This window comes from Amphiprion ocellaris, chromosome 17, assembly GCF_022539595.1.
Source record: "Amphiprion ocellaris isolate individual 3 ecotype Okinawa chromosome 17, ASM2253959v1, whole genome shotgun sequence".
In the NCBI taxonomy this organism is placed as follows: domain Eukaryota; kingdom Metazoa; phylum Chordata; class Actinopteri; family Pomacentridae; genus Amphiprion; species Amphiprion ocellaris.
In genome coordinates this window covers 18,218,866-18,340,143 of record NC_072782.1, presented here as the reverse complement: position 1 = coordinate 18,340,143, position 121,278 = coordinate 18,218,866, and the positions used below count along the sequence as shown (strand labels likewise).

The 121,278-nt window shown below is 39.2% G+C and overlaps 4 protein-coding genes and 1 long non-coding RNA gene across 7 annotated transcripts; 3 read left to right on the top strand and 2 right to left on the bottom strand.

Annotated features, from left to right (window-relative positions):
• Positions 1–7,986: 7,986 nt before the first annotated feature.
• LOC111570352 (betaine--homocysteine S-methyltransferase 1-like) lies at positions 7,987–15,940 on the top strand. Its single transcript, XM_023273065.2, has 8 exons — positions 7,987–8,143; positions 8,318–8,450; positions 8,531–8,643; positions 8,804–8,995; positions 12,401–12,548; positions 13,544–13,726; positions 14,470–14,698; positions 15,394–15,940. The coding sequence occupies exons 1-8, from the start codon at positions 8,048–8,050 to the stop codon at positions 15,572–15,574; spliced, it is 1,275 nt and encodes a 424-aa protein (XP_023128833.1). The 5' UTR covers positions 7,987–8,047; the 3' UTR covers positions 15,575–15,940.
• Positions 15,941–22,562: 6,622 nt separating this feature from the next.
• On the top strand, positions 22,563–55,004 carry jmy (junction mediating and regulatory protein, p53 cofactor). Its single transcript, XM_023273061.3, has 10 exons — positions 22,563–23,886; positions 34,218–34,391; positions 47,107–47,257; positions 48,236–48,405; positions 48,874–49,039; positions 50,153–50,343; positions 50,485–50,571; positions 51,978–52,073; positions 52,841–53,381; positions 54,333–55,004. The coding sequence occupies exons 1-10, from the start codon at positions 23,047–23,049 to the stop codon at positions 54,641–54,643; spliced, it is 2,727 nt and encodes a 908-aa protein (XP_023128829.2). The 5' UTR covers positions 22,563–23,046; the 3' UTR covers positions 54,644–55,004.
• Positions 55,005–58,921: 3,917 nt separating this feature from the next.
• On the bottom strand, positions 58,922–69,079 carry LOC129350984 (uncharacterized). 2 transcript variants are annotated; one of them, XR_008604593.1, is made up of 3 exons: positions 68,656–69,079; positions 67,879–68,037; positions 58,922–61,781 (listed from the first exon to the last, which is right to left on the bottom strand). It is a non-coding gene; the product is annotated as an uncharacterized LOC129350984 (long non-coding RNA). The 2 variants fall into 2 exon arrangements; XR_008604594.1 differs by lacking the exon at positions 58,922–61,781 and adding an exon at positions 64,021–66,950.
• Positions 69,080–70,937: 1,858 nt separating this feature from the next.
• On the bottom strand, positions 70,938–110,841 carry LOC111570343 (homer scaffold protein 1). Of its 2 annotated transcripts, XM_035949448.2 has the most exons (10): positions 109,790–110,841; positions 88,710–88,866; positions 83,555–83,686; positions 83,372–83,464; positions 80,172–80,225; positions 79,330–79,472; positions 75,068–75,227; positions 74,871–74,981; positions 74,646–74,726; positions 70,938–72,426 (listed from the first exon to the last, which is right to left on the bottom strand). In XM_035949448.2, exons 1-10 carry the CDS (start codon positions 109,792–109,794, stop codon positions 72,238–72,240), a joined length of 1,125 nt encoding a protein of 374 aa, XP_035805341.1. In that variant the 5' UTR covers positions 109,795–110,841; the 3' UTR covers positions 70,938–72,237. The 2 variants fall into 2 exon arrangements, with proteins under 2 accessions (XP_035805341.1, XP_035805342.1); XM_035949449.2 differs by lacking the exon at positions 80,172–80,225 and having other exon boundaries at positions 109,790–110,836.
• Positions 110,842–114,832: 3,991 nt separating this feature from the next.
• On the top strand, positions 114,833–119,552 carry si:ch1073-398f15.1 (cardiomyopathy-associated protein 5). Its single transcript, XM_023273048.3, has 2 exons — positions 114,833–115,241; positions 116,545–119,552. Exons 1-2 carry the CDS (start codon positions 115,117–115,119, stop codon positions 118,814–118,816), a joined length of 2,397 nt encoding a protein of 798 aa, XP_023128816.2. The 5' UTR covers positions 114,833–115,116; the 3' UTR covers positions 118,817–119,552.
• Positions 119,553–121,278: the final 1,726 nt, after the last annotated feature.

The following is a 121,278-nucleotide window of genomic DNA, read 5'->3' as shown; positions in this document are numbered from 1 at the left end:
GACTCTTGGTCTTCCTTTCCTGGGGCGGTCCTCGTGAGTCAGTTTTGTCGTAGTGCTTGATGGCTTTTGCGACTGCACTTGATAATACATTCAAAGTTTTTGCAATTTTCTGGACTGACTGACCTTCAATTCTTAAATTAATGATGGACTGTTGTTTCTCTTTACTTAGCTGATTGCTTCTTGCCAGTAATAATAGAAAGTTGACTGGAAAGAAAAAATCTGGCAGGAAAATATGTATAAGTAACAGGGATGACCACAGCCTTGAGAGGATTGCCAAGAAAAGTCAATTCAGAGCTTTGGAGAGCTGCACAAACAGTGGGTTGAGGCTGGTGTCAGTGCATCAAGAGCCGCAAAGCAAAATGTCTTCAGGAAATTCCTAATAGTAAGATACTCCTGAACCAGAGACAATGCCAGAAACATCTTACCTGGGCTAAGAAGAAAAATAACTGGACTGTTGCTCAGTGGTCCCAAGTCCTTTTTTCAGAATGAAATAAATTTTGCATTTCATTTGGAAATCAAGATTCTAGAGTCTGGAGTGGAGAGCCTCAGAATCCAAGGTGTTTGAAGTCCAGTGTCAAGTGTATGCAGTCTGTGATGACTTTAGGGTGTTGTATCACATGCTAGTGTTGATCCACTGTGTTTTATCAAGTCCAAAGTCAACACAGCATCAACCAGGAGATTTTAGAGAGCTTCATGTTTCCATTAGAGGACAAGCTTCACAGAGATGCCAATTTCACTTCTCTGCAGGACTTAACACCTGCACACAGAGCCATACTACGACCAAATGGTTTTACTGACCGTGACATTACTGTGATTGAATGACCAGCTGACTCACCTGACCCGGACCCTATAGAACTCCATGTGCACTGTTGTCAAGAGGAAGATGAGAAACACCCAACCTCAAAATACAGACAGGATGAAGGCTCAAAGGAACCTGGGTTTCAGGAATACCTTAGCAGTGCTACAGGCTCGTCACCTTCATGCCATGCTACATTGATGCAGTTAAGGTTGTAATGAAGCCTACACCACGTATTGAGAGATAAATGAACATACTATTCAGAAGCTGGACATTTCTGTATTGTCAATCCTATACTGCCTGGCCAAAAAAAGTCACCACCTGGATTTAGCTAAGCAAAAAGGTAAGAGCCTTCCATTGGATAACTACTGTAGTGATGAACATGTTTCAACAGGCAACAACTTATTAAACCCTAGCTGATGCAGTGAGAAGCTTCTCATTTCTTAAACAACCATGTCGGAAGACATATCCTGTGGTCATGGAAAGGATGTTAATCTGTTTCAGAAGGGTCAAATTATTGGCCTGCTCCAAGCAAAGAAAACAACTAAGGAGATTTCTAAAACTACTGAAATTAGGTTAAGAACCGTCCAACGCATTGTTAAAACCTGGAAAGGTAGTGGTGACCATCATCTTCGAGGAACAAATGTGGTCGGTCATGTGGTCTGATGAGTCCAGATCCTGTTATTATTATTATTTTTTATTCTTTATTTTACCAGGTAAGCTCAGTTGAGAACAATTTCTCATTTACAATACTGTTCCAAAGTGATGGGGGCATCAGGGTAAGAAGAGAGGCAGATGAAGTGATGCACTAGTGCCTACCAGCCTGTGGGGGTTAGGGTTATGATCTGGGGTTGGTCAGGTTCAGAAACATTATGTTCCCAAAGAATGAGGTCAGCTGACTACCTGAATATACTGAATGACTAGGTCTTTCCATCAATGGAATTTTTCTTCTCTGATGGCATGGACATGTTCCAAGATGACGATGCCAGGATTCATGGGGCTCACATTGTGAATGAGTGGTTCAGGGAGCATGAGACATCATTTTCACACATGGATTGACCTCCACAGAGTCCAGACCTCAGCCCCATTGAGAATCTTTGGGATGTACTGGAGAAGACTTTGCACAGCGGTCCGACTCTCCCATCATCAATACAAGATCTTGCTAGAAAATTAGTGCAACTCTGGACAGAAATAAATGCTGTGACATTGCAGAAGCTTATTGAAATGTCACAGCGAATTACTGCCATACTCAAAGCTAAAGGCAGTCCAACAAAATATCAGTGTGCTACTTTCATTTTGGGAGGGCACTGTATATTAGGTTGATCCGTAGGAAATCTTCCAATGGTTTGAGATACTGGATCTCTTATTTCTATGAGCTGTAAGTCCTCATTATTCTTAGTAAAACAACAAAAGATCAAAAGGTTGGATTTTTTTTTTTACTTTGCATGTAATGGATATAGACTATATGAAAATTACAAATTTTTAATTAAATTACAAAATATATATTTTGTGATATTAATTTTTTTTAAGATGCACCTGGACATTTGCCTCTGTAGCCTATGTAAAGCTATAATGCTTCTCCTAACGGTGGCGAATCTAACTACACACCTCCCCATGAACATTACATGAATGTGGACACAGTGTTTGTCTCCTGATCAAGCTTTGTGTTTGGGTTTTCCCTCAGTTCATTAATTCTCAGCCCCGTCTGGCCCCTCAGTCTAACATACCACTGGTTGCCTGGAATCAGTCTGTTGTGTAGGTCTTGGCTGGTTCACCAAAGGAGGGCGTCACCATGGTAATCTGGACTGAAGCATTCATTCCTCTCCATAAGGATTTATTTTTGTGGCGGTGGAAGATTTATTAGGCAAGATACCAGAATGGTGAAACCACATATTTCATGTGCTTTTGTGAATTACGAAGCATGTTGTCTTAGATTTTTCTGCAGATAGTCTGATAACTGTAATAATTTGTTCAGCTACTCTTTCAGTTAAGCACATTTTGTGTCATGAATCATCTTTTTGTGGGTAAAGCAACATATTTTCACAAATATAGCCTCTTTTGTTCATAACTCCTCAAAATTCTATTTGTTTGTAGTGAAAGAACAGGATTATGTACTTCAAATGCATAGCGCTATTTATTTATTTGCAATAGATGTAAATAGGGCAGTAAATGTGTGTAGCACATACACATGAAATTGCTTGCTTTGGTAAACCAGAACAAGGTTATTCGACTGCTTCTCAAACAGTGTTGGCATTTGCAGGTGGACAAATTATATATTCACATAACCGCCCATCTACAACAAGAGACAATGACAAAAACACCTGCGTAGTTGTACAGAGTCAGAAAGTACAGAGTGTTTACATTTTGTTGTACTGATTTCAGTCTTTCTTGGCTACTAAAGGTTAATCTTTGCTGATTTTTATCCATTTTACCAAAATGTGTACAATTATTAACAAAAAAAACTTTAAAATGGTCAAACATGGTTTTGAATGAGCTTTTCTCCCTTTTATTTATACACCGATCAGGCATAACATTATGACCACTTACCTAATATTGTGTTGGTCCCCCTTTTGCTGCCAAAACTGTCCTGACCCATCAAGGCGTGGACTTCAATAGTGCCCTGAAGGTGTGCTGTGGTATCTGGCTACAAACTCAAAAGTCAAAGTAACATCCACATGGATGGCAGGACCCAAGGTTTCCCAGCAGGGCATTGAACAAAGCATCACACTGCCTCTGCCATCCATTCTAGTGCCATGTGTTCCCCAGGTAGGCGATGCACCCTGTCATCAGACCAAGCCACCTTCTTCCATTGCTCCATGGTCCAAGTTCTAATGTTCACATTCCCATTGTTGCCGCTTTCGGCAATGCACAGGGGTCAGCATGGGCACTATATACAGCTATACAGCCCCATATGAAACAAAACTGCGATGCACTGTATTTTCTGACACCTTCCTATCAGAAACAGCATTAACTTCTTCAGCAATCTGAGCAACAGTAACTCATCTATTGGATTGGACCACACAGGCCAGCCTATGCTTCCCACGTGCATCAATGAGCCTTGGCCACCCATGACTGTTGCCGGTTCACCACTGTTCCCTTCTTGGACCATTTTTGATAGATGCTGACCACTGCAGACCAGGAACACCCTACAAGAGCTGCAGTTTTGGAGATGCTCTGATCCAGTCGTCTAGCCACCACAATTTGGTCCTTGTCAAACTCACTCAAATCCTTATGTTGGCCCCTTGTTCCTGCTTCTAACATATCAACTTTGAACACAAAATGTTCACTTCCTGCCTAATATATCCAACCCACTAACAGGCGCCAGTATGAGGAGAGAATCAATGTTACTCACTTCACCTGTCAGTGGTCATAATGTTCTGCCTGATTGGTGTATATACATAGTATATATTTTTCAGGTTTAGTTGTTGTTCACAGTAATGGATTACTCCAATAGTAAAAATAGGTTAATGTAACCAAAAACATTTTTATTTTTGTGGCTTTTATCTAATCAGTACTTTCAAGTCTTTTGTGAAATCTGGGCTTAAAATCTTTCCATTGGCCATGATATCTTATTAGTTTCAATTGGAGACTGTTTATTTCTACCTTCCCAGTAACTGTGCTGCATCACATCCTGTGCTGTTGTTTGTTTATGTCTTACATAATAAAAATAAACTTGGCTTAAGGCTTGAAAAGACAGTCGGAGGGGGAGGAAAGAGTATATTTTGATTTAAAAGTGAACAGTAAAGTTGCGAGTAGTTTAGCTTTATTTTTCGAGGCCACAAATTCTGCACTCTGTTTGCAAAGACAGTTTAAAGTGAAAAAACTGTTTGTGTTGACAGACTTTCCACCTCAGTCTTTTTATTTTGAAGCAGAAGTGATTGCTCCACTTCAGTATATGCAAATATGTACAACTATAGTTGAAGCTCCTCCAGCAGCAGCCTCGTGGCATTAAGGGAAACCTATCATCAGGAAATGTCAGTGCTGGAGCTGAAATGCTTAAAAATATATCACTTTTTTGACAATCAGTCATTCAAATTATGCTTCAACATCTCACTTTGCTGCTTTTGTTTGTATTAAATGACTGTAAATTAATCACTTTTCTTCCAATTTTCTGGTATTCTATAGACCAAACAATGAGACAAATAATCTATAAAATAATAAATTAATTATTCTATGATGAAAATAATCATTAGTCACAGCCATAAACAAGACATCTGATCTTAACTTCCCTACAGTTTTGCACGTAAAAATGAGTGGAACACAACAATAACCTCATTTGCAACTGTGAACTTGGATTTAAATAAATGACAAATAACAGAAAAGATAGTGACATATTTTAGAGCGTTTCCCAAAACTTCCTCATCAGAAAGTTTTCAATCTTGAGGATACTTTCTGTGGAGGATGTCAGACCTGACATGCTGCATTCAGTTAGATATGGTGACATGAAGGCTCCAGGCTTGGAATAATAATTTGTTTGTTTTTCATGCAAAGTAGTTCACTTGACTTGTCAAAAAATATTAGTTGCATCTGCTTCTTCCCCATCATTTAAATAAAAATCCAGAGTCTTTACTGATATAAATACATTAACAGCTGAGTACCAGATGTCTCCGATACGACACTGAAGAGTCCTTCTGGTTGTGACCTGCAGGATCCAAGTCTCCCCACTGCACTTACGTTACATGTTAGATTACGACTGGCTTCCAAAATCATGCTCATATTCGTCAGTCCACATAGCTGTGGAACCTATGTGGAGCCATAACCTTCACTGCAGAGAGCAGATGTTTGTAAGCCGTTCCAAGCCAGAAAAATCTATACAGCATCCTCAAGGAAAAGTACACCAAGTCCTGGGTGGTGGCTAAAGGAAATAACAAACATATTCTGATTGGTTGTCACAGAGGGGCTTGTTCATAACTGTCAGTTATTATATGATTCATAGAATATTTCACTGATAAAATGTGGCAAAAACATTTTTTGTAAGTATTTTCAGATTTTTGAAGTGATAAAAAGTTATCCACATTTTAAACTAAAAACTCAAAGCTGGCTGTATCCAGTGTTCAAATATCTCTTTGGGGCATTATGGCAAAATACTCCAATTTTTAGATGCAAAATATCCCATTTGCATATTTAAACATAAAATTGCCAAAAACTTGTAATACAAAAAAAATATATTTAATACGTGTGCTCTAAGTGATCAACTGGGGAACTTTCATGTTATGTATTTAAGTTAACAGTGAAATTCATACTAAACCTGTCTAACTGGACAGTCTGATGGTAACTTCAGCACATCACTAATGCTGTAAATTTTTGCCGTTCTGCACCAGGACTTGTGAGACTGTGTTATCTCATTCACTACATTCCTGGTATCTGGTTGTGGGATATCTCCAGAAAGGAAGAATGTTGGTTTTCATGTGTACAATGACAAGGAGTAGTTTCTGACCAGTTACACACGTGAAAAGTAGCAGAGTCAGTGTTATTTCCTGTAGATTTATTGCAAACTCCACAGAGTACAACTAACTGAGTTGGTGTCATTATCAAATGAGACATAAAAACTGTGCAGATTCTTAAATACAGTTTCAAATCTGCACCTCGTGCAGCACAGGATCACTCTATCACTCTTCTTCTCACTTTCGTCTTTTTGCCAGCTATGTGGTTTCCTTCCTATAAACTATCCTAACATCCAAATTTCTGGATATCCTGTTATGCAAAAATTCATCACATGAAACCTCACAAGATCTCCGCTTATCTTGCATGCAGAGCACTTTCCATTGTGTTTACCAGCTGTACTAATCTTTCTGGCACACACCGCTCTGACATTTCAGTGTGCCTTCCAGTAATTCACATGAACCTCTCATGGGAATTTTCCATATTCGTCACTACATTTGACCATGTATGATTATATACAGTACCTATAAAAAATGTTCACTCCCCTAGGGAGTTTTCTCCTTTTACTGATTTTCAGCATTGAATTATTATCAATGTAATTTAGCTTTTTTGACAAAAGTTTGCAAAAAAAAACTTTTCTGTGTCAAAGTGAGAACGTAATTCTCCAAAGTAATGCCAGTTTATTCAAAATAAAATATGTAAAATAAGTGATTGTGTAAGTATCCACCTCCCCCTCTCTTTTAAAATGACTCAGCAAATTCAGGACAGGTGCAATCAATTGTTGCACTCCTTGGAGTGCAGTTACATCTGTCAATAAGAAACAGAAGGAATATGACACACACGTAAACCTGTCTATAGCAGGACATCCTTCAAAACTGAAAGAGACTGGTGAGGGAAGCCACCAACAGATCTTACCAGAAGGCACATGGGAGATTCTGATATCAACTGGAGGAAGGTTCTGTGATCTGATGAGACAAAAAGAGAGTTTTTCTGACCATCAGACTAGATGCTATGACATCAAATACTGCACATCCCAAATACACCATCCCCACTGTGAAGCATGGTGGTGGCAGCATCATGATGTGGGGATGATTCTCAGCAACAGGCCCTGGAAGACTTATAAAGTTAGAGGGTAAAATAACTACAGCAAAGTATAGGGAAAACCTGGAGGCCAACCTGATGCAGTCTGCAAGAGAACTACAAACTGGAAGATGATTTGTTTTCCAGGAAGACAATGACCTGAAGCACACAGACAATCCAACTGACAATTTGTGGCTGGACTTGATCAGGGCTGTTCACTCACGATCCCTGTGTAACCTGACAGAGCCTGTACCATTCAGCAAAGAAAAATAGATTAAAAATTGCAGTATTCAGATGTATCCACACAGGCTCAATGTTGTAACTGCAGTCAAAGGTGCATCTACTACATACTGACTTGATATGTGTTGATTACTTATGCAATCGCTTATTTTACATTTTATATTTTTTAATTAATTGGCTTCACATAGAAATGTTTTTTCACTTTGACATGAAAGTTTTTTTCCTGTAAATTCTTGTGCAAAAAGCCAAATTAGATTGAGCACAATTAAATGATGAAAAGCAATAAAAGGGAAAAACTATTCATAGGCACTGTCTTCTCACATGCATGTTAAACCTATGCAAACTCCGAAAACTTTTCTCATCATCATATGCATGTTTATTCCCTTCTCAAAATACCAAACAAATAGAAATCAATGGAGAAGAAACTTTGAGCGTCACGAACAATAGGCTGCATTCTTGTTCTGCTGGAGGAGGAGGGTGTAGGAAAGACGAGAGGCAGGCGGTTCCTCCGGTGACATCAGGAGCTCTCTGATTATAAATGCAGCATGGATGCGTGTACAAAGCCCTTTCCGAACTCAGAAGGACTCTGTAGCTGAGAAGAGTGGGCCGGTCACTGCTGCAATAATCATGGCACCAGCAAAGAAGGTGAGAACGCACGCAGGGAAGCCCTGTATTATTGCGCACCATATGTTTGTTGAGTTTCTGATGTATGCTTGTAGTTTTGAGGCAGACAGGTTGACGTTGCGCACTTTCTTGCAAAAGGAAGTGGCTTTGCAGAGCTGTCAGACTGTAACATACTTTTGCAAACTCCTGTTGCAGAATATTTTGGAGCGTCTGGATGCAGGGGAGGTGGTTATCGGAGACGGAGGCTTTGTCTTCGCCCTGGAGAAGAGAGGCTACGTCAAGGCTGGTCCGTGGACACCTGAGGCTGCAGCCGAGCACCCTGAAGCGGGTAAAAGTCACTTCTCTTTTTTTGTCCCTAACCTGTAAATCCAGTTCTGTGGGGCTTCAGTGTCCGTGGTCTTGTTGCAGTGCGGCAGCTGCACAGGGAGTTCCTGCGGGCTGGCTCCAATGTCATGCAGACGTTCACTTTTTACGCGAGCGATGATAAGCTGGAGAACAGAGGCAACACTCAGCGCTTCACGGTGCGTAAAGGGGGTGTGTGGGTTAACGACTGCAGCTGCTCTGAGCTCTCATCTCCAGTCAGGAGGAGATTCTGGCAGCAGCAGCAGGGTTGGCACCAAACCAGCTGCAACTTTGTCTTCTCCGCTTACATTTGAAGTTTGTTTTCCCTTTCAACCACAGGGGCAGCAGATAAACGAAGCAGCTTGTGACCTGGCCAAGGAGGTGGCCAATGAGGGGGATGCTCTGGTGGCGGGAGGAGTCTCTCAGACTCCCTCCTACCTCAGCTGCAAGAGTGAGAATGATGTGAAGGCCATCTTCAAGAAGCAGATCGATGTCTTTGTGCAGAAAAATGTGGACTTCTTGATTGCAGAGGTAGGTATAAAGCATAAACATCCTTTTTATCCTCCTAGTTTAAAGCTGCTCTTGATAAGAGCTCAATTATGAGAAACGTAAAGAGAGTGATTCAGCTGTTTAATACTGCACTTGTTGGTGCAGCTGGGAGGCTCTCAAGAGACAGATTTTAAAAGTAATTGTCACAATTGTAGTAGCAAAAGGCAGATACGTACTGATTTTTGGTCCTCAGAAGTGCATCAGTGTGACTGTGCATTTATAGAAATTTAAGCGGTAGGAATGAACAATTTTATGAAAACATCATCAATAATTGCAAATTGTCTGACAGGTATTGTGATTTGCAATCATTCTTTTAAGCTTAAGTGAATTATTTATTGCCTAATAGATTTCACACATGATGGATCAGTACCACATCAACATATTAACTGCTCAATACTTAGAACTTCAAGAAGCTGCTTTCTGAAAATGTGGACTTTTTCATTGAACGATTTTCTTGAACAGATTATTCATTTATCAGACTAGATGGTAATTAGTTGAAATCGTTGCAGATGTTCCCTGTAGTAACCTAAAATAGCCACAGATGCATATCAAAGCACATCTTGCAGAGGCTGAGGACAATCATATTACAACCTTTTTTTATAATCTATGGTGTTTACTGCATACAGAGGCTCCTTTGCTCCCTTAGTTTAGGCATTAAAGGCCTCCTCCCAGGAAAAAATAGGATCCCAGTCAAAATCCAACAAGTACATGTGTTTTTCCTTGTTATGCAATTCAAAGCTCATCCAGCACAAACATGAATGAACAGAGAGAGGGGTGTTATAAATAAAGTAATCTGATACTGCATTTCCCATGATGCAACCTTCACCATGGTTATTTTCTCAGACTTTAGAAAGTCTACCTCCTGAATAATACATTTCTATACTTATGTGTAGAATTGATCCATGTAGCTCAAATGTGCAAAAATAACAATACAGTCAAGCATCTACTAAATGTTGGTTCCTATTTGGGAAAAACAGCTTTACAGTGTTTAAAACTATCATCACTGCACTATGGAGCGTGTAGGTTTCCCATGAAATAAGTGGGTTTCTTGACTATACCTCATGTTCTAATTCACATCAAACAAACCACAGGACCGGCTGATAAAACTGAGCTGTTCACTTCAGCACACAAACTAAATATACTTTGTACAGAAATGATTGTTCTTTTTCCAAAGTTATCAGAGTTAGAGTAACACAGAGGTCAGACTGTGGCTCTGCTCTGTTTCCCTGCCTGAAGACTAGGCAGCTACACCCACTGGACTCACTCAGAGGGCAAATAAAGGCACACTGTAACTAGGAAGCAACTATATAGCCTCATAAATACTACAAAAGTACAATAAATAGAATTTTAAGCATTCTAAATGATCCATTTTGTTTTTACTGCAAGAAATGATAAACCGACTAACACTGTAAAATGAACTGTACATCCATCTATGTGCACAAACTCAAACTATTTCTTTTAATTCCTGTTAAATCAATGTATTCTAATAATTTAAACATACAATTAAATACAGTTAGGCTTCTGCAGAGCATATCCTGTGAAGTTAAATCTGTTCCTCTTGATTTTCAGTGTCTTCTGATAATGCTGAACTGCATTAAAATCTCTCCCTGGTCATTGATTTAACCTCTAAAAACTAATCTCTGTGTGTCATATGCAGACGTTTTTCCAATGAAAATAATCCCTTTCTACTTTAAAGTGGCTTCTATGTTGCGCCACACCGTTGTTTCCTCTAGAACTGGCAGATCTATGAAGTCTGGTTACATGTTAAAGCCCAAAACCGATTCTGAAGAATAATGATACAGAAGCCCCACTGTGCATGCTAACAGTATTGATTCTTTAGCTTTATTACATCTAAAACCCCTTAGACTCTCATCAGTACACTGCAGTTTCAAGGTAGAAATTCTCAGTCATGGTGTGTCTTCAGCATATTAAAAACCCTGTATGGACATGTTAACATGTTAGAAAAACTTAATTTACATTTAAGTGATGTTTTAAATACTTGCCTGTGAAGTTGCATGCTGGATATAGGTGCATTAGTTGTGGCTCCGCTGTGGCTTTTTGAGAACTCTCTATATGCTTTACATCAGGGGTGTCAAATATGAGGCCTGCAGGCCTAAACCGGCCCACCAGAGGGTCCAATCCGGCCAGGGGGACGGCTTTCTAAAGTGTAAAAATTACAGAGAAGACACCAACTGCAAATTTTAAATTTGTAAAACCATAAATTTTAAAGAATTTCTTGACCATAACAAGTTGTTTTGATCATAAAGTAAAATACTAGATTGCTCATTGTTCTTTTGTCATTTTGTGTCTCATTTTTGCAATATTTTGTCATGTTTTGTTGTTTTTTTGTCTGACTTTTGTTGCTTGTCTGATGTTTTGTCGTTTTGTTTCTCATTGTTGTCATTTTGTGTTTCCTTTTTGTCTCACTTGTGTCGTTTGTCCTTTTTTGTCATTTTGTTTTTCACTTTTGTCATTTTGAGTCTTGTTTTTGTCATTTTGGGTCTCATTTTTGTAATATTATGCCTTGTTTTGTCTGACTTTTGGTGTTTTGATCATAAAGTAAAATACTACATTGTTTTGTTCCAGATGACTAGATTTCTAAATGTTTTGTCTTTACAGACACACTGATCTGTAAGTTGTAATGTGGAAATGATAAACTGAGGCATAATATTTTTAAAATTCAACTTAGTTTTCTTCAGAAATTTCATGTTGTTCATAATGTTTTGTAAAAAAAAAAAAAAAAAAAAATTCCTTAAATGTCAACATTTTCAGAATGTACTTTTTTGCACTAAAACAAAGGGGAAAATTTGGAATTGTCGCTATTCATAGGTAATTATGCTCTGATTTAACTGGTCCGGCCCACTTGAGATCAAATTGGGTTGAATGTGGTCCCTGAACTAAAATGAGTCTGATGCCCCTGCTCTACATGTACAGTAGGAAGCTGAGCCAACGCTGGTCAGCCCTGATTTACGGCACTTGATGATGTAACAGCTTTTTTGGCCACATGGGTGCAGCAGAAACAAGCAGTGAACTCAACTAAACTCAGCTTGAGGTAATAGTAAACCAGGGGTTGGCATGTTGCTTGCAAACAGATGTGCATTTCCTCATTCAGCAGATAAAGAGCAACATTACCTTTCATTTGACGCAACATTTGTCATGACATCAGCCTGAGAGACTCAGATGATGAACTGAAAGACACTGTAAATCTGTTGAGCTGAGGGGAACTACAGTGAGTTGGTCTCTGTGGGTTCATTCTAAATGGGATTTGACAGTAGCAGCTTTAAAACCATTAAGCAGAGCTGCACTCTGAGGTTCTGCGAAAGCTCCCACTGCAGTTTTAAATAATAATCTAGTAATTCATGAATTCTTCTTTGTGCCTGCTTGCAGTACTTTGAGCATGTGGAAGAGGCCGAGTGGGCTGTTCAGGTGTTGAAGACGACCGGCAAACCTGTGGCAGCGACTCTCTGCATCGGACCTGAAGGAGACCTGAACGGAGTCGGCCCCGGAGACTGTGCTGTCAGACTGGTCAAAGCTGGTAAGATCATCTCCCAAGTTCTCACCCAGTTAACACTTCACCAATATTAAAACAGTTTAAGCTAAAGCAAAGGGCCGATCTGGTGACTCTGGCACCAGCAGATAGGACAGTTAAACAACCTTTTCTGAGCCACCTACATTGCTGCCAGTCTGTGGTCTACACTTTATAGCAGCATCATGGGGTCAAATCAAACCACAAAATTTAAATTCCAGTATAATTCCTAACGTGCAGCGTTGGAGTAAACCCTCATATCGGTTTCTTCTAAACTTCAGGCACAGAGTTTAAAATGCAGACTTTCTTTTTATGTATTTGTAGTGTCCTAGCCCCCACTGAGCTTCTTGGTGAAGTTAGAGTGTAAAATCAGTGTTGTTTCCCTTCAAAGCTCCCATGATGGTCAGATTAGTGCTGCCATCCAGTGGTGGTTTGAACAAAGACACTATAGCAGATAGCTAAAGCGATGAATTGTTAGCTGTGTAAGAAAACCCCTCACGTCTGGCTTTTTGCATCTCAAAAGCTTCATTGCCAACTACTTTGAGTAATTTTTAAGAAAAATTTAGAAATTCTCTCATTCTGGTTTCTTAAATGTGAATATTTTGGTGTCTTTCCCAATCAGTGACCATAAACTGGATATGTTTGGGTTGTAGACAAAACAAGGCACTTGTTTTCTTGGACTTTGGGGAAAAACTGAAAATGTTCACAATTTTCTCATATTTTAGACCAAAAAACTAATTAATTAATCAAGCAAATACTCAACAGATTAACTGGCAATAACAGCAGTTGTTAGTTGCAACCCTTGTTTCAGAGAATAATGCACATTCTTACCCGTACATCGCTTCAGATCAACAGAAAATTAATAAACTGAAAGCAGCACAAGCTGGTCCAGTTCTCATCACAATTGTTTATTTTTCTAGAAAATAAAATGTAGTTATCAGTTTAAAACATGATTTAATTGCTTCAGTGAACGCTGATCAGTTCTGCATGTTTCCTCTGTGCAGGGGCTCAGATTGTGGGCATCAACTGCCACTTTGACCCCGACACCTGTGTGAAGACTGTGAAGATGATGAAGGAGGGAGTGGAGAAGGCCGGACTGAAGGCTCACTACATGACCCAGCCCCTGGCCTACCACACTCCTGACTGCAACCGCCAGGGATTCATCGACCTGCCAGAGTTCCCTTTCAGTAAGTAAAATTCCACTTTCAACCCCTTCAGCCATTTCCTGGCGTTTTTTTGCTGCTGTGACATTTTAGCTTGATGTGGGAATCTATTTTACTGCACCTCTATGGAAACCACAAAACCATAGCTAGAAGTAGAGAGAACTCAAATTTCTTGTGTCGTAAAGCAAAGTAATAATGTTATAAATCATACAAAGAATTACATTTCTTTGATTAATTTTCAGGAATTCAAACAAACTGAAATCAACTTTTACAACATTTTTCCAAGTGCCTACATGTGTTACTGATACTGACACAAAAATGACTATGCATACTATAGATGGTTCACATTTTTAATTTAACATTTTGTCTTCTATCTGCTCTGTGTAAACGCAGTCTGCAGTTCAGCTGAATTATTGTTGTGTAACTGTTGATTACAGCTGAGTCACTAATAGCTTCCCATTCTCAGTGCAGCAGTTTTTTTTTTTGTTTTTTTTCAGAATCTAGTGCAAATATTGTATTTTTAGTGATTTTTTTTTTTCCCCCATGGTAAGAAATATAAAGGGATTTTGATGAAATATCATGATTTTTAAGCTTATATTTGAGTCATTGTCCAGACTCAATCATACATCGCAAACCATTAGTTTAAGGAACATACAACGGCTAACAATAGCTGACTGTTTTTTGAGCTCAGAGGGTTAACATCTCAATCTAAATGTTGATCTGGAAAATGCATAAATTCATACATAAACTTGTGCGTCGTCTGACAGGTCTGGAGCCGAGGATCCTGAGCAGATGGGACATGCAGAAATATGCCCGTGAAGCTTACAATGCCGGCGTTCGTTTCATCGGTGGCTGCTGTGGATTTGAACCGTATCACATCCGTGCCTTGGCTGAGGAGCTGGCACCTGAGAGGGGCTTCCTGCCTGCAGGCTCCGAGAAGCATGGCACCTGGGGTAGTGGCCTGGAGATGCACACGAAGCCTTGGGTCAGAGCCAGGTAGATATTCCTCTTTCTCAACTTTAATCTTTTTTTTTCTTTAAAAAGCCTCAAGTTCGGTTGTATCCTCTCAACCCATTTAGCTCCTGACAGGTTCGAAAGGCATATTAACTTTTAATAATCACCAAAGTCCCTCCATTTATCATAAAGATGCTGCAAAATCATTTGAAGATTTTCACTATTTTGGCAATCCTTGGACTAATCATTTGTGATGTGACAGTCTGCCTAAAAAACTTAGCAAAGCCTAAGTTGAAATGTTTAGTGACATTTCATCAAAGTCTCCTTTAAAACTTCACCAAAGACAAACCTTCTGCCAAAACTAGATTTTATTTATTTATTTCAAACCCTACATTTTGTGCTCCTTGGAACAAGAGTGAAGATAATCTATGACTAACAGTCAGGTGAAACTCTGGCACTTTTCGGCTGAACTGAACAGAGGACACTAGTGCAGAAACAAAAAAAAATAAATGATCAAAAAAACATCTACTTTAAATGTTTTTTCTTTTTCTTGTTACACTACACAACAAGCATATGATTCAACTTCTAGCCATAGTTGTGCTGTTTCCATAGAGGTGCAGGACTTTACATTGCAGTGAAAAATTAGCCAAAAAATGTCACACGAGCAGAAAACAAACAGAAACTTCTTGAGGTTCAGAGGGTCAAATAAGAAAAACTTGACTTGTTCTTCTGTTTAGGGCTCGTCGTGACTACTGGGAGAAGCTGAACCCTGCGTCCGGCCGCCCCTACTGCCCCTCCATGTCCATTCCTGACGGCTGGGGCGTCACCAAAGGCCACGCTGACCTGATGCAACAGAAGGAGGCCACCTCCAAGGATCAGCTGAAGGCTCTCTTTGACAAGGCCAGCCAAGGCCACTGAGCTCCCCGCTGAGACCTCTGGAAGGAGGAGGAAGCAGCAGGGGTGGCGTGTGAGAAGGCAGATTCACACATTCCCGAAAGTTTACGTACCAAAAAAGATCGAAATGCTGAAGTTCTTTCTGTCTTTTTAGGACCATTTTTGCTCTTTGTGAAAGGCTGCTGACCTTTCAAATTAGCTTTCCAGAGGTAACCAGCAACGTGCCTGGTTTTTAGTAAGCTTGTCACATGTGTAAACCTTGTGAAATGACTGACAGAGGAGAGGAGCAGCTGTGAACACACCTTAAGTAGTGCCATTAACACTCAAAGTGCCTGACGCTTTGTGTAGCAATAAATAAAAAAAAATAAAACTGATTATTGAACAAAACCAGCAAGTGTGTTGTGTGGATTCTTTTGTGTATTTTTATGGCACCGCTGCTGCCATCTAGTGGACAAAAACAAAACCTTTAAGAGATGCCAAATTTTGTATACCTTTATATTATATATTAGTATTGACTTTTGTAGTGTTTTGTTGTTGTTTTTGTTGTTATGTAGAGATTTTCATTGATCAGTTACACATAGGTGCATTAACTCATCTCTGCAGTGTGTGGACAACTGTCTACCATTTGTTTCCATGGAAGACTAGTTGCTTATTGGCTAAAAATAGTAACAAAGTCATTGGTAATTTATCAGCTACAAATATAGAATAGTTTACAGTCACTACTGTTTTTTTTTGTTTGTTTTTTTAGAACAAAAATATTTTCAAACCTCTTCGAGTTAAATGAATGATTAGATAAACGTATATTGCTTAAAAGCACAAGCTGAAACAAATTACAGCAGCATCTCTGCAGCACTCCCAACATATATGGTTAAAAACTTTGCTGAATAAATGCATTAAAACCAAAATAAAAGTCTTACTGACTTACTGAGTCTTACTGAGTCTACTGACTTAAAAATGTGACTTAACTGCACTTTGATTAATCAGTTTAAAGTCATCTTCCATGTTATGAAAGTGTAAAACGGGCTGAGTTAAATTAACACAGGAAAACAAGTTCAAAAAGCTTAGCATATTAGCTTGAATCAACTAGCCACATAAAATAGATAAGGACAGAGTTGTTTCTTATTACATTTTTTAAAATCAGAAATAGTTTAACACTGAAAATTTACAGCTTCAACTGTTGAAACCATTTTGACCTGAGTCAGTACAGTCAGTGAGGCTGTTCCTAATTACAGTGAGACAAACTAAAAGTCCACAAATAAAAACTTGTTTTGATGTTTATAAAAGGATACAATTACAGCTTACTTTACTGTACAGTTTCAACCATGTCTGATTTCTAAAAACTACAAAAGACAAGAGTCTCTGCTGAGTCTTAACTCTCCAGCAATGCATGCTGGGAAGTCTGCTTAAAAGCGAGTTTTGTTTTTTAACAACTTAATGAGTTGAATAAACTTTCAGCTTATCGTTTATGCTTTTAAAGTCAAAATGTGAGAAGTAATAGGGATTTGTGTTTTTTAATTCTAAAGTGAGACATTTGAGAGTCGTTTGAAGTTCAGTCTACTATAGATTAACAAAAGCCGCATATTTACATTAGGTAAACTGGAGAAGATATTTTACAGTGTATGAAGATATCTCATTAAACCTGTCATTTTTATATTTCTCCAGTAGTAAAGTGCTATATATCTATTACATATTTTCTCCTTAGCATTTTTTCCCCAAAGGCAATCAATGTCCTACATTTTTGTGAAGATAAATAAGTTGTGTAATCTATGCCTTTACATTGACAGTAAGGGGATCTGGTTGCTCTGTTACACTGCATTTTGGTAACATGATTTGTCCCCCCAAAGGGAAGGGTCACTGTAAATCAATACAAAGTTGTATGAAGTGATCACCTTCATCCTGTGATGAAACATTTCTGTCCTGATGGGACTGGTCTCCTCCAGGAGTTCATGCCCTCATCCCAAGCATGACTGATATATCCATCCATCCATCCATCCATCCATTCATCATCTATACACTGCTCAATCCTCATTAGGGTCACGGGGGGTGCTGGAGTCTATCCCAGCTGGCTTGTGGCGAAGGCAAGGGACACCCTGGACAGGTTGCCAATCTGTCGCAGGGATAACTGATATAGTTGGATGAAAATAATGTGATTGTTGTGGTCGTCACAGTCAACAGAGCTCCATCCAGTTACTTACCAAGACCTTAGTCCAACATGTTAGACAGCACTCTCCGCCACCATCATTAAAACACCAAATGAGGGAATATCTTGTGGAAGAATGATGTTTATCCCTTCAGTAGAGTTCCAGAGACTTGGAATTTCAACACAGAGGAACAATGAAGCTGTTCTGATCAACCAACACCTTTACTAAGACCCTTAGTGCACGGTTACACATTTTTTCCTTTCATTTGTCACCTGTCTGTAGCTAATTTCCACACTGAAGAACAATCAGTGAAGGCTTGACGTCCTTTTGTGGGTGTGTTTTTAACCACCGAAGTCTAGAGGGAGTTTTGGTTTCCTGTGTTTATTCAGCTGAAGTATTGTGTCGACTCAGTGATGTGGAAATATTAGGATATGGCTTTGCCCCACTGGCACTGGTTTTTAATAGCTATAATGCACGGCCTTCACCCAGTGAACTATATTTAAGTCCCTTAGCCACAATGCAAAGGAAGGAAACACATTTTTGTTCATATTTTTTGCACATCTAAAAAAGAAATAATTATGAATTTCTCCATTTTAGGAGTTCCTACATTTAATTTTTTTAATCTCGCTAGCCATAATTGAAATGGAGACAAGCTCCTCAGTTTTCACTGGCTTACTATCAACAAAGACAGAAACATTAACAAAAATTCTCTAATTTATAGAATATGTGTAAGCATTTAAATAGAACAAACACAACAAACAGCAAAGAAAACCGAAGGAACAATGTTATTATATCATACGTAGCTGGAGTATCCGACAAACTCAGGAGAATTTTCTCCAAAGTTAACATCCCAGTGTACTTCAGACCCAGCAACACTCTGAGACAAAGATTGGTTCACCCCAAGGATAAAACACCAACACACAAGTGGAGCAATGTTGTCTGTGCAGTCCAATGCAGTGAAGAGTGCACACACTTGTATACAGGAGAGACTAAACAACAGATTCACAAGTTCATGGCTCAACACAGGAGAGCATCTCCTCAGGACCAGACTCAGCAGTTCACCTGCATCTGAAGGATAAAGGACTTTCTTTTGAGGACAACAATGTCTACATTTTGGACAGAGGAGACAGGTGGTTTGAGAGAGAAGTGAAGGAAACTATCTATGTCATTTTGGAACAGTCATCTCTAAACAGAGGAGGGGGTTTACAACACCACTTTTCAACACCTACAAGACAGTGATAAGGTCTCTCCCTAGAAAGTTTCGCCATCATTAACATCTTAAGTCACCCCTGACTTGGCAGATTCACATTCTTTGCTGTGTAAACTGACAGCTCCATCACCATGGTTGTTGGTGGACCACCTGGTTTCACAACAATTCACATTTTGAGGCATACCAATTCCTGGCCATTATTGGGCCGCCAGCAATGTGAGCTGGATGTCTGTGTAGATTCTGAGTCATCCAGGTCATGCTAATCATAGGAGCTTTCTTAAAAATCAACTGACTAGGACTCACAGCCTCCAGGTGTGAGTTGATGTGAAACCAGGCGATTTGCCAACAACGACAGCAGTCATGGTGATGGAGCTGCAAGTTTGCATAACAAAGGATGGGAATCTGCAAAGTAATGAGTGACTCAAGATGTTAAGGATGGTGAAACTTTCTGGGGAGAGACTCTTATAGGTGTTGAAAAGTGGTGTCGCAAACCCCCTCCTCTGTTTAGAGATGGCTGGTCCAATTTGACATAGGTAGCTTCCTTCACTCCTCTCAAACCACCTGTCCTCTCTGTCTTAAATGTGGACATTGTTGTCCTCAAAGGAACGTCCTTTGTCCTTCAGATGCAGGTGAACTGCTGAATGTGGTCCCTGAGGTGATGCTCTCCTGTACTGAGCCATGTCCTTATGAATCTGTTGTTTCTCCTTTGTACAAGTCTGTGTACTCTTCACTGCATTCACTGTATATACAACATTGCTCGTGTGAGCTGGAATGACTAAAAATCCTGTAACTCCTCATCGGTCAGTTAGAACTGAAGAAACCTCCTGGTTAAGAGATGAAATATCTTCAAGAATCTACAAGAGAAGTCCAGTTGATTTCCACTGAAGCTTCTATGATTACCATGACCTGGATGACTGAGAATCTACACAGACATTCAAACAGAATTTAAAAATCAAACAACAAAATGCCTGGAATAAGGGTTTGAAAAGTAAAACACATATTTCAAAGATCTGGATCCAACAGGAATCATACAGAAGAACGGCTTCTGCATGCTTTTTGTGAACCATGCAGACTTTCTTTCACAGAAACAAACAATTATCTGGTAATAGTGACAAAATGGACACAGATATAACTATGCCTATATTATCGTGCTGTAACATCACTGGAGTGTTTTGTTTATAACTACATGTGTTTAGTCCTAGTCCACTTGCCGTACAGCTTCCGTCAGTACGTCTTGTGCGTGCTTACGTCATGGATTTGCCCACGTGCAGATGTTTATGCTCCTCGTGCACGTCTGCACGAGAGAGAAAGAAACAAGAGACGCAGAGAGAAATAAAGAAATCTCGAAGAGACTGGAGGATAAGGAACAAATATATTATTTCAACTATTTAAAATCAATGAAGGAGAAAAGTAAAGTATGTGTATCTGTTTTCTGTCTCTGTGTTTTGGTTTAATAAGCTCTTAAAAGACAAGGGACTGTTATGGTGCCTTCAGGGTTCATGGGAAAAAATGAGTGTATGCTTTAAGTTCGAAAGGGGCAGCCGAGATACGAGTATTTAACCAATGGACTAAAAAAAATAAAATATGTGTTCATAACTTCACTATCAGCGTAATATATGTCAATAAATTTTTGCGCATTGTAAATAGCTTTAGTTTTCATTGGTAACTTGAGTACTTTGGCTGGTAATAACAGTCTTATATTTAAATTGGTCAAAACTGGAGACATCCTGTACAATATTAAAGTGGTATAAAATAAACTAAATCAGTACTAAGATGTTGGAGCCCCAAAATTAAGTTTTAATTACTTGAAACAGATCAGAAAAAAATGGTAACAAGGCTAGCAAATAAATTTCATGTTCTAACTTTAAGAGGATTTTGTTAAACTAAGTATTTTAATGTTGTTACAAAATACAAACTTGTCATGATGAAACCCCTCCACCTCCACATGAATTTAAAAAATTCTTCTTTGTGTATGCATATCATATCACAATACTAGCCATGATGCTTAGTAACAGCAGGATCTCACCACATTTCATGCCAAACATTAATTATTATCCATCCATCCATTATCTATACACCGCTTAATCCTCACTAGGGTCGCGGGGGGGCTGGAGTCTATCCCAGCTGACTCAGGTGAAGGCAGGGGACACCCTAGACAGGTCGCCAGTCTGTCGCAGGGCTACATACAAGGACACACAATCACTCTCGCATTCACACCTATGGGCAATTTAGAGTAATCAATTAACCTCAGCATGTTTTTGGACTGTGGGAGGAAGCCGGAGTACCCGGAGAAAACCCACGCATGCACAGGGAGAACATGCAAACTCCATGCAGAAAGATCCCGGGAAAGCTGGGACGCGAACCGGGGATCCTCTCGCTGCAAGGCGAAAGCGCTAACCACTACGCCACTGTACAGCCCCAAACATTAATTAATTAATTAATCAAATAATAAAGGAACTCAGTGCATTACAATGTGTAATGTTTCAAGCTATGACAAGACAAATAGTTTATTATTACAGCTAGCAACTCATTTTAAATAGCAGGAGACCTGCAACAGAACCTGGGTCATGGGGGACAGACATCTGCTTTGACTAGATGGGTTGAGGAGAAGACAGACAGACAGACAGACAGACAGACAGACAGACAGACAGACAGACAGACAGACAGACAGACAGACAGACAGACAGACAAAGAGACAGCAAATAAACACTGGACACAGTGTTTATGATTGTGCAGGTTGGTGGGACCAGTAGCTACATATTACATTCGAGCAGCTCCAGGGCCTGAAATACATATAAAGCCCCTACAACAAGGGTGTCAAACATGTGGCTGTGGGCCAAAAGTGGCCGCCAGAGGGTCCAATCTGGCCGTGTGATGACTTTGTAAAGTGAAAAAAATTACATAGATGACAGTGACTGAATTCAAAATAATTTCTAGACCATGACAGGTTGTTTTGATCATAAAGTAAAATATTATATTGCTCATTGTTCTGTTGTCATTTTGTGTCTCATTTTTGTAATGTTTTTTCTTGTTTTTGTCTTTTGTTGTCTGACTTTTATCATTTGTGTCACGTTTTTTGTTTCTCGTTTTTGTTGTTTTGTGTTTCCTTTTTGTCTCGCTTGTGTTTTTTGGCTTATTTTTTGTCGTTTTGTGTTTTGCTGTATTCATTGTTATGTGTATCATTTTTGTCATTGTGTTTCAAGCTTTTGTCATTTTTGTCTCGTTTTTGTCGTTTGTCCATTTTGTTGTCTCTGACTTTTTCATCAAGTTTTTTGTCTGTTTTTTGTTTTGTTTCGTGTTGTTTGTCTCATTTTTTGTCGTTTGGTATTTTTCCTAAATTTCAGTTTGTTCATAATGTTTTGTAAAAAGATTGTTCCTTAAATGTGAACATATTCAGAATGTACTTTTTTGCACTAAAAAAGGAAGTATTCGGAGTTGTCATTATTTTTTACAGGTTATTATGCTGTGATTTTACTTGTCCGGCCCACTTAAGATCAAATTGGGTTGAATGTGGCCCTTGAACTAAAATGAGTTCGACACCCGTGCCCTACAGTATGGACACGATCTTGAAGCATCGTTTACAGTTTTCCTGCAGGAACCTAAACGCAGCATGTGCTCGGTGCAGCCGTTAAATCCCTCCCCGGATCTGACAGGCACGCACGCACCTTGTGCTTGTAAACACAAGCTCACACGTGACACCGTGAGCAGAGCCGCGTCGCGCGACGGTATTGTCTACGATCGGACAAAGAGCCACTCGGTCAGAGCGCGAGCAGCGGCCAGGTGAGCGGCCAGGTGTCATGGCAACCGACGGTTTCACCCGCAGTACGATGCCCACTTCTAACCCCCGGTCACCTCGCGGTGTCCGAGCCAGTCCGGCCGCTTGAACTTCTTCATGTCCGAACCGTTCGGAGAGACGACGACGGTAGCTGCGTTTTCGGCCGCTCACTCTCAGCTGGCGGCGGGTTAGCAACGGTGGAGAGTCTTTGTTTCTGAATTTGTCTGGTCGGTGTTTTCGCCGCCGCCGCTGCTGCGCCAAATCTTACTTTTTCTTAGCTGCCGTTAGCGACTGTTGGCTAGCAGCAGCGTTTAGCCTCGACACCAGAGGGTAACGTTAATCTACGTGTCGTGTTTACTGGCTGCATGAGATGTCTTTCACCATGGAGGATAGCCTGGAGTCCGGCTGGGTGTCCGTCCGGCCCAAAGTCTTCGACGAAAAGGAGAGACACAAATTCGTTTTCATCGTGGCCTGGAACGACATCGAGGGAAAGTTCGCCATAACCTGCCACAACAGAACCGTGCAGAGAAGGAGCACTGTTCTGGACCTCGACTGTAGCCCCACCGCGGTGCTTCCTGCCCACGAAAAACACACGAAAAGCACCGTCACGATGCCGAAGGATGAAATCTGCCGGCCGGGTATAGTTACACCGCACTCAGTCCCCAAAGGAAAAACCACAACAAATAGTCAGAAGGCTACAAAAGTCGGTGGTTCCAAGACATTTGAGTGTGTCAGTCCCGGTCTGGGGTCCTGGGATATTGTGACACCCAAGGTAGTAGAAATGGAGATCCTGGACCCTGTGGATGTCCTGCTGTCTCCGGATGACCCAGGGAACGGTGATAGCAGCGGCCGGGAGGACTTCAGCTGGGCCGGACTGTTCTCTTTCCAGGATCTGCGTGCTGCTCACCTCCAGCTGTGCGCCGTCAACTCGGACCTGGAGCCATGTTTACCATCGTTCCCGGAGGAGCAATCCGGCGTGTGGACGGTGATCTTCGGTGCGACCGGAGTGTCTCAGCGGGAGACGGAAGCCCTGTGCTACCAGCTGCAGGTGTACCTGGGTCATGCCCTGGACACCTGCGGCTGGAAGATCCTCTCGCAGGTGCTTTTCTCCGAGAGCGACGACACGGAGGAGTACTACGAGAGCCTGAGTGAGCTGAGGCAGAAGGGCTTCGAAGATGCTCTGGAGAGGGCCAAAAGACGCATGCAAGAGGTGAGTTAACTGCTTTTGTTGTTTGAAGAGAATGTGTTTGTTAAACGAAACAGAGTATACGACTCTGAAGTCATCTTGTGATTTGACATTTAAGGGAAGAAGAGCGACTGCTTCCGTTTCCCCTGTATTTTAAACATGTAAGTCGTGTTAGATGTTTTAGGTAAATCCTTAAAGCCCACCCTCAAATTTGTGAAAGCTTTATTATATTAGAAAAAAATGCAAACAGAGATTTCACTGCTGTTGCATGTGGACCACATCAGACCAGGTCCAGAACTAAACCTAACCTTTAAAACACAATTTCTGGTCTGTGAAACCTTTATTTCATCTGTGAAAAATAGATTATACATAGGGTCTTAGATCTGAACCTGGTCTAGTGTGGTCTATGTACAAAAACACAAAAAAATCTGACTTTTTTGCATTAATACAAATAGAAAAAAGGTTTCACAAATCACACACTGTGGTTTAAAGACTCTTTAGATTCCGTAGTGCGATCTAGTCCAAATTTGACCAGTTAATATGTAGTGATTTTGGATCTTGACCAGGTCTAATATGGTGTACATGCAATTAAAGCAATTAGATGTCAATGTTTTGCACTTGCAGAAACAGAATAAAGCCTTCCCAGATGTGAAAGTGAATTTCAGACAGAGCCTGTTTAGCAATGGTGTCACTGTTTTAAATAATTACAATGTGGGGAAAGTTAAGTTTCCCTTAACTTCTTCCTTAACTGTGAGTCAGAAACTTGAATGCTGTGTAGGCTATGATGCTATTGGTAGTTCATGTCGTGAGGGTATAAAAGCACATAAACTCTACAATCTCAGCCTTACATTATATTAGAAGGATGTTTTTAGGAGACACAGGGCAACCGCAGACTAGTGAATGTAGTTTTCAGCACAAAATTGTGCCTTATGCTCCGCTTATTCTCCTCCTCTTCCTTTGTCCCCCCTGTGATCTACCATCTGTTGCTGCATGTTCACAGGCCAGTAATATGATCTGGTCTGGCTAGACATCACACTCCAGTTGGCTGAATGGTTTGAAAGGAGTTACAAAGGAGAATAAATAGAGGTGGAGTTACAGAAATGATGTGTCACCACAGCTGTTCAGATGGTTTCATTGTTATCCTAGACAGATGAAAATGTATATTTAGCTCAGAGAGCCAACAAGAAGCTCCTATATTTTTAATTGTGTCTGTAGCATATGTGCCAAATATTTGCTAGAGGAAGTGCCAAATTTGACTACAGCACTGCTTGTGTGAAGTCTTAATAAAAGCATGATCATGATCATAGACATTTTGTATGTTTAAGAGGAGATGAAGACTCAGGCAAAATCTTTCACCTCTTCTGCTGTTTTATTCAACTGATGCACAAAAGCTCAAACAGCTGGCTAAGGGTTTGGCCCAACCAGGAAACAAAATATTTAATGACAGAATATCTCACTTGTTTAGCACACATCTTTGGGGGAGATGGTGATGTATTTTATGCGCCCAGTTTTATTAACGTCACCAATTATCACATTCAGTAGACAAGATGATCCGGTGTAAAAAATCAAGTTGGGCTGCAGCTAACAGTTATTTTCGTTGTCTGTTAATCTGATGATTATTTTCTCACTTGATCAACTATTAAATGTATCCATAAAAGTCACAAAATACTTAAAATGCTTGTTACAGTTTATCACAGCCCAAAGTGACAGCCTCAGATGTCTTACATTGTCAGACTAGTAATGTAACACCCAGATATATTTAATTTACTTTCATATGATGAGAAAGGTCAGGTAATGTGTCCTTAAAATGGCCTAAATGATAGACTACAGTGGAGCTGAATTCCTTTATCAGTTATTTGATTGACAGAATTAAGTAGCAGTCTTTTCTAGTGTCTCCATCAATGTAAAATTGGCCATATACTGCTGTACGGCAGGTGTTTTAATGTTTTGCTGTTAGGCATAACAGTGTGAAACCACTGGCAGGACTGTGTAGGGCAATCATGTTCACATGGCAAATAATCAGATTCTGACTCGGCAGTAGTAAAACATTTTTAAAGCAAAAAGTGACAAATATTTCTACGTTCTATTTTCTCAAGTGATTGATTTGAAGCAGTTTTTTTAGCACCGTAAATGGAATGTCTTTTGGTTTTGAACCGCTGAGAACAAAACAATCACCTGGAGGATGTCACTCTGGACTCTTATAAAATGGATATGGGCAGTTATTACTATTTTCTGACATTTAAAAAAATTGGCATGACATGTTTGGGAAATATGCTTCTAATTTTTTGTCCAACAGTTTTGGATATGTAGAAGGTAATATAGTGCAAAACCCGCTCAAAACTACAGGCTCAAAAGTTATAACACTACTTTGAGACCGTGTCAACAACAACAGAGGTGATATTTACTCCTTTTTATTGGATTGCATGTGTTTTCATTGTCCTGGTGACTAAGTCCATTCTTAATATACCTTGACTGTAGGCAGTACAATAAACAGAGTGCTGACCTGGTCCCAACATTTTAAAGACTGCATTGTAGGTGGAATGGTATGTTGAGATGGGAAGAGATAGTGACAGTGTTTTAGCTATGTTAAAGTACGATCAGAGTTTACCTTTTCTGCCTTTGAGTTGAGACAATAATATCACATGCTATAATTATTTGATGGGCCAACCTACATACTATTGATTGACAGCTATTTTGATAATAGATTTATTATTTTGGTCATTTTAAAAGGAAAATTCCCAAAATTTCCCAGTTGCAACTTTTTTTATGTAAGGATTTAAAAATAAAATCAGTGACCATTGTTTTGAGCTGATAATTAAACAAACTTGCTAACTTGCTTGTATTGAAAATGATTATTTTCACAGATTTTCAGATATTTCACTGGCAATGAATGGCCACATTGTTTGGACTGTGAAAAGCAGCTGTAAGTTGAGAATCAGTGTTGTGGCCTTATCACAACCCACCACAAGATACAGCCTTAACCTCTAGACCTCGTTCTTAAAGATAACTGGGCCAAACATACAGAAGGACTGATTAGTGGTAAAAATTGCAGGGTTGTAGGGTATGCTTCAGTCAATCATTGACTGGAGCCACGTTTCCGTGTTTTTCTTACTTGTACTCTGTTGTTAAACAAAATGAGGCTAACAGCTTGTCTACAGTAAACCTGACACGTTTCAGGCTAATAGTTTCATTTTAATTGCTTTGCTGGGCTTCTTGTTGCTGTTCTCTGGTGAGAATAATGTAAAGCAACTAACAGCTGATGAAATATTCACTGAAATTGTATTGCAGGGAGTAAAAACAGGCTTAAATCTTCACACTACAGGGTTTGCAAGAACACAAGTATAACATGAACCTGCAATGGGAAGCCTGCAAATATATATTAGACTATAGCTAAGTATTTTAATCATCAGTTAATCCACAGATTATTTTATCCAACAGTCATTTGGTCTTTAAAATGGTAGCAAACCCTGATAGTTCCTACAACTCACCTAGTAATAGAGGACAAAGAAAACCAGCAGATATTCACATTTGAGAAGATGGAAACGGATAGTTCTTGGTATTTGTGCTTAAAAAAGGTACTTATACTGTTATCAAAATTGTTGCAAATAGTTTTTCAGTTAAACAGATCATTTAATAAAATGGTAATTTCACCTCTAGTGTACGTGGACATATTTCAGACTAGTTTTCTCATGCTCTATGCATTTTTACAAAAAGAAATAATGGGCTGCTAATTTACCACAAACAACGGTTTCTAAGATGACAGAGGAACATCTACAGAGTTCATGTACTTGAATGTGGCATTGTGAGCCTCTGTATTTACCACCAAATTGGTAACTTTGTCTATAAGAAGGTGTCATGTTAATTTTTCTTAAATATACTAGTATTACATATTTGCCTCAATGGGGTTTACCATCTGTATGGCGCAATCTATTCTTAGATACTGTGGTGAAGTGAATAAAACCTTGCAACAAAGGAAAAATTAAGAAAACTCAACAACAACATAGGAAGGATCAATTTTCTTGAATGGAAGACTGTGCATTGTTGTATGTCCAGAGTACAATATCTGTCTGTTTTATTCAGGTATGTCAGTGAAACTACACAGATCGAAGTCCCTCTCAGGAGACTGAAAGTTTGGCATTGATATGTAAAATGCGTGGAATTTCTCTTGTTCCTTAATGAGTCACTTCTAAGGCCTCACTTGTTGTGTGCTCAGTTTGGCTGCTGTATATTGTGCATATGCCCACAGTTTGTTTGTCACGGTTAGTTTTCATATTTCCCACAGATACAGCTGTGGGATTAATCTGCTATCCTGTCACTTAATGGGATGCTTTGTTTATATTAACATGATACACATTAGGATATGTGGGTATTTTTAAATTTGTTGTAGTCGTCTGTTCTAGTCACCTGTTAAGTTGTACCAAAGCTTTCTTGATTAATTGATGAATGTTTGATTTGGACTAACAGTCCAAATATTCAGTTTGCTGTCATATAAGACAGCTAGCTAGCAGCAAATCCTAGCAACTGAAATAGCTGAAACTAACGTGTTTAGATTATTTTTTGTTTGAAATTAATAATCAGTTATCAAAATAATTGCTGTAAACATGTAATTGTCTTGCTATTCCAGAGAAATTTCAGAGTTTTAAAATCAAATGAACACTGAATAGAAAAAACACACACCGTCTAGAGGATTTCTTGGTCTAGTTGTGTTGATGGGTTCATGGGTGGCAGGTTCATTTTTCAGCTGCTGAATAGAATTCACTTTGAAAAGTGCTGTTAAACAGTGTCCTCTCAGATCACAGTGAAGGCGTGTTCTTCCTGCGTGATATCTCAATTAAAAAGCAGAGGGAAAACTTGTTCAGCAAGACAGAGCAGATTTAGCACTGTCAAGAGTTGGTCCTGATGATAGGCCTGGAGCAGCTACACTATAGCTCATATCACCAGGAATGTCCTGTAATTATGTTCTCAGTGCATACTGGAGAGCTTTGTCTAGACTTAACAGCTAAACTTAGCAAATGAAAATCTGTATTTTTTCTTTTTTTAAAAATGGATTCTCGACATGTTTTTGTACATATATACTTAAAAATAATGAGCAAACAAAGGTATGCAAAAGAGAAAAATTCTTACCCAAACTAGTTGCCAAGAAGTGCTGCAATGTAAAGAATAATAAAAAAATGTTTGTGCAGAGATAAATACAGATAATAAGTAATACTTGCAGATAAAGCAATCCGTAACTACTTTTCAGGGAAAATAAAATATATCAAAGTCTCTGCTGAAATCAACACGATGGTTTCCAAAATCTCCAGAATTTGTCCGATTTATGATTTAGACCATGAGTGAGTTTCTCCAGTTGGAGAAGAGTTGATATCCACCCCTCAGCTTTTACAACATTGAAGTTGGACCACTGTAGTATGGGGAACATTTTTATCGAGGCATACAGGCGTAAATAAAAAGTTCTTTAAATTATTAGTATATGTAAAGATTGAAGCACATTTTTGAAAAATCCCATTGCAAATCTTGATCCACATCATGCTCCCACAAAGGCTTCAAAGAATCAATGGCTAAGTACAATAAATTTGTACATCTTGGAAATTCTTTTGATGGATTTGTCTGAAACAATGACATTTTTCTTCTAAGACACTTCTGAGCAAACATGCAAACAGATTTCCATTTGGTTAGGTAAGTGAGACGAAAGTAAAATAATGCTATGTGGACCCCCAGAAAACAATTCTCGTAATTTATCAACAACACTAATATAAATAATTGAAACAGAAGGCTTTTTAAAAAAAAGCTTTTACACTGTGCTATTAAAAGCCATAAGCCTCAAGAACAACAATAGAAAACACATTTACAAAAGCACTGTACTGTGGAATATGACTTTTTTAAAAGAGAGTTATGTGTAGAAGCCTGGATGATACCTTTTTACTGTAAATTGGATGCACAATATGCTAGATGTAATTTAGTCTTACAATATGCAGTTATCCTTTATTAATGTCTTGGCAATGTTCGGTGACAAATTTCATTTGCTTGGAAATAGTCTTAATTACAGAATTGCAAACCCTCAACATCATGCTTGGCAAAATCACCTGAATGTTAAAACTAGTGTACTTTCCGGACTATAAGCTGCTACTTTTTTCTCACGCTTTGAACCCTGCGGCTTATACAATGATGCGGCTAATGTATAGATTTTTAAGGGCGAGCTTCATGCTGTCAAAACGTTTAGCCTCGTCACATCAGAATGAAAGTACTGAACAGGTTACAGTAGACCAGTGAAACTGTTCGAATTAAATCAAACGCAGTCACACTAAATTCTTCAGATCAGTCATTTTGCGCTTCATAAACACACCCTCATCGAAGAAGGAAATAGAGCTGCTGCACGTAACTTGGCATTAACGAATCGATAGTGAGACGTTGGAGTTGGCTGTGTGAACTGACTCGATGCGTTTTACTGCTGTGTTACAGGCACTGTTCGGAAAAAAAGCATTTATTTCATTAAAAGTTAAAAAAAAAAAGTCTTTGTGTAAATATCTCATTACAGCGTGGACACCTGCGGCTTATAGTCAGGTGCAGCTTATACATGTACAAAACTTTTTTCTTTTTAAATTTAGTGGGTGTTGCTTATATTCAGGTGCACTCAATAGTCCGGAAATTATGGTAGTGTCGCAGGCAACAATTATTTTAATTATTGATTCATTTGCGAATGATTTTTTTTATGAATTGCTCAGTCTATACCTTTTATGAACTATAGAAAAACATAGACTAAAGGCAACACTTGAGATCATGTATGTTGTCCCACTAACAGTCCAAAATATGAAAATATTCAGAGCAGAGATGACTATAGCACCAGTTTTTCACCATTTATATTCCAGTCCTGATATCCCTCCCCAGGCAGTTTCATTCACACCATGAGTCATGTGAGTTTCAGGTCGTTAACAGTCCTTGAGAGTTGTAAGATGTCGTGGCAATTAGGGGTGAGAATAAATATCTGCGACTTGCCATCAGTCTGGTAAAACTTAGAGATTCTTAGATGAAGGTGAAACGTATTTAACCTAAACCTAAAACCTGACTTAAAAGTCCAGTATCACTAAGGATTCAGTTTGCTGTAACTTGTGGCAAACAGAAGCTACAAATTCTCACACTTGGAAATGTTTGGCATATTTATTTTTAAAATGTGTGAGAAGATTAATCACTTCCCAAAAAAGCTGTGCACACATTGTCTGATTGACTAATTGATTAATCACCCTATTGTCTCACCTCTAATAAAGACAGGTAGTGCTGTTGCCATTGAAGTGCAGATGCAGCAGCTCTCTGGCATCTAATACTTCACAATCACCAACAAATAGATTTGACTATGTAAATAATACACCATTTACTTGTACTATTTTTAAAAAATTATGTCAACCTAACTTCTGAGATTTATTCTAGTATCCTCCTGATGATGTTTACATCTGTAAAATAAAAATGAGCTTGAATCTAAGTTGCTTGGCCCAGCTTGTGGCCAGGCAGGAGTTGGATCATTTAGCCTGGGGGTTTTCCTGGCTACCAGCGACTGCAGGGGATGTTCAGTCGGCCAGTGGTTACCAGGGCGACTCAGATCCAAGGTAAACAGTAGGAGCAGTGTTGGAGCTGAATCGTGTAGTGTCCACCCCAGTTCCCTACGTGGAGGGCTTTGGAAAAGCAGCCCAGAGTTAATATAAGCGTCTCTATTCATATCTATCGCTCTCTGCAGAGAGAAGAGCACTTTATTCACTGCTTTGGATGACGATTGGGTGGTGCTACATTTCAATATTATCTGAGGCAGATGTGAAGGAGAAGCATTGTGCTGTTTGAATCGGAGCTGCTGGTTTCTGAGAGCTGGGAGATGAATTGTATTTTCTGCAAACAATAGCTGTTTTAGTGGCGTTTTTCTCCGGTACAATGAACAGTCTGTGGATACTTGGACATATGGTATGAATCAGCAACAGTTGGGGCCAATTTATTCTCCTTTCTCCTTGTACTACACTCAAACAATGTATTTTATAGTATCATTCCTGACCACACACACTAATGTGCCTGCACTTACACGAGCACATGGAGACTCTCTCACACTCTTTATACTTACTGGGAGTTTTTTTTCCTTGAGCTTTGAAATACCTTTTGTTTAGAACTAACTGTAATTATGAGACAGCCAGAATTAGACCCAATACACACAAAAATACAATTTTACAATTAAATCAGCAATGCTACCATCACAACCTTAATCGTCTTCTGTGGATACTTAATTTAACCTGACATATTTTCTACCAATATATCAAAAATTTCTCTTTTTTTAAATGACATTTGCTACTAAACAAGTCTTTCTCACACCCCACATTTTGACTTTTCACAGTACAAACAGCACAGGTGGAGTTACTAATGATGACTGAACTGTTAAGTGTTACAGTAAGCCCTGACAGAGAGCAAATAAACAGAATATTCCCTATAGCAGGCTCACACTGCAGGAGTTTCAGGCTGATTTACTGTCCATTTCACCCCTCCCGTCAATCAGAAGATGAATGTGGTCAGAGATCTTTGTCTTAATCAATGTTCAGCCCAGATATTAGCTAATATGAGGTGTTTACAAATACAGTCTGAAATATCCTGAACTTCTTGTAGACTCATCGGGGCCACCTTGCTAATGTCAAACATTTGGTCTTTTTGTCTTAAAATCTGGATGGTTACGATTATAACACTAACACATGTTCCAGCCCTTGAGAATATTAGCTGCAGATAACGAAACTGACTCCACCACCCCAACCATTTCCTCATCCAGAATCGTTTAGGCTTCTGCTTGTCTTTTTTTCTTACTGCAAAGTATTATACTAGCAAAGCTTTGTGTGGCTCAACACTCTGATGTCTAGAAACTGGGAATGCATGATGGTGGATTTTTGCAAATATCCTATATGCCAGTGTTTTCCGACTCATTTGACCTGAATGCTGATTCCAATATAAGCACATATTTTTTTCACCTAATTGCAGAGAGCAGCAGATCTCTTCTCCAGTAGAATTACCATATTACTATGCATACTCGACGGCACTTCTCAAATGTTTTGGAAAAACTACTTCAAGTTACATACCATATTTATTTTTCGACCATAGCTATAAATGTGTATCCTGAAAAATTTTATCTGCCCGTCAATAGTCATTTTGGGCCGTGGCTCATATTTCATTTTAAAGCCTTTTGTTAGCTGATACCGATAATGACATGCATCTCTACCAGAAAACATATATCCTGGTGATGATTCGCTTTTTGGATGTTTTATATTTTTATGTGCTCTCATTTTATTCTGCTTTCAAAAAGCTGAGTAAGGTCTTATCTTGGTTTTTAAAATCCTCTGCTACTTTGAATACTTTGACTGAAACCAGTGTACAATGACATGTAGGCACTTTATCCAGGTTTCTGATCATGCTTTGCTATTTAAAAACACAGTGGCTGAGATGATGAGAAATCAAGACACAACTGCAGCCAGGGTATCAGAATGTTGTAAGGACTATGTAAACACTGGTGTGAAAAAACAGGTTTCTCATAGTCCATGTAAATGCCATATCAACAGTAAGACTCAAAACCAGGATACAAATGTGCATGTAAACAAACACACTTATTGTTGCCCTCTAGGTGCTGTTAGCACTAAGATGAGCACCAAATACACAGCTGAAATAGGCTTCAACAAATACACATTAGCCATGTTTCAGTGGTGCTGGCTAAAAACGAAGAGGTATTTGTTTTACAGATCAATCTGCAATTTAGTTTCTGAATTCTTCATTTGGTGTGTAACATTCAAAAACTCTATAGTAGTAAATTTACTATCCGGTACAACTTAGAAAACCAGCAAATCACATGACCCCCTTAACGGAGCCAGTGAACTTTTGCCAGTTCTGCTTAAATGTTGCCAAGTGCTTGCTCAAATGGAATAGAAAGGAAACTTTGGATTTAGTGGGGTTCTCTGTTTAAAGTTTGACCTTATTATGAGAGGTCAAAGGAATTGGTGTTGTACAAATAAAACTGAATTAAATTAATTTTCAAAGCAGTTGCTCAGCAGTTCAATGAACTACAGTGCCCAGCTGTTTAATATGATTACTAAGCCTTTCTAATAACAAAACTATTATTTGTGACTCATTTTTAAGATACAGGTCTGCAGTAGAAATGATGAGGCTTATTGCTGAGGTCAGGTGTGCTCAGCGGTATAAAGAGCCAGTCTGAGAGTTGATATTTTTTTCTTTTCATGGGTTTTGTTGATAGAAATCGTACCTTAACATTGAAGTAGAACATGTTTGGTTTTGTGGACGTAGACTGCGCTAAACCCCAGCCACACGTTTGTTTTCTGCATGATTTATCCTAGGTGTTGGACAAGCACAAAGCCATAGACAGCATGGTGGAGCTCCTGCAGGTGTACCCCGAGGAGGATGAGGCGTATGGAGAGCTGCTGGAGGCAACAACTCAGCTCTACCACTACCTGCTTCAGCCCTTCAGGGACATGAGGGAACTGGCAATGTTGCGCAGACAGCAGATTAAGGTAATGCACACAAGCACACAGATACAAATACCATCTGTTTTAGGGCTGGATGTAAGTAGGTTTAGCTCTCAATGTAAGTAAGTGGTCTGTCCTGAAACACTCTTTGACCTGTGTCAGGCTGCCCCTTTAACAGTGCGCTCTACCAGCTACAGTGCTGTTTTTGTGGTTTGGTAGTGCTGGGAAATGACCCTTGAACCACTGCATGGTAATGTCTTCCATTGAGCCTACCCTCCTAAGCACACATTAACATTAGTTGTTGTGTGTATTGGTGCTGGTGGTGATGATGGTGTAGTAGCCGGTCTTTAGCTTTGCATCCAGGGTCTGTGGAGGGCAGAGGATCAGCCAGAGAGGCTTTTCCCCCGCCCAGAGCAGCTTAACAACCAGCATAAGTATTATTACAGCAGCCACTAAACCACTCAGTAATTCTGCAGCCTCAGCACACTCTTCTTGTTTCCACACTCTTTCTCCACTCTCTTTGTTGCTTTTCTTCATTAGAGGCTTGAAAAAGTAGTAAATCCGCAGACTAATCTCTACTGTCTCACAGCCTTCATAGAGCTGGGTTCAGTGTTAACGCGTGCCTGGTTCGGTCAATAGGTCAGAGTCCCACTAGCTTCCTTTACATTATAAAGCCCAGCATGAAGAAGTGATACATACAATAATTCTTTAAGCAAATGCATTTGATGATTTTAAAATAGACCATCAAAGTGGATGCATCTACTAGTATGAAAGTCCATGTTACATTAACTCGCTGAATCACAAGTAGTTTCTGTGCGTTTTCTGCTACTGTCATAATTTTACTCACAATGGGCTCTTTTTTACTGCAATTCAAAGTCCTGCACCCCTATGGAAACCGCACAACCAAAGAGAACTTAGAAATGTCTTTTCTATAATATACGGTAGGTTATAATGCTATTAGTATAAAAGTGAACAATGACAATTGAATGTCTTTGTTTATTTAGCATAAATTGGGAAAACCCTTGCATCAACATGTACGTTTTTCCAAGTGTCACATGTGTTACCGATGATGACCAAAAAGGTGACTTTACATACTATAGATATTGTACGATTTTACATTTTCAGTTGGTTTCCATTCTTGTCTCCTATCTACTTTGTGTGAACACAGCCTGCAATTCAGCTGAAAAGTCCCTGAATTGTGTGAAATGGCTGTCAGTCGTAGTGTCACTAATGGCTTCGCAGTTGCTGACCACAGAGATTTATGTTTTTCACAAGAGCGGGTTAGAGCTGGCAATGTGTTTTTGGTGAATTTCTAAACAAGACATTTAGAATAAATGTAGGAAAAGGTGTTTTTTTTAAAGCTGATATTTGCTTAACTTTACATGATTGATTGATGAACTGTAAGAAAGTTGAAAATCCAACAGTTCTCCCTGTTTTTACAGTTTCAGGCTCTGGTAAATTATGTGAAATTTGGCAATTTTGTAAACCTGCCAGCGATTTTTGAGATTCAGAGGTTTAAACAAGTACCAAACAAATGACTAAACTGGACAGGAAGTTACTAAAATTGGCCACATTTAACACCATCACTAAGATATAATGAAGAAATGACCACTGCTTTCTTTGATAACATACTACTTCACTGCTGCTATCATTCTTTGTGGGTGTTTAATGTGCTGCTTTCCATTATCGTAGGTGTTTCTAAAAGGCCTGCTCAAACTACAAAATTGTTACAATATGGTACAATTTACAGCCAACGAAGTAAATTGCTTCCACCACAAAACAATGTTTGACTCTTTGGATGTGTCTGAAATCACTCCCTTTCTTGCTCTTTCATTACTCCCAATATAATAGACATCTATAGAAGAGGTTTTCAAAGTCTGAGATTGTGGGCCTCATAGTAAATTGAGATAATATGCCTTTTAAACAGAGGGCCACAACTTAATTGCTAATTTTTAACCCATGTTGGTTAGCACAAAGCAGATGCTGTTTGTAATACTCATGAATGTACACTACATTTTTTGATAATAAAGAAACCATAAAAATGTGGTGATTGTTAGCCGGGTTCTGCACTAGAAAGGACCATCTTTTGTGTTTGATTTCTGAGCTAATATAAGGATGTTCATGATATGGCAGTAGGCTTTAGGTCCATTGATTGGTCGATATGCTCTCATCTGACCAACTTGTCATTGATTGTCAGAAGCTAACAGGTACAGTGTACTCATTGTACTGAGACCCATTAAATTTATCGACAGAAAACATGCACATTTTTTTCTGTGTGATCAATTGATTGGTAAGAGTAGGTACAATTTCACTTGACCAAGATTTTCTAATTTAAACTGAGGAAGTCTCACTTTAAACAGATTCAAACCATTATACCCGTATGGACACATCTGTTGTGTCAGTGTGTTCAGATTTAAACTGAGTTGTGACCTTAACTGCCTCCATGAGGTGCTACTGCTAATCCAACTGCTGAGTGTGTAGGTGAGTAGGCCAAATCAGCAAGCCAAGCTACGCCTACTAACTTCACCTTGGCTTTTCCACATTTCTCACTTTACATTCTCACAATTTGAGACTTCGACTCTGTGGTAAGAAGTAAAATAAAATTTGCCCTCATGGTGCGAAATCACTGACAAGCACAGCACAGCTATAAAATACAAGGCTTCGTATTCTGGATGTTTTACCAGAGAGCAGTGTACATGTCATGGACACTTGGCTTTTTTTTAAGAATCTGCTCAACAAATCTTTTATGCCCCAAGTAGCCGCTGCATACAGGTGTGCCCATTCCACATAACTCCACCAGCTGCCAGATCCCATCTGGAGATCAGTCCATCGACTGAGACCATGAGGGAAGTGTGCCAGTGGTAGAGAGTGAGGCATGGGAAATGGCATGAGCAGAATTTGATCAAAGTCTGTGACTCTGGTTGGACTGTTCAGGCTTTAATATTATGTTACACAATATAGGATGCTGTTTAATTAAACACGTGATATTCGATGTCTGTCTCTGTACTTATCTGTTGTTCTCTCTCAAAGACAGCAGTTCACCCACTGTTGTGTTGTGAGTACTTTCCCTTCTCTAAACTACATTCCTTTGCACAGCATGCTTATGCAGCATCGTGTCACTAACCAGCACAAGTGACTGTATGTCTGTGCGTGTGTTTATGACTGTGTATTATGATGGTATTTGGGTTCTTGGGCGGGTGCTGATCTAAATTAAGAAATTTCACTGAATCACCGCAAAGTATGTAGCACTCTTTCTTACAGGAGAAATCAGATTGTATATGGTTTTCTTACTGTCGGCAACAAAAAAAAAGCCAAAACTGACAATGAGTTGATTCCACTGATAAGAGTAATGTCAATGTAGCCAAAGCACGATCATTCCTCTAAGCTTCAGAACTCCGTTTTTGTATTAACACTAATAAAAAGGACACATCAGTGAGTTACACTGTTGCACTGGGTGCTGTGTTACAATGAACATGGGAACTGTTGTTTATTTTGAGTAAGTCTCATATGCACAATGTATGCATCCAGTTGCCTGATACACTCATTAGTGCACTAAATGTGGATTAATCCACAGCTTGAAATAGTCCTCTATAAATGCCGTATTTGCATGTGTTGACTACGCTTGGCTAGAACTAGCTTCAAAATTTATGGGAAATATTTATTCATAATTAGTTTTTGAAGAGGTTAAAGGCTGTTGATGTTTATAAAGAGAAGGAGTGATTTGTTATTTATTTTTACCTTTTTGGGGATTCATTGACAGTAAGAAAAATATAGAGAAACTGATAAATCTGCAGATTGTTTTTGATACATTTTGTGTACTATGAAGTGTCAGGAAATGTTAAATGAGATCCCAGGAATGTACCACATCCCAAGGGGGCATCTTAAAATTGTTGTTTTGCATTTTTGAAAGTCCAGAAACTAAAAATACTCAATTTACCTTTGCAGAAGATGAAAACAAATTAAATATTAACATTTGAGTAGCAATAACCAGTGAATGCTTAGCATTTTTGTTTTGTAATTTGTGCAATCCATTAATGCAGATGAACTAATCCTTTAAGCTGCATTGCCAGCCTTATCTTCTGAGATTAAGAATCTTGCTGATACTGTAGAAAAAATGTAGAAGAGATGTGTGGTTGGTAATTGTAGAAAATGCAAAATCTTCCTAGAGTTCAGGCTAATTTTTGTGTAGATTTCTGTTTGAAACTGGAGGTGTGGGGTTTAAAAATAGCGGTGTAATTAAATGTGCTGTTCAGTTGCATTATGGGAATTGTAGTGTCCAGTGCTTTAAGGGGCTTATCCTATGCTACTGTTAAGAGCTGTGTCCCCAATTGAATCTACATACTATAGCATGCTGTGTATTTTACATAGTGATAGTTGCAATGTGTTTTAGTAGATAATTTACAAAAATACCAGCATGTTTTACCATTTTATACTAACAAGAAATGACACATCATGTCAGCCAGATTGCAGCTCTGCTATGTCATAGCCAATTAAACAGACACTGAAATGTCTTTCCTAAGATTTAATATATCTCTTTTTCAATCTTCAAGACTTTTTTGAGCTGTTTTCACCTTGGCCCACAAAAGTTTTGCCTGAAGACTTTTCAGTCTGCATGCTCCTGACATGCTTTATGGATCAGTTTTAGAATCTCACCTCTGCATGATGGAAAAGTTTTCCAGCTCTACCACCTGCTCCCCCCAGGGCGATCCAACGGCTGAAAACAAAGCTGTATGCAAATGAATCCCTCTGGCAGAGAGAGCTGGTTTCTCTCGAACTGATGAGTCAGGGGATCACAGAGATTCTCTCGTTTGTTAAGAAAGGGACAGAGAGAGAGTCAGGAATTAGCACACAGAATATTTAAATTTACATACAGTTTGCATTCTATTTGGTGTTGTAAAGGTTGGATGAAAAAAACGAGCTGTCGGGTGTCAGTTGCTTGCTAGAATTACAGCCTATCCTGATCTCATCTGCAAGTGTGAATACATGTGGCATGTGAGAGGGTGTTGTTAAACCACCACAAGATTCAAGCTACAAGCTAGACTGTTGTAATGAACTGGAGTTAAGGTTCAAACTAGTTGACCAGAGGCGTTGAACAGTAGAGGGAATGCACTGAAAAATATTTACACAATTTGGTGCTTTTTTTGTGTTAGTTCAAGTTATTCACAGTGGGGTCATGGAGGTAGTTCTACAGTAAATTAAGTCTACAAACCATGGGTATTTTTATAATTGACTTGTCTGTTGATGATTTTTGTGATTGATTTATTGTTTATTCTTTAAAATGTCAAATGAGTGACAGATATGTGGGAAACTTTTTCTGCTTAAAAAATGACAACAGAATAGTTTCTGATAAATTGTCAGTTAACTGAACAATCATTGCAGCTGTACATTGACTATTCAGATGTGTATTTCTACTTCGTTGTAAACATCTAAATTGAACTGAACTCATGAATGACAGAGCAGATGGACAGATGGATGACTGATGTCCAGAATGAACCAACAACAGTGAATGTAAGGTATTTTGAGGAGTTTTGCATTGTGGAATGGCCATGTTACATGTTGGGGTGGTGCAGTGTGAGTGTCCTGTTACTTGCAGGGTCAGAGGCCAACCATGAATTAAAAATGTGGTTTCATTGTAACATGTCTGAGATGGTTTTGTGCCACAGTGAGCTCCAGTTAGTGTTTCACATCATCTGCATTATTACATAGCAACTGTTGTCATGTTGGTCCCTGTTACACCTACTGCTTGTGCCTCCATCTGTCAAGCAAATTCTATACAAATTTCCCATAGCATAGTATGCAAATTAAGTAGTTCTGTGACCTGGATTAAAGATTAAGTAAATATTCTCCCTGGATTTTGATTTGGTTATATTAATAATAAAACATACAGATAACCACAACAGCATTTCTAATGGATATACAATGATTTACAGAAAAGATTTCTACACGCATAAATCATAAAATCAAATGATTCATCTACGATTACTTTTGTAATGAATTCTGCTCTGCTTCGAATCTTCTGAATTTTCTTTCATTCAACTCATTCTTTCAGCTCAATTTACTAGCAACCAACAAATTTCAAAACTCCCATTTTTATTTTTATTATATTTATTTATTCATTTATAACCCTTAAATCTGTTTATCAAAGCTGATTTGTAATCATTTTGATGTAATGCAACAATGATTTTAAAAAAAACATATATTAATATAAATAAATAGAGGTAATGGAATGATCTCACCTTGATACACATTAAATGAAAGAGTAAAGAGGTGCATGGAGCATGAACAGGGCGAAGCTTCTACACATCTACGAAAATACTAGGAGCTGACCAGGACCAGGTCTCAGTGGACAGGTACCCTGTCCTCTGCCTCCACATGCACCACAGACATCAAGTAGTGGGCTATCGGGAGTGCATTGCTTATGTGGAGGTGGTGGGGGACACAGGGCTGTGGAAATTTTTAGCTGGCTTACATGGACAACCACCAGTTCACGCTAAGGGAGGTTTGCGGGTGCAAATGGGGAGACAGGATGCCCAGGTGGTAACGGACTACTGCACTTAGGGAGACCGCATGGAAGTCACAGTAGGAGTCATGCAGAGTAGCAGACTTCATTGTCAGCAGACATGCCTGGCTGTTTATGAGCTGCTTGGGATTGTTCATGGTACTGAACTTTACTGAAATGTTTTCGTTATTTGTTTTCATGGCAGTTTGCCTCTAATGCATTTACGTGGCACTCATCAAACTTTTTTTTTATTGCTATTGATGAAACATCTATTGCCAGTATGTACCGCTGTTTTGTCACCTCGACCTACAAAAAGATATACTATTTTTTTTCAATAAATCCCAAGATAATCAATTAGCCTCTACTAAAATCCTATTGTGTATCTCTGAAAAATTTGCTGTTGGTTTTTGAAGTTATCATCTCAGTTTTTTACACTTGGTCTACATGGTTCGTTCTGCCTGGTAAAGACTGCCTAGTATCTATCACTGCGTCACTCACCAAAAGGTCTTTACTTGCTATTTTAACCAAATGAGATAAGGACCACCATGGCCGCATCCATGCTGTAATCCTAGCACTTCACCCTGGGAACTGACGTCACCTTTTTTTTCAGCAAATCTGACACGTCTGTGTTTTTGTTAGTCACCAACAGCTGTTGGCCAGAGGTGTGTGAGACCTTACTCAGTTACATCCGTTTCTCTCTTCTGTTAGTATACAGAATGTGTGGTAAACAACCTTCCTGGTACAGTGCCTTGCAAAAGTATTCACCCCCTTGGCATTTTCCATGTTTTGTTGCCTCACAACCTGGGATTAAAATGGATTGTTTGAAGGTTTGCATCATTTAATTTAGAGAACATGCCTACAAATTTGAAGATGTGATTATTTTTTATTGTGGAGCAAACAAAAAATAGGACAAAATAACAGAAAACATCAATGTACATAACTGTTCACCCCCCTAAAGTCAGTACTTTGTAGAGCCACCTTTTGCAGCAATCACAGCTGCAAGTCGTTTTTGATAAGTCTCTATGAGCTTGCCACATCTTGCCACTGGAATTTTTGCCCATTCCTCAAGGGAAAACTGCTCCGGCTCCTTCAAGTTTGATGGTTTGCGCTTGTGAACAGCAATCTTTAAATCTGACCACGGATTGAGGTCTGGGCTTTGACTAGGCCATTCCAACACATTTAGATGTTTCTCCTTAAACCACTCAAGTGTTGCTTTAGCAGTATGCTTAGGGTCATTGTCCTGCTGGAAGGTGAACCTCTGTCCTAGTCTCAAATCTCTTATAGACTGGTAGAGGTTTTGCTCAAGAATATCTCTGTATTTAGCACCATCCATCTTTCCCTCGACTCAGACCAGTTTCCCAGTCCCTCCTGCTGAAAAACATCTCCACAGCATGATGCTGCCACCACCATGTTTCACTGTGGAGATTGTGTTGTTGGGGTGATGAGATGTGTTGGATGTGCACCAGACAGCATTTTCCTTGATGGCCAAAAAGTTCAATTTTAGTCTCATCTGACCAGAGCACCTTCCTCCATACATTTTGGGAGTCTCCCATGTGCCTTTTTGCAAACTCAAAACGTGCTTTCTTATTTTTAGCTGAAAGTAATGGCTTTCTTCTGGCCACTCTTCCATGAAGCCCAGCTCTATGGAGTGTACAGGTTATTGTGGTCCTGTGGACAGATACTCCAGCCTCTGCTGTGGAACACTGCAGCTCCTTTAGGGTTACCTTTGGTCTCTGTGCTGCCTCTCTGGTTCATGCTCTCCTTGCTCGGTCCATTAGTTTTGGTGGGTGGCCCTCTCTTGGCAGGTTTGTTGTGATGCCATGATCTTTCCATTTGATTATAATGGATTTCACATGGTGCTCCTGGGGATCATCAACGATTTGGATATTTTATAACCCAACACTGACTTGTACTTCTCAACAACTTTGTCCCTGACTTGTTTGGAGAGTTCCTTGGTCTTCATGGTGGTGTCTGGTTAGTGGTGCCTCTGACTTAGGTGTTGCAACCTCTGGGGCCTTTCAGAAAAGTTGTGTATATACTGACAGACCATATGACACGCAGGTGGACTTCATTTCACTAATTATGTGACTTCTGAAGGTAATTGGTTGCACCAGAGCTTTTTAGGGACTTCGTAACAACGGGGATGAATACATATGCACATGTCAATTTTCACTTTTTATTTTTAAAAATTGTTTTTGTATATATAAATTTCTCATTTCACTTCAAAACGGACTATTTTGTGCAGATTCATCAAATAAAACGCAGATTTGTAAAAAACGATTTAAATTAGAGATTGTAATGTGACAAAATAGGTAAAAAGCCAACGGGGGGTGAATATTTTTGCTAGACACCGTAGCTGATTCGGTAAAATTGTGTAGTTTGTTTGCAGGTATTTATAGACATCTGAACATTAACATTACTGGTCTGGACTCAAAGCTACCATGCAACTAAAATATGACAGAATTGTGGTGTAATTGCCTCCAAATCAACTTAAAGCTGTACACCATATCATTATAAGGCATGATGAATAAATAGTGTTTGCATTGTTGTGTGAAACAGGGATTAGGCTTCTAGTATTCAGTGATACTAGTAGGTGATAGCAGAGAACAGAAGTGCTCTTCCCGTGACAGAATAATGACTGAAGTGATGCAGGTAGAGATATCATATTGTTTTATCTCAATTATCCTGTCTGGTGTCTGAAAGTTTTAGTTTAACTCAACCAGTCAAATATACTGTACATCGTTCATAGAAAAATAAATGAATGAATGTTCGCAGAGTAGCTTTACAGATTTTTCTTAAATCTGTTAATTTTTGCACCTTGGATCTATCTTTCTTGCTTTCATTTTAAAATGTAATTACACCGATCATTTACAATAAACAAAAACAGAAAACTAATAAATGAAAGTTTTCCTCTTAACTGAAATTTGCTGAAGCTACATATTAGTGACTACAGTTTTTCCACAAAAATAACTTGTGTAACAATAGAGACTTCAGACAAAATTTGGCACTATCCCTATACATTTTTATTTATCATTGTTATATTTACACATTAAGATATCATAAAACTGATTGTTAAACATACAGTGCATTGCACAGTTTCAGTTCTTCACTACAAGCAAAAAACTGTTCTAATTTAAACAGATTAGAATTGAAATAGTTTCTAGTAACACACCTGAATCCCTGACTGAACAGTTGGGGGTCAGGTTGGGTTGTGGGTAATGTAGGCACCAGTTTTGACAAACAAGAGGAACATGTGGAGTATATAGAGACGATGTATCTGCTTCTGCTGCTACTTAAGTCAATGTCTTACATTTTAACTCCTCGAATTCCAAGCAGTTTCCATATGTTTTTGTTCCTCTCACATTTTTACTGAGGGCTGACTTTTTACTGCAATATGAAATCCTGCACCTCTACAGAGAAATCACAACCATGACTAGAAATAGAGAGAACTCAAAAATGTCTTTTGTGCAGTTTAACAAAGTTAGAATGACATACATCACAAAAAGAAACAAAAGGCAAATTGAATTTCATCAGACATTTTCCAAAATTCTGCACTTTATTCTTGGAAAATTTTTCAATGACATTTGTAGAATTAAGTGCTTTGATGGGATTTTTAAGCTTAGATATGGTTAAGTTTGCTGATCGAATGGCATGTCACAGATAAGTAGGACAAGGAACTTTGGAATGTCCAAAATCCAACAATTCTCTCTGTTTTTATAGTTTCTGCCTGATAGATGTAATTTTGGTGATTTTGTAAAGGTAGCATGTCTTTTAAAACCACCAGCAAGTTTTGGGGTACTGATGTTTAATAAACAGGGTTGTTGGCAAGTAATTTTATTGACAGTTGTGTGATAGCTCTCTAAAAGTACGGATTTGTATTAGTTTTATATGCATTTCCAATACTTCTACATGTATGTAATCTGTAGAAGTATTCATGAACAATATATGATTGAAGAAATCTCCTGTCATATAATGTTTGAACAAGCTTTAGGCTATTTTACTTGAAAAGCACAAGATGTATTTTGCCTTCTGTGTGGGTGCCTTCTGCTTTGCATAAAACCAGTCTAACAGACTGACGGTCACGAGCCAACTTGATGCAGACGTTTGGCTGTAGTTTGATTTGTTGCAGAGGTCAGTGGGGACAACACGCTCCTTAACAACATGCAAAGAGGTTAAACAGTAGACGCTTTTAAATGTCAGTGTCACCCGGTCTGACTGATCTGCTGAAGGGCACATTTCACTGTCATTTGTTGCACTGTGGGTGTTAAATTTGAGACCCTGCTGTTGTGTGTTCACATGTAAGTGTTGCTCTTTTAGATCAGAAACCTTATGCTTTCTGTTAAAGGATGCCTTAACAATGAGAACATGGTTGAACTGAACTCAAGTTAAGTTTTTACTTAAACATTTTCTTTTGGACTGTCTCACTCCTGAATTAATTATTTTTTTTCCTGCTAGACTTTTTCTTTGTGGTCTCTGATGTAATCTCTCCTCCCCCTGTCGCTCCTGGTTTCACCCCAAAACCACTCCCTGTTCTTGTGCCTCACGTGCAGACACACACACTCACAAAACACTGAGCACTGCTGGTGAACATAAATCAGGGCCTTTGAGGTTTGTTGGTGATTGCTATGCTCTTGTTTATTTTTGAGCACCAGCACACATCTGTTGTGCATTGAGTTATTAATATAATACTGTATGCACATGAGACCACACGAGGAGTTTAGCTTATAGTCTGTGTACATTTTGTTCCTTGTTCTCTCCTCCTGGAAGGGGTTGAATTTCTCAGTCAACACTGAGGACAGGGCTCCACGTGGCACAGCTTTTCCCCCCCGTTTCTCACTCTTTTTCACATGGCTCGACACGAGCTGGTCAAGAATTACCTCAGGGCTTTGCCACATAATATAAACTTCCTCTCTTCCAAGTGTAGTCAGATCTTTCAATGCATCCTTTTATTTATTGTTCCACCAGCCTAGTAGGACACTGGGTTAGTGTGACACAAATATGCACAGACATGTCTTGGTCACTTTTTTCTCACTATTGCCACCATCTGCTGTAATTAGCTGGTATTGCAGACCACTATATAAAAGGTCTTAACTGGGGGGGTTTCAAAGTGTGAGGCAGAGGTGAAGTGGGGGTTTGGAGGGACCCAAGTGAGGCAAAGATACTGCATGAAGTGGAAGGTACAGGTGTGGCAAGCTGTTGTAACTTTTAATAGCTAGACTGGATGTGTATTGCAGATATCTGTAATTCATTTCTTCCTAAAATAACATTTCAGATGTCCTCAACTCACAATCTGCAGCTGAATTATGACAAATTCTAATGCCAGTTTCATATATCAGCAATTAAATTCTGACTCGTCATAATTCAAGTTCAAGAGGTCTTCAGTTCCTCTCAATTCAGTATTTCAACAACCAACCCAACCTTATCCACATACACATGTTGTTTCACCATCATGTCAGAGCAGGCTTAGGTCAATGTCCTGGTTAACTTTGACCACAAGTCCCTAAAGACTGAAGCTCTTATTTTCCACAAACTCCTTGCTGATGAGTTCTTCCTTTTTTCTATCTATCTTATCCACCACAGCAGCTGCCATCACTTCTACTAACACTGTTCAAATGCTGTGCTAGACCAATATCTAATTATCTAGCCTTGTGCAAGTTGCTTGGTGCACAACAATTCAGACAAGACATAATGTTCTTTGAGATATCTACAACTATCATTTTGACCAGTGAAAATTACATTACAGATACCTATTTGTTGTCATGACTGGTCACAATGATATTATAAAATATATATTCATAAAATATACTATTAAAAAAATTAGTCGCAGTTAAATTACGTCTAGTGGAAATTACATTGTCGATGTCTGCAATTTTAATTCCAGATGGTCGAATTAAGTTGTTAAATGTTAAAACTGTTTGCCATAGATAGGTGCATACTAGGAATTAGCTCAAAGAGGCAATTGAGGCATTTCAGTTCAATTGGCGCCTGATTACCATCGCTGGCAATGAAAATCTTTCTCCTTTCCTAAGTCATAGCTAAGTTAGGTTTGAACACAGGGAGTGTACAAGCAGTTTTCAGATTCAGTGTGATGTCACTTTTGTATATATAATGTAGGAGAGATGACAAAGACGGATTTTGTTGAAAAGGGACTCTCTGTGTCACACTTTGAAAACCCCTTTTACTGTCTGAACTTTGTTCCCTGTACAGATGTAAAGACAGCATTTTTACCCTGCATTAATGACCTGCTTTGACTCCTGTCAGATATCTCTGGAGACGGAGCGCCTGGGGCCTCGTCGTGTGGAGAGCCTGAGGAAAGAGGATGAGGAGTGGCAGAAGAAAGCTCATGCCGCTGTGCTCTCCATTCAAGACCTGACTGTCAAGTTCTTTGAAACCACGACTCGGGCTCAGAAAGGTAACACAAACGGAAGGTGTTTCCTCTCTTGAATGTAGGGCATTGTTTTTAATGTGACCTCTGAACCTTTGTGTTAAATGTTTACTTTATAACAAAGTGCCACAGAAATCATTTAAAACAAACATTCGCTCTCTGGTATCCGAATCTCCAACCTCTGACATACCAAAGTGATTTTTTTTAACAACACTCCCTCACTCCTGAAGTATTTTAATCCTCAAACAACCTAAGCTATGAACTGGAAGGAAACATGTCAGCTGATTTTGCAGAGAACATGCTCAGCTGTGAGTTGAAGTGCAAATATAAAACACGTTTTTTAAATTGTGTCTCAGAGGACTGCAATTTTTCTATGCTATGCAATCTGTTAATTACTTTCTTTTTTGTTAGATTTTTATTTTCATTATTTCTATCTCAATAGAATTTTCAGCAAAAACAAAACTAAAAAAAAGAAGCTCCTCCAACAGCTTAGATGGCTCTATGTCTACAATTTAGCTTTTAGGTATCGGTGCATATAAAAACTGGCATTGATAACTGACCTTAATTCTAAACTTCTCATATAAAGTTCTTCTTTATTTTCTTGATTATTAGGTTCCATTATAGATGTCAGTTGAAACAGGTGTCCTCAAATGTCTTTTTCTTTTTTTTTGTCAGTCCAAAACTCCAAAATATTCACTTTCCAATGCTTTGCAACAGAGAAAAAAAAGAAAGTCTTCTCATGAAAGCTGCTGACACCAGAGATTTCTAGCATTTTTTCCTTCATGTTCCTCTCCTTAATAATGATACAGAAAGTTTCACCCAGCAAATTGACACAATTGATTCTTAAAAAAGACATATTATGGATATGTTAACAAGGTAAAAACGTTTTACCTTGTTAATGTGTACATATGATGTTGTTTTATTTTTACTGGAGAAAGCCTTTAAAACCTAATCATGACAGCTCTTGTAGATTTCAGACAGTCATATGTACTGTATGTCTTGTAGCTCTATATGAGCGGATGCGTGCTGACCAGAGGAAGTTTGGAAAGTCTGCATGGACAGCAGCGGTTGAACGTATGGAGCGGCTGCAGTACGCCGTTTCCAAAGAAACTCTGCAGCTGATGAGAGCCAAGGAAATCTGCCTGGAACAGAAGAAACATGGCTTGAAGGAGGAGGTAACACAACTCGCTGATGCAACTCACAACAAACTTAATCACTGATGTGCACCAACATCTGTCCATCTGTGAATCTCAGCTTTATCTGGGTGTGTTCTTAAAAAGCTTGTGATGCTCAGTGAGTGTGTCAGAATCCACAATAACATGACTTTAGTTAAGAGAAGGGAAAATGCAAGATAATGGCAGTGTTGGAAAATGACCTCATTGCTCTGGCATCCTGTCATGGAGGGAATAACATCCTGGTCTGCGAGAGTGGAAATGACTCATTGGGAATGACTGTCAGGTCAAATGTTTGCTGTACATGTGAAACTACACTAAAACTGCTCCGTCTTTGTTGTCACTTAGCACGTAGAGAGAAGATCAGCACAGCCTTAGGTTCAATTCCCACTGTCAGGTTGTTCTTTGGAAAATCAATCTGTGCCCTTTGGCCTGTGCAAATCTAATGTTATTGTGGTGGTATGGTTGTAGATGCAGAGTCTGCAGGGTGGTGAGGATGCCATGCTGCGCCTGGACCAGTTGGAGGCGCTGTACTACGAGTTACAGCTACAGCTGTATGACATCCAGGCTGAGGTGCTGCGCTGTGAAGAGCTGTTGCTGACTGCACAGCTGCAGAGTTTGCGCAGACAGATGACAGGTGACACTCTGCTTTCATGTTTTAGTACAGTTTGAACTTCTGTAGCATCAATCTGACAGACTCTTGTTTTATTAGTATCTGTCTGCACCAAAAATGTTGCGTATCAGTGATACATGAGAAGAACAGAAAAATGCCTAGAATATTTGAGGCATTACCCTCTGAACTTCAACCCGTTTCTGGGAATTTTCTGTTCCTGTCACGTTCTCACTCACTTTTCACTGCAGTATAATGTTCTGCGCCTGTTTCAAAAGATGTTTTGTGCAGTATGACATAGTTATGTCATAAATCATAAAAAAGAAAAAAAGTTGACTTTCTGTAGTTACTTATTTCACAAAAAAAATCAAAAACCTGGATTCACATGTTAAACATTTTTCCAAGCGCCCACATGTAAGAAGGGTAAGAACTATGCTGCTATAACATGATATAGATATTTGATTTTATATACTTGTGTCTTCTATGCTCTGTGCAAATGCAGCCTGCAGGTCGAATTATGATTCTTAGAATTTTTGACAGTTGGTTACAGCTTGTGGTCAGTAATGGCTTTCACTTGTGAGAAGCAGAGAATTTGTAGTTTGTTTGTTTTTACAGATTCTGGTTAGAACAAACACTGATTTTTGTGAAAAATCAGCATCTTAAAATGTTTTTTTTATTATTTTTAAAAGATACCATTTCCTTTCAAACCCACCAGTAATTTTGGGATTCAGAGGGTTAAAGGACCCTGAGCAAAAATCATTGTCGCACGTTAAGGTTAAAGATTAATTTGACTGGTATATGACAATCAGGTTCTGTATCTGCTTCAAAAGGCTATGATTGATTGAGCTCTACCAAACTGCAGACATCAGTTTTTAGAAGGTATTGTCAGACCCTACAAGTTGTTCTCAAATCACTGCCTTCAGTGATTTATTGTTTTGGAAAAGGACCAGTAGTGTTCTGCCGGTATTATTGATTCTGATTTTCACCGATGTGTGATGTTCGTGTAAAGAGTAACTTTAACTTATTTGTGTATGTAAATGTATTTTCTTTTGGTCAGAGTCAGAGGTGATTAATACCCGCTGTATAAATGAGGCCTTTTTACAAGCAGTATTTAGTGAATCTATTCTGATGTTCCAACAGAGCGGCAGGATGAGGTGGTATACTATGATGCTTTTGAGAGCCCTGATGCTATGAAGGGTGAAGAAGACCCAGTGTCCCCACCGTCACCCCTCAGAGATGAAGAACTCAGCGGCCTACAGCAGAGGACCCGGCAGCTCGAGGCCCGCAGGGGCCGCATCACCGCCAAGAAAGCCTACCTCAAAAGCAAGAAGGTAAGGACAGAAGACTAATGACGGCATCTGTGACTTTCAGTTGTTGTAGTTTCAAGATCCATCTGGAAGGTGCAGCTGTCTTCTCTCACAGCTGCAGATCAGTTTACTGCATCATTTATATGCTCTGTTTTTCTTCAACAGGAAATTTGCATCGTCAATCACAACCAGAAGATACAGCAGCGCCAAGGTAGTCATGGTGACAGCAGTTCTCCTTCCTCACTGCAACAGGTGAGACTTATCAGCCTGTGGCTGTATAAGATGAGATGTACACAGTGCGTTTACAAATGAGCTGTTAAATAAAGTTGTTTATTTTCCCACTTTTAGTCAGTTGATTGTGCTGTAAATAAACATTTATAGTGAACAAACACATCACTTACACTCTTAACAGCAAAGTTAACAACAGAGCAGCTTCTCTTTCAGCTTGGATCACCGTCTTTAAACAACAGTAGGTCTTTTCAAAGGGTTTAAAGAGGGTCTTGTGCTCTGACCTTGTAATTTTTTTTTTGTTGTTGTCAGGTTTAAGCTTTGTTCGGTGGGGTCAGTTGGGCTAGTGGGTTTGAAGGTTCAATCCCTGTCCAAGAGTCAAGCCGTGAGTCCTAGGGTGTGTAGATTTAAACCAAAGTGGGCTGGTTGATATTATGGATAACCTTATCAACATACAAGAGGAAAAATTTGAACAAGAAGATCTTTAAAGGGTTAGTTTAGAATTTTTGAAGTGGGGTTGTATTCGTTTTTTTTTTTTGGCATCGTCAGTGTCTTACCTGGAGTAGATGGAAAGCTGAGTACTGAGCTGCTTCTCCAAATATATTTTGGCCTCCTGGTTTGTGTTGACTAAGGGTGGTGGTGCTTAGTTGGCTTTTTAATGAGGAGATGATTGTTTTGATGGGATGTCAAGAAGAAATGTCTGTAGGCTAACATGTAATACAGCTTCACAATAAGTCATTCTGATATCTCTTCTGAATCTATTCAAATGACAGTGTTTTTTGTTGCTGTCTAGTGTTTTTCACACCTTCAGGGCAACTCATTTGGTCCAGACTATAGATGCCTTTCAGTTGTGGTGTCTTTAAAGTTTGCAATTTTTTCTTAAGGAGCAAATCAGGATATTTAAGCATGAAGTCACATAAACTGGAGGGAAACTAAATGGGTTTTATTTATCTGTGGGTGAGCTCACAAAGTAAAAAACTTTTTAAGCAATGTGCAATTGTAGTTGAGACAGCAGCTGGACCTCTTCTATTATAAATAGTGCTGAACATTATAATGGGAGGAAAAGTTTGTGTAAATAAAAATCACCCTTAACCCACTTAGCCTCACTTAACCCTCACTACATTTTGTTGTATATGGAACGGCATCAGCCCTGATTAATCACTGTGAGAAGATGGAGTTACAAGTCCATTATCACAGCAAAATCATCATTTAGTTTGTAAAACAAGTGTGTTTACATTAAAACAGTAGTTTATCTTTTCTTTTGTCTGTAGTGGCACATACTCGTTAAATCACTGTATACAGCACACTGTTTTCATCAATGAAATGCTGTCCAACTTTTAAAATTTGTAGTAAAAATGAGAGCGAACAGTAATCCTGCACGACCTAAAATCAACATCTTTATCACTTGAGCTTTGATGTTTCTTATAAAGGGAGGAGAAGCTGATGAAGATGACGAAGCCAAGCGAAATGCCAGAGTGAGCCAGGAGAGGCAGAGGACCCTAGACAGGCTTCGCAGCCTCAAACAGGTAAGAACTCACTTCAGACATTCACTGTTTATCTCCACCAGCCTATTCTGAAGACGCAACGATGTTCAAACAGCTTCAGCTCAACTTTACTTTTGTTTTCTGGTTGATTTTGATTGGATTTTTCATCTTTTTAAGGTTTTTTGACTTTGGATATCACACCTCTCACATTATCCCCTCACCAAAATTTACACCATTTATCAGAGAATCTTGATCTTGATGGTCCTTGAACACATCATGTATAGCAAGCAGTTCATTGAGAAGTTTTATGAAATGTAAGCCTAAAATTGTGATATGCCATCAAAATCACTCTATCCTACGTGTCATTTAAAAATTGGCAAAATATTAAGCAGATAGGGAACAAGTATGAAAACAAGATAAAAATGGGAGTAGTAAAATATCAAATAACGTGTAGAGCTTTCTCAGTTTTAGAAAAATAAGTAATTAAAGAAATTCAACTACTTTTTTAAAAATGATTTTTGACATTTTAAATTGTCATACTGCACAAAAGACAATTCTCTTTCCTTCTAGCTGTGGTTGTTCTGTTTTCATAGAGGTGCACAACTTTATATTGCAGTGGAAAATTAGCCCACAGTGAAGAAAAATGTGAAAGGAACAGAAGACATGCCCAGAAACTACTTGGGATTCAGAGAGTGTACCTGTTTATAGTTTATCTTTCATACTTCTGATATTTAAATATGTTCTTATGTATGATGTTTTAGTATTAATCTGAAGCTACCATTGCCACGGACTCTCATGTTTCTTCACAGCGTTACCCAGGACAGGTGACTCTGAAGTCCAGCCGGCTACGTCTGAGTCAAACTCACAGTCGGAGGCGAGTGGGGCAGCAGCAGCCCAGCACCCAGGCGGCCAGCGTTCAGACCGACTGCATCTCAGATCTCCCAAAACTCTCTGCTCCTCCTCCACCTGACGCCTGCAACTACGACAGCGTGTCTTTACCTGCAGTCGATCTCCAAAGCCTCGACTCCTCACCTCCCTTCCTCTCGCTGCCTCCCCTCTCTGCTTCCCCATCTATTCTTTCACTCGGCCCGCCTCCACCTCCTCCCCCGCCTCCTCCTCCTCCCCCGCCCCCTCCCCCACCTCCCCCCTCAGAGGACCAGCAGCAGGTCGAGGAAAGGAGGCAGAATAGTCCCACAGGCAGCCCAGTGAGGAACCTTCAGTGTGAGTCTGAATCGGCCTCACTGCCGCTGGCTCCGTTCTCCCCTCGTTTCTTCGACAGCAGCCAGCTGGAGACGGCGAGGAAGAAGCTGAGGAAGACGGCATCTCTGGACTCATCGCAGTGGAGGAGAGGTGAGGAGCAAAGTCTTTGGTTTGAAGTTAGTCCTTCTGATTTCAGCAATGGTTAGTTAACCCTCTAAACCCTAAAACCCAACGGTGGATTTAAGAGGCATGTTGTTTTCAACAATGGTCAAAATGACAGCCAGAAACTGCTGAAACAGGAAGAAGCATTTAATTATCCATTTTCTGACAGTCCTTGAACTACTCATGTGCAACATCCAAAGATGTCCAGTTCTGTTGGGAAGCTTGACCCAAAATTAAGTATAAATATATTGAATCCAAATCACTTTATTTTACATTTTACAATTTGCTCTAACCAGATTCTGTAAAAAACTGAAAATTTGCTCTCCTCAGGGCAACTGTGAAGCTGATTGAGCTGTGAGCAACGATCACATGACACAAATTCAGAGTCGGGGTCAAAATAAAAATTGCAATGTCTATAGCATGTAGAGTCACCATTTTTTCTAGTACTGGTAGATTTCAGGTTCTCTCTACTTCTAGCCATGGTTGTGCTGTTTACATAGAGACACATAGACTTTATTTTGCAGTAAAAAATGAGCCTAGTAAGTAGAAATGTCCAGAAATACAGCCTGCAGTTAGTTGTTTTTTTTGTTTGTTTGTTGTTGCTTTTTTTTTTTTTTTTTTTTTACAGAATCTGGTGTAAGCATTTTGTTTGTGGGCTAAATTTGGATTTTTTTTTGTGAAAGCTTTAGGTTTTTAAGCTTGTATTTGGTCAAGTTTAAGTTTTCCAGTCGATTAGCACATCACAAGGAGTTCCAGGACGGTCATAAAGTTGAAAATCTGCCGATTCTTTCACTCTTTCTGCCTCTGATAAATGGGGGTGATTTAGGCGTTTTTGGTTTTGTTTGCATAGATAACATGTCTTTCAAACCTTAAGGCAGATTCAGAGGGTCCTAAAAGCATGTGGGCGTATGAGGCTAACTCGTCTCGGTGTGTTTGCAGCGAGCTCCCCCATGGATGAGGTGCTGGCCTCTCTCAAACGGGGCAGTTTCCACCTGAGGAAGGCCGAGCTGCGGGTGCTGGGCCCCGACCCGGACGACGACAGCAACAACATCCTGGCTCAGATCAGGCAGGGCGTCCGGCTGAGGAAGGTACGGACCCGACCGGAGCAGCAGCGCCACCCCAAGAGCTTCCCCCACTCAGCTGATGCTCTGACCCGCAGCATCCACGAGGCTCTGAGGAGAATCAAGGAGGCCTCGCCAGAGTCGGAGTCTGAGGATGAAGGCCTCCCCTGCACTGACTGGGAAAACTAATTTGATTGGAAGAATATTTTTGACCTTTTACGGATACATGGAGCCAAAACGAAGAGAAAATGATGGCCCAAGATGAGCAGACAAACTGGGGTTAAATCACCTGGAGGCACTTTGGTGCAATTTGAACAAAAGCCCTTGATTTTTAATTTTTTTTTTTTTTTTACATAGATTAGAAGACTTTTTTTCATACTTGTGTTTGTAAAGATGGACCACTAATCTTTTTTAATGTCATTGCTGTGGCGCTCTGGGTGAGGATACAACCTCTAACCTCTCATTATGTCTGAGTCGTACTGTAGCTCGCTGTGATGGGTTTGTTTTAGGAAGTGAGCATCGTGTTCCTCTGGCTTACAGTGACAGCAAACATACAACTTCAGCTCCTCACTGAATACGTTTGCTGCACACTTACATTTTACTACACAAGAACTATTTGTACTGTAACATCCTCATCCTGAACACAAATGCAGGATCTAAAAATGTAAGGAAACGTTCGACATTTTGGGAAACCCGCTGCTGTCTGTAGCTTCATATTTAGTATACATGAGAGTAATATTCATATTTACAAGCGTATTTCCCAAAATTGTCAAACTGAGGTGTGTGGATCCTCATGTTTGTTAAAGAATGTCAAAATGGATGATGATTTGTTCCAGATTGGATCTCCAACATGTAGTTTAGCTAGAGGCTGTTAATGTACTTTAAAACTCTGGAGCAGTCTCTTTGAAGCGGGGCGAGTTCAAAGTAAAACGCAGGGGTGTTTACAGGTAGCTGCCAAATATAATGGATTCATCCTGTAAGGCTATTGATGTATAGCTTTTCTCCTCATGAAAATAAGCAACACTGGTGATTGTTCGACCTGTTACAGATGGTCAGATGAGACTACAGTCATAGGTTGCAAAATTTTGCAAGAAAATCACACCCCTCCTGCTTAAAGTCATGAGCTGGTCACATCTAAACAAAGACTTAGAACTCATGCAGGGTTTTTTCTGCATAGAGAGAGTTTTTGTTGCATCCCAAAGAGTCTGTTTTATTAGTCAGTGTCAAAGGAAAATCACCAGTGGTAAAAATGATAAATGAAGTTACCAGTTTTGTCAATGGAGGTTTAATTTACTCAAATATGACAATTTTGTTCATCTAATGCTCAGAAATATCAGGAAAAACAGACACATTGCCTTTAGTGTTGCCTGACATCCGTTTAGATTCAGGTTGACTCGCATACTCTGATTGTACCATTATCTCTGGTGTCTGTCGTGAAGATACATCTATAAAGTCGCTTAGAAATCACAGAGAGAAGGAATGCAGCCATAGTCGTCTGCACATTCATAAATAATGTGTTTACCTGCAGCTCACAGAGAATCAGACGCCCAGCTGGGCTCTAAACACAAAGAAAACTTGTACATTTGAGACACAAAGTGTGTGAGAAGCAGCCACAGATCTGATATTTCCATCATCGTTTAGGAACCAACACTGGAAATATTAGCACATTAACAGCTGTAGTTTCTCTTTATCTGTTGACTTGTGTGTACTCTTGTGATACTGTTAATGCCAGCTCAGTATTTTCGCAAAATATATACATCAAACATTTATATTTCAGCTTCATCTGAGACATAAATGATTACTTGAATCTAGCTTTGTTCTAGCTGATGGAGAATGGATTTACTGTAATATTTAAATGTCTGCACAGGATCCCCCCTGATTAGTTAGTTAGGTTTCATTGCTTTGACTTAAAGGAAAAGCAGATGTAAATCACTTTAATGTGGCTCCACTCTTCAGATATTAGGATTACAGCACAGAGGATTTACCCGCATCCATTTTTTATCAGTTTTTAAAACAGAATTAAGCTTTGCCAATAGGAAGAATTGCTGCATTTTTCTGTTTTATGTAATTCTAAACAGAATATCTTGAGGTTTTAGGGTGTTTGGTTGGACAAACTGAAGATTTGAAGTTACTTCAGGCTTTAGGATGGTGTGATGGGTATTTTTCGTAATTTCTTACACATAAATGATTAAAAAAGTAAACAACCAGCAGACAGATCATTAGATAATAATTTAAAAAGCTTTCCCTCAGTGGAGCCTGTTGGCAGGGATTTGTTGTGGCTTCATTGCCCTCTGCTGGTAACAGCCCTGACAACATTTGGATCATATGTGATGTTTATATTTATTTTGCAGTTTGTTGTTTTGACTGTCACTCTCTTTCCACTGCCTTGTTTTTTCACACATTTGTTTTTCCAAGCTTACTTACTTTTACTGGAGTTGTTGTTTGACTTTGTTGTGTGTGTGATTTTTTATTTTTTTTTTAATATATCAAACCCGTTTTTCACTGAAACCCACATTTACCTGGATTTAATACGTTGTGCACCAAGCACCAGAACTCATTTTAAAAACGCGATTTTTCTCTTCTTTGTGGAGAGTTTGAAGAGAAGATTGACACCACTTGTGTTTGTGCTTTAAATATAAAGCTACGGCAGGGGAAACGGCTAGCCTGGCTCCGTCCAGATTCACCTCTAGTCTCACTGCAGGACAGTTTTTCATCATTTCACACATCTTATATTACATCACATCTTAATACTTACCTAAATACCTTTGACGTGCATGTCAACCACGACTCCCATGGTGCATTTCAGCTCCAAACATCCAGATGTCCTCAGTTTATGTCAAACTATAAGTTTAGTTTCAACTACTTAATTTTACCAAATGTTAACAAACACAGGCAGATGAACGTATACGAACCTGATAACAGAAAAGAAGCTCCAGTACTTGAGATATTTTTTGTTAGTTGTTCCAGCTAATCAAAACTTTTAATTGAAAATTGGGCATAATTTTTCAAATTGTAAACAAATATGCACAAACAAATGTACACTACCGTTCCAAAGTCAGTTAGAAATGTCCTTATTTTTGAAAGAAAATCAATGTTTTACAATGAGGATAACATTAAATTAATCAGAAATCCAGTCTAGACATTAACGTGTTAATGACTATTCTAGCTGGAAATTTTTAATGGAATATCTCCATAGAGGTACAGAGGAACATTTCCAGCAACCATCACTCCTGTGTTCTAATGCTACATTGTGTTAGCTAATGGTGTTGAAAGACTAATTGATGATTAGAAAACCCTTGTGCAATTATGTTAGGACATGAATAAAAGTGTGAGTTTTCTTTGAAAACATGAAATTGTCTGGGTGACCCCAAACTTTTGAACGGTAGTGTATGTAGACATGCTTACAAATCAGATTAATATAGACCCTTCTGAAAATCAAAGAATCATCACGTTTTTAAGTGTTCTTCATGATCAAAGTGATTGATTTAATTGATAGTTATCAGTAAACAGCAAATAGAAACTTCTAATAATGAATTTGGTGAACTTAACGTTCCAAAATGTAAACAAATAAATAATAAATTGTCTTCAGAGATCCTCCAGAAAATGATGCTTCAGAATTCATATTTTTAAGTTTTCTTTGGTGTCTAATTAATTCTCTGCTTCCAAAGAGTCACTTCAAACTGGAACTGCCAAAAGCAAATTCAGCATCATTCAAATGTCCAAAATGTAGCTTCTGAATATGTTTGTAACACCGAGCCTTGCCAGCTGTTTCCCTCTGATCAGCATCATATTTACTGCATGTCAGAGTTACAAATGGGCTGCTGAGAGTTCAAATCACCATGAATGATTTGGTCCTCTTCATCCTCACTACTGTGTGAGGGGCAGCAGATCAGCTGATTTGGCCCGTTTTTCATTGATTTAACCTCTTGGATCATTGTGACGCATAGATTTTCTTCCAACCTGAACAGTTTGACCTACGACCTTATGCATGTGACCGGTTTGAGGACAAACCCATCACAACGTAAGTGCAATAATGAAAGAGTCATTTTATGAATTATACTGCAATGAAAATGTAAATCCTGAAAAATATTATCCGCATGCCTAAATGTATTGAAGTATTTATTGAAGCTTCATATTTTAAAGAATTTTTAAAATGTAAATGTACTTTATAAGGTTTTCTTTTGTTTCCTATCATGACATTCCTCTCTGCTTTCTATATCCCAGTTATATATATATATATATATATATATATATATTTTTTTTTTGTCCTTTCAAAATAAAATGAAGCACCAAAATCTTGCCTTTGAAAGCTCTGTGGTGTGTGAAGATACTGCTCTCTAGTTTTAGCATTTCTGAGCCATATTTAAACATTAAAAACACGCTATAATGCAACTACAGATGACAAAACATCAGTTTAAAATAGACCCACTGTTGCAAAAATACATCAGCTTGTGTGTGTGTGTGTGTGTGTGTGTGTGTGTGTGTGTGTGTGTGTGTGTGTGTGTGTGTGTGTGTGTGTGTGTGTGTGTGTGTGTGTGTGTGTGTGTACACTGCTCAAAAAAATTAAAGGAACACTTTGAAAATACATCCTATATTAATGGGGAAAAAATAGCAAGCTGGATATCTACATTGATATGGACTGGATAATGTGTTAAGAATGAAAACATGCCACATCGCTTGATGGAAATGAAACTTATCAACCTGCACAGGGCTGAATTCAAGACACCCCAAAACTCAAAGTGAAAAAATAATGTGGCAGGCTGCTCGATCTTTCTGAAATTCCTTGGCAGCACCTCAGAATGGTACTCAGTAGTTTTTATGGCCTCCACATGCTTGTATGCAGCCTGACGATGTCGGGGCATGCTCTTAATGAGACGACGGATGGTGTCCAGAGGTATCTCCTCCCAGATCTGGACCAGGGCATCACTGAGCTCCTGGACAGTCTGAGGAGCAACCTGGTGGTGTTGGATGGACCAAAACATAATGTTCCAAGGGTGTTCTATTGGATTTAGGTCAGGTGAGTATTGGGGCCAGTCAATGGTATCAATTTCTTCATCCTCCAGGAACTGCCTGCATTCTCTTGCCACATGAGGACAGGCATTGTTGTGCACCAGAAGGAACCCAGGACCACTGCACCAGCGTAGGGTCTGACAGTGGGTCCAAGGATTTCATCTCGATACCTAATGGCAGCAGTGTTCCCTGTAATTTTTCCTGAGTCTGAGCAAACACACAAACTCCCTGAGCGTCCCTTGGACCACTGTGAGCAACATCAGACGTGTGCACTGTGGTCACACCAGCATCACATCCATTCAAGTTACATGGTTCATTAAAAGAATCAAATTACAGCATTTACATTTCTGTTAAAACACTTTGTCAACAGGAGCCAGTTGAAGGCTGCAGTGATTTTAGTGACACTACAATGTATAAGAGTGAAGTTATTGAATAATTGTCTCTCTTTACTGTTGCAGCGGTTTTGCAAATTGCAGACGGACCCTGTTCACTCCATAGACACCAATGTTATTCCTGTAGCTTGAAAGACAGCTACTTTTGATAAAACTGGGCTTGTAGCACATTGTCTGCCTTGCAACAATGGGAAAGAGGCACCGTTTATGTTTTGACAACCTATATCTAATGAGTTATTGATGCTGGAAGCCCGAATCTGTGAATATCTTTCCAACTTTACTGAACTTGGGGCCACTACCACCTAAGGAGTGATATATTTAATTCTGAAAAAAGCATTTAGCCATACTTAAAGCTTTAAGTGCTTTATTAACACGGAACTAAAAATTTTGTATTGTTTTATTATCACAGGTTCTGTCTGAAAAGAGGTGGCATCATTTTAAACAGTGAAATCAAACTAACAAAATTTAATGACCAACCAGTGAGCAATACTGGATTCTGCAAAAACATAAACAACTTTTTTTTAAATCTAAATCTTATTTTAACACAGTTAATGGATTAACTTATTTTTGTGTGTATGCATGTATTTATTGATTTATTTAGTACTGTTAACATATCAGAGTTCTGAGTGAGTTTTTCTTAAGATAGGCAAAGGCCATTTATTGATTACATATAGGCTATTAAATGTTTATTAAAAACTAAAAAGCATTTTTAAAAAAACAACTTAGGCATTTATTGAATCACTAAAATACTGTAGAGTACAGACCACATCAGCATGATTATAAGCATCCTCTGGTAAATTAACAACCAGATACTGATGTCTCTCACCATATGGACTTCAGGAGATGACTGGGGGATGATAAACTGTGATCTACTGGTTGGGTTCTCTCTGTTCTCATGTTTCTTACATGTTTGTCCCCTGACAGCCGGGTCCTAATGTTTTTTGAGCAACACACCATACTATGACGTTTTTACAATGATGGTTCTACTATGGAACCAGTTTGACATGTTCAGGCGTTCTTTGTGTGAAAACTCAGAGATTTCAGGTATCAGAAGGTGGTTTTCAACTTTCTTTGTTAACTTTCTGCTTCAACTTTAAATTAAATTTCCTTCACTAACCCAGCCCTCTGGACTTCCAGTAAGCTGTGTTCCTATTGGCTGTCCAGGTGGCTGCTTGGTGTTACCAGGAACACCTGAGCAGCTCAGTGTCTTCCTGCTTTATGTGGCTGCAAACATTTCCTCTGTTTCTCTTCACCAGTGAACCGGGTTTGGTTCCATTCCTTTAGTTTGTTCTTTAGGCGTTGGCTTGCAGCTTCCAGCAGTAAAATCGTCTTTAATGTGTTTCTTGGTGTGTTTTAGGGCTTTGTCCTGGATAGTTGTCTTGGTAAATGTGGTTCTTTAGCCACAGTTAGCACATGGTGCTAATGTCTGCAGTGATTAGTGGATTTGGTGCAGCTGAGTTGTGTCTTTATCTTGGCTGTAGTGAGTCTTTAGAGGTTTCTGGTCAGACACATTCTGTATTCTTGTTTGAGAACCAACGTTGGTTGTCCAGAAGGTAAGAGTTCCTGTCCTGATTCTCTGTTCTCAGAGGTTCTCTGGTAGGCTGCAGGAGACTTTAGCGTTTGGGTTGTGCTAGTTTGGTTTTTGTATGGTTTCATTTGGACGACTATCTTGAGGCCCCTCCATGTGGTTTAGTGAGGTTTTCTGCAACAGTTCTACAAAGCAACCTGCAGCAGAAGAGACTTTGAGAGTTTTTAGGAAGTTCTGGAGACCAGACTTTAGAGCAGCAGAAACATTTGTCAGCAGTTTGAGCAGGAGAAGGTGAGCTTCAGAGTAGAAATGAGGAGAAGAAAACCTTCTTGATCCGTGTGGTGAGGTCCTGTACCAAGAGTTTGAGCAGGTTGTGAAGAGTCTGTAGTTCTTTGGTCTGAAAGCACAAGAAGAGTCGACTCATTAAAGGAAAAAACAGGAGATATTGTTGGTTCTTCTGTCGCTCTGCAGTTTCCTTAGACTGAATATCAAGTTTATATATTAAATGATTTCCCATGTGAGTCCAAGAAGACTTCAATAAACTCCCTCCATCACCTGTACACAACATATTCTATTACCATGTTAAATCTTTTTTTTTGTTTTTTTTGAGTTTTAATCATAGTTTTAACATAGTTTTTTCTCTTTGCTTGTTTAGTTTGTAATCTGTGTGAAAGGTGCTAAACAAATAAAGTTGAATTGATAAACTGAATAATTGACTAAATCATGATTGTGACAACAGAAATATTTTCATTGTGATTTAAGGGTTTGTTTCATTTTTAAGGTTGGGTTAAAATCTTGACAGAAAAAAAAGATTAAAGAAATAAACTACAGTAAAAAAGCAATTAAATCAAAGGAAAAAACACTTAATATAATAAAACTTTTAAAAAGAAAATTAAACATTAAATACAATTAAATTATATTAGACAAAATATTTAATTAGATAATTAAACAGAAGATACAAAGCATGCAATTATGAAATTAAGCAAACATTTAAAAAAAATATTAAACATTAAAGATGAAATATTTTAGATAAACATTTAAAAAATACAATTGAACAAGAATATTACACATTTAGAAAAATATAAAACATTTAATTAGATTATTAAACCTTTAAAAGTCAAAACATTTGATTAAAAAATTAAATGTTTAATTAGAAAATTAAATCTTAAAGACAATAAAACTTTAAATAAGAATTAAACTGAAAATACAATGAAGCATTAAAAAAGAAAATTAAACATTAAAAGGTGGTAAAACATTTAAAAAAAAAAAACCTTAAAGATTTAATCAAAAAGTTAAACATTGGGAAAGAAAAGGAAATTTTTCAAACAAGCTGATAAAACGTTTGAAAAACAAACATTAAAAAGACAAAACATTTCGAAATCAGATCAGACATAAGAACAGAATAAAAGGTGAGAAAAGAGCAAAACTAAACATTTAAGAAGAATCAAACTAAAGATAAAACCTTTGAAAGGGCACCAGTTAAACTTTAGAAGATCAAATTAAACAGAGGAGACAATAAAACGATCAAAAAGAGCAAAAACAGATAAAGGTCTGAAAGCGTTTTCTAGTCTGAAATGAAAACATCAAGTTGTTTCTTCAAACATTTCCTCTTTCTATGTTCTTGGTTTGATTGTGGACAGATTTACTAAGAACTCATTTCAGAAAACTGCTTTCCAGATAAAGTCTACTAGTAGTTGAAGGCATTTATCAAACTAATGTTACCTTCTGATCTCCACAAACTTTACTGTTCAGTGAATAGAATCAAAGTTTGTTGAGGATTTCTAAAAAACCCACAGGTGAAGGTCTGAGAAGAACTCAGATGGATGGTCTAAATGTGAAATTAAGACTAATGGTCACAAGTTTTAAGGCTTCTGTTAACCAGAAAGTTCAAACTAACAGAGAAGTACTGAGAAACTTTTAAGATTTCAGTCCTCAGACTGTCTGAAGGTTCAAATGAACAGAGACGTACTGAGAAATTTAGAAGATATCAGTCCTTGGACTGTCTGAAAGTTCAATCTAACAGAGACCTACTGTGGGACAGAAAATTTCAGCCCTCAGACTGTGTGAAAGCTCAGGTCCTCAGGACTCGGGAGGTCTGGAGGCTTGGAAAGTCTTGGAACTGAGGGTTCAACCCTCCAGCACAAAGGCTGAAGTCCAACCTCCTGAAAAAAATGGTCGAGTCAAGACTCGAGTTTAAAAAAAAAACTCGAAAATGACAAAAAATAGAAGATAAATGCGCAAAAAAAAGAAGAATTAGTATCTGAGCGAATAGCTCAGGGGGATAAGAAGAGAGACTACAGACTGGAAGGTCGCAGGTTCAAGACCCACCACCGGCATTTTTCTTTGTTTGTCTTTGTCAGGATTTTGATAAAAGTTAAGAAGGGTCTGGTCTTGAACCAGCGACCTGCAGCTCCACAGGCAAATCCTTAACTCACTGAGCTACAGATCAGATGAAAAGAAATAAATTCGTCGTCCCTTTGGCATCGTAGTGTCTGAAGTGACCACATGGGTGGAGCCAAGGCGGAGTCTGGGTGGAGTCTGGGTGGAGAGTAGGCGGGGAGGTGGGTGGCGGCCTCCCCCCTCTACTCCCCCACCTCCCCCCACCACCCACCACACCTTCCCCCGCCCCACGAGTTCTTCGAGTCTCCACAGGTTTTCCTGAGTTTCTTGAGTTTCCACGAGGTCGGAGGCAGAACAAGCTGTCATGAAGAGGTGTTGAAGTCAGCCAGGATGGACTGACTTTTTACAGAGACTAGAAGGACGACGACTAGAAGAGCAGCTCTTTAACCACCATCCATAAAATCCATGGAGTCAGCTCCAGAGAAATGAAGGGAGAGAAACTTTTATCAACCTCCATCCAGATGTTCAACTTCATATCTTTAGACATTTTTAGCACCCCAAACCTTTAGTATCACACTTTATCATTTATTAGGACTTTAATGGAATCCACCAGCAGATTTTGTTTTTGTTGACAAACTTTATTCTTGTCGTCGTGGGACTGCAGTATTTAAAACTGTTCCTTCTATTTGACCTCATGTTTATTAGTTTTAGTGGAGAAACTTATTTTAATTGTCTATTAGTCTCTTAAAAACAAAATAATAAATTGGATTAGTAAAGAGGTTTAAATTTCTTACTTTGTCATATTTTAAATATGACAAAAAAAATGTAAAAATAAAGTCGAGACAATTTGACCTGTAATTGGAGTTATATAAATAAAATTGAATTTATATTGTATGTATCTTGTAATGTTGGAGTAATTCAGCCATATATGTTGGAAAACACATTTTCTTTGACCATTAATCTGTTGATTGTTTTCTCCAGTAATTCATTTCTTGTTTTGGTTTAAAAAATGTCAAGCCCAAATATATTCAGTTTACGTTCTTAAAAACCAAAAAGATTTACATTCATGATGCAGGAATCAGACAGTTTTTCACTTTTTATCTTAGTTTAATCAGAAAGATAGTTGATAATGTGTGAATTGTTGCAGCTTGTGAGCCGTAAAAGGTTTTAATCTTTGGAGCCGAGTGTCAAAAAACATTTAGAAACCAATAACAACAAAACACTCAACAAAGATTTGAACATCATTAAAGGGAAATCCAACTTTTGCATGACAATGTCTAATTAAAGGACATTTATTTCCAACGTAAATGTGTGATATTCATCCTCTGGAGCTTTCTCTTCACATCATCTTCCACCTGGACTGGTTTGGTCGGGAGCATGTGTAACAAACATTTGAAAAACTGCACTTTAACATCAATGAATGACACTGAAGTTTAATCGCTACATAAATGAGACTGAGTCTGGATGTGCTGCTCTGTCATTAACTCCTAAGTTTAGGGAAAGTTCAAACAAAAGAGAACAGTTCAGATCAGACTTGAGAATGAGCTTATTCTGAACAAACATCTCAGACTTTCTGAGCTTCAGCACCTACAGCAAGATATTTTAACAACAAGTAACTCAAGAGATCCAGAAGTTGGAGAGAGTTAGCTTTAGCTGAGCCAAAGAACATGTGGCATGCTAACCTAGCAAACATTTCAGACTTTTCTCTGTGAATTCTGAGTAATAATTTACTATTTAATGACAGAGCTACACATCTTAACTCAGTCTCATTAAAACAGACTCTAATTCAGTGTCATCCATCCATATTAAAGTGCAGTTACCCAAAATGTTTGTTGCATGAGCTCCAACAAAACCTGTCCAGGTAGAAGGCCACTTTGACAAACAGGAAGTGGATGATTCCAAGCAGATTTATAGAAGGGGGAACCGGACTGTACTAAGTGTGGTCCAGTATAGAGGGGTGTTTTGTGGGTTTTTAAGGCTGATAATGATTATTAGTGAGACATTTGGAGTAGATATTCATTTGCAGTAAATGAAAGTATTTAAAATCTTGGAGTTAAACTTAGAAGAACACAAACTCTAACAGGAAACTTTGTTGATACGTTTTTGTTTTGTTTACAGATGTTAAGTTAAAGGAGTTTTATTCGTGACACATAACCAATCAAATCACTCCAGAAGACAGAGCGACCACAGGTAGATTAAGGTTCAGAGCCAAAGTAGCGCCATTTTTAAATTGATTTATTACCGTAAATCAGTAAAAATAAAACACTGATAATCCGTAAATCAGTCAGCCCACAATTACTACAATTCTACAATGTATGTCTCTTTCCTTTGACCTATTTGTACAATATACAATGTATATGATGGTGTTTTTTCATACCAAAGGCTATACTATGATGTTTTGTAAGGGTGCTTTCACACCTGTTAGTCCACTAAAGTGGTTCGTTTGGACCCAAAAGTTGTTACAATGTTGCTATTTTCAACTGGTTCGGTTCGCACTCACACCAGTGTTTTCGCAGGTGAACCTACTCCAATTAATGTTATATCTCCCCCCAGTCGTTTGGCGGCGCTGTTTACAAAACAAGGCGTTTATGATGACGTAGGTGTACGCTGATTGGCGTAAAATTCCCTGTGCAGGTTGCTACGGAAGCTCCCGTAGACCAAAAAGTCTGCTGCGCCATCAAGTGGTCCGAATGGAGACAGGTTTGTGTTCTCACCAGGAGCGAACCGAACTGGAGTTCACATAGAAGCGGACCGAGACCACCTCCCGAAGGTGGTCTCGGTGCGGTTCGTTAGTCCGAACCAAAAAAATCTGGTATGCTTTCACATCAGCCCAAACGAACCGTACTTGCAGGTGTTCCGGACTCCAGTCCGCTTTAAGCGGACTAAAAGACGTAGGTGTGAAAGCACCCTAAGAGACATACGATGCTACTCTGTTTGTTCTGGCACTGGGCCACTGCACTCCTCCTCTGTTGTTTTCTGGATTGTACTCAGCTGCATGTCTTCGTCCATCCGGCCTCCGTTGACTCGTCCCGCCTGCCGTCTCTGCAGCTGAAGCTGGATTGGAACAGACCAAAGTACAGTCCAATCATGATGCCAGCTGCCTCTCAAAAGGCTCCTTCATCTGGCAGGTGGCGGCACTTCTTCTGAGGGGAAGCTGAGCTGGCCCAGCAGAACTTTGGAGATGTGTTCCAGTGGTTGGTGGATGTGTGGGGAGATAGAGAGGGACCTTTGAAATGTTCAGAAAGGAAAACAGGAAACCCCTTGGTAGTTTTAGTTTAGGATGCTACTGTGGTGTGTTTTTGGGCTTGAAGAGGTGAACAGGAAGAGTTTCTTTTCATATTGATTATCTTTTACTTTGTGCCTGGTTGGAATGCCCATCAATGTCAACATGAAGTTCACTTTTAGTTCCGTTTATTTTTATTTTACTAACACCCATTTGTTTTTAACCCCCTCACATGTTGTGTTGTTGTAAACTTACTCTTTCAAATAAATTCTTGTCTAACCCTCTGGAAACCAGCGTTTGTACTGTTGTTGTGTTGTTCCTCACCTACTGACAGCTGTGGACTAAAGGCTATACTGTGACGTTTTTAGAGCGACATGCTATACTATGATGTTTGTTGGGCGACACACTATACGATAGGCTTTTTTAATTGACATATTACTGTGACGTTTTTTTGTTTTAGTTTTTTTTGTTGTTTTTTAGCAACATATAAGAATTTGAACAGTTTTAAAACTTACTATACTTTTATTTGTGCAATGAAATATTATTCTATGGTATTTTTTAGATGACATATTATACTCTGATGTTTTCTTGAATTACATGCTATTTTGACAATATACTGCACTATGACATTTTTTGAACCACATATCATACATGACAATTTTAGGCAACATCCTATCATTTTGCGCTTTTTGAACCACATAATAATCTATGGGGTTTTTTTGCTGACATGCTGTACTATGAACTACAGGCCATACTATGTTAGTCTTGAGTAAAGTATACTATACTTTGACATTTTCTGAACTACATCCTATACTATGGCGTTATACACAGAGTGCTTTGGTTACATGTTGATTTATAATCTATATTTTTTTCTGTTTTCTTTTTTGATGGGATTACCACAGACCTGACTGTGAACACTGTTGACACCCACCTCAGGGAGACACTGCCTAAGATCTCAAGGCTGCTTGGTCGTGGTCTTTCTGGCACATACTCTTCCAAGATGAGCCGGGAAGTTTAACACTGATGGAATGACACCAGGTCTAAGCCGACAAACTTCCACTTCCTCCTCAACCCATAGTCTCTGGGAAACCTACATGGAGTAAGAAAAGCAGACAGAGAAGTAAGTAAGTCTGTACACAACATATTAAAAAAGAAATCATGCTAATAAATTAAGTACAAATAACCGAATTCGCCAATATACTGGAGACCAGAGCTATTTAATTTGATAAGTATAACCTTGTTTAGTAACATTTCAATTATTTGAGAGCAGTCCTAAAGAACTGCCTGTAATCCCAATCATAAAATGGGTTTGGAGGAAGAACATAGATGGTAATCTGGATATATATGAGTTAGGCTTTATAACTACTATTGGTAGTATTGGTGGTAGTAATAGTGATGCGACTACTGCTAGTAGTAGTAACTACCGCTGCTGATACTGGCACTGCTACTACAAATTGTAATATTATTACAAATGCTGATACTACTTCTATGACTAACAGCTATTTTATACTACTGCTGCTGCTTGTACTTTTAGTATTACTACTACTGCTTGTAAAACTATACTACAGCTACTATTAATGTCTGGTATTTGCTTGTCAAGCTGCTAGCTCGCCTTAGCGTGTTGCTAGTGGCTAACTAGTTAGCTCTCATAGACTGGAAGCTCTCAACAAGATTTCATAATGAAAAAAGAGCCAAAAACTGTTCTTACCTATGAAAAGTCATTCCAAGTTTCCTTGTCTCAGTCGTACGACGTAGTGTATAACTGTATGCAGCACAGTGAGCCGGCATACTTGTTTCCCTTTTCACGCCGTCTACATCAACGGAATGCACTGAAACTTTTCCCCCACTAGCTTAGCCTCGCAGTAGCACGCAGCTCAAAGGGGCGTGTCCTATCTACTCATTCATATCTATGAGAACAACGATGGCTGCACATAAGGACGCCAGACGTTGATTAGCTGCGTAAATACCATTATATACAGTCTATGGTAAATACGTATGTGAATCGCATCATTGGCTGCAGCAGCCAGTCACCGGTCACTCACTGACTCACATTGAAAAATAGCACAGAATGAATTGTTACGTGTTTATTTTATTTTCAATTTAGGTTGGATTTTTTTGTGTGTGTGCGCAGCGCAGATTTTCTGTGCGGAGACCCTGTCAGCAGTGCGCAATTGCGCACGCGCGCAGCTTAGAGGGAACAATGAATGGCAGTCAGAGTGCCATTGTCTAGCCTTTAGAGGTCTGTGTGTTCCTCCATGGACATGCCCCCCCTGACCATCAGTAACCCACCACCAAACCGGTCATGCTGAACAATGTTACAGGCAGCATAAGGTTCTCCACGGCTTCTCCAGACCCTTTCATGTCTGTCACATGTTGAACCTGCTCTCATCTGTGAAAAGCACAGAGCACCAGTGATGGACCTGCCAGTTCCTGCGTTCTATGGCAAATGTCAACCGAGCTCCACGGTGCTGGTCAGTGAGCACAGGGCCCACTAGAGGATGTCGGGCCCTCAGACCTTCCTCATGAAGTCTGTTTCTGATTGTTTGGTCAGAGACATTCACAGCAGTGGTCTGCTGGAGGTCATTTTGTAGGGCTCTGGCAGTGCTCATCCTTTTCCCCCTTGCACAAAAGAGCAGATACTTGTCCTGCTGATGGGTTGAGGATCTTCTACAGCCTTGTCCAGCTCTCTTAGAGTAACTGCCTGTCTCCTGGAACCTTCTCCATGTTCTTGAGACTGTGCTCGGAGACACAGCAAACCTTCTGGCAGTGGCACGTATTGATGTGCCATCGTGGATGAATTGGACTGCCTGTGCAACCTCTGTAGAGTCCAGGCATCGCCTCATGCTACCACTAGTGACAGTGACCCTAGCCAAATGCAAAACTATTGAAAAACAGAAAACAGGAAGAGGGAAAAAAAAATGTCAGTGGCTTTCACGTGTTGAACCATTCCTGTTTTGAGGGGTGCCTCATTGTCATCCCTCTAGTGCACCTGTTTCTAATTTCATTAACACCAAAGCAGGTGAAACTGATTAAAAAACATCTCTTTTACTTACTTGACCAGATCAGTATCCCAGAAGTTTAACTGTCTTGATGCAATAGTTAAAGTGTTCCTTTAATTTTTTTGAGCAGTATATATATATATATATATATATATATATATATATATATATATATATATATATATATATATATATTTATTTTTTTAAAAATTTTTGTCTTACAGGGTTAACCGCTTCATAAATGCACAAAGTTGATATTAATTCCACTGAAAGAACTGTTGGGTTAAGTTGCATTGTGGGTAATATAGGCATAATATTTTGACTAACAAGTAGACTGAGGCATAAAAAAGCATCTCTTCCTGCATCCATTTCCATTTTCCTATCATGAGTGATGAAGGAATCCAATAGGAAGGTTCTGATTTTAATTCATACACGCTCAACTCTGTTTTTGTTCAACACAATTTAGAGCTGAAGTCATTTTATTCCTCATAAAACACTGCAAATCTGATGTTTATAAAAAGTTTGAAACCTGTGTTGTTTATTATCTTCTTTCTGCCTTTCCTGGCACATGTGAGCCACTTCAGAAAGTGATGCCACAGAACTCCCATAAGAGTCCTGGCATTTAGTTTTTTTCAGTTTTAAAATAATTCATTCACAGTTTTTAGGGCATCAAAGTGTATAAAGCAAAGAAGAACTGTTAATAGGAAATTCGGCAGAGCGGACCATTTAAAAAGCAAACAGACAGACACACCATGAAAACAATGCATCTCACTGTACTCATTTTTGAGCTTAAATCCATTGAATGAGGAATTTTTTTGCCACATTTTTTTGATTTTCAGACACTTCTATAATATAGGAAGTGTCAAGTTGACCTGAGCTGGACCAGGCCTGTCCAGACAGATGGGTTTCCATGGTAACCCACTAAAAAACAAGCCTGATTTAACTGGTAAACATCCCTCAGATTCTGGAAAAAAAAACGAACACAACTCAGTTGTCATTTGGTTTTCTTTTACTATAAACTCAAAATTACAATTTGTGTTTTTAAGCATGTGGTATAATTGACATTTAAAATATTCTTTTCCCTTTCCAGCTGTGACGTTCATTATTCTAACGTGATAAAGTCACCGGCAAGTCTCCCAAAAGTACCAACAACAAGCCCTTAGTTAGTGTTCTTCTGGTGTACGTACTGTATCGTAGTCCTCTAATTTTTGGCAATAGGAAATCCCACAAAAAAAAGAAAAAGTACCGCTAGTCAGCTACCATTGATGCATCTCTGTACCAAAGGCAACATCAGCACAAGTTCAGATCTATACAGGAAAACATTATTTGGCAAAAGAAAACAAAAAGATTCTCTGCAAGTCCAACCTGCGATTGCTCTGCTATACTTATCTCTGATAAATAGTTCAAAAATATTGCCAGCTTTTTTCTCCAAAAGACAAAACTACCTCGACACCCACGTACCAGACGATAAAAAAGATCAAGTGAAATGTAAATAAAGACATTTTGCTTTTTGTACAACTTTCATCAGAATGAACCGTCGGTAATTTCAGTAATAAATTAATAACAAAACAAAAAAAAAAAGGATTCAATCATTGCACTTCAAGTCTCAACAGAAACAAGAGAGGAAAGAAAATCCACCCACACACACAAACTCCATTTTTACAAGTGCACTATGTTATTTTCTTTAAAAAAGTTTATAGAAAGAAACACTATTGAAGAAAATCCTGTCTCGATTGCGGTCTATCCGAGAGAGGAGTAAAGTTACCTGAAAGTGAGAGTGGAAAGTGTTTATTAACCCTCTGACGCTCCCTTTTTGTATTGCTCATATATTGTATAAGAATATAAGACATACTGACGTCCTCTCCGGCCTCGTTTGGCAATCCGTCTGGATCATAGTCACATTATTATCTCTATCATCAGCTCACAAAACCAAAAATAGGAATCAGTCTCAGAGCGGAGGAGTTCATTTGGCTGACGACAACTTTTATAAACAATAGTGCTTGAAGAAGTGAACAAAAAAAGCAACCAAAAAACAGAAAAATGGGAGAAAGCCGAGCAGCCGCCGAAGTCATCTTCGATCAACGCTTCTTACGGAGCGAAAAGTTTCCAGAGTGGAGCGAAAGGAAGGCTTCACTTGGCTGTAAACGATCTGGACGTAGCAAAGAGTGTACCGCTGATGCATAAAGTCGTGTGTAAACTTGTGTGGAAACGGAGTGAATTCAAGTCGTGTCTGTGACTGTGAGTAGTGAAACATGCAGTAAGATGCGGGCGCTGCGTTCCGGCTGCTGTGTCTAGCTGCCCTCCAGCAGTTTGGCCAACGTGTCCCGCAGCTCGTTCAGCTCGAAGATCTTGCTGTCCAGCAGCTCCAGCAGAGAGCGGAGACTCTTGCGAAAGGCTTCTCTCTCCAGCTGGCTGCTCTCCAGACGCTGCTCCAGGTCGCTCAGCTGGGCCTCCAGCGTCTGGTTCCTCGACTCCGTGTCCTGAAGCAAACACAGAGTTCATCGGTTGATAAAACTCACTGAGAGGGAGAAAATGCTGGATTAAGACTGCGTAATATTTCTATCTGATGAGATGTCACTGTGTCACATTAGGACTTCAAATCTCAGGTTGCACCACGTGTCATTTCAGCATCAACTGATGAAGTGTAAACTAAGTTACAAATCAAGGCCAGAGTCTATGACTTGACCGTGTTCAGATCTTCAAAAAATCTCCAAGAGAAGTCAGCATTCGGAGGGCAGCAGGATTTATTTGTCGACAAAAATCCAGGAGTAATTCTTTGCAGTGATAACAACCCAAGAAGAACTGAAGATACTGAACCATGCACCATCTTTTATGCTGTGAACGTTGGTCATTTTTCCACGCCTATAGGGCGTATGATGGGAGGGACAGTTTTGACACCATTATACAGATCATGACATCAGATTATCATATTTCACCCCTAGATCTCATTTTACAGAAGATATGTGCATTAAATTATCATTAGGTCATCTTTTACAGAGAACATGCCCAGACATGTTCAAACTTTTGCTCCACATCTTACCTTTATTATTTTGTGATAGATTTCACGCATTTTATTATTCTAATATATGTTAAAACTTAGAATACCTTAGGTTTACACCATTATGTTTTTTATACGTATGTTTTACCTCTGGTCTTCAGTCTAATAGCGTTTGTCATAATTATATCATCTTTTACTTTCAGCACATTGTACCCAAAAAATATTACACTACACAACTCTGCCATATATGCATGTGCAGTAAGTCACAAGGTTTGATGTGAATAAAGCCAAATTAACTTGAACACATCAGTCTACAGCATCTCGATACGAGAAAACAAGCATGATTTTTCAGCTCAGTGGTTAGCACTGTCGCCTCATAGATAGAAAATCCCCGGTTTGTGTCCCCCCCTGGGCCTGGGATCTTTCTGCATGGAGTTTACATGTTCTCCCTCTGCATGCATGAATTTTCTCCTGCTTCTCCGGTTTCCTCCCGCAGTCCAAAAACATGCTGAGGTTAATTGGTAACTTTCAGTTGTCTATAGGGTTGAATGTGAGTGTGATTTTTTGTCTCTAAATGTAGCCCTGTGATAGACTTGTGAACAGTCCAGGGTGTTCCCTGCCTTCACCCTAAAGCTCGTTTTATGCTTGACGCATGTGCGAGGTCCGTGCGGCTCGGTGCGGACAAATTACGTCATTTTAGCAGCCACACCCCCTCACACAGCCCTTCTCAAGTGGAAAATTTCTGTGTCGTGCAGATGGAGACATGAAGAAAACTGGCAGAAGAACAGGAGCTCCTAGCAGCAGAAGTTCAGAAATGCAGGCATTTATAGGATTCATCGCACAGAGATCACTGTGACAACCGGGTTATGAACAATTCATGGCGTGAAACTAAAACTAACTGCTGAATTGCAACTATTTGGGAAAATACCATGTTGTAAGTGGTGTAAACAATGGCAAACTTCTTCTGCTCTAGTTTAGTACTAGAGAACTAAACTGGAGTCTATCTCAGCTGACATAAGCATAACCCAGCCTTAAGTCAGCTGGGATAGATTCCAGCCCTTCATGACCCTAATGAGGATTTAGCGATGTATAGATAATGGATGGATGATGTAAGATGATTTACTTGGATTCTTGGACAAACTGAGTTTTTCTTTCACCCTTAATCATGTCTCCAGGGATACGTTGTACGAAACCGTAAAGGAAGTCCTGCAGGGCTGTGGCCAAAAGTGACCCATATTCAATGGAAAAAGGGTATCTCTTGACCAATGTTGTGCATCAAAGGGTTAAAAATGATTTCCATTCAGATGCACTCAACTACAAAATCAACCCCACACCTAAACTTTCTAAACAGAGTTATGTTGAAAATTAGTATAGTTTTTCATATCTTTATGGGAGAAAATAAAAATATCACTGTCAGTTTTTTCCTGTCTTGTGCAGGACTAATTTGGAATGTAAATCAGTCAATTTAAGCTTTAACCCAACTGGATACGAAGCTAATTTTTTAAATATCTGCTGCTGACAGACTGTACTGATGCCAGTATTGGACTTTATTTACAGTTAAATGTTGGGAATGTTGGTTTTGAAGCAGCTTGACGCCAGTTTTTGGACTTTGGAGGTTCAACGTGCAGTTTGAGTTTCCCCCGCTCTTGAATGCAGCATCATACAGTCCATACTTACAGGAGAATTCACTGTGTTGCTCACCTGTAGTTTCTGTGTCAGGGAGTCTTTTTGGGTCCTGAACTCATTGGCACTCTCCACCTCTGCTTTAAGTCTCTCCAGCTCCTGAAGGGAATCACAGACAGAAGAACCATTAAGATCCAAACAGGATCAGTCCAACATGAATTCATTTAAAAGTTTCTTTTTACAATTATGTAAACACACATAAGCTATGTTTTCAGCTCCTCTACAGAAACCCCCTCCTCCTACCTCCTCTTTGGCCTTCAAAGCCATCTCCAGCTCCTCTATTGTTTGGTTGAGCTCCGTCTTTTGAGACTTGATCGCTGTTGTTTGGCCGCTGACACACTCCAGCTCCGTCACCTGAAACACGAAAACAACAAATCTGCATCCAGACCTGGCAGCGCTGGACGGTTCAGAGTGTAGTTAATGCGAGCAGAGACTGATACCCGTTTGTGTAGCCGCTCGGCCTCCTCCTGATAGGCTGCCAGCTGCTGCTTCCACTGTTTGACGTTGGCTGTGGACTCGAGCAGAGCCGCCGTCAGTTTGGCGTTGTTCCCTTTCAGCGCCGCCAGCTCTGCCTCCCAGTGCTTATTGATGCTGGATGAACTGGTGAAGACGAGGAGGTGAAGGAGACAGTTAGCAGAGAGGACGGTCGCTAACTGATCTGTTTCACAATTAACATAAAATAACCATGACAGTTTCTTAAAGCCTGAATCCTTTTAGGTTTATACTTCAACATTTTGAAGTTAGCTCTCTGTGGCTGAAACCTGAAAGCAGATGCATTGAAGTATCTGGCATAGATTCTTTTAATTGGGCATTAGTTTATCCACGATGACATTTATTAGCAGGACGCTAAAGTTAGCTTCTGATTCAGCAGTTAAGTTTCAATGTAAAGAAAGGAAGGAAGTTTCCTTCTATTTAAAGGGTCAGACTAATGTTAAAAATACTGCTGGACATGAAGTCTGCATAATGTTTTTACTCTGCCAAGGAATGGCGGAGATATGTGACGATCGGCATACGTTTGTCTGTCTGTCTGTCTGTCTTTCTGTTAGCAACATTACTCAAAAACAGAGTAACGGATTTGGATGAAATTTTCAGGGAAGATCAGAAATGACAAGTATCAAGTGATTAGATTTTGGCAGTGGCGAGGCTTATAGTCTGGATCCACGGATTTGTTAAAGATTTCTGTATCATTGTGAGATTTTACAGTGATTTACGGCATCACTATAACTATGACATGTGAACGCTATGTCAGCTGCCTGCTGATGATCACATGATTGTGATCCTACTACAAATCCACTGCTGCGGACTTATCAGGACTTATCCTTCGGAAATCATACAAGGAATACTTGATTAAATTGTGGGGGTGTTTCCGAGTCCCATCAATTCCCCCCGCCCGCTACATATTTAGGTCACACGATTCAGTATCTGTACATAACGTACATATGCAAAACACATGCCTGTGCTCAGCGCAAGGTAATTTTTTATTAAAGATTTCATCCGTCGGAAATGATGCAAAGACTGAGCAGCCTTGGCGGAGCACTGCAATCTCTGAGTGCTTTTCTTGTTGGTTTTTGTTTATTTTTTAAAATAAAGCAGTGCAGCAGTGGTTGTAGGTTATATATATATATATATATATATATATATATATATATATATATATATATATATAATGGTATTAGCAATGTATAATATACCATATTTATTTTATTGCTCTTTTATTGTATTAATTACACATAGTTTGGTCTGTTGTCCTATAAATGAGCTTTTCCCACCTTACCTCTCCCCTTTTGTGTCTGTATTCTGAGAGAGAGGTAAGTGAGATTGTGCTGTTGTAATTTGTGTGTTCTAATGTAAAATAATTCTACGCATAAGTTTGCTTTCTCATTCTAAAATGGTTATGCGTTATTTAATTTCTGTAGGAGTACAAGTCTTGTATGATGAAGGATTTTGTGTCTTTTTTATCTACTGTAAAGGGCTGTAATAAACAGCCTCCAAAAAAGATCTATGTGGCCTGAGTTCATAAAACACAGAGAAGAGAAGCCACCGGCTACATGACCACACGTAAATTCAACTTCAACAATGAACGAACCAGGTCAAGTAAAATGCCTTTAGCAGAATCCAGTTTTAGCAGCCTGTCATCATGTGCGCTGGAAAGCGTTCAGTCCAAATATGTGCGAGGATTTCTGAGCACGAGGCTCAGGTGTCACATCTGTCGTCGTCTACCCATAACCCCCTGCAATCTGGGGCTGCTTACTGTAACCAAAACTGATCCACCGCAAACGAACTGCTGTTCAGATCAGCGCTAGAGGAAGTAAAATTAGTAGCAGCACTCTATAAAAACTCTCCTGTCAAAGTATCAGCTACTTACTAAGCAGAAACGACCCTGTCAGTGTTAAAGACTTATTTTATCGTTATTTAGTTAACTTATTATTTAGTTACTATTCCTCTGAACCCAAAAATGTGCTGGCGGGTTTGAAAGATGTGTTGTGTTTTTTAAAAAAGCCAAAATTACACCATTTATCAGAGTCAGAATATGTGAAAACAGTAGAAGAAGAATTGGATTTTAAATTTTCTAAAGATTCTTCAACTAATAAGTTGTGACAATTTCGTAGAAAAATTAACCAAATCTAAGCGTAAGATCATAATATTTCATCAAAAATACTTTATTCTACATTTGTAAAAGTGCCAAAAATAAATTGTTTCCTATCACCAGATTCTGTAAAAACACTAAAAATTCTGGGCTCAACCGTGAGGCCTTTACTGACTCAGCTCTAACCAACAATCGTGACAAAATCCAGGGACCTTTCAGCTGAACTGCAGGCAGTGTTCACACAGAGCAGAGAGGAGACAAGTATGGAAACAAATTAAATACGTAAATAGTAAAATATCTACAGCATGTAAAGCCATTTTTCCCCGCAGTGGTAACACCTGTAGAGAAAATGTTGTACATGTGGCTTCCAGTTTTTTTTTTAATTTTTGTGAAATAAGCAATCACAGAACACTCCTCTACTTTCTTTTTTTTCTTTATTTCTGACTTAATCATTATAACTGTCATATTGCAGAGAAGACAGTGTTGTGATGTTTCCACAGAGGTGCAAAACTTTATGTTGCAGTAAAAAATGAATCTACAGTGAGTAAAAACGTAGCCTGAGTTTAAAAAAAATCTTAATAAATAAATTAAAAGCTGGAAACCGTTTGAGATTCAGAGGGTTACTGTAACTTTAGCTCCTTTCTGTGGCATAGTCTGATGTGCCTCCACATCAACAAGCTGCTAATTAAGCAACACTGTATAATCAGCAACAAACATGTGAAACTAGAAGTCTCATTCTGTCGTAGCTTCTCTCCTCCAACTACATATTCACACCACCAAAGGCTGAATGATTCTTTTATCTCTGAGGTGACAAGATTGTTAAATATGAATGAAGACTCCATTCATGATGTGTTCTCCATGTTGCCATTACGCGGATGTTTTTAACCATTTAGTAGTGGAATTTAAACAGAAGCACGGCGTGATCACACTTTCAACAAGAAAAGCACTCAGAGAGCACAGTACTTCGCCAAGGCAGCTCAGTTTTTGCATAGTTTCCGATGAAATCTTTAATAAAAAATTACCTCGTGCTGAGCACAGGCATGTGTTATGTATGTGTATGCCATGTACGGATACCGAATCGCGTGAGCCAAAAATGTAGCGGGTGGCGGGAATTGATGGGACTTGGAAACACCCGTCCCGATAAGTTCACAGCGGTGGATTTGTAGTAGGATCGCAATCATGTGATCGTCAGCAGGTAGCTGACATAGTGTTTACTTGTTGTCAGTTACAGTGACGCCGTGGCGCTATGTCGCAATGATACACGAAAAATTTTACCAATCGAGACTATAAGCCACATCACTGCCAAAATAGAATCACTTGGTTCTTGTGTCATTTTTGACCTTCCCTGAAAATTTCATCCAAATCCGTGATTTCATTTCTGAGTAACGTTGCTAACAGACAGACAGACACACATACACTGATCTTCACATAACTCTGTCGCGTTTCTTGGTGGAGTTACTCTATTTTTCAAAAACGTTGACTCATACGCGGTTGTTCGTCAATCGATCCATTATCTATACATTCTTAATCCTCATTTGGTCGTGGGGGGCTGGAGTCTATCCCTGCTGACTTAGAATGAAGACACGAGACACCCTAGACAGGTCACCAGTCTATCACGGAGCTACATATAGAGACAAACAATCACTCTCACATTCACACGTATGGATAATTTAGAGTTACCAGATAACCTCAGCATGTTTTTGGACTGTGGGAGGAAGCCGGAGAACCTGGAGAAAACCCAGGCATGCACAGGGAGAACATGCAAACTCCATGCAGAAAGATCCCGGGAAAGCCGGAATGCAAACCGGGGATCTTTTAGCCACTCTACAGCCCAGTACAGGGTTGTAACGTTTTAAAAATAACTTCCTGCTGCACTATTATCCCCTAAATCTATCTCCATTTTTAGTGGTGTATAATTAATAGAAAACAATGTGTTAAGTGTTTTAATGGAATGATTTAATGCCGTCCAGAAGCTGAGGGAACAGATGAATAATAAATGAATGTGTGCCAATTTCATTTTAAATCAGCGCTCATTTACACTGCTGATGTAGACGAGTTAACAATTAAAAAATCATTTAAAGAAGGAAAAAATGGATTAAGGTGTCTCTGCTTCACCTGTGTGAGAAGGGCAGTGCATTCTGGGAAGGCTCTGCTCTGGCTTCAGGGAGCTGAGGAGCTTCTGGTGTGATTCTCTCGTCGTCAGTACCGTTGAGGCTCTCCGAGGTCAGAGGTGACTGCAGGTCTCCAGGGGCCGACTCCTGATGGTGAAACAGAAGAAAAACAGAGATAGAAAATGTAGCTTATGAGGCACAATGAAGTGACTGCTACAAAGTGTTCATGCTCTTAAAAATAAACAGGTTTTCTGCTGAAAATATCACTAAATTATGACAAATGTAAATAACAGGATATTTTGTGTATGTAAATAATCAGATTATGATTGACTTTTTCCTTGTTTTTGTTGTTTTTTCCAGTGAAGTCAAACATATCCAACTGATAAAAGTTATGAAGATCCTTTTAGAATGCCTGAGCTGCTGTGCAGGTCACAAGTGCTTTTTAAACAAATCTTTTCTCTCCGTGCAGCCATATTTTCGACTCATGATTTCAAGTCGGTCCCTTTCTTATCTGTCAGTGTCTGTTGGTTGTCTATCCTGATTGACAGCAGTAACTGTCTGTTTTTGAGAGCATGAAAGGAGAACTGGAGGGTTGTCATTGGGAGGTTTGTCAGGGAAATTCACAGAGACAAGGAGGTCTAATGACAGCAGGGTTTCCCAAAAAAGACAGACTGGATTATTACAATCAAACAGTCAGAATAAGCTGCAAAAATCTGTCCAACTGTCCTCAAACACTGCAGGGAGACGCCTGAGGGGAGTTTGTGTCATACACAGTTGGGGAGAAGTTTGGGTAATAAAGGTCTGTTGGATGGAGTCATGAAAATTACTTCTTTTGTTTGTTTTTACCTTTTTTTTACCAGGTTTGTTGACTGACAACACATTCCTTTTAACAGCGACACCCTGAGGACGAATCATTGGGGAGAGTGAAAAGGGCAAAACAGGCCACAAGGTGTTAGCTTAGCGGCTACAACAGCATGAGTGAAACACAAACCAGTTTAAAACAGCAAAGTGTGGAGCATGACTGAACTGAATTAATCATCACTTTCTGAGCAGCAGTGATTCACAGGTTCACAGGCTGAGGTCATCTGAAGGTTTGTTTATGATCCTATGATCCTATTAACACCTGATTTATTAAAGCAGAGGCTGAATATAAAACACTTCAGTCAAATTAGAATGCGCTTGATCTCAACCAGATAGCTTTACTTTAACTGGTGAAAAATGTTTAAACTTCTAAACCCCAAAACCCAATGAAGGTTTATCTTATTTAAAAATCACCTAAATGATATTACATTTATCAGAGCGAAAAACTGTACAAACAGAGAGAACTGTTGCATTTTCAACTCTGATGGTCTTTGAACTAATCATGTGCTTAGTTGATTGAGCCCAAAACAAATCCTTTGGACTAAAAGGATTCTGTAAAAAACAAAAGAGATGCCATGAGTGACTCAACGAGAAAAGCACTCAGAGAGCGCAGTACTCCGCCAAGGCTGCTCAGTCGTATCATTTCCAACAACTGAAATCTTGAAAAAAGTCGGCGCAGAAATCATGGCAATATGTACCCACAAACAAAATGACGTTGTGCTGAGCACAGGCGTGTGTTATGCATGTGTACGTTATGTACAGATACTGAATCGCGTGACCTAAATATGTAGCGGGCGGGGGGAATTGATGGGACTCGGAAACACCCCTGCAATTTAATCAGTTGTTCCTTGTATGATTTCCGACGGGTAAGTCCTGATGTCCGCAGCAGTGGATTTGTAGTAGGATCGCAATCATGTGATCGTCAGCAGGCAGCTGACGTAGTGTTCACTTGTTGTCATAGTTACAGTGACGCTGTGCCGCTATCTCGCAATGATACAGAAATTTTTAACAAATCTGTGGATCTAGACTATAAGCCGCATCACTGCCAAAATCTAATCACTTGGTCCTTGTGTCATTTCTGACCTGCCCTGAAAATTTCATCCAAATCCATTAATCTGTTTTTGAGTAATGTTGCGAACAGACAGACAGACAGACAGACAGACAGACAGACAGACAAATGTACGCCGATCATCACATAACTCTTTTAAGGCTCCGCCTCCTTGGCAGAGTAACAAACAGTGTTTCTCCAAAGCAGAGAGGAGACAAGTACGGAAACTAAGAGTAAAACAGTAAGTAGTAAAACATCTATAATGAGAAGGGTCACCATTTTTTCCAGTATTTTTAACATCTTCAGGCAACTGAAGAAGGGTTAAAATGTGGAGTCCAGGAGTTTGCATTTTTTTGTAGAATAATCCCTAAAATGTAATTTTTGTTTTTGCTTTCTTTACGATTTACAGCATTATAACTTTATTATACTGCACTCAACAATCTGTTGATATTTTCTCCTACTTTTCGCATTGGTTGTTCTGTTTCCATAGAGGTGCAGGACTTTATATTACTGTAAGAAATAAGCCCACAGTGAGTAAAAATGTGACAGGACCAAAAACGATTTTGGGATTCCGAGGGTTAATATTTATAACGGAGAGGCTGAATAGGAAACTATCAAATTTCTGTCCAATATGAAACACTTTAGTCAATGCATTTTGTTTGTAGCCAGACATCTTTAATTAAACAGAAAAACACGAATGGGTTTCTGTGCAACATTGTGTCTATGTGGAGCTGTTTTTGTGCTTTTAATTGCATAAATTGCCAAAGTGCTGCTTGAGAATTGTTTAAAATCCCAAGAAAGAAAATTCTCTTTGAGCTCAGAGTGCATAATTAACTATTATTTTAATTACTGCTAGTTATTTTCTCTAAACAATATGCGTAAAGACGTCACCTTGGGCTTTAGGAGACCATGACGAGGATTCACAGTTTTGTAAAAAACAATGAAGCGACTGTTTACTCAGAAAAGCAGTCAAAAACCAAACAAAAGCATAAATTTACTATCTTATACGGCAACAAATCCTCACGTTTGAAAAGCTGAAAATGTGGAATGATGAATCCTTGTAGCTCCAGATTAGCTGTTAGCAAATTCTGGTCAAGGGATGAGGAAGAAACACCTTGTTTCAGTTCAGACAACTCACAGCTCTGTTATTGTGTTTATGACATTTTATGATTTTTGGAATACAGGAAAAGTTTGTCAGACTCTGTGATCAATACTTTGGTGAAGGCTACCAGAAATTTCAATTAAAAATGCATAATTATAGACAAAAAAAAACCCTAACAAGTATGTAGACTGACTTTTCACAATCCTGTGTGATTAATAAATCAAGCTTTCTTTGTTTTTAGTCTATGAAATGTCAAAAATACAGTGTAAATGTGTCTATAACTGAGATGCCTTTATAAGTCTGTCCAAAGCTGTCCAAAACCCAGAGATATTCAGTTTCCTCCTTTTAAAAAATGAAAGAATTCATGAACCCCTTGACGCCTGAATTTATTTACAATTAAATTTAAAAAAAAAAAAAAAACGTTCACGTGTTTTTGCTTTCCAGCTGATGCTAAAATAAGTGGAGACTGTTAATTTATCTATTACACATAGAATAGATACATAATAATAATAACAGATATATAATAATTAGGTCCCACTCCGACCGGTCCTATGAGAAACCAGTGCTTACAAAAGGTTCCGAGGTACGTATCGAACGTGCACAAACCAGCACTGGGGGAATGGATACGCTATCTCGGCTGCAGTCTGAATGAAAGTGGTATGTGGCGAATTTGCGATAATAGGCATCAAGGAGTTAAAAACTCACCTCAGATTCAGCAAATTTATGATTTTTTGAATTTGTCCTTAAACAAATGACATACACAATTACTTTGTAAAATTGTAGAACATCCAGAATGATGATGCTTCTCATGTTTTCACCTCAACATTTATTTAATGCAAACATTTCTGTCCTTCTAACCTGTTCTACCGGTAGACGATTTAAGACACATAGTTCACTCCCTGTTGGTATGAGCAACATTTACATCATCTCTGTTTGTTTTGTCACTGCTAGTGATCTAGTACATGTCTGTTCAGAGAGTAATTCATGTGTCAATGCACAAAAGGACATGGTGGTGATAACTACAGTGTGTGTTACCTGAGAGGGAGTGCTGGTGAGCTCCGTCTTCTCCTGAGATTTCTCCTTGGCTAACCGAGCCGCCTCCTTGAACTCAGCAAACTTATCTGCAAACTGAAACAACAGGAGCAGCTTCATATCGCGGCACAGATGGAAACTCAGCCGCGACTTTCTGCTGTTGAAAAGGCATCCGCACTTTCTCACCTTGACCAAGTGGCTCTCTGACGAGAAGCCGAGGCCGTACACGGTGTTGGCCCGGCTGTCGGCCCACTGGCCAAACTTTTGCGATGTCTTGGTGAAGGTCATGTTGGGGGTGATGGTGCTGTTGATGATGGCCTGTGGGGGATAAAACACACACGATTGTGACCACAGATAGTTTGTAAAGGCTTGATTGATTTAGGAAGGTGTTGGAGGAGGCGTCTGCAGAGCGTGTCCTGTATTCCCTCGGTCCGGTTTGGTAAATAGGGAGCTCTGAAGTGAGTCCAGCTGACTGTAATGTTATCGATCGGTGTGGGAGGCCTCACTGGGTGAGAGTTTTCAGAGCTAAAGGAAAAATATCTGCTGCTCGTGTCTCAAATTCACTGAATCTTTTCTAGAGCTTTCTACTGTATCACACGGCTCTTATCAGCAGACTGAGTTTGTCCTGAAACCCCTGCTTTCTGTTCAAAAGGTTGTCAGATCACTTTTGAGAAACAGCTGCTGAAGGTTGATACTGTTTCACTCTGCCGCTAATATACAGTAAAACATAATACAATGTTTAATATGGTTAAGAGCTTTTATGTGGGAGTAGATGGGCTCCATCTCAGACGTATTATCACAGAGTAAGTCATAACATTTCCACTGAAATTTAAAAGTCATGGTGAAATAAAGCAAGGTGTCCTTGAGTACTGGAGGAGACGTGCTGTGAATACGTAATTTGGATTTGATTACTAAATAACTGAGGACAAACAGGTGGAATTAAAGAAAAAATAGAATTACCATTTTGCAGTTGTGTGAATCTGCTAACCAATCAAGTTGCACTTTACATCCACATCTGTTCACACTTGACCTTTTAATCATTTGGATATGGAGTCATCATTCAGTTTTATCCTGAATTTATCACAGTTAGCATATGAACCTCTTCAGTTGTGTCGTGTTGCCACAAAAACCTGCATGCATTCAGTTGGAGCTTCAGAAAACGCTTAGATATGTTTACCCTCCTGAACAGACAGATCAGAAAACGGATCAGTCTATTGGTATTTATAACAGAGAATATTCAATCAATAACATTAAAGCTGGCCAAAAGTGACGCCTACGAATCCTTCATTATGAAAAAGTGTCACACGTAAATGCACTTGTTGAGTAACATGTTTAAAAATATGAAGTTTATGGTTTTATAGCTCAGATGTGCAGCTATCATTTTAGAAATAAGTGATTACATACAGGGTTGTAAAATAAATACTATAACTTATAAGATTAACAGTTTTCTACCAGCATTCCTCTCTTGCCCTATTTGCACTACCAGTGTTGCTTTTTACTATAATAGCTGTAACTATTACGTGAGCGTGCACTGAGTCTGACCAAAAAAAACGGGATTAATAAGGAAAGGTGACAACCACCATCATGCTACCCATTATGTCTGACTTGGGTTTTCCCAGCTAACACAAAGAAAGCTTGGGTACGTTAAACCTTGCATTGCAGAATGGCTTGTTTCTGAAAATGACCCAGTGAGAGCAGCTAAAACCAGTAAAGGTGCAGCCAAACAGCTAAACAATGAGCTGAATCTCTCTTTAAACTTCTGTAAATCTAGGCAGAAACCTTTCACATTGTCTTTTCAAAGTCTGTAATTATAAAAATGTAAATTACAGCTGCTTTCTAACTTGTTTCTGAGAAGCAGCGGCTTTTTCCTTTGACAAACAATTGAAAAGTTTCCTTGTCCTAGAATTTAGAAAGCATAACAGACAGAGTGATTCGTCATTGTGTGGCATGTGTCTCTGCTGAGAATTTATTGTTGTGGGGATGATGATGATGTCCTCCAGCAGCAGCCCACCCGATCGCTGCTATTTCCAGCAGCTTACTTGCTGGTTCAACAACAGCACTAGTCACCCGGAGAGGCTCTTACATAACTATGCTAACTCCACCCCTGCACCTCTCTCCAGACTAAAATAATCACTGCCACATAGATATGACAGGCCCGGCCGCCCCTTCACCGCTCCAACACGGAGAGGCCGAGGAACAGCAGGCAGACGAGCTGAGGGTAGAGCGAGTGACAAAAAAAAGATCCAAAGGTTTCTGATTCTTTTCATGATGAGACGAAACGTTATTGAAATGATGTTGATCTGAAGGTGGATGTTCATCAATGAAGAGATGACACAGGTAGATCAAATTAAGAGTACATTTAATACGGACGAGCTCGTGATTCAAGCATCATGCGGTGGATGAATGAAGAGAGTTACAATGACTAGATCTTTATAGGTTTCAACATCTGGCATAGATTAGAATACATTGCGTGAGAAGAAGAAAGAGAGAAAGAGGGAGCCAGGAGGTCCCTAGTCCCTTTAGGTTAACCCACAGGTCAACCTGTGATGAATGATGGCTAAAGTAAACGTTTCAACATATGGTTTCATTCTGTTTAACATTCTTGAGCTAAAGAAAATATATAGAAAGCACGTATCCCAGAAAAACACATACTATCAGTTATTGATCCCCGCTGGTGAAATGCAATAGATATTTTTTGGGGTGATGACATCTGGAACCTTTGTGTGATACGTACAGCAAAAAAAACATTCTTAAACAGAGTTCATGAAGACATGAGTGCCATTAGAGAGAGAGAGAGCATCGTGGTTACATCATTCAGGGAACATGTCGTTTTACCTACACCGTCTGTCAGGGTTTGACTGTCACCATGACATTTATCACAGTAGTCAGTGCCAGCTTCCTGACTCTCCAGGAAAGGTGAACCTTAAATGACTGTATCAGTCCACTGCCTTGCTTTGCTGTGTCCTCGAGAGTGTCAGTGTTGAGACTCAATCATCATGTTGCATTAAAATCTGTCGGATGTTTTCGTGTGATTGCATCCCCTGAGTGATCTCTATTTATTTTTTTGACAAGACAAACAGGTTAGGAGAAACTATAGTTGACTGACAAAGTGAGCTCTCGGGATTTTTCATTACAATTCTGTGTTTTTTCATTTTTTTAAATTGGTATAATTTTTAGTTTTTCTCAATTGATGAGACACTAAATTCCATTCACTGCACACAGCCACCAGCTGACTGCACACATTTCTCAAAAACAGGACTCTGCTGTCAAAATTTTGGACACTATTCATGGTTTGCACACAGTTTCCAAAACTCTTGCACTCTTTTTGCAAAAGACTGAATATGTTTTTTGCTCATTTGAACACACTTTTTCACTCATAGCACACATTTTTCAAAAATGAACACTAGGACGCAGAATTGGGACACTGTTCCAACACTGCTGTTACAATTAATACACAACAGGTCAAAACTGAAAACACTTTTGCCAATGAAGTGCACACTATAAAACCTGCTGGGAAATAGCATTAGCTGTTCAGAATGGATGTCAGAGGAGCAAGAGGTCATGTTGGAAGAAGAGGACGTGGACGACCCAGATCATGACCAGAACCAGAACCTGGACCTGGACCTGCCCCTGCACCTGGTCCTGGACCACTTTACATGGTATGTAAATGTTGTTTGTCACTTCAGTGACATGTCTATACTGTAACAATACAAGCAGTCAGAAATGTTCTGAGAATACTGTAAAAAATCTAATGCATAATTCTGGTTCACAAGTGCGAGTAAAATTACAGAAAGTGTACATGACTGACTTTTTCTCTGTTTGGTGTGTGTTTGTTCCAGAGAGTTTTTCAGTTGGATTCTGATGATACACATGAAGACATCTATGTGGATGAGGCTGGTTTCAACCTGGCCAAGAGGTGGAGAAGAGGGAGAAACATCATTGAACAACGGGCTAAAATCAACGTCCCAGGACAGCGTCAGGGCAACGTAACCCTCTGTGCTGCAATAAGCAATCTTGGAGTAACTGACCGTCATGCAGTTCTGGGCCCATAGAACCCCAGCATTTGTTGACTTTCCTAGATGGACTTGGTGAGGGTCTACTGACACGGTGCAACAGGGTGTTTGGCAAGAAGACACAATTTTTGTTTTTGTCTGGGACAATGTTAGTTTTCATAGAGGACTACTGATTAGGGAATGGTTCAGTATGAACCCTCATGTTGTCATTTTTCTACCGCCATATTCTCCCTTTCTGAATCTTATAGAAGAATTCTTCTCTACATGGAGGTGGAAGGTATATGAGCAGCAGCCATATTTTGGGAAAATCTCTTGCAGTCAGTGGTCTTGGCATGTGGTGATGTTTCTGTTGATGCATGTCAGGGCTGGATCAGACACACTAGGTCTTTCTTTCAGAGAAAACATAGCTAGTGATGTTGATGAGGTCCTGTGGCCTGACCAGGCTGAAAGAATTGATGCAGACGTGGTGTAAATATTTGCATACTGTACTGTGTACAATATAGTGCTGTATTTTTTGTCTAGCATTATTTTTATTTTATAATGTACAGTCAGGCACTGCAACGGCCTCCTCTGAGTCATTTATAGGATGCATTTGTGTTTGTCATTTTTGAGGACTGTATCATTTTTTTATACTTCTTGTGAAAACACAGTGAGAGAGGAGTGTTTTGTATTTAGCAGTGCAGTGTTTTACTTTTGCTTCGTGTGTCTTAATTTTGAAAACAAAGTTCAAAATTTGACAATAAAGTGCGTTTTTGAAACAAGTGTGCAATGCTTTGTGAATTGTGTTCATATAAAAAAAATAGTGTGCAGTGTGTTGAGAAATGTGTGCTATTTCTCAGGAACAATGTCTTATCAATTGAGAAAAACTGTAAAAAATATTTTAAAATGTACCAATTCAAATTAGAGCCAAACCTCAGTTATTCCCGGACATACACGCCCTCTGTTCATACTATTTGGACCCATTTCACTAATTTATAAGGTCAACTCAAGAACAGCATTTTAACCGGACATTAGCTACATACTCAGATAACCTTTGTTTGTTCAATCACATTTTAAGGAATGTCACTGTAGTGTCAAATAACGGTCCCTAAGAAAAAAAACAAAAATATTAATTTGATGGCTAAGCAGGTAGTTGCTCCCTATTGTTTTCCTGATCAGGAACTTCTCTGATTTATCTTCAGTGAAGATGAAGAAATAATGATATTGTGGGACAATATCTAGAAGATATTGATAACATTAGCGTGCAGCATAAAGCCAATAGAGCTCCTATAGCAGCTGCAGCAAACAAAACAGGGACACAAACTTTGAACTTTGAGTGTTGCACATACCTTGGATCCATCCAGACTGATGATTCGATATACATTCCTGGTGCTGTCGAAGAAGTAGGAGACAGTGACAGCATGTTTACTTGTAGGAACCCAGTTCTTCTTGGTGTTGGGGTCGATCTGGAAGACGTGAGCCCGAGTACTGAAGATGGGCTGTTCTCTGCAGATAGAGAGAGGAAGAAACAGAGGGAAGAAGTAAAGATGCAGTCAATTAGGATCTTTTTAAAGGTTCAGACTCTGACATTAAGCTGCTTCTAATGAGTGTAACTCAACAACAGCTTCTGAGAGGAAACAAACAGGTTTTGGTTTAGCTGTTTACCTTCACTCCCTTCAAGCACTACAAAGACAATTCAGGACAACATTACCTGTCTTAGTTACTAAGAGAATTTGAAGGAAACTTATGAAATATTGCAAAAAAAAGGAGGTTTGTTTCCATTAACTGCTTTGGAGTGAATAAACATAGCTGCATAGTCTCATCAGAAGGTAGCGGTATAGACAGTTTTCCCAGTTAAAATAATTTGTACCACCTAAAGACCCACTGGTTGCTAACTATGAGAGATGTACGTGCTAATCCATCTCAAACACTATCGTTCAAAAGTTTAGGGTCACTTAGAGATGTCCTTATTTTTGAAAGAAAAGCACTTTTTTTCAATGAAGATAACATTAAATATATCAGAAATACAGTCTAGACACTGTTAATGTGGTAAATGACTGGTCTAGCTGGAAACGGCCGATTTTTAATGGAATATCTACATAGAGCTACTGAGGAACATTTCCAGCGACCATCACTCCTGTGTTCTAATGCTACATTGTGTTAGCTAATGGTATTGAAAGGTTAACAGATGATTAGAAAACTCTTGTGCAATTATGTTAGCACATGAATGAAAGTGTGAATTTTCATGGAAAACATGAAATTGTCTGGGTGACTCCAAACTTTTGAACGGTAGTGTATGTGACATCTCACTGGATGAATAAGCGCTTTAAACTGCTGATGGCACACAAGGAAGAGTTACAGAATATCCACAGTTAGTATGAATCATCCTCTGGGCTCCACGAATGCTTGCACAAGATTTCATAGCAATACACCCAATAGTTGCAGGGACCAAAGTGTTGAACAAGGCATCGTCATTTCTCAAGTTTAGCATTGCAAAAAGACAAAAACAAATGTGTGAATGCAAACATTGAACACTGTCCTGCCAAGCGAAGAAAGTGGAAGTATTGAGGAACGTGATGCATCAGAGGAAGGTGAGAGACGGTTTCCCAGCACATCCATAATTCACTCAACTGCTATGTTATTGCATCAGCAGAGACCGGATGAGAAAAAATATGCTAAAAAAATGGTATTTTAAAAGTGATTTATCTTCAAAATGAATATATACAATAAGAGGATTCAGACAAGATAAAATTATATTTTAAAAAATATGAATGTATGTTGATTTCAAAGTGATATTTGGTTGCCAAGTAAACGTACCGTGTTGTATTTAGATGATTGATGTCACAAGGAGAAAATATACAGCTACAAGTATTTATCTAAAACGCCCTCATTGATATAAATGGCTGGGCAAAATGGGACAAACACTGAAGATAAAAAATGGGTTTGTTCTGTTGGAATTAAACACGTTCTTGTCTTGAGGACAGAAAAATGATCGGTGCAGTCAACCATCACATCTACGCTTCACTGTGGAGGCATCTTTTATTGTCAAGCTGCTCACTCAACCTTAAAACAACTTCATGCAGTCCATCACTGTGCTTTGCACTTCATCGCATGGGATAACTATCGTAGTCATTGCCGTGTAACAGACAAAAAAGCAGGCAAGCAACAGGACGACCACATTTTATTTTTATTCATTAAGGTGAACCAGGAGCAGATCTCAGGCCTGTTAAACTCCAGCTGTGGTGCTGACAAATACAGATCTGTGGAAGACCGTTTTCCATCACTCTGCACCTTTATAATTGGAATGAATTACATTTTTAAAAAAAAAAGTGATCACAACTGCTGATTTTAAACTTAACTTTGAATCAGTTTAGTTCTGTCTCTACTCTTTCTATGCTGTATGTGCTTTACGTCATATCAGACAAAACCTCTGAAGACATCAGCTCTTGCTCGGGGAAGTTAGTTTATTCTATTTTTGCACAACCGAAAAATAACTGGCAGATGAATTGACTGCAACCCTGATCTGGTGCTCTATGGTCATTTTTGCAAAAAAAATCTTGATCTCATTCAAGTTCAGTGAACAAAACAAACTTAATATTATCATAATTTAAGTCAAGACTCTGACCCTTCAAACTGCCTGCAGGTTTGAAAGTTATCTTTAAAAACTCATCGAAATGAGACTATTCTATAGAATCAGAAACTCCAAAAAAAAAACAAAGTAAATTATATGTGACAGTTCTTGAACTACCCATCTGTGATGTGCTAAGCTTAAAATTGTGATGTTCCATTAAAATCATTTTATACTATGCTACGTTTGAAAATTTGCAATAAACAAAGTATTTGTTCGAAAAACATAAAAAAATAAATAAAAAATTCTGTGTTCCTCCACACAACAGAGAAGCTATGACTGATTCAGCTGTGACCAGCTATGACATGGCAAAAATTCAGAGACGACTCATCTGAATTGGGTTGAACTGCAGGTGGTTTTTATACAGAGCAGAGAGGAGATAAGTATGGAAAAATGTATAAAATATAGTTTTAAAAATGGTAGTTAAACATCTATTGAATCTTTTACAATTTTTGGAATATAAATAATAATACAAAAATACTTCAGTTAATATTAATTATTAATTGTCATGATTTATGGTTCTATACCTTCATTTAACTTCACTTAAGATATTTCTGTGCTGTTTCCATTGTGGTGCAGAACGCCTGCATATAACACAGAACAGGATTTAACACTAAATCTGAGAGGGAAAAGAGAAAATGATAGCTGTGAAAAGTTAAGAAAAGTAAGCCTTGAAAAACAAATACAGATAGAAACTTTGACGCAGGAGAGCAGAGAGACAGATGGAGACAGAGACGGGGGTGTCTTTCTCCAAGCCTACTGCCTCGTGTGTGGGCGGCGGAGACAAAATCAGGGAGGAATTATGCATTTTTTAAAAGCAGCAAAAGCAAGGGCAGATATGCTAATATGTCTCCACTTTTAAAATAACAGAGTTGAACAATGCAGCGGAGCTTACACAGACATGGAAAACCATCATCTCCCTGTGAGCTGTGAGCCGAGCGGCTGTACTGATTCACAGACGACAACCCCCTCATCCCTGCATGTCGGCGGCAAAAGTGTAGCGCGAGCAAAGACTCCAAACGCTGGTGTAGCTCCTGAGCACCTTGTTAAAGAGTGTGGGGATTAGACTCATTAAAAAAACAACAGGCCAACTGATGGGAGCAAACAGGATCATGTGGATTCACAGAGGTGTTGGGACGCTTCCATATTTGTTTGGCAGCTGTGGAGATGCTCGCCGCTGTTTGGCTGTCACTCATTTCATTTTGAACAGCAGGTTTCACAGCCGTGGCACCTGAGACAGCTCAAAGTGACACGTCTGAACGATTCTGGCAAGAGAAGTGGCAGTGTGTGAGATTATTCTGCCTTATATGAGTGAGAGTGTGCAGGCAGATCTGACCAGCTGGTTGTACGCTGACGTGAAGTGAGGCAGCGATGCCAAAGGTGACCTGGAAGCACCTGTGCCAACATACAGAGATCAGCAGACGCTGGACGGCTGCCAAGCACAGCTATGGATGAAAAGCTCCCAGGGTCTCTTCGATTAAAAGCAAAACAAGCTGTAAATGTCTGGTTGTAACTGGTCAAAATGCTGACGGAAATCCACAAAAATATAAGAGCAGATTTTTGCTTTGAGATGTACAGACTCTGGAACTGTACCAGTCAAAGCGTAGGACTGATGCTCATCATCTCCAGCTCACAGAAAAGACAGATGGGAAAAAACTGTAAAGGAGGATATAACATTATCAAGCTTTCTTAAATACAAGAATCTGCACTGGTTATGCTACAACTTTTGACTAAAGGCTACAATAAAAAGTTGCTAAAAAGTCATGCAGTTTCAGTGTTAATGAATATTTAAATAACAAGCAAATAAATGCAATCCATTCAGTTAGATAAACACTACATGTAAACACACAATAAATATTAAAGGCTAATTCTGGTGTATTTTAATTTATTTATTATTTATTAATGTGGCTTTTCACCACCGGTGATTTTTACATGAATCACTTTAAACATTTGTATTTAAAGTAAAAAACAGTGCTTGTGTGCAGGATTCTGCCTGGTTCAGAAAGAGCCCATGCAAGGTGACTGCACTGGACAGTAACATAAATCCTTGTACAGTAAAGGAAAAGAGTCTGTGCTACTGTATTTGACAAAAATCTGTGCATTTTCCTGTTATTTCTGACCATCTGATAAACAATAATGACTGAGCGTGAAACCCTATTATCTATTATTTATTAACAGGTTAAAAAGCAGATTTAATTTAGTTTTTCTTTTTTAAATAGAATTCTCAGTTCTTCCTGACTAAAACCTCTTTGGATCTTCTTAGCAGGCAAAAACCCTATGTGTGTACTTTTTGCATGTTAGTACCCAGTGTCTTTGTATTTTTTCCTTTCGAAGGGTGACAGTGACTCATGACTCCCAAAAAGGTTGGAGGCTAAGAAAATAAAAAGGAATCAGCTGCCTGGAACAGCCATTCTGCTCAGTGCATTATATGTGGGAAGCTGACTTTGTGGAAACTTAACAGCTAAACCAGCAGTCTCCAACCTTTTTTGCACCACAAGCAAGACAATTTACTATGGACTGGTCATCGTGCACATAACAAACAAGAAAAGCACTCGCCAAGGCTGCTCAGTCTTTGTATCATTTCCGACAGATGAAATCTTTAATAAAAAATTACCTTGCACTGAGCACAGGAGTGTGTTGTGCATGTGTATGTTATGTACAGATATCAAATCACATGACCTAAATATGTAGCGGGCAGCAGGAATTGATGGGACTTGGAAATACCCCCACAATTTAATCAACTGTTCCTTGTATCATTTCCAACCGATTAGTCCCGATAAGTCCGCAGTCGTCAATTTGTTGTAGGATCACAATCATGTGATCATCAGAAGGCAGCTGATGTAGTGTTCACTTGTCATAGTTACAGTGACACCTAGCTGCTATCTGGCAATGATACAGAAATCTTTAACAAATCTGTGGACCCAGACTATAAGCCTCGTCACTGCCAAAATCTGATCACTTGGTCCTTGTGTCATTTCTGTCCTTCCCTGAAAATTTCATCCAAATCTGTTAGTCCGTTTTTGAGTAATGTTGCCAACAAACAGACAGACAGACAAATGTACGTTGATCATCACATAACTTTCACACATTCCTTCGCCAAGTAATAATGATCTTTTTCTAAAAAAAAAAAAAAAGAGTCCTAAACAAATAAAATTACTTGTTTTTGCTAAATATGTACCTACTTTTTCTTCTGTGTCAGCATCAAGTCTCTCCCTCTTTTAAAAGAAGCTCTCCAGAGATGTTTGTTTTTTAGTAATTTTGGCAGATTGACAGCCTTATTTAACATCAATTGCAGGAAGCGACGGGAAGACGATCTAGTCATTTTTCAAAATAAAACACCCTGCAGACTCCGCCAGAAATAAAATATAAAATAAACAGTTTTTCTTCTCTCTGTGCGGCCCAGTACCAAATGACCCGTGGCCCGGTATCAGTCCGCGGCCCGGTGCTTGGGAACCACTGAGCTAAACTATGAGGACCACTGTAAGCATCATTCATTCCAGTTCGATTGGCGAGAATGGAGGCATAAGAGAACAGAAGGTACTGAAAGACTACTACAAGAGACTGCTACTCTGTTGCCCACCGGGGAGGAAAATTGTTGCTGCAAAAACATTGATGCCAGACTTGGAAAATCTCCATGTGCCCGTGAAACGGGAGTAATCCCAGTCGTGGATCTACAACTAATAAATCTGCATCTGGACATGGTGTTTCACCACCCAAAAATCAGCTGGAGGAAAAGAGCAAGAGTACATGACTGACCGCTCAGCTCTTCAGAGAAGGAGGAAAAGCTAATACAACAAATAAAAACGCATTTCATGATCTGGGAAACTAGTTTACTACGGCCACTCCAGCACAAGTGCATGCTAAATTGAAAGCTGAAACATAGCCTCACACATGTAAGCAAACCCATAGTCAGTCAACTTAGGTGGAAAGAAGGAATCAAGGGATCATTTATCTATTATGTTTTTACTGAATCCAGATATAATAAGTGTATTCTTAAATGCATGGCTCTATCCGTTTACAGTCACTCTGGTCTTTAGCAATGTCTCACCCACAGCACTGTGTAAGTGGTTACATGTCACAGCTAAGTGCCAATACAACCAGTAACTGCTGAAATATTTTAGACAGTGAAGGACCAACAAGCCGCTAGCACAGCTAAAAAACTAAGTAAGGCTGACAGTGACATCTATAAATGTTTCGGTTACCATGCTGACACCTGTGTGATGCAAATACCATCATTTCAACATGTGAAATAGTTTTACTTCTACTTTGTGCTACACTGAGTCAGGGATAATTGAGATAGTCTTTCACATTCTGGCCCATTGGACTAAAAGAAAAAAGACCCTGCAAGAGCCGGCAGCTTCATTCAGGCTACAATAAGTCAATAAGCAGCTCACGTAAGACAGTAGTTTTCATTCTGGCTACTAAATCTGTGGAGCCCAGCACTGTAACAGCCTCTTTATCTTCACTGTGGGATCCTTTAATAGAGATTCGGTCCAAAGATGCCTATCTGCCAGGCTTCCAGGGAAAGTAGATATGATTGTTTGGCTGGGAGCTGAGTGTCCCAGGACTCCACTGGGACTCGCCTATTGTTCCATCTCTGGGAACCTCTCGTCTCGTCTTAGTGTGTTAATTAACTTAGCAGACTGGAGGCTTGGCAGATGTTATTTAAGACAGACACAGTTAATCAGAGAGATAGTGGTACTGTGAGGGTGTGTTCACAGATTCACTGCGGTTCACACAGGCTGGCTGTTCTGTACTATATAAATATACTACAGTAGACTGGTGAAGACACTGACATCAAGGGAAGAGATGGGATGAAAATAAAGTTACAAGCGAGTCTGAATTGCTTGGAGGTTTCATGCGAGTCAGTTATCATGATACAGACATTTGACTTGATTTGGGTACAGGAGCTCTTCCCTGATATCTACCAGGACATGTTCAGGGTGAGCGATTATGCAAAATAAGCGAGGTTTAATACCAGATAAGTAGAAGGGGTCAAATTGGCTCCTGAACTGACCCTGCTTATGTACTTTACAATCATAACATTGGCAGAGCATCAAACTTCTTGTAATATTGAAAACAATGGATTTTTGCATTCACACAGAGATGAACAGAGGCAGTCATCTCACTTCTTGCTGCTGATCGCTAATGTGATTTCCAGCTTACTTGTCCATAAACAGGAACCTAAATATATAGTTGACGCTCTTATACTTCAAGATGCTGAAGCTGTTTCCATATAATTGTCAATCAAATTTAAAGGGAACTACAGTGGTTCCTCATCTATCGCAGGGGGGACTGGAACGTAATCCCCGTGAAGTAGTGACCATATTTTAGTTTATTATTCATATATATTGTAAGGCTTTATAAACCCTCCCCGCATAGCGCACAACACCGCAGAGCAACACTATGCACAGCGATCAGACGTCAATGTGACATGGACAAGATGCTGAATGCTGCTACACACAGGAGACAGAGAAGACTGACACTATGGTCGCTGAGCCAATCAGTGCCCAACGCTGTATGTTATGCATTTTATTTCTATTAAATATTCTTTTAATATGTTTTAATGATTACTTATATATTTTTTTTGCTTTGCTTTACTTTTTTAGGCAAGAAAATGGTTATTTTACCACAAAATATTTAAAATAATGTAGCGATCATAGAGTTGGTTGCTATGACTTAACTGTTGTGCTGTAATGCATCATGGGAGTTCGGGGTGTTGGGGGTTTAAATGTCATTATTGTGGTTTCTATTAGTGTTACAGTGTTGTTAATGTTTGTGTTTTATTGTGTTTTTGTGGTTTAGTCAACCTAGATAGTTTGGTTAAGTGTTACGGTGTCCGGACTGTGAATGTGAAGTGTAGTGTGTTTGATGACTTCCTGCCACATTTTACATAGCATGTTCTCTGTGTGTCAAAATAAAAGCATCCGCCAGTTTCAGAGTGCAGTAAAGGTAGATATCCATGACCAGTGCAATTATTCAATGCAGCTCGCCATAATAATAAATGTATAAAAATATCTATATACCGCAAAATCCCGTGATATAGCGAAAAATCCGCAACACAGTCAGACCGCGAAAAGTGAACGGCAATATGGTCAGGGACCACTGAATTAAAAAGTCACAAAAAAATTACAAAACAAGACAAAAATGTCAATTGGGATTGTTCCCAGTGACTGCTCTGGAGTGAATAAACTATGCTGTATCATGTCAGAAGGTGGCGCTATAGGCTACATTACACATGGCTGGGATAAACCGATTAGAAGAAGCTGGAAAAAATGTTACAGAAGAAACAAAACTTATTACTTAAATCAGAATCTGTTTGGAAAACGTGTTTCCATTTTCCATGTTGTGCATTGACTCTTGTGAAAAAAACAAAAACCACCTCAAGCGAGTACAAAAACTTTTTGTTTTTGCAAAATTGGAGCAATTTTTTGTAATTTTGCAGTTTCTGTTAATCTAATTTCTGCTCCTTGGAAGTATTTTCTTCAAACCTCAACTAACTCTAAACTCTCTTGACATTTTCCTTGCTCTCCTCTCCTTCCTCAACCATGACGCTTGCTAATGTGGTGCGCTAGCTGGCAAACTGACCTAAATATTCTGAGGGCAGCGGACTGGCTTCATCTGATTGGTCAAAAAGTATGAATGCATCGGACATGCAGGCATCTCACAGGTTGAATATTCACATGCTGTGGTGAATAAAATAATTGTTCTTATCGCATTACACAGTCTTATGTGTTTATTGTGTATGTTCACATCTCTCAATGAAGGTCAAAATACGTTCTACAGCAGTATGCATATATCTGCTGTAAGCTTATACAATATTTAATATATGTGTATATTTGAGGGGTACATTTATATATTTTTCTACAGTCGAACAATATGTTTTAGTTTTAAGAGAAAACAGTGATTCAGCATCAACTTAAGAGGATTTAGTGGATTAAGTCACAGCTTTAATTTGACTGCTATAAAGCATGCATTACTGCTGCCTTCCCTCTGCTAGACGTTGCCAAAGTCTCAATTAGCTGCAGTTTTTCAGGGGGCTGAAGTGGATCATTTTAAATATCAGGGTGTCATTAGTGTGACAGCGTGGCCTAGATGAAAATCTGCCCCGGTGCTGAGTGTCTCTGTGAGAGTGTGTGGCGATTGTTAGCCCATAATCCCTTTTCACAATGAAACGTACTGTGGCATTCAAGTCTCAATGACAGGAATCTGAGCACAGATGTCATCAGATCAGCAGTTCTCCACGTGCAGCCAGCAGATACATTCACAACCACAGAAGTCACACACACACAGACACGGGGTTTTTCATGGTGGCAAACAAAGACAAGCACTGTTTGGGACTGAAGCTATAATGTTCAGATGAGCTTCCAACAACATACAAAGTGTGTTCTTTATCAGGACATGTCATTGTCGCATTTAATGAGACCAAGTAGGATTGAAGACTGCTGGAAATCGTTAGTTTTGAACAGACAATCCCCATTTATGATGCAGTTTGTCTGTCTGTCTCCAGATAATGAGCCTATATTAATTTAAACTCTAGTCTGTCTTAATTTTAGCTAGAGCTGGGACTAATGAATATTACAATATCCCCGTTGATTAATCTTAATCGATTCACCATTGGCGAGCAAATATCACATATTTTTTTTGAAAAATGCCCACTGCAATTTCCTAGAGCTCAGAATGATGTTTTCAAATGACAAATTTGGTCCAACGGAGAGTAAAAGTCCAGAAAATTGGGTTTACAGTAATAGAAAACAGAGAGAAAAGGATTTTATAATTTAATCCAAAAGATTAGAAAATGCAAACCCAACATCCTATTTTCTGAAGAGACATTATTACATTTTTCATTCAGTTTTCTTTTATTAGTCTTGATGAAATTATAAAGCATGAAATTGTAGTCTGCTTTTCACACAAGTCACCAGCAGTTGATATCAGAAACTGGAAACTTTGAGATTTTTACAGTTAAATCATAATTACTCTACACTAATCTACACCAGACTACAGGTGTAGTGCATTTACTTGTATTATGGTAACTTCAAATAGTTCACCCATAAAACTAGAACACCCAAAGCTGTCCTTTCTCATTGTAATCTCTGTTGCCTAAAAAGGTCCACAAAACTCATGGATGCAGGTATTTGGCTGAACAGATGTTTAGCCTGCAAATGTTTTTGGTTTAGTTTAAGCTATGGTTTTTAAAGACAATTTAAAAATACAAACAGTGAACAAACAGAAATGTCAGGTAACTTGTTCTAATCAAGTGAGCCACGCAACAACACACTGTTGAAAAATGCTCTGTTACGAGGCTTTTTTCAGTTTACATTTTTAAAATATAATTGCTGTACCTCTGAATGAGATGGAAACTGTTTCACTTGGGCTTTCTTAACATATTTCCACCTTGTTTTATTTTATTTTAACATGTTCCTGTAAAGTGCTCTTCCATTCTTGTTAACCCTCTAAACCCCAGCACCAGCTGGCAGGAGAGACACATTATTTAAATAAAAAAAAAAAAACACTAAAAACTACACCATTTATCAATACCACAAACTGTAAAAACAGAAAGAACCGCTGGATGTTCAACTTTCTGATGATCCCAAAACTACTCATGCACATCAGCTGTGAAATTTAACCAAATGTAAACACTTAAAATTGCAACAAAGTCACTATATTCTACATATCTCTTTTAAAAAAATAATTTAAAAAAAGTTGATTTCAGATCCTGTAAAAAAAAATCCAGAGAGACAAGTATGAAAACAGATTGAAAATGTAAGTAGTAAAAAAATAAAATGATGATAATAATAATAATTGTATATATATTTGACTGTTTTTTCCCCCATTACTGGTAACACCTGTGGAACTTGGGAATTGAGAATTGTTTAAATGTTGATTCCAGGTTATCAAGTCTTTGCAAAAATAAAAAAAATCACAACAATGAAACTTATGTTTTTTTTTATTATGTATTGCTTTATAATTTTGCTATCCTGCAGCAAAGACACTTCTCATTTCTGACTTATGAGAAAAAAAGAATTCATACAGAAATTGCTTGGGATTCAGAGAGTTACAATAATAATTAAAAGCTGTATTACGTCATGTGGCCATTCTAAAACTGTAAAAACACACTCTCTGTACTGTGTATGAGGGAGTAAAGCAGGAAAAACAATCTGACTACAACAGGACAAACTTGACAGTGTTACAAGAATTGACGGCTGCAGCCTGTGTGCACGATGCACAAGAATAATAACCCTGCATTACTAACTTAGCTGCTGTGTCGTCATGGCAACAGCCCATGTGACTCAGGGCCGGTCATGAGCCGTGAACATCCTCCAACCCTTCCGCTCCCTCTCCATCCCACATGCTCTCTCGCCCAATCCGTTCCCAGTGTCCCTGTCGGTTAACCCACTCACAGAGGGAGGCAGCAGGGGCCTGGCAGGGAGCAGCCTCCAGCCTGAAACACCCATATGCTGCTCACCAGCCTCACTGCTGTCAGCAGCACATACAGGAGACAGCTTGTGTGCATGTTAGAGGATGAGCTGGGATGCACTTTCAAACTGTTTCTCAAGATAAGAGTAGCACACTAACAATGTCTTCTCCACTGCCATCACTTTGTCTTAATAAAAAAATTCAAAAATGAATGTGCTTCTCTGATCTGTCTTCCTCGACTTTCATGGAAAATATCACAAACCCAATGAAAAAAGTGAAAGAGACACAGAAGATCCGAAGCTTGTGCGAAGAACACAATACAGCATAACACTGGCTGGTAATATGTAGACTCATTTACATTTTTTCTACTCATCTACTAATTGCTAATTGTTCATATTAAGCGAACACCTTAAAATAATTACATTTTGGTCAACATTAATATACTTTAATAATCTTTACATAAATCCTTGTATTTGTTATTTTTGAACGACTCCCTCAAAAATAAAAAATAAAAAAAACACTTTAAATCAGGGTGATATTGGGGCACCTCAAAGTTCCTCTAAGTGTTTATATATGGATATATAGGGATGTATCCATATTTTTGAAGTCTCTAACATCAGTAGAATTCGATGTGTGGCAAGTATGACAATATAAGGTTCCAGTTATTTGCTATTTTGACGTGTCAAAATGGTGGTATGGACTCTTTCGCAAGACCACAAAATAGCATACAAGTCTATATATTGCAATTTTATGTGCAAAGTTATATGTGTGTGTGTGTGTGTGTGTGTGTGTGTGTGTGTGTGTGTGTATGTGTGTGTGTGTGTGTGTGTGTGTGTGCATACTGGATATAAATGCTCTTCCCACCACCGTTCTGCACAGTATCTTCGCTGTTTCTAGGACTGTGCACCTCTGGACAGAGACCTCAGATGTTGGTCTTGGGGTCTACTGGAGCCACTCCTCCAGTCTGTGGGTCACTGCTCCCAGTGCTTCGATAACCACTAGTACCACAGTTGCCTTTACTCCCCACATCTTTCCTTCAGTCCTTGGTGCTTCTCCAGCTTCTCATGTTCTTTCTTTCTGATGCAACTGTCGCTCGCTATTGCCACATCTATCACCATCGTGTTCTTCTGCCATTTGTCCACGATGTCTGGTTGGGTAGCCCCTACCATCTTGTCTGGATCTGGAAATCTCACAGGGTCTTAGCTCGGTTGTTTTCCACCAACTTGGGAGGTGCTTCCCAATTCGAATTTGGGACTCCCAGCCCAAACTTGGTATAGACGTTCCTGTAGACGATGCCTGCCACTTGGTTGTGGCGCTCCATGTATGCTTTTCCTGCCAACCTCTTATACCATCCCACTATGTGCTGGACTGTCTCAGGAGCATCTTTACACAGCCTGCACCATCGGTCCTGCCTGGTGTGGTAGACCTCTGCCTCTATGGATCTTGTGCTGAGGGTCTGTTCTTGTGCAGCCATGATCAGTGCTTCTGTGCTGTCCTTCAGTCCAGCCCTTTCTAGCCACTGGTAGGATTTCCTGGTATCAGCCACTGCCTCTGTTTGGCAGTAGTACATGCCATAGAGGGGCTTGTCTTGCCATGATGGTTGGGTCTCCTCTTCTGGATAACTGGGTCTCTGTTGCTTGAAGTATTCACTCAGCAGCTCGTTCTGGGGGCCATCTTCAGGATGTATTCCTGGATCTTAGCTGCTTCATTCTGGATGGTGGTGTGGATACTCACCAGTCCTTGGTCACCCTTCACGTACAACCTCAGGGTGCAGGACTTGGGATGAAACCGTCCATGTATTCTGAGGAGCTTCCTTGTCTTGATATTGGTGGCTTCTATCTCCTCCTTTGGCCATGTGATTATACCACCAGGGTATCAGATGACTGGCAGGACATATGTTTGATGGTCCGGAACTTGTTCCTCCCATTCAGCTGACTCTTCAGAACCTGCCCTACTTATTGTAGGTATTTGGCTGTGGCAAACTTGATGTGGTTTCCTAATGGGGGTCTATGCAGAATGGCAGTGGTGATATCACTTTGGTATATTCCATATTTGATGGTGACTTGTGCAATTGGCTTTGAATTTGCATCCAGTGTTGTTTTACACAGCCCCACTGAGTTCTCGATGAAGGCTCTTATGCTCTACGAGATCCGTTTTCCTGCATGTAAACGTGTCACATCTGAAAATCACCCACTTCATGGGCAGTCACTAGCAGGCCACTACATGGTCATATGACAGCACTTTCAGCATGAGAGTCTGACAGATGGGTAGTACCAACATAGCTGCTTGGCCGCAAACTTTCTCTGTTATTTCAAAAACACAGCAAAAAGTATTTCTGAAATTATTTTAGGCAAGAAATAGCCTGTGCAGTTGCTGAATCTGTCCTTGTTTTAGTTCAACGATGGCTTGTTCAGACATTTGACAAAAGTTTTGCAATGCGTCTAATAGGGCTGGGCGATAAATCGATTTTATCGATTAATTCGAGTTTGTACTTAATGTCGATTTGTTTTAATGAAAATCGATTTTCTCATGAACATCCGCCACCAACGCCTTCCCGCTGGGCTCCCGTAGTTCAGAGTGCGCCCCCCTCCCCCCGCGCTTGATACACAAACAACATGGCGGCGAGCGGTGCAGATCTACAGGCGCGTGTCCACTAGATGCGAGTTTCCGCACGGCAACGCACCACATCTGAAAATCGCACGGACGGCGGGCGGTCACTAGCAGACCACAACATGGTCACATGACAGCGCTGAGCAACAGCAGGCCGCTACGTGGTCACGTGACCGAGCTTTCAGCTGGACAGTCCGGCAGACAAGTCGGATAAACACAGCGGCTCGGCCGCAAAGTTTCCCTTTTGTTTCAAAAACACGTCAGCAAAAAGTATTTCTGAAAGCATCTGAGGCAGAAATAATCTGTGCAGCAGCTGAATCTGTCCTCGTTTTAGGTCACCGACGCCTAGTTTAGAAGTTTGAGGACAGTTTCACCATGCGTGGGATCTCCGCACCCGCATCCAATTTGCATAAAGTAGAACAGTGGTTCCCAACCTGGGGTCCGCTTTGTCTGCTCTGAGGCTGTTATGTTATAAAAAATAGATTTTTACATTCTGGATAAAATCAGAGTAACAGACTCGCTGTGTCTACATATAAAACATTTTAAAAACACATTTATTTGGTCTTTCTTCAGGTTGGCTCTAGTTCATCCTGATTCATTAGTTTGTGTTACAGTTAGAAAATTACTGACGGAAACGGTGTCTGAAAAACGCAAAACGGGTGAAGATTCATCAGTAACTAAAAAGTCCGGCTACACCTCGAGAGTTACCTTAAATTTAGTTTTATTAAAGGACGAGACAGAATTATGTTATTTGTAGTGAAATGCTTGCAAATGACAGCATGAACCAGCGAATTACGGCGACGTCAGGAAACAAAACAGTTCGGTAAAGTCGGAAAGATATTCACAAATTCGGACTTCCGGCATCAATAACTCATTAAATATACGTTGTCTAAACATAAACGATGCCTCTTTCCCATCATTGTGAGGTAGACAATGTGCTACAAGCCCAGTTTAATCAAAAGTATCTGTCTTTGAAGCTGCAGAAATAACATTGTTGTCTATGAGCAGCCGGCTGTGAGACGAGTGAACAGGGACCGTCTGCAAAATGCAAAACCGCTGCAAACAGCCAAGAGACAAATATTCAACAACTTTACTGCAGCCAGCAACTGACTCCTGCTGATCATACTACAACTCTTGGTTTGATATTAAATGTTTTTTCTGATAATTTTAAGGATTTTTAGTAAAAAAAAAATAAAATAAAAAAATAACTCTTATGCGTTGTAGTGTCAACAAATTTACTGCAGCCATAAACTCTCTCCTCCTCGTCATAGTACAACTCTTGAACTCTTGGTTTGATATAAAATATTTTTTTGTAATTTTAGGGAATTTTCTATTAGTAAAACAATTCAATAACTTCCCTCTTATGTTTTGTAGTGTACTTATGTGGTGGTGGGTGGGTGGGGCGCTGGGGCTGGGGTGCAGCTTATAGGAGGGGCTCCAAGCCACACAGGTTGGGAATGACTGAAGTAGAAGTCAGTCTACTTTATGCAAATGAGCTGCAGCCCTCTCCAGGTAAACGCACCGGATCACAGCGGAAAATGCACCGCAACCGGACCAGCATGCCACATGCAGCGCATTTCCAGCTGCGATCCGGTGTGTTTACCTGGAAAGGGCTGCAGCTTATTTGCATAGAGTAGACTGGACTCCAGGCTGCTGAGATTAGGTAGGGGGTAAAAAAAAAAAATCGGATAAATTGTGAATCGGGATTTTTTGTGAAAAAATCGGAGATTTTTTTTTAGGCCATATCGCCCATCCCTAGCGTCTGACCTCCACATGCTGCATCGAATTTCCTTAAAGTAAAAGTCGAGTCTACTTTATGCAAATTAGCTGCTACCCGCTCTGGGGAGACGCACCAGATCGCAGCTCAAAATGCACCACAACTGGACCAGCATGCAACACTGTGCGTTTCACATAGACAATGAATGGGATGCAGGAAATTGCCAGATCTAGTGAACATGTACCTTTAGTGTCCTGTTGATACTGTACAACTACAAGCATTCCAGGATCCATGTGTGAGGCATTGAGGTACAGGCTTTCTTGTAGTCAATCCAGGCCATGCACAGGTTGATCTGCCTAGTCCTGCAGGCTTGGGTGACTGCTCTGTCTACCAGTAGTTGGTGCTTGGCTCCTCTTTTACCAATTTTCTTCTGGGCTTTGTGCATGTATTGGGCCATGTGCCTATTCATCTTAGTCGCTATGATACCCGACAGAGGCTTCCATGTTGTACAGAGGCAGGATAATGGCCGCTAGTTTGATGGGATCGCACTCTTGTGGGGGTCGTTCATGATCAGGAACGTTCACCCTTGGGTTAGCCTAACCCTAAGCCATTCTGGGTGGGTCCATCTGTTAGCAGCTGATTCATTTGTACTGCCAGGTGCTTGTGTACTGCAGTTAGCCTCTTTAGCCAGTAGGTGTGGATCATGTCTGGGCTCAGTGCTGTCCAGCTTTTCATACCTGACACTCTTTCTCAGATGTCTGCCATTGTGATCGTCAATAGTGTTTGTTTTAGGAGATTGCTGTGGTCAGCTCTTAGGTCCACTAGCCACTGAGCACTGGTGTTATGTGATGCTTCTTTCTCCCATATGCTCTTCCAGTACCCTTCAGTCTCAGCTCTGGTTGGATCCAGGTACACATTCTGACCCTACTACTGCAAGTACACTTTGGATGGTTCAGGGGAGAACACCCTGTTTATTCTCCTGGCTTCTACCGCTCTAGTGTAGCTCTTTAGGCGGGTAGCCAGAGCTGTGAGCCTGTATATATATATATATATATATATATATATATATATATATATATATATATATATATATATATATATATATATATATATATATATATATATATATATATATATACATATACACACACACACACACATACACACACACACACACACACACACACACACACACACACACACACACATATATATATAAAGTTTGAATTTCACTTATATGTTGTATATTTTGTATAGGACCAGAACTAATGAAGACTTTCATTGTCAATTAAGCAGCTGATTATTATCTTATTATTACATGTCATGTGCTGGCTATTATTTCCTACAATGGCATGCATGAATCCCAGTGACAGCAGTGTGTCGCTGCTGTCACTATAAACATGTGTGTTTCCAGTGAAAACATGCTACTGGAACACAAGTACAAGAATAAGCTAATTAGGACCGAATGCACACAAGCATAGGACAAGCTCTCGCTTTGTGCCTGAGGAATTGATTGTTGACTGGATTATAACCATTGGCCTTGAGAATTACCGAGGATGCGTTTTGCACGAGGAGGTTATCAGTTCACCCCCCTCCTCCTCCGCCTCCTCCAACCACAATATGACAACAAACCAATCTCATGCTACATCATCTGTTTTCATCTGGAGTAAGAACTAGGTCGCTCTTGATCAGGAGAATCACCATAGATCTGCAGGTTCAGCTGCATCCAGTGCACGAGCCAAGTCATGGCGACTTAAAAGGACTTATCTCTTATCTTTGGCTGCACAAAATTAATTGTAACACTTGTTTTTTAAAACTATTTTTCCTTATGGAGCAGTATGTCCAAATATGCACTGCTTTGTCCTGTTCTCTACCATCAGTTCATCAGCAGTAGCCTACTGCATTACAGACTAATCTTTTGGCTTCTGTAATCTACAGTTCATTCGTTCATTTGACCTTTATTTAAACTCTGAATACACTGAAGTATGGAGGCTTTATTTATAATGTAGTCAAGTAAGAAAATACAAGATGTAGGCACACAAATTTAAAAAAACCTGTCTAACAAAGGCGAAAAATACATTAAAGGCAAAGTTTGTAAATTATTAAAAACATGAATTATAGCATTTAGGATTAAAAAAAAAAAAGAATCAACTAAAAGTAACAGCTTGAAGTCAAATAAGATGAAATTTAAATCACCCAAAGGGTAAAACGAGTCAAGCTTTAGGTTACATAGTTCTGCACGTGATTCCAGGTTGCAGGTGTGCAGGGAGTAAAACGAGATTTTCTAGGCTCAGTAAAAACAGCCAACAACTGCAGAGTAATCCAATCATTTGTTTGGTAAGGAATGTAAAGGGGCTGAAAAAAAACAGTAAGAGCATCATAAATAAATAAAACCCAACGTTCATCATGCTGTAAAAACAGGGAGGGACACCCAACCTAAGCATACAGTTAACGGTTATGAGTATGGTAATTATTATTATTAATATTATTAATGTAGAGTAATGAACAACAGAGCTCAACAATGAATTAATTTCATATCACAATTTGGAACAGTGCTTTTAGCAAACTGCAAAGGCTCCAATTTAGGATATACATTATGCAGTGTGTCTGACTAAGTCATGAGTGACCTAAAAAATTATATTGCAAATCACAATATCTGTTAGAAAAAATGCTAGTAGATATTTTCCCCAAATCTTTCATCCCTTATAAACAGTGTCAGAGGGCTTAAGAGTCACAGCTGATGCATGCATGTGTAAAAATGTCACCATAATCCAACACTGACAGAAAAGTTGCCTCAATAAGTGCTTTCTACATTTCAGTGAAAAACATGACTTAATTCTGTAAAAGAAAACTACTTATGGTCATAATTTCATCACGAGTTTAGACACATGCTATTTAAATGTCAGCTTCTGATCAATCCAAATTCCAAGATATTTGCCTTTTATCTCTTTTATTACTTGTGCCACTCAGACAAGAGCTATCTGGTCATCTGTCATAATCAATAGTTTTTGAAAATCATGAATTTAGTTTTGAAAATTGTCAGTGTATGGAGGCTTTAGTAGATATAAATGATAGACAAGTACTGCTGTCAGTTGTGCAGGCTGTAGTGATGTAAACCTGTGACAGTATTGCATTTTTCTTAAATGTTTTTTTAGCTAGTTTGCAGCCTTGTATCCTCCAGTGTGGCTTTTCAAAGCTCAAAGTTTAAATCAAAAAGTGCCCCCTTAGCTTTGGGACGAACTGCCTGAGGAGATAAGGCTCACAGAATCAGGCACTTCTTTTAAATCACTTCTTGAAACCCATCATTTGTACCTGTTTTTACGTTATGTCATCTCTTTATTGTCTTCATTTCTTACTAAGCTTTTCTCTTTTGGGTTTTGTTCCCTTTGTCCACTTCCCCCATCTGCAGGTGTTTCTGGCTCTGGAGTTACACAAGTCTGACATGTAGCGACTGATCCTACCAATCTGTCCAGTGTTTATGTACGCTTGTTTGTTGTCTGTTTGACTCTGCTTCCTCCCATTTACCCTCACCCCATCTGGTCAAGACAGATGACCTCCCTCCCCAAGCCTGGTTCTGCTGGAGGTATCTTCCTGATTTATTACAGTACATAATACTGCAAAAGCCTCAGAACTGAACTTGGGTGGATAGATTGGCATAATTAATATGATTGTAGGGTCTTAACCTTATTATTATATTAAATTTGGTCAAGTAAGTAAGTATTGTGTATAATATTGTGGGATTTTTAAACGTGTTCAATGAATCTGTAATGACAATGTTACAATTTCTCTAATGGAAGTCACATTTCCGCAGCTCATAAAACACAGTAATTTTCCATTATTGTTTATATTCCATAATATATGCTTTAATTACACAACATATGTAATTTCATTGAGTTCACACATGTCAATATTGCGCATTAAATTTTAAAAAAGCCTTTCAAACAACACATGATTTAATTTAAAATAAATGCCTAAAAATATAGTTTAACTGTGGAATGGTTCTGTATTTTTATGATATAGCTATTTTGTATTTGAGAAATTGTACTTTTACTGATTACTTCTGCTTAAGGATCTTATACATAGCTGAAAACACATTTAATATTTTATTACTTTTGCAATCATACAACATGTCTCTTACTAAAACAAATCAATAAAAATTACAGTCAGTACTTCTTTTTCTGTTTCTAATTTTTCAAATATATTTACAGTATTAAACATGAATCTAGCAGTTTCAGTGATCCTTCTTCTTCTAGGCTAGTTTCAGCTTTTGGCTTACTTTTAAATATATATCATAGCTATTACACATCTATTGGGGCAATGCTGTTAACTTATACTCCATAAACACTTTGCTATTTTTGTTTTATTCTCATGTTATTGGTTTTTAGCAACATATGGCACTAGCATTTCCTTTGGGATTAATAGAATTTTTTAAAATAAAGAGGGGATATGATCAATTTGTGAATTTAGTTTTCATCTTCTATGTCAAAAAATTCAAATTTTCTTTAAAAAAATAGGGAGTTACTGTTTTTTTTAATATTATTTTACATTAGATGTAAACTCAGCATACTTTTGTCAGTTTTTCAAAATATTTTTGTGTATTTAAAAAAAAGATTTGCAAAAGATTTTCTTACAGTGTATAAATAACTAGTAGTGACTTGACTACCGAGGTTTAAAAGTAAAACTTTCACTGTTTTACTTGTATTTGTTACTACTGTCAAATTGCATTGTTTTTTTTTGGGAGGGGGGGGGGGTTTAACATTATCTTAATTGTTATGTTGCCCTTTGGGTGTCCTGCTTCTGAGTTGTCTGTCAAAGCACTTTGTTAACCTTGTGTTTTTTTTTAAGTACGATCTAAATAAAGTTAACTCACTATTAGTGTGCGCTGACGTGATGGCAGGACATTTAGTTAGCGGTGGGTGGCTAAGCTACGGTGTTTACTCCGGGCTGTCAGCTGAGTCTGAGCTCAGGGTGTCCTGCTCAAAACCTGCGGCTGCGCTCCACAAATCGGCAAAAACAGAGTGACAATTACAGGCTCCGCCGCTCTGCCAGTTACATACCCCATTTTAGCTGGATATCGTCGCTGAGTAGAGTCGAAAATGATCCTGTCGGTGGTCTCTGGATGACGGTGTGAACAAGCTGCTGGAGGTTAGCTTCAGCTCTTGATCCCTCTGATTAAAGCCGCTCTGGTCGGTCGCTGTGCCGGCGGAGCCACTCTGGCTACTCTCAGTCCGACATGGCTCGGTGTGTTGTTGTTATGCCCTTGGGTGCATCTTTTTTTTCCTTTTTTTTGGCTGGGTGTTGGTTTCATCCGAGCAGACGTGTCGGTGCATGCATGATGACCGAGAACACACAGCAGCGCTGGCGCTAGCAGCTGCTGCTACCCGTTAGCTAAATCAAACCAAACTCCTCGGGATTATGGAGCTAAACTCGGGAGCAGACTGACAGCAGAGGGAGTGTGATTTACAGCCAAATTAAGCTGGTGAAGTTGCGCTTTTAAATCCACAGAGAAAATATCGGCAGAGGGAAAATGTTGTTTAAAACAGCGCATAGTCTCTAAATACGCTAGCTTTATCCATTCGGTGTTAGCTTGCTGTGAACACTCCGCTGCCTCATAAAACTCCACATTCAGCCTCAATTTCTACAGTCCAACTGCTCATAATCCACTGGTAAGAACTGGCTCCTCCGTGCCGCCCGCTGAGCCTCCAACCGACTGATATTAGAGAGTTTCACCGCCGCGAGTGAGACGTTTCCCGCTGCCCGGCGGTGACAGACATCTTCTTTCCACACGGAGCTTCATCTCCGCCGCTTCTGGAGGCAACACAGAACAACAGTCGGTGCTCGCTCCGAGTTTTAGCATCACGTCCCGTCCTCCTCCAAGATCACAACAGCTCCGAGGATGCTCACCACAGATTTACAGGCTGATGACGAGACTCCTCCTGGCGTTTTTCTCGTTATTTCGTCCAAACCGGGACTCAGGCGGTGTGAGGATACGGTGCTGATACTTCTGCTGCTCCGGCCGGTTCATCCTCTCTCATCTCCAGCCGTCTGTCCTCTGTGAGCACCGCAGCTCATTCATCTGATCCGCTCCATCAGCCGCCGCCGCTCCGGGGACCGTTAGACCTGCGACGTCATCACGCTACGCAAACCACTGATATTTTGACGTAATTGGCAATAAAGCGTTTCTTCACATGCGCCGTGGAGGAAAAAAAAAGTGGCATTAATCACATCATAGTAATAATTTAAAATACAATGGTAACAACGAGAACCTGAATTAAACAACACATATTAAAAATAAAAACAATAAATAAATTAGTATAATTTATTTATTTACTGAAAATTTACCACATGCAGACTGTTACTTTAAGCAATTTTACACTTCTCAGCAGTTCTTTCATACATTTGGATCCAGTCATTCCCCGTTCCGTATAGAAAAATGAACTACATTTTCTTTTAAAATATCTATTTTATCCATATAATTTGTACATGAGAAGTGTGCTGAAGTGAACAAATTTACTGTAATAAATCTAAACAGACTGCAGCTTTATCATCCCTAAAAAGTCCTATTTGCTTTGGGGTTTTTTGTTCAAAAATAATGAATAACCCTCCACTTGAACTCATTTTAATAGCACAAAAAGTCTGTTTACGTATATCTTTATATTTAAAAAAAATAATACAGGGGCTATTTTTGTACTCTCAGGGTTTTATATCATCTTACCTCAAAACCACTTCTTCTGAGTTTCTGTTTAAAGATTAGTCAGGCCAAATCTTCCTCCTACACTGGTTTACCCAATAAAATTTAGAACTGTACATATCTTGCCCTCTGGCAGCTGTATCAGTCAGTAACAAGATTATCGTTTCAGGTTTTTTTCCGCCCCACATCAGGGGCACCTCCAGAAATTTTTCTTAGGGATGAAAAGATAGGGCCACTGAAAATGTTAGAGGGAATACAAAAATCAATAGGTATAATTAAATTTCAGGATTTCTATCATGCTGTTGTAGTACAGAGGCTAGTTGGAAACTATGTCAATATGAGAGTTAGGAAATCGTATACTGATATAGCTTTGGTTCGAATTTTACAGTTAATTTTACTAATTCTCTGAGGTGTGCAGATTAATGTAGGTACTGGTAACATTAAAGGTATTGGGGTGACCACACAGGCTGTGATGTGTTTGAATGGAAAAGGTTCACATTAGGAAAGACATCCACTGGTAATTTATAATTTCATTACTGAAATGAGAGAAATATAACAGGAATTTCAGTGGTCATCAAGACATAAAAACTACATAGAATCAACTGTCAAATCTCATCAAAACTGCTGTAAAAGTTTGGTGACTTTGTCCCAAAATTAAGTTTAGTGAGTATTCTATGTGCATGTACAGTTTTACCACATCACACTTGCATCAGTGCAACATGATTGGTTGAATGTTTGTCTTTTTGGGTGGATACTCGGGATGCGTGTCCTTCAACTTCTGATTTTGGTGTTAAGAAATTCTTCGATAGATTTCTTTTCAGGATTCTTTAGGTGGCGAGTCGCTCCCTTCTAAAATTTCAGATCTGGCTAAGACAGTAAGAAACATATTCCTGTTTACTTCAAACAAGCTGGATTATTATAAATTACAGTCTTTCTTTAGTTTTTAGTATTTATTACATGTTTTACCAACATGTTTAATTACATCATTACTGAACAGAAAAAAAGCATACTATAATCGTATTTTATAAAGCATAATCTTCTTTACATACACTGTATTGTTTCCTCTATGTTGGTAAGATTTTATAAATATATTAAGAAAAAAACTACAAAATAACACAACCATTCATTTAAAGATAAATTAAATGCACAAATTTTATAATCATTTATTCAACACATACTTTAATTTTTATTATTACTAGTTGTATTTTATATATAACTTTTTTCTTACAAGTGCCTTATTAAGTGTAAATGCATTGTTAAATAAGGAATAATAATCTTATTAATACAGATAAAGTTGGATGTTTTGTAGTATAAAACATAAAAAGTGCCAGTAGTACGGTGGCCGAGAGGTGCAAACCAAATTTACATAATGCAAAACACTTTTACAACCTCCAAGACAAATTTACAAGCAACAAAACACTTTTACAAGTCCAAAAACACTTTTACAAATCCAAAAACACTTTTACATAATGTAAAACACTTTTACAACCTCCAAGACAAATTTACAAGCGACAAAACACTTTTACAAGTTCGAAAACACTTTTACAAGTCCGAAAACACTTTTACAAATCCAAATGTAACCGGAAAGGGAATGTCCCAACTCAGGGGTTGAAGCGGAAGTGACGACGAGGAGCGGCTAATGCAACGGACAACGAGCGGGTGATGTTTTGCCAGTTTTGTGGGGAACATATGAACCGATTGACGCGGTTTTGTTTTTCGTGTGGTCGGTCTTTAGAGTGTTTAAATGGCGCAGATCAGATCGACAGAGTGCATTAGCCGCTCCTCGTCATCACTTCCGCTTCAGCCCCGGAGTTGGGACATTCCCTTTCCGGTTACATTTGGATTTGTAAAAGTGTTTTCGGACTTGTAAAAGTGTTTTCGAACTTGTAAAAGTGTTTTGTCGCTTGTAAATTTGTCTGGGAGGTTGTAAAAGTGTTTTACATTATGTAAAAGTGTTTTTGGATTTGTAAAAGTGTTTTCGAACTTGTAAAAGTGTTTTGTCGCTTGTAAATTTGTCTTGGAGGTTGTAAAAGTGTTTTACATTATGTAAAAGTGTTTTTGGACTTGTAAAAGTGTTTTGTTGCTTGTAAATTTGTCTTGGAGGTTGTAAAAGTGTTTTGCATTATGTAAATTTGGTTTGCACCTCTCGGCCACCGTACAGTAGTGATCAGTGGGAAAAAATACTATGTATAGTTACTCAAGAAAAAGAAGTAATACCACAGTGTAGAAACGCAAAGTCCAGTATTCAAAACTAAAAATATGATCATCAAAATATTTTAAAGTACTAAAACTAAAGTGCTTATTTTACAGAATGACCTATTTTAGAAGAAATATACATATTGGTGAACATCTCTCCTAAGAGAGGCAGACAGCAAGTTTACTGCTTTTACATATCATTCATTTTAATTCAAAATGTTCAAAATTAATACCAGACATAAGTTTGTATCAGCACATCTGAACACACCATGTGCTTTTGGTGATTGCCATCTTCTGGACAGTTACTGATACCACCAGTGATGATGAAATCTTCAGATTGTGAAGTAAAAGTAGCAACAAAAAGAATATAAATACTTTCTGCATTAAAAATTGTATTTAATTAACAAAAAATATAAAATTTTTCATGTTATACTACTCTATATCTCATATTCAAAAAGTAAAATTACATTATGAAGAAACTATATAGATAGACTGCCAAAAATATATATACAGACTAGAAGCAGGGAAATCTTTAAATCTTCCAGGGACATACTGTGTGTTAGAATAGCATTTCCTCTACTTGGTTAAACTAAACCAATTACAGATTAAATGCAGTATTATGTTGTTAATAGTCATGTTTTAATCTGCCTGGCTGGTGCACACAGTGTTATAGCCCAATAAGCACGAAGTTTGTGTATTAGCCAATGTTTGTCATGTCCATTTGGAAAGTTTATGATTCACAGAAGGTATGTCAGACCAGTTTACACAAGAGAACTTTTGCCCAGATACAACCTGCTGACTAAACCCTCCCAGTCCCTTCCAGTCTTTCACTTCCCACGTTGTATCTCTGTCACACTGCATGACAGACGTGAACAGGTGTGAGGCTGACATTTTCATAGAAGCGTGGCTCAAAGTAAATAAAAACTGATTTCATAAAACAAAATACTGAGCTTTAGCCATTTTATGTAACCCGGCAGCTCATAAACGCTTATTACAGCAGAAAAGGGTGATCAGGCTTGCTTTTTTATCAATTTTGTTTTCTTGATGGAAGATTATGTTGCACAACTAAAAACCAAACCAAACACTTTGAGGATTCTTGCCTTTGACAGACTTACAGACAGACTCGACATCGGATACAGGCCGCCAGCACTAAATTATATATAGACCTGGCAAGAAAAGTAAGAGAGAAGCGTTTACTCAATGTTGCTGCATTTTTAACTGTTGAAATTAGTCAAAGGCAACAGCAAATCAATCCAGATTAACCTGTTAATTGTGTGGACTATAAATGCAAGGGTTCATCCAGTGTGAACAGATGACAAAATAATCTCCCTACATGTTGCAAATGCTTCACATGAAACACTGGAAGGATAGTTTTCTATTTCAAGATTACGCTGAGCATGAAAACTCAACTCAAGCCTGCTTGCTTAGAATGTGATCAACAGAGCGGCGCTGAGTTGAGCAGAGGCTAAAGCAAATTAATCCAAGACATTACAAACAATGGATACAGTGACGGAGGATTTTGCACGTTCAGATGTTGATGCTGAGATGACAGTGTTGACACCTGAAGATATTACTGGGCAAAACGTTGATGCTGGTGATGAAGTGGAGACACTTCGAAACAGGTATTTTGTATTCTGGATGAATTGCTGCAGTCAAATATGTAATAGGGTTTGCTTCATAGCTTTAATAACAGTAGGAAGATGTTGAGCAAAATCCATTTTTTTCATTCATCCAAAATCCCCAGTAGCTCAGAGGCAGCAGTTTATTTTACAGTAATAAATTGGATGTATTTCCAAACAAAATGGGGAATTAATGGAGGAAACTCCATTAGTGACCGACCAACCTGTGTGTGTGTTTATACTGCAAGTGTAGCTGAGCAGGACTTGGAGCTCTGCAGTGTGAAATTTCCTATGTGGTTGTATCTGTGTGAATTAACGTTCTGAGCACCAAAGGCATGTGATTTGTTTTTTAGAAATCACCAAAATTACACCTTTCATAAGAGCCAGAAACAGTGAACACAAGAATCGACACATTTTCAACTTTCAGACAGTCTTTGAATGTATGGATCTGTGACAGAGAATAACATAAGTGAAGCTGGAAATTGATATATTTTATCGAAATTAAAATTAAAAATGTAAAAAATAAAGAATTTGCACAGAAGTCTGTAACAAAAAACAAGAAACTGTGCGTCTGACAAAAATTGAGAATGTTTTCAAGTGAACTGCAGGCTGTTTTCACACAGAGCAGAAGGAAGGCAACAAAAGGGACTGAGAGGAAAATAAAACATACTAGATTAGTTAAATAAATGTGGCCTCAAACCTCAAAAGCAAGTTGCTGTAAGATACATTCAGTATGATGAAATGTCTTTCTACAGTAGATGTGCAGAGTAGTATGAAAAACACCTGTTTTGTAGAAGATATTTTAAAGAATGCATATAGTTAAATATCTATATGAACTCCCAATTTTTCCTACTATTGGTCACTATTAGAAAATGTTGCAGTAACTATACCTTTCCTTTTTCTGAATAATTTTTGGAGTTTTAACTGTGTCATACTGCAAAAGGACATTTTTTAATTCTTTCTCCGTCTAGCCATGGTTGTTCTGTTTCTACAGAGCTGCAGGACTTTGATTGCAGAGAAAAAAGGCACAAGACCAAAAATTGCCCAGAAACTTCTTGGAGTTCAGAGGGCAAAACTTGCTTGCAAACAGAGAAGTAGAGGCAGCTTTTTACAACAATTTCAGTATGCAAATTATGCCAAATATTAGATCTCACAGGCCCCTCGTAGCAAAGTTGGGGTATCTATGAGATTAGATTTAAATGAGTGGTTTATGGACTTCAATGCAAAAAAAAAAAACTAAACCAAAAGAGCAAATGTAACAAGCTGGCTTAATGTGGCTTCTTTGTTTGTGTTGCTTTGCCTTCAGTTTACGTGAGGCTGTCCATGATGACAATGTCCGGCCTAAGATGCAGTGCTTGATGATGGACTCCTCTTTCTCTATGGTGACTATGCAAGGCGAGGACAGCGGGATCGCTTGGGAAACGACCCCAAGTCGCTGCACCACACCGTGGGCATCTGATGCTGGTAACCACACTGTGGATCTCAGCTCTCAGGCTGCAGTACGGCCTGCAACACCTGGGTCTCATCCAGCAGGAAAGATTATCTTTGTCATGGATGAGGAGCTGATGTCAAGAAGGAAGAAAACTAAAGAGAGGGTAAGCAGTCAGAAAAACAAGGCAGTCCTGGTAGAAAGCTCTGAGAACATCTCAGGCCGGCCAGAGCTGGTCGAAGTCTCTCAACCCAATGTGAAAACCGAAGGAGAAGGAGACCAAAAGGAACCGGCTGATCCTCTGGAAGATAAAGAGCAACGGCTGTTCACATTGGTGTCGGAGGGCTCTGAAATCCTCAACATTGTTGTTCCTCCTAAACTGGTCACATTGGATGAAGAGGTGAGCAAAGAAATGGTGGACAATCTGTCGTATCTGGAAGAAAGTCCTGTTGCTAAAGCCAGTGATCACACCCATGACAATGACCTGACAATCTCATTGGAATCAGATGTGGCACCAGGCGGCCCGGCCAAGCTTTCACCTCCTGCAGGTTCCAAGGATCCACCGGGAGCTCCAGTGCCCAGACCTCCAGGTAGAGCAGCTGCTGGAAATGTGGACTACTTTGAGGCATTTAATCTGATTGATGCACAGGCTCCAGGGGGTCCTGCTGTGATTGCACAGGGACAAGAGGAACCAGATGCTGAGGCAGTCGCTGAGAGCCAAGACACTGACAAACCTGTTCAGTCTAAAGGCAGGACTCTCACTGCAAGTGTGGATACTGACAAGTCAGACAATATCAGTCTAGGGGAAATCACCAGTGAGCTTCTAGATGAAGTCTTCTACGGTGGTACAGAAGACTACCTGAAAAATCTAGACTCAGTCGACAGAGGAGGAGCCACTAGAGGTGCACCATCCAGGCTTCCTTCAAAACCAAGTGGTTCAAAATTGTTTGGAAGCCAAGAGGACATCCTGACTCCAATCTTCCTACCCGAAGGACCCCCGAAAATTATTGACCCCATTTTGCTGGAGGACCCCAAAGCCATGGCCTTCCTTTACACGGACCTGTATGAGGAAGCAACTGGTAGCCGGAAAAAAGAAGAGGACACAGAAAGTATGACCTCTGAGAAGTCCTTCCACAGCAGGCATTCAGACCGTGAGGCTAGAGGATATTTAGAGAAATACGTTCTAATCGATGAGACTCCAGTGGTGGAGACGGAACCAACCAATAAAGAAAAGTGCCCCCAGGAAGGACCACGGATATTGACCCAAGACTTGTATGAATTTGGAGATTTTTTAACCAAATCTGAAAAAGGTGAGATTTCACATTCTGAGGAGGAAGTTACAGACTTCTTCAGGTCGAGTGCCAATTCTTCTCCATGCGATATAGAGCCTTTCCCTCGATCGCTAGAAGAAGATGACACACAAACAGTAACAAAATGGAAAGCCAAAACAGAGAAAAGCGTGTCTATAAAAGTAGAAAAAATTGCAGAAAAATCTGTAGATCCACTTAGCATCTCAAGCTTTGACTTCCCCTCTGAGGAAACAGAGTGGGGAAGTGAGGATGATCATCCTACCACCCTGGATGAGAAAAATGTCACTGTGCATACAGGTCAGGACTTGTGGAAACAAGAATCAGACACAAATCATCCAGTTGCTCCACCAAGGAAAAAGGCATCCTCTCCTAAGTCATGTCTGGATCTAACACCTCTGACTCCAGTTGACGTGATTACACAAGAGAAGGAAGAAGAGGCAGGAGGGAAAGAGCAAAGAGAGGAGGAGAAGGAGACGGCATCACCAGCAGAGACTGCAGACGAGGGCGACGGAGAGGCAGAGGAAACGATGGAGGCGTCCGCTGATATTACTCCATTTGAGAATGCTGTGGTAAAAGCTGGGCCTTCAGAAGCTCAAAGTGTACAAGACAGCGAGGAAATAGCTGTCAGAGACACAAAACCAGCTGAAGAGAGAGACATCAAAGCAGAAGACGAGGAAAGAAGTGAGACTGAAACAGATACAAAACAAACCGAAGTAGAGGAGATCAATGTTAAGTCATCAGAATTAAATGAAACAGAGATTAATGCAGAGAAGCAAGGAGATACAACTGCCGCATCAACTGAACCAGCTAAACACAATAGACAGTGTATTATACTTTAGCATAGTTACAGTATTATTAGTAGTATAACATTATTTGGTCTTAAAATAACAGTGAAAGTATCCTACATTGTAAACCTAAATATGTCCCTCCCAAATCTATATAGCTCATATAAAATGAAGGCTAGAATGCACTGGAAAGGATTTAATTATGGAAAATTATCCTCCAGTTGCCATTTTTTTTCTTTTGTACATTTTTTACATTCACTTGAGATAAATTCCTAAAGCTCCATATATACATTTGTGTATCTGTTGTTTTTATAATTTTAGCAATACTCTGCGTTAATTTTAAAAATCTCCTTTTTAATTTAAAACAGTCGCGATGACAGTAATCAGAAAGTTTTCCAGGCCTCTTTGGCGATAGTGCATGAATCCAAGTGTGTTTGAAGGAAGAACTTTGGGTCATGAGTGCAAATAAAAACGGTGCGAGTGCATGTGGTGGTGGTGTGTGTGTGACTGTGGGGTGCATCTTCAGCTATAAATAAGGCTGTTAACCTGACACCTCATCTCAGCTAAGAGTCTGTGTGCTGTGCATCCACTTGTAAACAGAAAAATAATATAATACGTGCCCACATGCGGATTCATCTGATTTTAAACAAAATTATACCCTGTAATTCTATGTTTAATCATTAATGTGTATAACTATGTATACTTAACATATAAGATAATAATATAATACACTTTTTTGTGTGTCTGATGCATCTGATTGCAACAATAAAAATTACATCTATCACTTCTCCTCCCTCACCAAAAAAAGCCCAGTTTCAGCACTGTATTTGTTTGAGATGATTTGATGAACCATAACTAGCTTGGAGGAACCTGTTTTTTTGTTTGTTTTGTTTTGTTTTCTCCCATGGATGAACATTAAAACGGTCTGCTGGTGTTAAATTCTGCATATGAATGGTTTTGCACAGTGAAGGTCAAAACAAAATAAGATTGAGCAAAACACATCTCTGCATGGTGGGGAGCTTTTAATAGACTGAATGGTGCTTGAGTTGTCATAAAGCATATGGTTTATGTCCTGCTTAATTTGCACATACAATTGCTGCAAGCCTTGAATCCAAAGGTGCCATCTGGAGCTCAGCAGTGATCCTGTGCCTATTGACCTTGAAGAGGAGACGAAAAACACACTCACAGACATTCATTCGCACATGAGAAAACATGGCCTGAATACCATTCAAAGAGAAGTGAATGTGTAGCACAGACTGGTATTTTGTTTTGGCAAAGTAATAGTTATGTCTTAAGGCTTTTGTCGCCTGTGTCCACCTTACTTGAACTGCTTTATAATCATTTTGTATGGGCCTTGGCGACACCCAGTGGACAAAGAAGAACCTCTACATGTTTCAACCTTTGAAATCTAATTTCTGTCCTCCACATCGACAGGTGGCAGATGTGAGTTATTGGCTTACCAACAACTTACCAAAACCAGGCTCGTAGTCATAGAAGTACAGCAGGTACTTCTTGGTGTTTCTTGTTTTCCAATTGAAAATCTAGATTTTTTAATCATTCTGTGAGTAAATCTATAGCATCTAAACTGCTGAAAAAAAAACTAAAATAAGGAGATTCACATAATAATTTTCTTTTCTTGTGTACTCTTCACATGTGCTTTAGATTGTTATCATATTGGTATATTCCCCCTCTGCCAAATTTCTGCAGACTGGGAGTCACCACATCAGCAAGTATTTTTGGTATATTGCCAGACATTCATACGTAGAGTTATCTATAAATATCATCTTCCCAACAGCCTTTGTACTCATGCTGCCTCATACTGTCATGCTCCCACCTTCGTGCTTCACTGTCAGGACTATGCATTCATTGTGTTTTTCCTTCCCAGGTTCATGTCAAACATGCTTGATTCTATACGAGCCAAATACATTTATCTTGGTCAAGTTTAATCTTGCAGTTTTGTCCCGAAGAGCAAGCAAGGGATTTTTCTTGAATGCTGCCAATAGAGGTTTATGTCGTGAACTGTCCTTCATGTTATTTGAGTTGTCACAGAAACTTACTGGTTTTGAAAGTAGCACACTGATTAGTGGTAATATGGCTCATTCTATACCTCCTGATTAATGCTGCAACTGTTTCCACTCATTTTTAGCTGGTCATCAATTTACCTGTATCCTTTCCCATCTTTGTAAAGTCTCCCACTCAGATTCTTTATTTTTTCTAGTATTTTTTCTCATATGGAGCCACGATGTGGAAATGCAGATAGATACAGCCCAAAACCGAAAACGTTCTGTAGTATTTTTAAAACCATGTTCATGCTATTAGGCTGACTGCGGATTCTAGATGTACTCAGTGTTGTTTCGCAGGTTTTCCAGAAGGTGTATTCACTGTTGTTGCACTGAGTAGTTTCTACCTTGGGTCCTTTGTATTTCAACTTGAAAATAATGCCATTAGTAAAAGATGACACTGTTTTGTATCATTTGAGCTTTAAGTGATAATGCACATTTTTACTCCTGATTCAG

Coding starts and splice junctions, on each gene's coding strand:
- si:ch1073-398f15.1 (XM_023273048.3), top strand. CDS start 115,117: ATGGATACAGTGACGGAGGATTTTGCACGTTCAGATGTTGATGCTGAG. Junction 115,242..116,544: donor GTGGAGACACTTCGAAACAG/GTATTTTGTATT, acceptor CTTTGCCTTCAG/TTTACGTGAGGCTGTCCATG.
- LOC111570352 (XM_023273065.2), top strand. CDS start 8,048: ATGCGTGTACAAAGCCCTTTCCGAACTCAGAAGGACTCTGTAGCTGAG. Junction 8,144..8,317: donor TCATGGCACCAGCAAAGAAG/GTGAGAACGCAC, acceptor CTCCTGTTGCAG/AATATTTTGGAGCGTCTGGA. Junction 14,699..15,393: donor AAGCCTTGGGTCAGAGCCAG/GTAGATATTCCT, acceptor TCTTCTGTTTAG/GGCTCGTCGTGACTACTGGG.
- jmy (XM_023273061.3), top strand. CDS start 23,047: ATGTCTTTCACCATGGAGGATAGCCTGGAGTCCGGCTGGGTGTCCGTC. Junction 50,344..50,484: donor CCTACCTCAAAAGCAAGAAG/GTAAGGACAGAA, acceptor TTTCTTCAACAG/GAAATTTGCATCGTCAATCA. Junction 50,572..51,977: donor CTCCTTCCTCACTGCAACAG/GTGAGACTTATC, acceptor TTTCTTATAAAG/GGAGGAGAAGCTGATGAAGA.
- LOC111570343 (XM_035949448.2), bottom strand. Junction 74,982..75,067: donor CCGAGCGGCTACACAAACGG/GTATCAGTCTCT, acceptor TTCGTGTTTCAG/GTGACGGAGCTGGAGTGTGT. Junction 72,427..74,645: donor CCCTGACACAGAAACTACAG/GTGAGCAACACA, acceptor TGTTTGCTTCAG/GACACGGAGTCGAGGAACCA.